This window comes from Mobula hypostoma, chromosome 1, assembly GCF_963921235.1.
Source record: "Mobula hypostoma chromosome 1, sMobHyp1.1, whole genome shotgun sequence".
NCBI lineage: Eukaryota > Metazoa > Chordata > Chondrichthyes > Myliobatiformes > Myliobatidae > Mobula > Mobula hypostoma.
This window is the reverse complement of record NC_086097.1, coordinates 165,829,861-165,937,635: the sequence shown is the minus strand read 5'-3', so window position 1 is coordinate 165,937,635 and position 107,775 is coordinate 165,829,861. Positions and strand designations below refer to the sequence as shown.

The 107,775-nt window shown below is 40.9% G+C and overlaps 1 protein-coding gene across 2 annotated transcripts; it reads right to left on the bottom strand.

Moving 5' to 3' along the window:
* Window positions 1-16,876: 16,876 nt before the first annotated feature.
* On the bottom strand, window positions 16,877-107,531 carry LOC134352072 (vesicle-associated membrane protein-associated protein A-like). 2 transcript variants are annotated; one of them, XM_063059206.1, is made up of 6 exons: window positions 107,404-107,531; window positions 53,956-54,108; window positions 41,286-41,389; window positions 33,999-34,079; window positions 25,422-25,601; window positions 16,877-17,631 (listed from the first exon to the last, which is right to left on the bottom strand). In XM_063059206.1, exons 1-6 carry the CDS (start codon window positions 107,459-107,461, stop codon window positions 17,470-17,472), a joined length of 738 nt encoding a protein of 245 aa, XP_062915276.1. In that variant the 5' UTR covers window positions 107,462-107,531; the 3' UTR covers window positions 16,877-17,469. The 2 variants fall into 2 exon arrangements, with proteins under 2 accessions (XP_062915276.1, XP_062915286.1); XM_063059216.1 differs by lacking the exon at window positions 107,404-107,531 and adding an exon at window positions 94,006-94,074.
* Window positions 107,532-107,775: the final 244 nt, after the last annotated feature.

Genomic DNA, 107,775 nt, shown 5'->3' with positions numbered 1-107,775 from the left:
ACCCTTCGTCAGGACTAACTGAAGGACTCTTCCTGAAACGTCGACTGCACCTCTTCCTACAGATGCTGCCTGGCCTGCTGCGTTCACCAGCAACTTTGATGTGTGTTGCTTGAATTTCCAGCATCTGCAGAATTCCTGTTGTTTCCAAGAGAATATAAGTCCTTAGATAAAAAAGTTAAAATCTTATGTCAAAAAGCCAAAGAAGAATGGTTAAACCAGGAATGTGAGCAAATAGAAAGAATCCCTATGACTGATCCAAAAAGGTTACATCAACAAATCAAGAATATCACTGGTAAAAAGCTCCTCTGTTCTGCAGATGGATGTTTGAAAGCAAAGGACGGTAACATTATCATGGAAAAAGATGAGTTTATGAACAGATGGACTGAGTATATTCAGGAATTGTTTGAAGACAATTGAGGTGAAAAACCAGAAATTAAGAAAAACATTAAAGGTCCAAGTATTTTAAAATCTGAAGTTCAGAATGTAATAAATAAGATGAAGAAAGGAAAGGCAGCAGGTCCTGATGAATTAGTAATAGAACAAATTACCGCCCTTGAAGATTATGGAATTGAAGAAATTACTGATTTAATCAATAACATTTATGAGACTGGAATAATACCAGAAGAGATGAAAAAAAAAAATCAGTATTTATCACTCTTCCTAAGAAAGCTGGAGCAATAGAATGTGAATTACACAGGACCATAAGTTTAATGAGTCATATTACCAAGATACTTCCAAGAATTTTGATGACAAGAGCTAAAAGTAAGATACAAGCTGAAATAGGTAAAGAACAAAGTGGTTTTGCGAAAGACAAAGGTACAAGAAACGCAATATTGATGTTAAGGATACCATCAGAATGAGCTATTCAAGTGCAAAAAGAATTGTTTGTTTGTTTTATTGACTACACAAAAGCATTTGATAAAGTGAAACACAATAAGTTATTTGAAATATTACAGAAAACTCTAGATCTAGATTCGAAAGACATCCACCAAATCAGAAATCTGTACTACGAACAAACTGCTGCTGTAAGAATAGATGGAGAAGTGAGTCAGTTTACGGAAATTAAGAGAGGCGTTAGACAAGGGTGTGTTTTCTCCCCTGATTTATTTAATGTGTACAGTGAAACAATATTACAAAAAATAAGAGACATCTTGGGAATCAAAGATAGCGGTGAAAACATCAATAATATCAGATATGCGGATGACACTGTTAATTGCAAGTATGGAGGAAGAACTACAAAACTTAATTGATATAATTGTTGAAGAAAGTGCAAAAATGGGTCTATCTATCAATTGCAAAAAGACAGAATGTATGGTGATATCCAAAAAGAAGGAGAATCCTATCTGCAGGCTGAGAATGAACGGGGAAGACATAAAACAAGTACAGAACTTTTGCTACTTAGGAAGCTGGGTGACATCAGATGGCAGGTGCGACATGGACATCAAAAGAATAATAGGGGTGGCAAAAGACACCTTTACAAGAATGAAGAGTATACTGACCAATACTAAACTAGGCATGACAACCCGCCTCAGAGTACTGAAATGTTACGTTTATCCAGTTATGTTATATGGCTCAGAATGCTGGACAATATCTAGTAACATAAGGAAACGAATTGAAGCAGCAGAGATGTGGTTTTTGAGGATGATGCAAAGAATATCATGGACAAAACAAATATCTAATGAGGATGTCATGAACAGCGCAAACACAAAAAAGAGAAATAATGTATGAGATCATGAAAAGGCAACGTAACTTCATTGGACATGTGATTAGGAAAGAGGAGTTAGAATGCACGATAATTTATGGAATGATTGAAGGGAAGAAAGCAAGAGGAAGACAAAGACAAATACAAATGATGATGGAGACAGCAGTCAGAGAACTGGAAATGAATACCAATGATTTGATCCACTTGACCCGAAACAGGAGTGTGTGGTCCATGGCAGCCAAAGCTCAAACTGGGCATGGCACCTGATGATGATGATGATCCTAGTAAACCTCTCCTGCACCTTCTGCAAAGCCTCAACATCCTTCCTATGCTGGAGCAACCAGAACTGTGTGCAATACTCCAGATGTGGCCTAACCAGAGTTCTATAAAGATGCCTCTTGACTTTTGAATTCAATGCCTCAATTATTGAAAGCAAGCATTCCATAAGCCTTTTTAACCAACGTCAACCTGTGTTGCCACTTTCAAGGAGCTATGAACTTGGATTCCAAGATCTCTCTGCTCAGCAACATTGTTAAGGGTCATGCCCTTAACAGTGTACTCTCTCCTTGCATTTGTCCTACCAAGGTGTAACACTTCACATTTATCTGGGTTAAACTCTATCTGCCATTTCTCTGACCATATCTGTAACTAATCTATATTGCACTGTATACTTTGCCAGTCTTCTGCATTTTCCACAAGCTCCACCATTCTTGGCATCATCTACAAACTTACTAATCTATCCATCTACATTTTCATCCAGGTCATTTATATACTATACATCACAAATAGCAGAGGTCCCAGAACAGATCCCTGTGGAACTCCATAAATTACAGACCTCCAGCTCGAATAAGTACTTTCAAACACTACACTCGCTGTCAGTGTGCAAGCCAGTTCTGAATCCAAACAGCCAATTCACCATGGAGCCCATGCATTCTTAATCTTCTGGATTAGCCTCCCATGACAATAGACAATAGGTGCAGAAGTAGACCATTCGGCCCTTCGAGCCTGCACTGCCATTCTGAGATCATGGCTGATCATCTACTATCAATACCCGGTTCCTGCCTTGTCCCCATAACCCTTGATTCCCCTATCCATAAGATACCTATCTAGCTCCTTCTTGAAAGCATCCAGAGAATTGGTTCCACACCTCCACAACTCTCTGGGAGAAGAAGTTCCTCCTCAACTCTGTCCTAAATGACCTACCCCTTATTCTTAAACCATGCCCTCTGGTACTGGATTCTCCCAGCATCTGGAACATATTTCCTGCCTCTATCTTGTCCAATCCCTTAATAATCTTATATGTCTCAATCAGATCCCCCCTCAATCTCCTTAATTCCAGTGTGTACAAGCCCAGTCTCTCTAACTTCTCTGCGTAAAACAGTCCGGACATCCCAGGAATTAACCTAGTGAACCTACGCTGCACCTCCTCCACAGCCAGGATGTCCTTCCTTAACCCTGGAGACCAAAACTGCACACAATACTCCAGGTGTGGTCTCACCAGGGCCCTGTACAAACGCAAAAGGATTTCCTTGCTCTTGTATTCAATTCCCTTTGTAACAAAGGCCAACATTCCATTCGTCTTCTTCACTGCCTGCTGCACTTGCTCATTCACCTTCAGAGACTGATGAACAAGTACTCCTAGACCTCTTTGTATTTCTCCCTTACCTAACTCCACACCGTTCAGATAATAATCTGCCTTCCTGTCTTGCTCCCAAAGTGAATAACCTCACACTTATTCACATTAAACGCCATCTGCCAAGTTTCTGCCCACTCACCCAGCCTATCCAAGTCACCTTGAATTCTCCTAACATCCTCATCACATGTCACACCGCCACCCAGCTTAGTATCATCAGCAAACTTGCTGATGTTATTCACAATGCCTTCCTCTAAATCACTGATGTAAATCTTAAACAGCTGTGGTCCCAATACCGAGCCCTGTAGCATCCCATTAGTCACCACCTGCCATTCCAAGAAACACCCATTCACTGCTACCCTTTGCTTTCCATCTGCCAACCAGTTTTCTATCCATGTCAATATCCTCCCCCCAATGCCATGAGCTCTGATTTTACCCACCAATCTCCTATTGAATGCCTTCCGAAAGTCAAGGTGCACCACATCCACTGGATCTCCCGCGTCTATCTTTCTGGTTACATCCTTGAAAAACTCCAATAGATTAGTCAAGCATGATTTGCCTTTGGTAAATCCATGCTGGCTCGGCCCAATCCTATCACTGCTATCAAGATATGCCGCTATTTCATCTTTAATAATGGACTCTAGCATCTTCCCCACTACTGACGTTAGGCTAACAGGGCGATAGTTCTCTGTTTTCTCCTCCCCTCCTTTCTTAAAAAGTGGGATAACATTAGCCATTCGCCAATCCTCAGGAACTGATCCTGAATCTAAGGAACATTGGAAAACGATCACCAATGCATCCGCAATTTCCAGAGCCACCTTCTTTAGTACCCTAGGATGCAGACCATCTGGACTTGGGGATTTGTTAGCCTTCAGTCCCATCAGTCTACTCATCACCGTTTCTTTCCTAATGTCAATCTGTTTCAGTTCCTCTGTTACCCTATGTCCTTGGCCCATCCATACATCTGGGAGATTGCTTGTGTCTTCCCCAGTGAAGACAGATCCAAAGTACTTATTAAATTCGTCTGCCATTTCTCTGTTTCCCATAACAATTTCTCCCAGTTCATTCTTCAAGGGCCCAGCATTGTTCCTAACTATCTTCCTTCTCTTCACATACCTAAAAAAACTTTTGCTATCCTCCTTTATATTCCTAGCTAGCTTGCGTTCATACCTCATTTTTCTCCCCATATTGCCTTTTTAGCTAAGTTCTGTTGCTCCTTAAAAATTTCCCAATCATCCGTCTTCCCACTCACCTTAGCTTAGCTCTGTTATACTTCTTTTTTTAATGCTATGCTATCTCTGACTTCCTTTGTCAACCACTGTGGCCACTTTCCCCCCTTTGAATCCTTCCTTCTCCAGGAGATGAACTGATGTTGCACCTTGTGCATTATTCCCAAGAATACCTGCCATTGCTGTTCCACTGTCTTTTCTGCTAGGATATCCGACAAGTCAACTTTGGCCAGCTCCTCCCTCATGGCTCCATAGTCTCCTTTGTTCAACTGCAATACTGACACTTCTGATCTGCCCTTATCCCTCTCAATTCGCAGATAAAAACTTATCATATTATGGTCACTACCTCCTAATGGCTCCTTTACTTCAAGATCACTTATCAAATCTTCTTCATTGCTCAACACTAAATCCAGAATAGCCTTATCCCTGGTCGGCTCTCGTACAAGCTGTTCCAAAAATGCATCCCGTAGGCACTCTACAAACTCCCTATCCTGGGGTCCAGTACCAACCTGATTTTCCCAGTTCCCCTGCATGTTGAAATCCCCCATAACTACTGCGACATTTCCTTTGCCACATGCCATTGTTAACTCCCTATTCAACTTGCACCCAATATCCATGCTACTGTTTGGGGGCCTGTAGATAACACCTATTAGGGTCTTTTTGCCCTTACTGTTCCTCAGTTCTATCCACACTGACTCTACTTCACCTGATTCTATGTCCCCCCTTGCAAGGGACTGAATCTCATTCCTCACCAACAGGGCCACCCCACCTTTCTGTCCCTTCGATAGCACATATACCTTTGTACATTCAATTCCCAGGTCTGATCCCCCTGCAGCAATGTCTCTGTTATCCCAACAATATCATAGTTACCCATTCGCACCTGAGCTTCAAGCTCATCCGCCTTATTTCTGACACTTCGTGCATTCAGATATAGAATTTTTAACCCATTTCTCCTCTCTCTGTTTAAATCGCTGCCTATTGTGCATAACCCAGCTCCCCGAACTCTCACCGGGCTATACGCCCCTTGAATTTTGTTGTCCTTCTTAAATTTACTTACTCTTTCTGCACATTTAACTGCATGCTCCGTCAGACCATCCCTCTGCACATGTATCCTCCTTATCACTCGTTCCACCTCACCTTTCTCTACTTCATACTTAATATTCCGGAACCGTGTAGTCCCCACCTGTCCTTTATACTTCATCTCGCTATCCTCTCTCACATTCTGGATCCCTGCCCCCTGCAAATTTAGTTTAAACCCCCCCAAGCAGCACTAGCAAACTTTCCTGCAAGAATGTTAGTACCCCTCCAGTTCAGGTGTAAACCGTCCCGTCGGAACAGATCCCACCTTCCCTGGAACAAAGTCAAATTATCTAAAAACCTGAAGCCTTCCCTCCTGCACCATCCTCTCAGCCACGTATTGATCTGTATAATCCTTCTGTTCCTCACCTCACTCGCACGTGGCACAGGTAGCAATCCTGAGATTGTTACCCTAGAGGTCCTGCCCTTCAGCTTCGCACCTAACTCCCTGAACTCACTACACAGGACCCCCTCACTCTTCCTACCTATGTCATTGGTCTCTACATGAACCACAACATCTGGATTCTTGCCCTCCCTCTCGAGAATAACCTGCACCCGATCTGAGATGTCCCGGACCCCGGCACCAGGGAGGCAACATACCATCCGAGACTCCCGATCTCCCCCACAAAATCTCCTATCTGCCCCCCGACTATAGAATCCCCTATCACTACTGCTGTCCTCTCTTCCCTCCTCCCCTTCTGAATCGAGGGTCCAACCTCAGTGCCAGAGACAGGACCACTGCAACTTATTCCTGGTAGGTCATCCCCACCAACAGTATCCAAAATGGTATACTTATTGTTGATGGGAATGGCCACAGGGGTGCTCTGCTCTCTCTGCCTGCTCCCCCTCCAACTCCTGACAGTCACCCAGTTGCCTACCTCCCGTCTTTTCGGTGTGACTACCTCCCAATAACTCTTATCTATCTCTGTCTCTGCCTCCCGAATGATCTGTAGTTCATCCAGCTCCAGCTCCAATTCCCTAACTCGCTCTGACAGGAGCACCCATGAGTGACTTTATCAAATGCCTTACTAAAATCCATGCAGACAATATCCACTGCTCTACCTTCATCAATTTCTGTCATCACCTTGTTAAAAATTCAGTCAAGTTGGTAAAACACAACTTGCCCTACATAAAGTCATGCTGGTTCTCACTAATTAGCCCACCGGTTTCCAAATGCTCTTATATCCTATCCTTAAGAATTTTCTCCAGCACTATCCCTGCAGCTGATATGAGACTCAGAAGTTTATATTTCCATGTTTTTTTCTTGTTCCTTTCATAAACAGAAGTGCACTAGCCATTAGCTATTCATTAGTCCTCTGGGACCTCGCCTGTGCCTGGAGATTACACGAAGATTCAGCTCAATACCCCAGCAATCTCATCACTTACTGTCCAGATGTTCCGGGGTTGAATGAAAAGCCAGTGAGATGGCATCTGCTGTGGACCTGTTGCTCCAGAGGACAAATTTGAGTGGATCCAAGTGGCTTCTCCGGCAGGAATTGGTGTGTTTTATCACCAACCTCTCAAAACACTTCATCACTGAGGATGTAAATGCGACTGGACGATAATCAGGGAGGCAGGTTACCATGTTCTTCTTAGGTACTGGTATAAATGAAGCCTGTTTGAAGCAGTTGGGAACCACAGACCGGCAAAGTGAGAAGTTAATGATCTCAATAAACTCTCCAGCCAGTTGATCAGCTCAGCTCCTCAGTACTTGGCCAGGTACCCTGTTTGGGCCAGAGGCTTCTTGTGGGTTCATGCCCCCTAAAGGCAGCCTGCACATTGGCCTCAGAGACTGAAATCACAAAATCATCAGTAGCTATAGGAGTTTGTGATGGTTCCTCCATGTTTTAACAATCAAAACAAGCATAGGTATTGAGCTCTTCTGGAAATATGTCTATGTTGCTTGACTTAACTTTATAAGAGGTGATAGTATTCAAGCTATGCCACAATTGTCAAGTATTCTTCATTGATTCAAGTTCAGTTGATTCAAGTGGCAGTTCAAGTAATTTGCTACTTCACCCATGAGATGGTTTTCTGGAGATCGTAGCTGGGCCTCTTGTAACTTTCTTGGTCACCAGACTTGAATGCTTCTGATCTGGCCCTCAGCAGATTGCAGATCTCATGGCTGCTGTTTGGGGAAAGACTAAATGATTTTGTAGGGACACACTCAAGTAATAAAGTCCATGACAAGCATGGTGTGTTAGTTCAGATCCACAGACGAGTACTTGATCGCAGCCCAGTCTACCAACTCAAAGCAATCACATAGACACACCTCTGTGTCTCACGACCAGCTTTTTGTCGTCCTCATCTCTGGAGCTTTCTTCTTTAGCCTCTGCCTGTATATAGGTAAGAGGACAGCCAAGTGTTCAGATTTATTGAAATGCAGTTTGGGCATGGAATGGTACGCATTCCTTATGTAAGTATAACAGTGCTCTAGTGCATTGGGACCTCTGGTGTTACAGGTTTTGATGGCAAAGGCACAAGGTTTTCTTCAACCAAACCTGGTTGAAGCTCCTGATTTGAAATGTGTTGGATGGGCTGTTTCTTGTTTGGTAACAGCATCGTGCAGTATCTCAAACACTTGATTATAGTCGGCCAGTAGTGGTACATAAGCTACGGTCAGGATTATGGAAGAGAACTCCCTAGGTCAATAGAACAGATGGCATTTGACCATTAGGTGTTTATGGACAGGGGAACTCGAGTTTGACAAAACTGCCACATCGGTGCAGCACAGAGAGTTAATCATGAAGCACACACCTTCACCTTTTGCTTTGTTTGAATCAGCAATTCGGTCCATCCTGTGTATCGCGAAGCCTTCAGATCTGATCACTGTATCTGGTATGTTGGGAGTAAGCCACATCACATTCAAACATAAAACACAACAATCTCTCATTTCCCTTCAATACAACAATCTAGCCTTCAGGTTCTCAATTTTGTTCTCCAGTGACTGCAGGTTTGCTAACAAGATGCTGGGAAGAGGGGGCCTCATCCCTCTGCATTTCAGCCTGGCTTGGAATTCCACCCCCACCCCCCTTCCCACCTCACTTCCAACCATGGTGAAAACCTTTGTCTGCTTAAAGGTACCATACCTGCTTGCTTGAGTGTAAACCCACCAAGTCCTTCTTCAGATTGTGAAATCGATAAGTTGATTTAGAATCTATTAAGTTGATTTAGAAGTACGCTGCTTAAATCAAAATTACATGCTGCAGATTGCAGTGAGAGTAATTCAAAGGAGGTATATTTAGAAGTATTGTACACAGCCCACAGAACGTCATCATTGTTCACCGGTGCCATCTTTAAGTGGATGTTATTAACCTCCCCCTTTTTGGAGAGAGCCATTCCCTTGTACCATTTACCTCATTGCCTCTGTGGGTTCCCCACTTGAACAGTTCTGTGAAATAACTGTGATTCTGGTTTTGCTCCTCCCTTTTGTCACCTCAAGCCAAGCAAGCATCTGTAATATCTGCACTGCCTTACTTCTAGCCTCTAGTTCATCTGTGAATTTACCATCTTTAGGTTTGCTTTAATCTTCCACATTACAAGTTACATAATTACCTCCCTAAAATTCTGGACTCTATTTATTTGTTCTGTTCAGATGTTCCCAAGAAACAAACTTCTGTGAATTTTTAATGCTCAATAAGCCCTTTGATGGTTCAGCTTCTATTTTGCTTGAAAATGCTCATGTTCAGGAGTAAGTAAAATCATCACAATGTTCAAGGTAATTTACAAATATTGTTACTTATTAGCCCTTGCCCAAGTCACACTGCCTTAGAATATGGGTTACTGAGTCATCACAAAAATAAATTATGTAGTCCAATATCCCCTCTTCTCCACTGAACCCATTTTTAGCCCTTACAGAATTTCATTCATACTCAATAAACTACTTGCATATTTAGATTAATGATGTATACAAGGAATTTGACAATTTCCAATTTCAATTTCAGATATGAACTATGATTAGGAAATCACATTCTTGTTAAAATTATGAGGTTAACCACCATGCAATATCTTTGCCTTCAAATTAGATATAATTATTTCCTTTGTATTGTGTCTGTACCTACTCTAAATTTTATTCCTATATCTTCTTTTCACATTTTAAGAATTTATCAGATGTTATCATAACCATGCAGCTTATTTTGTTGTTGCTTGTGTTGTTCTGCTGAATATTGTGGGCATGCTATGTTGGTGCTGGAACGTATGGTGACACTTGTGGGCTGTCCCCAGCACATCCTTAGTTTTTGTTGGTTGCTATCGCAATCAGCACATTTCAGTGTAAGTTTTGATGTACATTGACATATAAATAATCTGAGATCTCGACTTAGATGTAAGGTGGCTTTACTTATCTATTTATTTAACATCATGAACTTGGAAGTATTCTGCAGCAGCACAAGCTATGTGCCCACACGATGGGAGTTGCATAGTGCAAAGCACTTCTGAAATTTAGCTTCAATAAGTTTAATCAAACTGAACCTAGGAAATAGAATAAGAGTTATGGTAATACAGTGGTTAAGTTAAGTCACCTAGCAGAGGAAGCACTGATTTACTGATCTAGAGACAAGTTCAAATCCCACTATCATTCCTGCATATGCAAGGACCTGAACATGCAGCATTCTGCCAACTGTCAAAATAGGTCTCTGGCCAATGTAATTTCATTGGCTCTCCACTGGACCTCGGATTACTTGAATAACAGCAATACCAATGTCAGGCTGCTGTTTATTGATTACACCTCAGCGTTTAATGCCATCATCCCCTCAGTCCTATTCAAAAAGCTTCAAAACCTGGGCTTCTGTATCCTCCTCTGAAACTTAATCCTTGACTTCCTTAAGAGGCCAGTCAGTGTAGACATCTCCTCCTCGCTGACAATCAACAGTGGTGCATGTCAAGGATGTGTGTTTGATGCACTGCTCTACTCTCTACACTCATGACTGTGTGGCTAAGCACAGTTCAAATGTCATTAATATATATGCCAATGACAAAACTGTTGTTTCCAGAACCTCAGCTGGTGACAAGGAACTGACAGATTGGGAACTTCAGGAAGGGCAAGTCAAGGAAACACACACCAGTCCTCATCAAGTATTAATAGGAATGATGTCCAACAGTCTGGGAAAAATCTGCCAGTCTGGCACTAAAGTCGCAGAAATGTCATATATATAGTGTTTATTCACAAATAGATCAATTATTTTTAGCTTACAAACTGCAAAGAAGGGCTGAATACACAGACATTAATTTAGTATCAACAGCTACATTTTTGAAGTAAAATTTATGTCAATTCATGCAAATCAAATTCAATTGCTGTTCCTCTGAAATGTTCTCAACCTTACAAATGAAAATCTGTAGCACAAAATATGTGTCCAAGCATTGATTAAACAAATGTTTCGAATTACTTTGAATGCAGTTGTTGCAGATTTGCGAATAGCTGACATCCACTAAATAAGTCTCCTTCTACTTAGCCTTGCTAAGTTTGGCTTCAAATTTAATAATTTTAAGAGAGCTGCATAGTCTGTTTGAAATGTAAACTATAATATTTGATTGATCTGTGTACCCAATAGAACTAAATGAAAACTAGTAAGTTATATCTATTGAAAGGTAGGCAGACAGTAATATTTTTCATCTGCTGCTGTACTAGTTGAGAATTACTTTATCTATAAAATGCTTTTGGGGTGTAACCTTTAATGTAAAATGCTAGAACAGAAATTTACCAGGCTTTTTACAGTCTTTGTATGTAAATATTAGAATTAGGTTTATGGTTTGGGTTTTATAAGTATCTTAAAATAAAAACAGCACCTCAAATATGTACAAGGGAATTAGTCCATCTGATTGCTATTGGAAATTAGTGATTTACAAAACTAAGCTTTATAGTATCTACAAGGTCAATATTTGCTGAAACTTTTAAAGCAAAAGATTATTTTCTGTCCAAAAAGCTCAAGTTTTAACAGGTTAAACAAACTGCAGTAAAACTTCCCTCTGGTACACCATTCAAGAATGTTTTTTTTTATTGCACATGAAAGGAAATTGCGACAATGAGAGGCAAGTCCCAAATAGAATTCAATTCACCATTACTTTATTTGGAACAGCTTTCAAAATTGGCTTTTGTAGGCTGCTAAATGTAGGTTATTACGAAGGACTCCAAAGTAAATTTAAATTTGAGATGCAATCCAATGTTACAATGGATTAAATTACCCATACATTTCACAGTGGTGGATGGTACGGGAATACTTCAGGATCACATAATCATTTTTAAATTTTATTCCAGAAAGTCACCTATTCCAATGCCTTTACTCAATGACGGTAAGATTGTGCAGTGAGAATTTAGTTTTTCAACTAACGGAACTAGATAGCATTGGACAATGAAATGCAGATAGCTGAAACTTTAATGTCAGCCTTTTAATTTTTGTATGAAAAGCTCATTTGAAACAGACCAATTACAAACACTGGCAAAGACTTTCACTAGCTTGCTTTGTGCACCACCTGGTGGTGAAGTGAACCATTTTCACTGTTGTAATTCTTTTGAAGCTGATTTGCAGTCAAGGCTAGACAGTAGTGTGAGGGGATCCAGGAGTGCCCCTATTAACTGTTTAGAGAGAGACATTTATCATTGATGGTTTGTTTGGAAAGGAGAGAGAGACAGAGTTATTTACCACCGATAAGTTGTTTTTGAAGAGAGAGAGAGAGAGTCGAATATCAACGATTGGACTGCCACTTTAAGGTATTGGAAGTAACTTTGGATTTCTACTGAGTTTGGAGTTGGAGACAGCACCGAGCAGCTCGAAAGTTGCTATGGTAACCAAAGGCTGATTGTTGATATTTCTTCAAGGACTTGTTGCCTGCTTGTGCACTCCTTTACAGACAAAGGAGGGAGGGACTCTTTGAGTGACAGGTGATGCTCAGCCTGGTGAAATAAATGGGAGGTCAGATGATACAAACTTCAGGACACAGGACATATGATCTGGACACTGAATGAGCATTGTTGTTCCCGCAGAGAAAATGGGTTTTGGAGGATCGATCCAAATTGCTATTTCAGCGTAAAGAAGGGGTTGACTGGTGGGAAGTTGTCTATGTGTCCGCCCTCGCCTGGGTGATAGCTCCACCACAGAAGACCAGTCCCCCTGGTTAAGGTCACAGTCGGTGACTTGTAAAGGATTTCGGAGGACGACGAGAAGATCGACGGCATCAGTTCACCTGAGGACTCAACTCACTCTCTCCATCATTACTCAACTAAATACCACGAACTGAACCGAACTGAACTTTACTCAACATCATAAGACTACATCTTTTTACCCCTAGATTTAAAGAAGCTTGGTTTTCATACATATATATTCCACACTTACTTTTATATATAATCATTGCTAACCTGTTTGATTTATCTACTTACATTACTGTACTGCGCAGTTACTAATAAATATTATTAGTTGTTAGCAATACAAGACTCCAAAGTGGTTTCTATTTCTGCTGGTTCTTTATCCCCGTCACGGGGTACGTGACAACAGCTATTGGAAATCTAGAAAAACAAGCAATACTTGTCCCAAAACTGTAATGCAACATCTCTTCCCAAGAGGTGGCCTGACTCCTGAGTATGAGTATTTCACCTTTTTATCTGAGATTGGGTATAGTTAAGACAGCCAGTTTGACTGAGTCAAACATAAACATCCAGGGTGTATGAAACTTCAAAATTTAGGAATTCTGCTCCCATTTAGTAGATAGAGATCTTTGAACGAAAATATACAGGTAACCTTCAGGAACAAATTTGATTGCATATCCATTTAAAAAGCACTCTAGTTCTTAACCAAGGTTTCATTAAAAATACAGCCATACAAAAACAATAATAAAGTGGTGGTGGTAGCCTAGGATATGACCACAGACATCATGGGTAAAAATATTTTTTAAAATATTATTTAAATAATGCCAGATTAAGCTGATCCCATTTGCTTGCACATGTTCCTTCAGTCCATTTCCAGCATATTCATGTCCTTGTCTAAATGCCTGAAACAGGGGCCCAGGCCATGTTCTCATCTCGTCTTGCTGCTACAAGTTCCCCTAGCTGCAGAAATGGTAGGTTACCCAAATTTCTGATCCATTAAGCCAGCACCTTTGATCACTAGTGCAGTAAATACACTCCTATTTCAACATCATGGAGGCAAATTCCTGATCGAAGCCACGCTGCCATTCAGTAAAAATGTGCATTTCTCATCCCAATATCTACACGAGATTTAATCAATCAGAACATGGAAACAGCTTCTTCATCTATTGACTATGCCAGCTTTCAAGTACCTAACTATATTAATCTCATTTCTCAGCTGTTGGTCTATATCCACCTATGGCATTGGGGTGTATGGGGTGTCAGGGAGGGGTAGCACCTCTGGTGGGGGAACATGTCACATCCTTTTCAAGGTGGTTAGTCCACCTATGGTCCCTACCTGGCACTCAGCTCTCACCTGTGGCTCCCCGTAGCCGTTTACATGTGACAGCCGCCAAACCCCGGGCAAGGGCTTTGACAAGCGGACTAAACCAGGTGAGGGTAGCCAATGAGTCTCAAACCCTCCGTGAGACAGGGAGCTGTCTATCCCAGCATGTGAAGACAGACTCCAGCGGATTGAGCAGTCAAGATCAATGTAAGGTGTTACATACCTTGTGGGTACCTTGTGACTGTCTTATGACCATGATGTAATGAGTATCTTGTAAGCATGAAGTAATGGCCTTGTGATGGTGGGGTGATGTAATTTTCCTGCCAGTGACGTCACGTGATGACATGTTCCCAACAGGTATATAACGGGAACACCCTTGTTACGCAGTTGATTCATTGTTTAATTCGTCAGTTACTCCGTTATGCTGCGTATTTGTCTCATGACGCAGTTTTGTTTTAAAGTGGAGATTTACTTAATATTGTAAGTCGTATTAGAGAGTGAAAACCTTACTAAAGTACAGAAGCCTGAAGAATTGAGTAGAGTTGGTGTCGTTTGGTGGTTTAATACAGGATCAACCTTATTGAATCTTCGTTCAGAAATAGTGGCCTGCATCTGAGATAACCCCTGTAAGAACAGGCAAGTTTGTACAGTGTTCATTCAGTTCCTTTAAGCCATTTTATTTCCTTCGTCATGAAAGCTTTGGACAGAATCAGCAATAACATCACGTCTTCGAAGAAATCCGTTTCCAGAGAAGTCTCTCCTTATTGACTGTGTAAATCACTTGAACTTTTGAATTTACCATTTTAAGACTGTGTTCAAATTTACCACTTTAAGAACTGTTCCAGAGTTGCCATATAACAGTTAACTTCTGGTTAAGTTAGTCATTTGAATACTTTTCACTATTGCTGACCAGAATTTCATAAATGTTTGTTTATAAAACCTGACTCAATTCTATATTCATTGTTGCTGATGATGTAACAAAGGTCTAATGGTCAAGAAGGTGGTCTCTGCAAGCGTCATGGAACGTGTAGAGTAGGACAAGACACAGAAGACGTCCTGGTCATCCACTGTGCCTAGTCGCATCTCCAGCCGTTTCAACTCTGTCTTGCCACTGGATCCAGATGGGAATTGGGAAGAGAGAGGCTGACGCTACGCAACTCTCCCTCACTTAAATCCAAATCACACACTAGTCTCGACACCATCATAATGGTGTTGAGGTCCTCATTGATGTCAACGACAGACGAACACCTATGGCATTACATTTCAACTGTGGATCTAAATATTTAACTGTTATGACAGTACCCACCTCTACCACCCCTTAGGCAGTGTATTCCAACTTTCAAAAGCAAGAAGAGTTCCTAGTTTGAGGAAACTGGTTCTGTAGTTCATAGGAACAAATACAGACACATCGAACTTGTGAATTTAGTAAAGTATGAGCTCATTTTGCTTCCAGAAAAACTATCCTGTGCATCATAAGCTACTCCTGTATTTGTTCACTTACCTGAAAAGTAATATTTCAGAATGATATCAGAAAATAATCCAATACACTATATTGATGCATTACCAATACAGAGGCTTAACATGGAAAAGGTGAAGAAAACTAGAAAGCAACTTAACTCCTGCCATAATTGTACATCCCGTATCAGATGGTCATGCGATGCCATATTCACCTTTGTCCAAGAGAGCACTAAGTGCTTTAGAAATAGAGAAAGGAAGAAAGAGAGCAAAATATATCAATCAAGTTGGCTGCCAGTTAGCAGTGGAGTTCCACAGGGGTCGGTGTTGGGACCGCTGCTTTTTATGATGTATGTCAATGATTTGGACTATCGGATTAATGGATTTGTGGCTGTTTGCCGATGATACAAAGATAGGTGGAGGAGCAGCTAGTGTTGAGGAAACAGAGAGCCTGCAGAGAGACTTAGATAGTTTAGGGGAATGGGCGAAGTAGCAAATGAAATACAATGTTGGAAAGTGTATGGTCACGCACTTTGGTGGAAGAAATAAACAGGCAGACCATTATTTAGATGGGGAGAGAATTCAAAACGCAGAGATGCAAAGGGATTTGGGAGTCCTTGTGCAGGATACCCTAATGGTTAACCTCTAGGTTGAGTCCGTGGTGAAGGCGGCAAATGCAATGTTGGCATTCATTACTAGAGGTAAAGAATATAAGAGGCAGTATGTGATGTTGAGGCTCTATAAGGCACTCACTCGTGAGACCACACAGTATTGTGTGCAGTTTCGGGCTCCTTATTTTAGAAAGGATATACTGACATTGGAGAGGGTTCAGAGAAATTCACAAGAATGATCCCAGGAATGGAAGGGTTACCATATCTGGTAGCTCTTGGGCTGTATTCCCTCGAGTTCAGGAGAATGAGGGGGAATCTCATAGAAAAATTCCAAATGTTAAAAGATTAGATATGGCAAAGTTATTTCCCATTATAGGGGAATCTAGGACGGGGGCACGACTTCAGCATTGAAGAACATCCATTTAGAACAGAGATGCGGAGAAATTACTTTCGTCAGAGGGTGGTAAATATGTGGAATTTGTTGCCAGGAGCAGCTGTGGAGGCCAAGTCATTGGATGTATTTAAGGCTGAGATAGACAGGTTCTTGATTAGCCAGGGCATCAAAGGGTATGGGGAGAAGGCAGGGAAGTAGGGATGACTGGACGAATTGAATCAGCCCATGATTGAATGGTGGAGCAGACTCGATGGGCCAAATGGCCTGCTTCTGCTCCAATATCTTATGGTCCAAGTTCAAAACTTCCATATATTCACCCACAAAGAACTGAAGTATAATTGTGAAATGAGACGGGAAAAACACAAAGTTTAACATGTTAAAGATTTTATTTTTGTTAAATACCATGGGACAGGATTGGTAAGAATGAAGAGCTTTCAATCAACATTTGCCTCACAGGGCTTTCCCCCCCGTGACTAGAGAGAAACTCTGCATTGATAAACGTATCAGCCTTTTAACAGCAAGGAAATGGGGGATAATTTACAAGGAGGCACCTTTTTCTTTCAATACGTCTCTCATTTCTGGCAAACAAGTGGCATGAGCGACTTGACTATAAAATGAAAAATTCCAAGAGGTATCCAGCAACAGGTAACAAAATTTAAAAGGATTAAAATAACATTTACAAGACACTGAACATTTCATTCAACTCTTATTAAACCACAGAGAGAACAACTCATTATTTTCCAAGGATTTTTATGTGAAACCTTGAGACACCTGCTATTGATGTTTTGACAATATACAACTCCAATTATCCAAGAACTGAAAATATTTTTTTGTGTTCTAACTGTGAGATCATTAAAGGCAAGGCCTGTAAGATGCTGTACACGAACATGGTCACTGTGAGCCATACTGCCAACAATGTGGCAGATCAGCAGAACATTTCAGGCCCCATTAACTTGCATGCTTCCTCTACAAGATGAATTTCCCTAGAAAGAATCCAATGAAAATAGCTGCAATTACAACAAGGAGGGAGGGAAGAGCAGTGGAACCGTTGTCTCTGACTGCAACATTTGATGTGGATGACACTGGGTTGCCTGACTGAGCCGCCTTCCTGAGCCTCAGTCCATCATCCTAAAGAGAACAAACAGTAGAATTATGAAGGAAAGATACTGCATTACGCAATTTCAAAAATTATCATAGTCCAATCTGAGAATTCAATTTTCTCCACTAATTCTCAATTAGCTCTATATATCAAACAGATAGCATACATCATGGAAATTCACAGATTGAAAACTACACCATATCTTTTTACGATTTTATACACAAAACTCACTCAAAACAGTTCAACTGCAGGCATATGTAAAGGTTAATCACAACTTGTTCTATGCATCACCTAGTGAACAGTTATAGAACAGTTCTGGCAATTAGGAGTTATCTGTGTTTTCAGTTGTAGAACAACACATGGTTTTGAAATGCTACATAGATTAAGTGCACATTATCCTAAAGATGACAGTGATAGAGTAATTGAGACAAGGTTTCAATTGATTCAACACGTGGGTGGTGGGGAGAGGGCAGGGGTGGGAAGAGAGTATACTTAGAAATAATAACTTAATTTTTTGGCCTTGAGTTCTGGGATTCTTGCTGAGCTTGCATACATCAGAGAGCTAGTAGGTTCCTGTGTGGATTTGAAGTTACATATGCCTTGCTGCATGAATTTAAGTGGCTTCTCTCAGACTCATTTGTGACTTGGCTTCAGAGTGCAAAAATAACTTTGGCATGAACGTGCTGGGCAAACAGCAACTGAATTCAGGTGATTGGGTGTGGGGGGGGGAAGAGAGGGTTGTGGAGGAGTGCTTCCACTCTTTACCCACTAATTCAAAGTGCAATTCAGTGATTAGCCACTGAATATAAATGACTAGAATTTGGACAAAAAAAACTGGCTTAGTGTAGGATTAATGTAAATAGGTTTTTGATGATTGGTGTGGTCTTAGTCCTCTATGACACTACAGCTCTGGCTGTTTGAATACTTTCCAAAAAATATTTTCATTCCTTCAGTTTGTACTTAAATGGTTGGTTAGGTTGGGAACTACAGGAAAGAAATGTAGAAAATAGAATACCAGTGTACATAGTTCAAAGTATATTTATTATCGAAGTATGTATACCATATACAACCTTGAGATTCATCTTCTTGCAGGCAGCCACAAAACAAAAACAAAACAACATAATTCACAAAAAGAACCACACCACAATGACAGGTCACAATATTGCCTAAAGTATTTCAATAGCTATATACACAAAAAAAAAACCTTTTTTTGTTTATTTAGAGATACAGCGTGGAGTAGACCCTTAGAGCTGTGCTGCCCCAACAACTCTCGGTTCAACCCTAGCCTATCAACAGGACAATTTACAATGACCAATTAACCTAACAAGTGGTACGGCTTTGGACTGTGGGAGGAAACCACAGCACCAGAAGAAAACCCATGCCCTCCACAGGGAGGACATACAGATTCCTTCCAGATGACATAGAAATTGAACTCCAAACTTTGTAACTGTGTCACACTAACCACTACTCTACCATGGCACCCTTTAAACATTTCTTAGTGTGAACAATAAACACAATCCCCATTTAATCTTCAGCTATAGCTATTCCATATGACACAAAAGCAAAGTACCCCAAAAATGTGGAAAAATTAAGTACATTCAATTTCAAAAAAGCTTTTGACAGATTTCAACAAGAAAAATATTAATTTGAACCAAAATCAACACATTATTTTTAACTGCCATTCCAGGAGAAGCTCACTCACCATGCTCTCTTTCTAAAATAATTTTCATCCAACTCAAAACTGACTACTTCAGAATTAAGATACTTTGTTAGAAACCAAGGAGCAGGGTAATATTGACAGTGCTATCCAAGTCACTAGGGGTATTTATCAAATGAACAAAACAAAAACTTAAAAACAATTAAAACCTGATGTAAGAAAAATAAATGATTGGGAGCATTCCCTAGGATGGAAAATGTATGCAATGGTGCTAGGAAGTTTGTGAACCCTTTAGAATTTTCTCTATTTTTGCATAAAAACAACCTAAATGTGATCAGATCTTCATGCAAGTCCTAAAACTAGACAAAGAGAACCCAATTAAATAAGTAACACAAAAATATATATACTTGTTCACTTATTTATTGAAAAAAATGATCCAATATTACATTAATTTGTTGGGAAAACTATGCAAACCTTGAGGATTATCAGTTCATTTAATGGGGAAATTAAGAGTCAAGTGTTCAATCAATATCAGCTGTGGGAGGCCCTGCTCTATTTAAAAATCATAAGCCTGGGCCTTCACTATGGAAGGCTGCTTTTCACCACACAGGGTTTTGGAAATGTGCCATGCCTCAATCAAAGAAGATTTCTGAGGTCCTCAAGACAAAAAGTTTTTGATGCTCACCAAGCTGGAAAAGGATACAAAACCATTTCTGAAGAGTTTGAGCTCCACCAATCCACAGTCAGACAGATGTTGTACAAATGGAGAAAATTCAGTACCGTTGTTACTCTCTTCAGGACTGGTCGACCAACAAAAATCACTCCTAGAACAAGCTATGTAATATTCCAGGAGGTCACAAAGAACCCAAGGGTAACATTCAAGGAGCTACACGCCACTCTTGCATTGGCTAATGTAATATTCATGAGTCTATCATCAGGCAAGTACCGAACAACAATGGTGTACATGGCAAGGAGAAAGCCACTACTCTTCAAGAACATTGCTGCCTGTCTAAAGTTTGCTACAGACCACATGGATAAGACAGAAGGCTATTTGAAGAAAGTTCTGTGGATGGATGAGTCCAAAATAGAACTTTTTAGCTTAAATGAGAAGTGTTATGTTTGGTGAAAAGTGAACACTGTATTCCAACATAAGAACCACATCCCATCTGTGAAACATGGTGGTGGCAGTGTCATGGTTTGAGCCTGCTTTCCTGTCTCAGGACCAGGATGGCTTGCCATTATTGATGGAAGGACTTGAAGCAAGCAGTTCATGCAAGGAGGCCCACCAACATCCCAGAGTTGAAGCAGTTTTGCAAGGAGGAATGGCCTAAAATTCTTCCAAGCCAATGCACAGGGCTGATCAACAGTTACCGGAAACGTTTGGTTGAAGTTATTGCTTAACAAGTCGGGGGGGGGGGGTCACACCACACACCAGTCTGAAAGCAAAGGTTTACATATTTTTTTAACAAATACATGTAATATTGGATCAGTTTTCTCAATAAATAAATAAGTACAATGTTTTTCGTCTTATTTAATTGGATTCTCTTCATGCAAGTTGTAAACCTAGATAAAGATCTGATCACATTTTAGGTGATATTTATGCAGAAAATTCAAAAGGGTTCAGAAACTTTCTAGCATCACTGTACAATGCATATAGATCTCATGAACAAATGCCAGACAAGCAAAATAAACCTTTCCTTCCACTTTAAGTGCTTGTATTTTAAGAATTGGCATTTATATCAAAATGATAATAGTTACACAGTAAATGCACGTTATTGAGACATCAAATTAAATTTAGTGTATGATGTTTTTAAAAGTTCAAATTGATGCATTCAATCAGACAAATTAATCACAGGAATGTAAGAAGTGCTCTCCCTTGGTTTAGAAAGAAAGTTAAGAGCTGTGTTCAAAGTCTACTTAAAGGATGATTTATTTTTCATAACTGATATCAAAATACTTATGCAGGTGTTTCTATCAGAGATATTATCAGTGAACATTAATTAATTTATCAGATTTTAATTATTACCAAAGCACACAATAGTTTAAAAGAAATTGCAGGCAAGATTATGAAACATTTACTTATGGGATTATGTGCCATTTCACTACATAAATGATTGACGGTTTGCTCCTTCAATTGTCAAATCAGCTGTATAACATCACTAAATAGCACATACAGTAACGTAAAAATCTCAGGCACATTTAAGAAAATTGCTGTAAAGTGAACATGCCTTCAAAAATAATGTAATGAAAAATTTATAAATATCAAAAAATTAATATACAGTACAAAATCTAAATCAAATCAATATTTGGTGTGATCCTTTGTCTTTGAAACTGCATCAATTCTCTTAGGTATATTGTGGTGCAGTTTTATAAGAAAATCAGCTAATAGGTTCTTACAAGCATCTTAGAAAACCTGCCACAGCTCTTCTGCAGGCTTTGGCGGTCTCATTTGCTTCAATCTCTTCAGGTAATCCAAGACAGCCTCGATTATGTTGAGATCAGGGCTTTGAGGCGGCCATAATCTGTTGCAGAACTCCTCATTCTTCTTTTCGCTGAAGGAAGTTTTTTTTAAGACCTTGGCCATGTGTTTTGTTGGGGTCACTGTCCTGTACTTCTCAACATTGAGGATCATAAAATACAACCCAAACCTGCAGTGAACCTCCACCATGCTATACTGTTGGCTGCAGATACTCATGTAGCACTCTCCAGCTCTTCTACGGACAAAATGCCTCCTACTTAAGCCAAAAAAAAAGAAAATTTTGACTCAGCAGTGTAGAGCACACTGTCATTGTTCAGCACCACAAACCTTGTGCTTTTGTGCGTAGTTGAGTCTCTTGGCTTATTTCTATTTCAGAGGAATAGCTTTTTGGCAGCAACTCTTCCAGGAAGACCACTTTTGACAAGACATCACTAGACTATAGACGGGTGTACTGGGTTCCAGTGGTTTTTGAGAGTTCAGAGCTGATAGTAGTGCTGGACTTCTTCGAATTCAGTCTTCAGTTCGATGCATCCCTTGCCTACTGCACTCAGTGTCGTGGCTGTCCTCAACCTTGCCTGTTTCTTTGTGCTTCTTCAGAAGAGCTTGCATAGCACATCTTGAGACCAGTCTGCTGCAAAATTTCAGTTTGGGAGAGACCTTATTAATGCAGGATGACCACCTTGTGTCTTGTTGCTATGCTCACTCTGGCCATGGTGTAAAAATTGATGATTTGAAGGTTAAACTGTCACATCTGTCATACCTTCTCCTTTTAGTTTAGCTGTCCTTTGCCCATTTTGATTCCTTCTACACCCATTTTAGTTGCAGTTAATCAGTTTAGTTCATTCAACTCATTATCTCATTGATCATTAGCATTCCGTTTTGTAACTTTGTTTAATCATGCACTGTGTTATGTACCTAAAAAGTAATCAGGTTTTTATTTGAAAAGTGATCTACGACTTAATATGCTACTTTCTTTAACAAAATGCAAGAACTTCCCTATCGTTTAAATGAAAATTTAAATTTTGGAAATCTAAAATGAGCTCTTTTCTACTGACATACTAAGACACAAGACAAAATATAAACATCTGAAACAAAATTAATTACAGTAAATAAAACTTTTGCAGAAGTACTGTAAAAATATTTAATATTTTACTGAGTGGTAGTTAACATAAACATTTCAACTGATACATTTCACATTCAAATAACTGAATAGCTAATTATGCAGAAACATTTAAAGCTTGTCCAATTTTCCCCACATATCAATATTCGTTTACAACTGTGTACAAAAAAAATACAAAACTAACTTTAATTAAACAGTTTAGCATTAAAAGGGTAAAATGAAGATTTGAAAATGAATCAAGTGTGGTCATGCACCCAAATTGGTCCCAAGGGACAAGAAAAATTATGACGCAAGAGAAAGCTGAAAGTTGAAGATAGCATTTTGAACTCCTATACAGAGTACAAAGGTTACATTTCCAATGCAAGGTAGCATTTCAAAATAAAAGTAGCAATTCCAAATTAGTATGAAAGTGTTTTATCATTTTATTTAAATATTAAACTGTGAATGGATAATGAAAAGATAGTGAATAAAACAGTGACTTCCACATGTGCATTTTGTAAGATTGTTTGCACAAGTTTTGTAGCTGAAATAAAGCTTTAAGCTTTATTGCAATAAGTCTGGAATTTAAAAATAGGAAAGTGTTGCTACAATTGTAGAATATTACAACTTTAGTCCCCTTCCCCAGAAAAATATTGTAGCATTGGAGGCAGTCCAAATGAGATTGAGGCCAACAGCTTAAGTCTATGTTCTTTTTATAAGAATGAGGGAAACTTGAAACATACAAAATCCTGATGGGCCATAAGACACAAGAGCAGAATTAGGCCATTCAGCCCATCGAGTCTGCTCCACCAATCCATCATGGTTGGTCCCAGATCCCACTCAACTCCATACAACAGCCTTCTCACTATATCCTTTGATGCCCTGACTAATCAACTTCCACCTTAAATATACGCACGGATTTGGCTTCCATCATGATCTGTCGCAGAGTATTCCAGAAATTCACTACTCTCTAGCTTAAAAAAATTCCTCTTTACCTCTGTTTTAAAAGGTCACCCCTCAACATTTTGAAGATGTGCCCTCCAATTCTGGATACCCCCACCGTAGGAAACATCCTCTCCACAGCCACCCTATCTAGTCCTTTCAACATTCAGTAGGTTTCAATGAGATCCCCCCGCATTCTTCTACATTCCAGTGAGTACATGCCCAAATCTGCCTCATATATTAATCCCTTCATTCCCGGAATCATCCTCGTGAACCTCCTCTGGACTCTCTCCAACGACAACACATCCTTTCTGCGATATGGGGCCCAAAATTATTGACAATATTCCAAGTGTGGCCTGACTAGCGTCTAATAAAGGCTCAGTGTTATCCCGTTGCTTTTACATTCTATTCCCCTTGAAACAAATGCCAGCATTGCATGTTTTCTTTACCATAGACTCAACCTGTGAATTAACCTTTTGGGTGTCTTGAACGAGGACTCCCAAGTCCCTCTGCACCTCCGATATTTGAACCTTCTCCCCATTTAGATAATAGACCACACTATTGTTCCTTTTACCAAACTGCATTATTGCACATTTCCCAACACTGTATTCCATCTGCCACTTTTTTGCCCATTCTTCCAATTTGTTAGGTCCTGCTGCAAACGCATTGTTCCTCAACACTAACTATCCCTCCATCCATCTTCATATCATCCAAACTTTGCCACAAAGTCATAAAATCCATTATTCAAATCACTGACAAACAATGTGAGACGTAGCAGTCCCAATACTGACCTGAGGAACACCACTAGTCACTGGCAGCCAACCAGAAAAAGCCCCCTTTATTCCCACTCACTGCTTCCAGCCTGTCAGCCATTCCTCTATCCATGCCAGTATCTTTCCTGTAATACTGTAGGATTTTATCTTGTTGACAGAGTTGATGCTAATTGAAGAAGCAAACAATTAAACTGTTCATATTAATAATTTTATCATAAAGGAATGTTAGCCATTTAGGTTATATGACTATGACATAAATTTTCATAATTTTAAAGTGTTTGTCAGCAGAATGCAAGATTGAATACAAATTGTTAACCCCTCGAAAATGTAAGAACGGAAACTGTCCTTTAAAATATTGCAAAATGTACTTTTGAGTCAGGCAGTCATAGGCATAATACTAAAGCCAATTATACTAGTTATAATTGATAATTACACTTATAACTTGATTTTAACTGACATGTGGCTGTTGTGTTTTACTATTTATTGTATGTTTATTATTTAGTGTTGCATTTGTTATGTTATGATTGCACTGCTCCTGAGAAACGCTGTCTCATTCTGCCCTGCAGAGCTGATGTACGGTTAGAATGACAATGAAGTTTTTTTGAATCTTTGAATCTTATATGCAGAGCTGGGAGACTATTCCCTAGTCAACTTAAAATGGAGTACTAGTTCATTCTCAGTTTCTTCCCTACCCCATCTCAAAATCTGTTCGAGATACAAACCTTATATTCTCTCATTGATTGCATCTTTTACTTGCAAGGTTCCAGAATCTGCCACTAATCACTTGGTATTAAGAATAATACTCCCCAATTTATCACCTTCAGGAATGAATGCCAAGGTTTTTTTTGTATCAATTCATAATGGCTTACTTTTAACTGTTGATTCTCATCTGTTATTTTCACCAACTCAGCTTGAAGCCTCTTGCATTCCTCCATTAATTTTTTCACTTCTGTGTCATCCATTGAAGTACTGGCTGATTTTGGTATTGCCGGACCTTCTGATTTAGGAGCATTCGTTACTGCAGCAGGTTTGTTTATTTCTAGATCATTCTGTGAAGATTTTCAAATAGGATTATTACTTGGACATATGAAAATCAATTTTACAAAACAGTGGTATAAAATACACAAAATGTGCATGCTATACTTTTAAAATCAGTTACAAAAAACTAGATTAATATAAAGTGTGATGCTTCTCGAAATTTTGAATTTTAGTTTGTATTAACTCTTCAAAAAAATCCTTCAAATAATCACAGTACATTTGTCCTCTCAAATAATATCAAACAGGAAATCTTTTGATGGTTCCTATTGTGCAAACATTCTACTAATGTGTTATACAAATCTGTTACATCTTTCATGTGAGTATTCTCCACATTTCAGAAGTAGAAATATCGCAACGCTTGAAAAATAGCAATATTTATGCTACCTTGCTACTATCAACATTTTTTAATTACATTTTGCAAATACATCTGCTATTTGTCCAATTAAACCATGTTTGATAATTGCTGCTCAATTCATTCATCTGCTGCAACACCTACAAAATGCTGGAGGAACTCAGCAGATGGAAATGAATGAAAAGTCAACGTTTCGGGCTGAAACCCTTCTTCACAACTGGAAAGGGGAAGATGCCAGAATAAAAAAGTGGGGAGAGGGGAAGGAGGACTAGCTCAGTGATAAGCGAAACCAGGTGGGTGGGAAAGGTAGGGCTGGAGAAGGAGGAATCTGATAGGAGAGAAGAATGGACCAGGGAGAAAGGAGGGGCACCAGAGGGAGGTAATAGGCAGGTGAGGAGAAGAGTAAGAGGCCAGAGTGGGGAATAGAATAAGAGGGAAGTGAAAGGGAAAAATATTACCAGAAGGAGAAATTGATGTTCATGCCGTCAGGTTGGAGGCTACCTAGACGGAAAATGAGGTGTTGCTATTTTCATCTATTAACTTTTACAACTGCAATGTATGGCTCAGAAGATTAAAACCAAATTAAAATTCTACTCTATTACTTATGCATATACAAAGAGTACAATTCAGAATCCAAAAAATCTTATCCACCTTCTGCAAAAATGTCAAACACAAATGCAAACAAAAGAACAGTGGACTCCTCTCATTGTCTTTTTGTCAGTTTCCTGAAGTTAATTGCTCAAGGTTTTCGTTGTACCTTTTTTTTGTCATACTAGCTCGCAAATCTCTCTCAAAATTTATAACATTGTCCCCTTTGCACTCCATCATCTGGGGAAAGCAAGACCATTGCATCTCAATTTGAATGAAAGAATGATCAGACATAAATACATTGTATATAAGTGACAATATATCAACTAATTTTTCCTCAAAAAAATGACAACAGGAATCCACTGTACAATTCTTGCTGCAATATTTGCAGTAATCCTTTCTCACTAGCACAGACCTGGACCTTTTGCACTCTGACTTCACTGGCTGCAGAAGATACAAATCCCTGCAGGTCACTTCTATGGCTATCATTGCTTGGAGTCTGACGGATGCCACCACGAACTGATTTGTGAAACCTGAGCCCACTTCCTGGTGTGGATACAGCACATGGAGGTAGTCGAGAACTGTCATAATAGTGCACAAAGCTGTGCAGATCCATCTTTCCTGTATCTAATGGGGTGTCTAAATCACTGCCTAATAGGTCGAACTCTACAATCTCGTTCTGCTACATAGAAAAAAAACACTTCAGACAGATACATGCAGTAATAACTAGCTTTTCTTTTGACTGTTATAAGCAGAGCTTGCATTTCTTCGAGGCCCAAAAGAAAAGCAAATATTATTTGAAAGAATGGAGTTTATTTTTATAGATAGCACACTCTTTTGCCGGATTTGATTCAATTATCCCAATCAATTGACAAAAGTTTTGTCCACTGTTACCAATGGCATATTTACAGAAGGGGGCATATTTAAAAATGTATACCCAAGATTACAAAAAATGCATGCCCTTCTTATGAACCAAGTCTTTTATTACATGACTTGCATAAATCACAAATCACTACTTCAGTTACTTCACTAAGTTTCAGTACAACATAATGCTGGTCACAAGGATGCTTTATACAGTATGCATTTGCACTTCTAGTAAATAAAAAGGTATACTGCTCTATAATTAGATGTCTGTCCCTCTAATGTTTTGAAGAATTAAGAAAATCTCCAAATGCAATTTGGGGTCACTTAATCATCAATAAAAGTAAAGGCATCCGTTAGTCTTGCGAGACCATGGATCTGCGCCTGGAAAGTCTTCACTCTCCAGGGTGCAGGCCTGGGGAAGGTTGTATGGAAGACCAGCACTTGCCCATGCTGCAAGTCTCCCCTTTCCACGACACCAATGTTATCCAAGGAAAGGGCATTAGGACTCATACAGCTTGGCACCAGTGTCGTCACAGAGCAATGTGTGATTAAATGCCTTGCTCAAGGACACAGCACATTGCCTTGGCTGGGGCTCAAACTCTCGACCTTCAGGTCGCTAGGCCAATGCTTTAACCACTTGGCTACATGCCCACAATCATCAATAGCACCTCCATTTTAGTTATTAATGAACTATTAAGATCATAAACCACTTCTGTATTATTACACTGTCTTGGAATAATGCTATTAAAATACTTCAGAGCACACATAAAATTAAATCAAAAAAGACTACTACATACACTTCGGAATGTTTTTTTTTGCTTTTTGACCAATGCAAACTGATGGGTACAAAGTTCAGGGGAAAACAGGAAATAAGGCAAATGATGATGGTGACAAACCATCCAGGTAAAAGAGAAACACATCTGGCCATTTCAGAGTCCTGTAAAAGGGACTGATTTTTTTTTACTATAGGAAATTTCAATGAACCATAAACTAACTAAGCAAAAAAAAAGAACCAAATGGATCAAGGGGCAATAAAAATTTGCTTTTTCACAAGTAAGAACTTTCATAATTCTGTTCTTAATCTTAAAGGATGTTTCATATTGGATATACAGTGGATTCCAGTGAGTTAGGCCATCGGTCAATCAGGACAACTCTGAGGAACAAAAACTAAATCTAGAAAATAGCTGGTATTCCCTTTGTTTATTTGGGACTCTATGCCACTTAACTGGGGCAGGGGACTGGCTGAACACTTTCTAACTAATGTCAATCACATGGATTTGCATGGCCGTTAAACTGTATACTATGCTTACAGCAATTAGTTTTTAAAATAGCATCAGTTGGGTGTGTTTGTGTTCAAAATGCAGTGATTTTTGTCACTGATAGTTGGTGAGAAATAAGCAGCAAGAAGGTCTGGGACTACTTTACTCACCGCAATTTCAAGCTTTCAGGCTTGACGATGCCAGAAATAACAGAGTGAAAATGAAATGATTTCAACAAGTTAGGAATTATAAAGAATTTGAAGATATCAACAATCACCTTTAACGTTACAGTGAAAATGAAGATTTGGAGGATGCAATCATCAAAAGCATTGTATGAAAGCAGTCCATTATCTGCACTTGGTACCCATGCTGATTTTGTTCATTTACAGTCAATTTAAGCCTGTGTGGCACGTGGCCAAGTGGTTAGGGCATTGGACTAGCAATCTGAAGGTCGTGGGTTCGAGACTCCGCCGAGGCGGCGCGAGTGTCCTTGAGCAAGGCACTTAACCGCGCAATGCTCCAGTCTACCCAGCTAAGAATAGGTACCGGCAAAGTGCTGGGGGTTAATCTCGCGATAGACTGACGTCCTATCGGGGTGGGGGGGGTGGGGGGGGGTCTCATACTCTGTCACTTCACGCACCGGCCTGATGGACCACAAAGCTCGTGACAGACTTCAAAAAAAAGTCAATTTAAAGAACATGGCAGATGAACTATTAGGAACTAATACCCAGTTTTATAATACTGTAGAGGTATTAATAATATGTTCTAATTTGTTCTGTATTTCAATTAAATACATTAATTGTTACTCAGTAGTTTGTCTTCTTTATAACTTTTAAATATTCCATGATTTTGGCTAATTAGGACAGCCACTTAATATTTTTTTCAAAAAACCTGAATCCACCGTATAAAAAGAATTTCGTGAAAAATTGTGTAAAATAACAGTATTTAAATATAAATTAATTCAATGAAAAAGCCTTTGCGTGGTAAATATTTCTTATGAAATTAAATGCCATTAATAACTGTTAGAACATTAGGTTGCTGAATAATTATTTACGCAGTCACACTAGGGTGGTGAGTACAATCCGTTTACAATACAGCGGATTCTGGTTAACTGGGACACACTGGAACTAGTGCATTGGAACCAATTAAGCAGCTGTCCCTAATAGCCAACATTTTATAGAAATTAGAAAGGTATGTACAAAACAAACTATGTTTAAGTGAGTAACAAATAATGTATTTAAATGAAATATAGAACAAATTAGAACATTACCAATACGACTACAGTACTATAAAACTGTATTAGTTTATAACCATATAACCATTACAGCACGGAAACAGGCCATCTCCGCCCTTCTGGTCTGTGCCGAACTCTTACTCTCACCTAGTCCCACCGACCTGCACTCAGCCCATAACCCTCCATTCCTTTCCTGTCCATATACCTGTCCAATTTAACTTCAAATGACAACATCGAACCTGCCTCAACCACTTCTGCTGGAAGCTCATTCTACACAGCTACCACTCTCTGAGTAAAGATGTTACCCCTCAACTTTTGCCCTTTAACTCTCAACTCATGTCCTCTTGTCTGAATCTCCCCCACTCTCAATGGAAAAAGCCTATCCACGTCAACTCTATCTATCCCCCTCATAATTTTAAATACCTCTATTAAGTCCCCCCTCAACCTTCTACACTCCAAAGAATAAAGACCCAACTTGTTCAACCTTTCTCTGTAACTTAGGTGGTGAAACCCAGGCAACATTCTAGTAAATCCTCTCTGTACTCTCTCTATTTTGTTGACATCTTTCCTATAATTTGGTGACCAAAACTGTACACAATACTCCAAATTTGGCCTCACCAATGCCTTGTACAATTTCAACATTACATCCCAACTCCTATACTCAATGCTGTGATTTATAAAGGCCAGCATACCAAAAGCTTTCTTCACCACCCTATCCAAATGAGATTCCACCTTCAGGGAACTATGCACCATTATTCCTAGATCCCTCTGTTCTACAGCATTCTTCAATGCCCTACCATTTACCATGTATGTCCTATTTTGATTAGTCCTACCAAAATGTAGCACCTCACATTTTTCAGCATTAAACTCCATCTGCCATCTTTCAGCCCACTCTTCTAACTGGCCTAAATCTCTCTGCAAGTTTTGAAAACCTACTTCATTATCCACAACTCCACCTATCTTAATATCATCTGCATACTTACTCATCCAATTTACCACCCCTTCATCCAGATCATTAATGTATATGACAAATAACATCGGACCCAGTACAGATCCCTGAGACACACCACTAGTCACCAGCCTCCAATCTGACAAACAGTTATCCACCACTGCATGGCATCTCCCATCCAGTCACTGCTGAATCCATTTTACTACTTCAATATTAATACCTAACGATTGAACCTTCCTAACCAACCTTCCGTGTGGGGCCTTCTCAAAGGCCTTACTGAAGTCCATATAGACAACATCCACCACTTTACCCTCGTCAACTCTTCAAAAAATTCAGTAAGATTTGTCAAACATGACCTTCCACGCACAAATCCATGCTGACTGTTCCTAATCAGACCCTGTCTATCCAGATAATTATATATACTATCTCTAGAATATTTTCCATCAACTTACCCACTGCTGACGTCAAACTCACAGACCGATAATTGCCAGGTTTACTCTTAGAACCCTTTTTAAACAATGGAACAACATCAGCAATACGCCAATCTTCTGGCACCATCCCCGTTTCTAATGACATTTGAAATATTTCTGTCAAGAGCCCCTGCTATTTCCACACTAACTTCCCTCAAGGTCCATGGGAATATCCTGTCAGGACCCAGAGACTTATCCACTTTTATATTCCTTAAAAGCTCTAGTACCTCCTCCTCTTTAATCATCATAGTTTCCATAACTTCCTACCTATTTCCTTTATCTTACACAATTCTCCTTAGTGAATACCGAAGAAAAGAAATTGTTCAGAATCTCCCCCATCTCTTTTGGCTCCACACATAGCTGTCCACTCTAATTCTCTAAGGGACCAATTTTATCCCTCACTATCCCTTTGCTATTAATATAATGGTAGAAACCCTTCGGATTTATTTTCACCTTACTTGCCAAAGAGACCTCATATCTTCTTTTAGCTTTTCTAATTTCTTTAAGATTCTTTTTATATTCTTTATATTCCTCCAGCACTTCATTTACTCCATGCTGCCTATATTTATTGTAGATATCTCTCTTTTTTCGAACCAAGTTTCCAAGATCTCTTGAAAACCATGGCTCTCAAACTTTTAACCTTTCAACCTAACAGGAACATAAAGATTCTGTACTCTCAAAGTTTCACCTTTAAATGACCTCCATTTCTCTATTACATTCTTCCCATAAAACAAATTGTCCCAATCCACTCCTTCTAAATCCTTCTGCATCTCTTCAAAGTTAGCCTTTCTCCAATCAAAAATCTCCACCCTGGGTCCAGACCTATCCTTCGCCATAATTATATTGAAACTAATAGCATTGTGATCACTGGACCCGAAGTGCTCCCCAACACAAACCTCTATCACCTGACCTATCTCATTCCCTAACAGGAGATCCAACACCGCTCCCTCTCTAGTTGGTACCTCTATGTATTGCTGCAAAAAAACTATCTTGCACACATTGTACAAACTCCAAAACATCCACCCCTTTTACAGTATGGGCTTCCCAGTCTATGTGTGGAAAACTAAAATCTTCCACAATCACAACCTCGTGCTTACTACAAATATCTGCAATCTCCTTACAAATTTGCTCCTCCAACTCTCATTCCCCATTTGGTGGTCTATGATACACCCCCATAAGTGTTACTACACCTTTTCCATTCCTCAATTCCACCCAAATAGCCTCCCTAGACGAGCCCTCTAATCTATCCTGCCAGAGCACCGCTGTAATATTTGCTGACAAGCAATGCAACACCTCCTCCTCTTGTCCCTCCAATTCTCTCACACCTGAAGCAATTAAATCCAGGAATATTTGGTTGCCAATCACACCCCTCCCGTAACCATGCTTCACTAATAGCTACATCATACTTCCAGGTATCAATCCATACTTTAAGGCTCATCCACCTTTCTTATAATGCTCCTAGCATTAAAATAAAAGCATTTAAGAAATTTTCCACTTCTTACTCTCTGTTTATCACTAACGGTGCAAACAACTTTACTATTTTCTTTTTCTTCTTTCTTCCCTGCATCTGTTCCTACACTCTGGTTCCCTCCCCCCTTGTATCTAGTTTAAATCCACCGGAGCCTCTAGCAATTTATAATAGTTATCAACTGAGGAATTCATTCAGTGTATGTTGCCATGTTCTTTCAACTGCCTGTAAATAAACAAAATCAATGCAGACATCTTCTGTATATGATAGACTTCCTTCATACAATGTTTTCAATGATTGCATCTTCCAAACCTTCATTTTCATTGTAACATTCAAGATGAATGTCAATACATACAAATTCTTTGCAGTTCCGAACTTGTTGAAATAGTGAAATCATTTCAATTTCACTCATCGCCATTTCTGGCTCCTCTAATGCTAAATGCTTGAAACCACAGTGAGCAAAACTGTTCTGAATTGTCTTGCTGCTTATTTCGACAACTAGCAGTAACAAAAATCACTGCTTTTTGAATACACACACTAACATTCTTTAAAAATTGTTCACTCTAACCACAGTGTAGGGTCTAACAACTGCACGTGACTGACAGAAGTTAGAAACTGTTTGGCATAGCCTCCTGTCCCAATTAAGCAGCATAGTGTCCCAAATAAATGAAGAGAATCCTAGCTATTCTCTAGATTTTTTTTGTTCTTTAAGAGCCGTCTCAAATAGGCAGCTGCCCGATTAACTGATGAACCAATTCAACAGGATAGATTACATTTAAAATATATTTTGATAGGTATAGTAATGGGAAAGATTTGAAGGGATATGGTCCAAACATAGGCAAATGGGGTGAGCACAGTTAGGCATATTGGTCAGTGAGACTCCTATGATAATATATCACTTGTTAACTTATTACTCCATCTTTAAAGACTGAACAAACGTTTGACTTGGACTCAATTAGAGATTATTCCTGTGACATACCCCAAAGTGTGTTTCTACATTAATTAAAAATTTAAGTCCTATATTTCAATTTGTTTAAGAAAAAAATGGGAAAATTATTCAATCATAAAATTCAGCATATATCCTTGCAATTAATGAATTATCCTATTTATCAAATATGCTTTACTCTTACAGACATTCAAGGGTTCTAAACAGAAAGTTAAACGTATACATTGATATCAATCAAAATAAAACTCAAAGAATATTTTGTCTCATTATTCTCTCACCGGTTTCTCATTTTCAAATGGCAATTCAAAGACACATCTGAGTTTGGAGTCCATCAGATCTTCTGGCTTTGCGTCCTTCCACTTAAGAAATTTACAAACAAAAAAGAATGAATAACTTAAATGTAAACATACATAAAACCTAATAACTGGCAACAGAAATTGATGCAAAAGATGAACTCGCATCAGCAGAACTCAGAAACCTCACTATTTGCACACCAGATACAATTCCACAACGTAAATCAAGACTAAATTGGAAATCAACTAAGATTCAGGTAATTCTCACATCTAAGAATGTAGCAGCAAATACATATGTCTGTTATATTTTTTTAAATCTGTGATATTTCTAAATTAACAGCATTTTTAAATTCAAGAAAATGAGAAAAGGAGGGAATAAACTTGACTTACTTCAGTTCCTTTCGTAGTTTTGGAGTGAAATCGTTTCCAGCAAAATATAGATTTTAAGTAGTCATATTTTCAAATTTGTCAAATGGACGTTCTTAATTTTTTTAATATATAAAATTTATACAGATCCACAGAAAAACTGGGCATTAGCCCAGACAATGCAAGGAAATAGGTACATGGGGCTTAGAAAAGTAGAGGACTATGGGTAACCCTAGGTAATTTCTAAAGTAAGTACATGTTCGGCACAGCATTGTGCTGTAGGTCTTCTGTTTTTTTTTAATGGTTAATTTAACATTTGAATAGAGCAAAGAGCATTCTGATGAGGTGCACTCTAATATTCTAGCACCATTCACTTAAGTTGTAGCATATTTCTCATGCAGTTCAAGCATCCAACGGTGGTAATAGAAAGCACAATGCCATTTATACCCCATTTCAAACACCAAGTTTTTCTGCACAACTCAGTTTTTTCCAGGTACTCCAAAGCAATTAAACCTTCCTTTGCATCTTGCATCTGCAGCTTGTGAGCAATCTCAGGCATGAAAAGTAGCAATAGCAAAATGAATTGAATGTTCCCACAAAACATTAACTTTCCAAGGACAGTAAAGCATTGCTGTCATATTTTGGGGTCCATTAGGTATAGTTAATGGATTTTGCACCTCACATCATCGATAGGTAGTCATCTTGGATTGCAATCAGGACACCAGCTTATGGCCAATAGTTTAGTAGTCTGCAGTAAGCTCAGGGGTTCAGTGTTCACTACATTTCACTTACTAATTATATCACAAATTCTAACAAAATTGTTTGGTAATTTGGCAAAGTTTACGGCAATACATTTCACTGAACTGTTGCTGCAACTGCAGTTACTAGATAGATGAAACAAGAGAAAATTAAAGAAAAGCATGACTTGCAAGAGTAGGGCCAACATTGTTTAATCATGCTTCATAAAGATCCATCTTCCACATCCAATGAGCACCACGAAGCCCCACACTTTCAGGAGCTGCTATTGATCTAGAACTTCAAAGGAAGTACAGTTATGTGCCATCAGCAGCAGTATGCCATCTCAGTCTGCCTTTTAACTCCCATTCTCACCAACTTCAAGCTCTTCCTGCAATTAAAAATTGTTCCTTCCATCTCTGTAGAGTTTGTCAGTCATCAACATCACCATCAAGCACAGAGGAAACATAATCTGACCTGCCTCCATTCACTAAACGGTCTACAACTTACTTGATATTTAAAATAATATTTGACACCAATTCCACCTGTGAACATCAAGATGCAAAAGATCAGTAATGATACAATTACATGAATAGCAAGAGAGCTGATCCTAACCGTCCATTTCTCTTTACAGATGCTCCCTGACCTGATGAATTCATCTATTTTTTTTTTCTCCTCCTGATTTCAACATCTGCAGTCTTTTTAAGCTGGATCTATGCTGTTGTTGAAATTTGAAATCTGCTTTCTGTTTTGATCTATGCTTTTTAAACTCAGCTTCATTATTTACATGTCAAATAACACCATAATACATAGGAGCAAAATTGTCATTTAGCCCACAAAGTCGACTCCATGGATGATTTACGTTCCCTCTCAACCCCATCTTCTGCCTTCTCACCACAACCTTTCACGCCCTTACTAATCAAGAAACTATCAACCAAGAAATGAGATTTGCGGTGTGAGTTGTAGAGATGTCCTGCCCTATAAAAAATCTTTATCAAAGGTTGGGGGAGAAAGCCGGGAATGGGGCTGAAGAGGAAAAAACAAAGGATCAGCCATGATTACATGGTGGAGCAGAGTCAATGGGTCAAACAGCCTAATTCTGCTCCTATGTCTTAGGCACTTAAGTGCACCATGCCTCGATCAAAACAATTTTCAGAGGACCTTAGAAGAAGAATTGTAGAGATGCATGAAGCTGGAAAAGGGTACAAAAGCATTTCTAAAGATCTGAGAGTTCACCAGTCCACAGTAAGAGAAATTGTCTACAGATGGAGTAAGTTCAGTACTGTTGTTAGTCTCCCTAGGAGTGAGCATCCTGCAAAGATCACACCAAGACCACAACTTGGAATGTTGAAAGGGGAGAAAAAGAACTCAGGGGTAACAGCAAAAGACCTGTAAAAATCTCTAGAACTTGATAAAGTCTCCATTCATGTGTCCACTATAAGAAAAAGACTGAAGAAGAATAGTGTTCATGGAAGGACACCATGGAAGAAACTACAGCTCTTCAAAAAAATAATTACTGCATGTATCAAGTTTACAAAAGACCAGCTGGATGTTCCACAGCACTTCTGGGACAATGCTCTGTGGACACACAAGACAAAAGTTGAACATTTTGGCAGAAGTGCATATTGCTATGTTTGGAAGAAAAAGCGCATTGCACACCAACATCAAAACCTCGTCCCAACTGTGAAACATAGTAGAATGAGCATCATGGTTTAGGGCTGCTTTGCTGCCTCAGGGGCTGGACAGCTTGCAATCATTGTGGGAATAATGAATTCAAAATTGTATTAAGACATTTTTCAGGAGAATGTCGAGGTAGCAGTCCATTACCAGAAGCTTAATAGATAATGCAACAATGATCCAAAACACAAGAGTAAATCAACAAAAGAATGGTTTAAAAATAAAATTCATGTTTTGGAATGGCCAAGTCACAATCTAGACCTTAACCCAATTGAGATGCTATGGCATGACCTGAAGAGGGCTGCTCATGTAAGGTATCCCAGAAATATTGATGAACTAAAACAATTCTGTATGAAGAAAATTCCTCCTCACTGTTGTGCAAGTGTAATCAGCAGCTACAGGAAACATTTGGTGGAGGTTATTGCTGCTAAAGGAGGTTTTACCAGTTATTAAATACAAGGGTTCACATACTTTTTCCAGCCTGGACTGTGAATGATTAAACAAAGTGTTTAATAAAGACATGAAAAGAACAATTGTTTGTGTGTTATTAGTTTAGGCAGATTCTGCCTTAGATGAAGATCAGACCACATTTTATGAACAATTGATGCAGGTAATTACTGGGTGACTACTAGGTGAGGGAAAGGGAATAGTCAGACAGTGCAGAGTACCCCTGTGGCCATTCCTTTCAATAACTGCTTTGGAGACTGTGGGGGTACGATCTACCAGGGGAACGCCACAGCAACTAGGTCTCTAGCACTAAGTCTATCTCTGTGGCTCAGAAGGGAAGGGGGGGGGGGGAGAGAGAAGGAAAGAAGAGGAGAATGGTGGTGAAAAGGAATTCAATGGTGGACACGAAAGAAACTCCTGGATGCTATGTTGCCTTCCAGGTGCCAGATCAGTGACATCTCAGATCAGGTCTAAAACAAGGGTGGTCAAAAGTCATGGTACATATTGGTACCAATGACATAGTTAGGAAAAGGGATGAGTTCCTGAAGACCGAATATAGGGAACTAGGTAGAAAGCTAAAAAGCAGGATCTTAAGGGTAGTCATCTCAGATTGTTTAATGTGCCAATAAGAGTAAGTGGGGGATGATGTGGCAGATGAATGTGTACCTAAAGAATTGTTGCAGAGGGAAGGGTTTCAGATGTGCAGATCACTGGGGTCTCTTCTGGAGAAAGTATGACCTGCATAAAAGTGATGTGTTACACCTGAACTCAAGGGAGACCAATGTCCTTGACGGCAGGTTTGCTAGAGTTTTTGGGGAGAATTTAAAGTAGGTTGTCAGAGGAATGGGAACTAAAGTTATAGGTCAGAGGACGGAGCAGTTAGTGTAAAGGTAAATGCAACATGTTGAGACAATGATGAAGGATAACCAATGCAGTTAGCTGGATGGATTTAAATGCATACTTTAATGCGAGAAGTATCAGAAACAAGGGTAATGAACTTCCAGTATGGATCAGTACATCAGTACATTGTGGCCATTAAGGAGACCTGACAGTCGTAAGGACAGGCATGGCTTTTATATGTTCTGGGCTTTAGATGTTTCAAGAGGAACAGGGAGGGAGGTAAAAGAGGTGGGGAAGTGGCATTGATAATCAGGGATAGTATCGCAGAAAGGGAGAACATTGTAGAGGGATTGTCTACTAAGTCAGTCTGGGTCTAAGTCAAAAATGGTAAGAGAGCAATCACCCTATTGGGAGTATTCTATGGAACCCACACCCCATCCTGCCCCAACAGTAGCAGAAAAAACAAGGAGCAGATCAGAAAGCATATTTTGGAAAGGTGCAAAAATAACAAGGATGTTGTCATGAGTGAATTAAACTTCCCCAATAGTGATTGACACCTCTTTACTGCAAAAGGTTTAAATAGGGTAGAATTTGTTAAATATGTCCAGGAAGGATTTCTGCCACAATATGTGGGCAGGCTGACTGAAGAAACCATATTGGATCTAGTCCTGGGCAATGAACCTTGGTACGTGACAAATCCCTTAGTGGGTGACAGCTCAGGGACAGTGACCACAACTCCAACCTTCACCATAGCCCTGTATAGGATAGGAGCAGACAGAATGGGAAAATATTTAATTGGGGGAGGGTGAATTATAATGCCATTAGGAAGGAATTGGGAACAGATGTACTACTCAGGGAAATGTACAATGGAAATGTGGATGTTGTTTAGGGAACACTTGCATGGGTTTCTGGATAGGTTTGTTCCACTGATGCAGGGTAAAGCTGAAAGGGTGAAGGAACCATGATTGACAAGAGAAGTCAAACATCTAGTCAAGAGAAAGGAGGAAGCATACTTAAGGCTCAGGAAGTAAGACTCAGATAGGACTCAAGAATTATAAGGCAGTCAGGAAGGAACTCAGGGGGGCTAGAAGAGGACATGAGAAGATCTTGCTAAATAGAATTACACTAAATCTTAAGGCATTTTACATATACCTGGAGGTTGACTAGAGTGAGGGTAGGACTGATCTGGGGCAGAAAAGGAAATGTATCTGGAGTCACAGAAGATGGGGGAAGACCTTGATGGATACTTTGCTTCAGTATTCACCAATGAGATGGATCTTCATGAAAGTGAGGTCAATACAGAACTGGCTAATATGCTGGAACATATCGATGTTAAGGAACACATGCTGGAACTTTTGAAACATTAGGATAGAATCAGAATTAGGTCCCCAGGGCCAAACACAATATATCCCAGGTACAGGAAGCGAGGGAAGAGATTGCTGAGCCTTTGGCGATGATCTTTGCATCCTCACTGGTCACAGGAGTCGTAAAAGTAGATTGGACAGTAGCAAACGTTATTCCTTTGTTCATGAAGGTAATAGGGGTAATCCTGAGAACTAAAGACCACCAAGACCATCAGTGGTGGGCAAACCACTGAAGATTTTTAAGACAGAATTTAGAAGCATTTAAAGAAGCAGTCTGCTTAGGGATAGTCAACATAGCTTTGTGAGGGACAGCTCATGCTTTAAAAGCCTGATTGAATTCTTCGAGAAAGTAACAAAACAAATAGAGCAGTGGATATGTGTATGTGGATTTTAGTAAGGTGTTGGACAATATTCCCCATGGTAGATGCATTCAGAAAGTCATGAGGCATGGGATCCAGGGAAATTTGGCTGTGTAGATACAGAATTGGCTTGCCCACAGATGGCAGAGGGAGGTAGTATTCTGCCTAGAAGTCGTTGACCAGTGGGGTTCTGCAGATCTGTCCTGGAAACCCTACTCTTTGAGATTTTTATAAACGACTTAGGTGTAGAAGTGGAAGGGTGGATTAGTAAGTTTGCAGTAACACAAAACTGCAAACTTACTAATCCACAACTTAGGTGTAGTTGTGGATAGTGTAGGGTTCCCACCAATTTTTTATGCCATAGACCCTTACCTTTAACGAATGAGTTCCTGGATATAGGTTGGGAACCCCCAATGTAGAAGATTGTCATAGATTATAAAGGGACATAGATCAGACGCAGAGCTGAGGTGAGCTGAGAAATGGCAGATGAAGTTCAATCAGGACAAGAGTGAAGTGATACACTTTGGAAGGTTAAACTTGAAGGCAGAATCTAATGTTAATAGCAGGATTCTTAGCAGTGTGGAGCAACAGCAGAATTCTGGGGTCCACTTCCACAGATCCCTTTAAGCTCCTGCTTAAGTTGACAGGGTGGTTAAGAAGGCGCATGTTGTGATGGCTCATTAATCGGATTGAGTACTAGAGCTATGAAGTAATGTTGCAGCTCAATAAAACTCTGGTTAGACCACATATGGGAGTATTGTGTACAGTTCTGGTCACATTATAGAAAGAATTAAGAGAGGGAGCAGAGGAGATTTACCAGGATGCTGCTTGGATTAGAGAGCATATCTTATGAGAAAAGGTTGAGAAAAGTTTATGAGAAAAGTCTTTTCTCTTTGGAGCAAGAGAATGAGAGAGACTTGAGAGAGACTTGACAGAGGTGTACAAGATGATAAGAAGCACAGACAGAGCTGACAGTCAGCACCATTTTCACAGGATGGCAATCAGTAATACAAGATGACATTATTTTAAGGTGATTAGAAGATAGTACAGGGGGAATATCAGAGGTAGTTTTGTTTTTAAAACACAATGAGTGGTAAGCAAATGGAATGCACTGCCAGGAGTAATAGTACAGGCAGATAAATTAGGGAGATTTAAAAGACTTTAGATGGGGACATGAATGAAAGAAAAAACAGGCTATGTGGGAGGGAAGGGCTAGATTGATCTTGGAGTAGGTTGAAAGGCTGGGACAACATCCTGAGCAGAAGAGCTTGTAAAAGCTCCATATTCTATATTGACATTAGGTTAGGTGTAGGACTAGGAAGGATTTGTTTAATACATTAATTATAGTCAGTAATGCTTTGTACAGTACATTAAAGCCAAATAATGCTTTCTATAAAATGTAGGCCCTAGAAAAATCAGTCCCAGTTTTTGTAGAAAACATATTTTAGCAGCAAATCCTTTACCTGGTAAAATATAATACTTACTACTGCATCCATATCTGCAGCACCAGGTGGAGCATAGACTGTTTGTACCATGAATTTATGTTTGCTTTTCTCATTGGGATCATAGTCAAAAGGCTGCAACATTACTGGAGAGAGAAAACAGAAATGTTAGCTTTGAAGAGGCCAGGTATCAGTAATTAAATGACCATTTAAAGCTGCTGTCCAGGATGTGATTGTGCTCACATCCCAAATTAAAATACAATATGTATGCTCACATTAAACAAAATAGCTACCCAAGCCTGCTGTTTGCTAAAGGAACCAATCTAGGTTCCTTTGGTGTTGCATAGATTTTTTCCATTGGTGCAAAAATGCATCATTGTAGAATCTAGTTCCAAAGATCACAGTGACATAAACGTTGTGCATCTTCTACTTTCTATGCTCAAAAGATCACAAAAGTACTTGAACTAAATCCTGTAAGTTAACTGCAATGGTAAAATATTTTTTAATTTCTTATAAATACACTGTACATTAAGATATTGTGAATACAAATTAAAATATTCAGGGAACAGTGCAGGAGAGGCAAATTGATAGCAGTAATTAAATTAACAGATTAGTAATCCAGAGAAGGCAGCAGCTGTGTAATTAATTAAATTAGCTAGAAACAAAAATAATCTCAGTAATGCTGATCACAAACCCCAAGTGATCATAAAGAAACACATCTGGTACACATATTGGTCAAGGGAGGAAATTTGCCACCTTGATCTCCAATTTATAGGCACTATCCCAGACCAGACCTATAGTTATCTCTTTATTGACCTTTGAAGCAGACTACAAATCACTGAATTCCATCAAACATTTTCATTAAGACAAAAGATAATACTAGATATGTAACCCATGGTGACTAGATAGCAAATGTAGCGATGGAAAATAGCCTCCTCCATATCACACTCAGATCTGAAGGCCATGGGCATGGAGGCTTGTTACTGCTCCATCATCCAAACCCTGTAACCACATCCCAACCCCTCCCCCCACCTGCCTCCAACAACAGCAATATGGGAGTATAACCACCAAAATGGAAGCAGAGTTCAAAGGTGGCAGCAACTGGAGATGGGCAATAAAAATCCAAACCAAGTTAGTAATTTCTGTTTTCTATAACTTTCAGTCAAGGTGGCACTTAGCTATGGTCTCTGTCAAGGTCATGGTTCATAGTTTTTTATTGGCTTGCAAGGATATAATAACTTCTAGTCAAGATGCCATGGAGCTATGGTCCCTTCCGAGGTCATGGCTCAGACTTGTTTTTTTCTTGGGTTTTTAAGGACAGAATTGGAGGAGCAAATCTGTAGAGAGATAGCAGACCGATGCAAAAAACAGCAAGTTGCAATAGTAGGGGATTTTAACTTTCCACATATTGACTGGGACTCCCACACTGTGAAAGGGTTAGATAGCGTGGAGTTTGTCAAATGTGTTCAGGAAAGTTTTCTAAATCAATATCTAGAGGTACCAATGACAGAGGATGCAATACCTGATCTCCTATTAGGGAACCAGACAGGTGAGGTGACAGAAGTATGTGCAGGTGAACTTTTTGGGTCCTGTGACCATAATGTCATTAGTTTCAAGTTTGCATGTTCCTGCCAGGATTAAAGGCAAAGTTAACAGGCATAGGGAACCTTGGTTTTCAAAGGATATTGGCAATCTGGTTAAGAAAAAGAGAGAGGTGTATAGCAGGCATAGGCAACAAGGAACAAATGAAGTACTTGAAAAGTATAGAAAAATCTATGAAAATACTAAAGGAGGAAATCAGGAAGGCAAAAAGACATGAGTTTGCTTTGGCAGATAATGTGAAGGTAAACAAGTATATTAAGAGTAAAAGGATAGTAAGGGACAAAATTGGTGCCCTAGAAGATCAAAGTGGTCATCAATGTGTGGAGCCTCATGAGATGGGGGGAGATCTTAAACAATTTTTTTGCATCAGTATTTACTCAGGAAACTGACATAGCGTATATGGAAGGAAGGGAAACAAGCAGCATTGTTATGGAACATATAGAGTTTAAAGAGGAGGTGGTGCTTGCTGCCTTACAGCAAATAAAGGTAGGTAAATCCCCCGGGTCTGACATGATATTTCCTCGGACCTTGAGAGAGACTAGTGTAGAAATTACAGGGGCCCTGGCAGAAATATTTAAAATGTCCTTAGCCACGGGTATGGTGCCAGAGGATTGGAGGGTAGCTTATGTTGTTCCGTTGTTTAAACAAGGCTCCAAAAGTAAACAAAGTAATTACAGGCCAGTGAGCCTGACATCAGTAGTAGGTAAATTATTGGAAGGTGTACTGAGAGATCGGATATACAAATTTTTGGACAGCCAAAGGCTGATTAAGGATAGTCAGCATGGCTTTGTGCGTGGTAGATCGTGTTTAACGAATCTGGTAGAGTTTTTTTGAGGTTACCAAGAAAGTAGACAAAGGAAAAGCTGTGGATGTTGTCTACATGGACTTCAGTAAGACCATTGACAAGGTCCCACAGGGGAGGTTAGTTCAGTAGGTTCAGACACTAGGTATCCATGGAGAGGTTGTAAACTGGATTCGAAATTGGCTATGTGGGAGAAGACAGAGAGTGGTAGCAGATGGTTGCTTCTCAGACTAGAGGCCTGTGACTAGTGGTGTGCCTCAAGGATCTGTGCTGGGGCCATTGTTGTTTGTTGTCCATATCAATGATCTAGATAATAATGTGGTAAATTGGATCAGCAAGTTTACTGATGACACTAAGACTGGAGGCATTGTGGACAGAGAGGAAGGCTTTCTAAGCTTGCAGAGGGATCTGGACCAACTGGAAAAATGGGCCAGAAAATGGCAGATAGAACTTAATGTAGACAGGTGTGAGGTGTTGCATTTTGGAAGGACAAATCAAGGTAGGACATACACAGTAAACGGTAGGGCACTGAGGAGTGTGGAGGAACAATGAGATCTGGGAGTTCAGATACATAATTCCCTGAAAGTGGCGTCACAGGTAGACGGGGTTGTAAACAAAGCTTTTGGCATCCTGGCATTCATAAATCAAAGTATTGAGTATAGGAATTGGGATGTTATGGAGAGGTTGATAAGACATTGGTGAGGCCAAATTTGGAGTACTGTGTACAGTTCTGGTCACCTAACTATAGGAAGGATATCAGTAAGATTGAAAGAGAGCACAGAATATTTACTAGGATGTTGCCGGATCTTCAGGAGTTGAGTTACAGGGAAAAATTGAACAGGTTAGGACTTTATTCCTTGGAGCGTTGAAGAATCAGGGGAGATCTGATAGAGGTTTACAAAATTATGAGGGGTATAGACAGAGTAAATGTGAATAGGCTCTTTCCATTTAAATTAGGAGAGATAAATACGAGAGGACATAGCTTTAGGGTGAAAGGGGAAAGGTTTAGGGGGAACTTCTTCACTCAGAGTGGTGGGAGTGTGGAACGAGCTGCCATCTGATGTGGTAAATGCGGGCTTACTCTTAAGTTTTAAGAATAAATTGGATAGGTACATGGATGAGAGCGGTCTGGAGGGTTATGGACTGGATGCAGGTCAATGGGACTAGCGGAATAACGCTTCAGCACAGACTAGAAGGGCTGAACGGCCTGTTTTCTGTGCTGTAGTGTTCTGGTTCTAAGGGTGGCCTTGGAGACAGAGCAAGGTGCTTAAGAGGCAAGGTTAGGGCTTAAGAACGGATGTGCACAAGCTAAATGTCAAGCCAGAGTCCAGGTCATATTCCATATGCCGTAAGCCTCATGGATGGATGTCAGACTGGAAAGCACTGTGGACAAAGGCCAGCGAGGAAGAGCTGGTGACCTCCCCCCCCCCCCCACAACCAACGTCAGCAGGTCTCAGGATTAAAAGTAAATGAAGGCAGGAGGCAAGTGGACCTGGAATTTGAGGTCCAGTCATCAGCAAGTTATGAGATCGACACCAAAAGATCAAAGCCCAAAAGTCAAATACCAAAGTCAGCAAGTCCAGAAGTCGAGGCTGATAACAGAAGTCCAATGCTTGTGAGTCCACAAATCTGCTGGAAGCCCAGAGGTGGCCTGACCTGGGGGTAAAGGCTTATTTGTGAGTGTGAGTGGATGGGTGAGTGTGGATTAGGGAAGGAAGGGGCTTGTTTTGATTTTGTTCTTTTATTGCTGTTCTAATGTTGTTGTTACTTTTGTAGTTTAAAACATTATGGGCATGCAATGTTGGCACCAGAACGTGTGGTGACATTTGCAGACTACCCCCCAGTACATCCTTGGGTTGAATTGGCTCGTAAAGCAAGTGACACATTTTGCTGTACGTTTTAACGTAGATGTGATAAATACATCTGAAATCTAACCCATATATTCATGTTCTATATCCTACCACTATACATACTTCAGAGCTTCACAGTATGCTTATTATCAAAGAATTGTGCAACCTTGAGAATTGCTTGCTTACATGCAGCCACAAACCAAGAAACTCAAAAGAACCCAATTTTAAAAAGACCAACTCCCCATGCACACAAATCATGGGGAGAAAAAAAAATCATGCAAACAATACTTGTCAGTAATCACCCAACACTACTTAGTGAATACTATGATAAATTTATTACCAGCTTATAAAGTACTTTAAAAATAAATGGAAGGATTTGCATAAAATCAGATTTCCATAAGTAAGGCTTTTCGTGACTTGACAAGACCTAGCATTATACAAAAATGTTACATATTTATAGGGGTAAAGGGCAAGATATTCAGAAGGAAGTGACTACTGTTGAAAGTAAGTATTCAAAGACAGCTTTTATCCCTTTAGTTATCAGAATCTTGATGTCTCAATCTACTTCAATGAGTCCTTGTCACAGAAAAGTACAAGAAAGAGGTCCTTTTCAGCCCATCTAGTCCGTGCCAAACCATTTAACCTGTCTATTTCCTGTGACTTGAGCACAGAACATAGCCCTCCATACCCCTACTATCCATGTATGGATCCAACCTTCTCTTACAAAAATCGCATCCACCACTTGTACTGGCAGCTTGTTCCAGATTCTCACCACCCTGAATGAAAAAGTTTTCCCTCATGTTCCCCTTAAGCTTTTATCCTTTCACCCCGACCCATGACCTCGAGCTGTAGTCCCATTCAATCTCAGTGCGAAAATATCTGCTTGCTTTTACCCGATCTATACCCCTCATAATTTCGTATACCTTTATCAAATCTCCTCTCAACCTCCTACGTTCCAAGGAATAAAGTCCTAAATTATTCAATCTTTCCACACACTTCAATCCTCCAGTCCCAGCTACATCCTTGTAAACTTTCTCTGTATTCTTTCAATCTTACTTGCATCTATGCTATCGGTGGGTGACCAAAACAGCACAAAATACTCTAAATTAGGCCTCACCAATGTCTTAAACAACTTCCAACATAATATTCCATTTTATGTACTTAATACCTTGATTTATAAAGGCCAATGTGCCAAAAGCTTTCTTTGCGACCCTATCTTCTTGCACCACCACCTTCAATGAATTATGGACCTGTATTCCCAGATCACTTTGTTCTACTGTACTCCTCAGTGCCTTACCATTCACCGTGCAAGACTTGCCCTGGTTGGTCCTACTGAAGTGCTACGTCCACATTTCTCTGCATTAAATTCCATCTGCAATTTTTCAACCCATTTTTCCAGCTGGTCCATATCCCGCTACAAGCTGATAGTCTTCCTTGCTAAACCAATACATGCCAAGTCTTAGTGTAATCTGCAAATTTGCTTAACTAGTTAACCACACTATCATCCAATTCACTGCTATAGATGACAAACAACAGACCCAGCACCGATATCTGCAGCACTCCGCTAGTCACGAGCCTCCACTCAGAAGGGCAACCTTCTATAGTCCATATACACAACATCCACTGCCTTGTCTTCATCAACTTTTCTGGTAATGTCCTTGAAAAGTTCTATAAAATTGGTTAGACACAACTGCCACATGCAAAGCCATGCTGACAATCCCTAATCAGCCCACTTCTCTCCAAATACTCATATATCCAGTCCCTTAGAATATCTTCCAATAAATTTCCCACTACTGATGTCAGGCTCACTGGCCTATAATTTTCTAGCTTATTCTTGGAGCCTTTCTTAAAACAAAAGAACGACATTAGCTATCCTCCAATCACCTGTCACTTGGGAATAATTTAAATATCTCTGCTAGAGCCCCTGCAATTTCTGCATTTGCCTCTCACAGGGAACAACTTGTCAAGCTGTGGAAACTTCTCCATCCTAATTTGCCCTAAGACAGCAAACACCTCCTCCTCTGTAATCTGTAAACCGTCCACGACCTCGCTGCTGCTTTGCCTCACTTCTATCGACTATGTCCATCTCATGAGTAAATACAGATGCAAAAAAAAAAAAAAATCCATTTAAGATCTCCCCAATCTCTTTTGGCACCACGAATAGATTATCATTCTGACCTTCCAGAGGACCAATTTTGTCCCTTGTAATACTTTTCTCTTAACATAGCTATAGAATCCCTTAGGATTCTCCTTCACCTTGTCTGCTGAGGGAACCTCATGCCTTCTTTTAGTCCTCATGATTTCTTTCTTCAGTGTTCTCTTGCATTTCTTATACTCCATAATGTTACGTAACCGGCAACAATGAATATTAACCAAGACAAGGCTTATAAAAACAACCAAACATATATTAAACACATACAAGCGATAAGGGAAAAAAAAGGAGGAAAACTTCAACCAGAGGTTCAACAGGTACGCAGCCTTTCATCAACTCCACTCGGCTCTGGCTCTTAAAGAGTTAAATGCAGAAACAGTCTTAAAGCGATACAGTCAGATATAGTTCTTAAAGCGATAACTTCAAAAGTCCAACAGTTTCACACATTCAATTGGGAGAGACTTCTCTGGAGAACGATTTCTTCACCGACGCACCTTTACTGCCGTTCTGTCCACAGGATTCCCGATGCCAAAAATAAACAGTTTAAATCCACTGACCTTAAATTCCTTTTAGAGAGAGAGCCTTTGTGCACGAACTCATTGCGCTATTGCAAGAGTTATCTCAATGCAGCTTCTCTTCAACGAAGACTCAATAAGGTCGATCCTTTATTAAACTGCCCAAACGATGCCGACTTCTCTCGATCCTTCACTTCGATGAATTCTTCACTCTCCCTTCAAAAACTGTCAGAATTGAGTAGATTGGCACTTCCAGCCTCAAATTTCCAGTTCAATAATACAAATCTTGGAACAGAACACACCTTCCGTTTTAAAAATGAAACTGCGTCACAAAAACAAACACGCAAGAGAAACGGAAGCACAACACCTTCTACCTGGAAATCTACAAACTCAAAATCCCTACTGCGTCACCTGAGTCGACCTTTATATAGTCACGGGGGCACATGTCATCACGTGACCTCACATCGGCAGGAAAATCACATCAGGTGACCTCCAAAGAAACCATTACAGCATCCTCACAAAAAAAAACAGATCTCCTTGAGCATGTAACAATAAGTACCTCAGTAATTCCTACCTGTCTAAATTTGCTCTGCACCTCCTCCTTTTCTTAACCAGGGCCTCAATCTCCTTTAAGAGAAAATCTGTAGATGCTGGAAATTTGAGCAACACATACAAAATGCTGGAGAAACTCAGCAGGCCAGGCAGCATCTACGAAAAGAGTGCAGTTGACATTAAACATCGACTGTACTCTTTTCCTAGATGCTGCCTGGCCTGCTGAGTTCCTCCAGGATTTTATGTGCATTGCCTAAATATCTCTTGAAAACTCTCAAAATTTCACTTTTGAAGGCTTCCCACTTACCAAGTATACCTTTGCCAGAAAACAGCCTGTCCCAATCCACACTTGCCAGATCCTTTCTAATACCATCAAAATTGGTCTTTCTCCAATTTAGAATTTTAAACCGCGGACCAGACCTTTTTCCATATTGACTTTGTATCTACTGGCATTATGATTACTCGATGCAAAATGTTTCCCTACATAAACTTCTGTCACCTGCCCTGTCTCATTTCCTAATAACAGATCAAGTATTACATACTAGCAACACACATCAAAGTTGCTGGTGAACACAGCAGACCAGGCAGCATCTCTAGGAAGAGGTACAGTCGACGTTTCGGGCCGAGACCCTTCGTCAAGACTAACTGAAAGAAGAGTTAGTAAGAGATTTGAAAGTGGGAGGGGGAGGGGGAGATCCAAAATGATAGAAGACAGGAGGGGGAGGGATGGAGCCAAGAGCTGGACAGGTGATTGGCAAAAGGGATATGAGAGGATCATGGGACAGGAGGCCCAGGGAGAAGGAAAAAGGGGAGGGGGGGGAAAGAAAAGAGGATGGGCAAGGGGTATAGTCAGAAGGACAGAGGGAGAGAAAGGAGAGAGAGAGAGAGAGAGAGAGAGAAAGTGTGTATATAAATAAATAGTTGGTTGGGGTGATATACTGCGTCCGGTGCTCCCGATGCGGCCTTCTATATATTGACGAAACCCGACGCAGACTGGGAGATCGTTTTGCTGAACACCTACGCTCTGTCCGCCAGAGAAAGCAGGATCTCCCAGTGGCCACACATTTTAATTCCACATCCCATTCCCATTCTGATGTGTCTATCCACGGCCTCCTCTACTGTAAACATGAAGCCACACTCAGGTTGGAAGAACAGCACCTTATATTCCGTCTGGGTAGCCTCCAACCTGATGGCATGAACACTGACTTCTCTAACTTCCGCTAATGCCCCACCTCCCCCTCGTACCCCATCCGTTATTTATTTTTCCTTTTCCTTCTCCCTGGGCCTCCTGTCCCATGATCCTCTCATATCCCTTTTGCCAATCACCTGTCCAGCTCTTGGCTCCATCCCTCCCCCTCCTGTCTTCTCCTATCATTTTGGATCTCCCCCTCCCCCTTTCAAATCTCTTACTAGCTCTTCCTTCAGTTAGTCCTGACGAAGGGTCTCGGCCCGAAACGTCAACTGTACTTCTTCCTAGAGATGCTGCCTGGCCTGCTGCGTTCACCAGCAACTTTGATGTGTGCTGCCTGAATTTCCAGCATCTGCAGAATTCGTCGTGTTTAAGTATTACATACTCTCTCGTTGGGACATCTATGTACTGATAAAAGGACACATTTGACAAACTCTTTCCCATCTAGTCCTTTTACAGTATGGGAGTCCCAGTCAATGTGAAAAATTAAAATCACCTACTACAACAACCTTATGTCTCTTGGAACAGTCTGTGAGCTCTCTACAAATTTGTTCCTCTAAACCCTACAGACTGTTGGGTGGTCTCTAATATAGCCCCATTAATGTGGTCATACTTTTCTTATTCCTCATTTACACCCATACAGCCTCACTGGACAAGTTCTAAAGTCTGTACAGACTGAGCACTGCCAGGATATTTTCCCTGACTAGTAACACCACCACTAACCCTCCTCCCCCTTAATCCCTCCCACTCTGTCACATCTAAAACGACAAAGCCCCAGAATATTGAGCTGCCAGCCTTGCCCCTCTTGCAACCAAGTCTTACTAATGGCTACAATATCATTATTCCAAGTGTTGATCCATGCCCTGAGCTCACCTGCCTTTTCTATGCTTCCTGCATTGAAATATATATAGCCCAAGACCGTAGTTGCACCATCCTCAACCTTTTGATTCCTGACTTTGTCTGAGGTCTTAACAACATGTTTCCACAACCTCTTCATTATCTGTTCTTCATGATTCCAAGACTACAATGAAGTGAAGGAACAGAGAAGAACATCACACTAATTTTCTGTATATATTGATCTCATTTTATGAATATTACCTCCGTCTCAAACCTAAATATTAACCAGAATATTGTTGTCAATTTTAAACCACTGTTTACAACATTTCCTGCTTTTGTTTCACATTATTTTTCTCCAAACCCTTAATCTTCCCCAAGGTGATAAGCATATTAATAATAAGATTTACTGGGGGAACTATTTGTCCATTCAGTATTTAATTCTAGATCATTGTCAGAGTCACAAATCATCTCTAATCCATGTATATCCACAGCCTTCAATAATACGTAGGTCTGTTAAAACCAACATTAAGTTCATAGATTAAATGTTAATACCCAATGTTTTATTGCTTACTCATTTAATCTAGTGAATTCAGTACCTCTCAACCTGTGCAATTTTATCCAGTGACGCTCCAAGTTTAGCATCATTTTTTTAAATAATTTACTTTGAACTGAGAGAGATTCAAATCAGAAAGAGGTGGATCCAACACCAAACTGAGGTTCTCCTCCAAGTATTCTTTTCCTCTATTATCCCCTCAGATTTATTGTCACCAACTTATATGACCATGAAATTTGCTGCTTTGCAGTAGTACAGTGTAAAAACAAAATTATTATAAAATGAAATAAATAGCTCAATAAAAAAAAGGACCGAGTTGATTCATACATTTATCAGAAATCTGATGGCAGAAGGGGAAGAAGCTGTTCCTGAATTGTTGAGTGTGGGTCTTCAGGCTCCAGTACCTCCTTCTTGATGGATGTCACCTTCCTGAGGCACCACCCCCTGAAAATGTCCACAAGGGTGGGGTGGGTTGTGCATATGATGGAGTTGGCTGATCTCTACCCTCTTCCAATTCTATGTACTGAAGCCTCCAAACCTGGCTGCAATGCAACCAGTCAGAATGCTCTAAACTTTACACATGTAGAAATCTGTATGAGTCTTTGGCACCATACAGTATCTCCTCACATTTGAACAAAGCTGGTATGCCTTCTTCATGATTGCAGCATTGTATAAAGCCCAAGATAGATCCTCCAAGATACTGATACCTAGAAACTTGAAGCTGGTCATCTCTTCCACCAATGACCTCTCAATGTATACTGCTATACGTTCTCCCATCTTCCCTTCCTGAAATCCACAATCAAATCCTTGATCTCGCTGGCATTGAGTGAGAGGTTATTATTAGGACACCATTCAACCAGACGATTTATCTCATTCCTGTACGCCTCCTCATTGCCCATCTGAGATTCTACCAACAGCACTTCTTCATCAGAAAATTTACAAATGGCATTTGATCTGAGCTTAACCACACAATCATCAGTTTAGAGAAGAACCGAGCAGTGAGCGAAACATGCATGCCTGCAATGATTACAGGTGTGGAGATGTAATTAATAATCCACACTGACTGTGCTCCTCTTAAGAAGGAAGTTCAGGATCCAGTTGCAAAATGAGGTACGGATGCCTAACGTTTTGAGGCTTGGTGATGATGAGTGAAGAGATGATGGTGGAGAAAACAAAAATCAGGAAGTTATGTTGCAGCTTTATAAAACTCTAGTTAGGCCGCATCTGGAGTAGTGCATACAGCTCTGGTCACCCCATTGTAGGAAGGATGTTGAGGCTTTGGAGAGGGTGCAGAAGAGGTTTACCAGGATGTTGCCTGGATTAGAGGGCATGGGTTGTAACAAGAGGTTGGACAAACTTGGGTTGCTTTTGCCAAAACAGCAGAGGCTGAGAAGGGATCTGATAGAGGTTTATAAGATAATGAGAGGCATAGATACAGTAGACAGACAATATATTTTTCCACAGGTTGAAATGTCTAATACCAGTGGGCATGCTTTTCAGGAGGGTAATTTAAGGAAATGTGAGGGGCAAGTTTTTTTTAAAAAAAAACAAAGTGGTGGGTGCCTGGAATGCACTGCCTGGTGTGATAGTAGAGACAGAAACATTAGAGACTTAACAGACATTTAGATAAGCACATTAATTTGAGGAAAATGGAATGACATAGGCATTGTGTAAGCAGAAGAGATTAGTTTACTTAGTCATTTAATTGGTTCAGCACAACAGTGAGGGCCAAAGGGCCTGTTCCTGTACTGTACCATTCTATCTATGTTCTATATTCTATAAAACCAAGCTGTAATCAACAAATATTTGCTGTGCAGTTGTCTTGGTGCTTCAAAGCAAAATGTACAGCCAGCAAGATTGTATCTGATGTAAATCGATGCGGAGGCCATTCTATCCTACGCTCATTTCACTCTCCCCCCCCTTCAATGCACCATCTAACCTCTCTCATGAGTATTTACCTTCATTTACTCTTCAGTCCGTTTCCACTTTGTTGTCCATGTTTAATCTGAATTTACAGATTTTTTAAACTGACATCCCTATATAGAACTTTTACCGAATCCATTTGAAATTCATCATCACTGAGCACACCTATCAGGAATATCACATCTTCCTTGATATCAAAGGGAACTAGTAAATTATGGTACAAATAGCTCATAATTAGGACTGTTTGGTGGTGCTAATGCCAGCAATTACCACAATCACAAATATTTGAAACATTTTCAAAAGCACATTCTAATAAGGGAAAAATCTGCATTGCAGCTTTCAGAAAACATGTTGTACAATATCTCTCATGGCCCAAATTCAGCCCACCTCATGCCTACATATCCTTCTCCAGAACACTCCACCTACCGCTGCATCCCTCCCACCTCAAAAACACTAATTGTGAAGCACAACAGATATCAAGTGCCCGTCATCTAATCTGCTGTTATCAAAGAACAGGCAGCTGCTGCCATCATAGGCCTTTGTTGTAATACTTGCCTATATTGAAATTGCTGGGCAAGATGGTTGTGTTGGGTGGGCGGGGGTGGAGAGAAGAGAGAAACGCAGCCTGCTGAAATGACTGGCTAATTTTGAAAACTGAAAGTTTTCTCATTGTTAGTTAAAATTAACCCTATCATCTTACACTTGTTATAAGCATGTTATTTTACAATCATTCTTACCAGAAACAGTAACCATTGATCCTGGGTCAATTATTCCACTGTTAGGCCGTACACAGTACCGGCGTGGTGCTGTAGTCTTTACTTTGAAACAAACCCTCTTATCCGATGGGTTTTTCAATTTGAGGTTTGTCGTTACTACATCTGTAAATGGACCTGTAGATGTAAATAAGCACACATACAAAAAAATTAATAAAAATAAAGCAGGTATTCCTGTGGTATCACATCTTTAAGCTTAATTCTACAATCAAACATGAGGAGAGCAAAGAGAATTGAACAGCAGAAAATGAATTTTAAAAAATACAGAGCAAAGTAGGTGAGCAAGGATAAATGGAAAGCAATTTGAATGCCAGATCAAGAGACTGTAGAGTTTTGGTATAATCATGGATCAAAGTGGCAGGTAACACAAGATTTTGGGACAGATGAGTTATGACAGAGTGTTTACAAGTGAAGTAGGAATATTTCGATAGAAAGCCCAGTACTGGGTAGATGTTGCAAGCATAATTCAGGTAAAACAGTGACCAATAAAATGTATCAAAGTGCCAACTCCATATTTCTTCCTCCCTCCCTCTCAATGTGCAAATGAAACATTGCAATTTGTGCACTGATAGGGTTTTAATTCTCGGGTTCTATCCAATACAACAACTTACTGTTTCTAGGATAATTTCTCACTAAGCTATAAGTGTCCTTTTCAGTCCATGGTCTTCAACTTTTTACAAACTTATCTGTAGGAGTCATGCATCTGTTTTCTATCTGCATTGTATTCTGTGTTGCACGTTTATTATGTGTATTATGGCAACTCATTACTTGAATGGGGGCTTGGTAAAGTGAAGGGAATAAGTTGCATATTCACGCTTTGTTCTCAGCAGTTTAGTTTGGAGCTGGGGACTGACAGATGTCATTATTTTTTGTTGACCGCTTAATTATGCTTAAGTTTCATGGCTTCAAGATTGTATGTTTTGCTAGTTGCTAATAAAGGAATACAGTTCTTCCACTATTTGGAACATTATTACTAGAGTGATTGAAGGGCAGATCATACAAGGATATTAAGTCCATGGTGGTCGCCAGCACCGGCAATTGGTTTGTTAGAAATGGCCACTACATTCTGTCAACAAAAGATTTCAAGTTATATCAAAAGAACATCAGCATTCGGATGTGGCTGCGAAATCAGAAGCACCACAGCCAGGAACAGCTTGTGACAAGTAACAACCTTTTATTGATTCATGCTGTGTGTTTGGGTTCGGAATGGTCATTGCTCACTGTAAGCTCTATAGTGCGGTGTCTGCCTATAAGCTTGGCGCTTGTTTCTGTTGAAACACTGAAATACTAACTATCGACATCTGAAGTAAGTGTTTTGTCTGATTCACACACTTGGAAAATAACACAAGTCAAACTGGATACAGTGACCTTGAAGAAGTCATGACCAAGACAAATTAAACTTACTGGGAAAGCTCTAGTGACTAGAATTGACAATGTTCAGAAGAACTACAATAGCATTGTTAAGAAGATTAACAATTTAATACTGTTAATTAGAAGTTTCCTGGTACCAGAGAAGAGCAACAAGATGTTTCGTGAATGCAGTCTCATTTGGGCGATTTTAAAAATCTTCGTGAAGATGTTGCTGAGCAACATAACTTGCTGTCATCTTTAATGCCCATCTCAGAGCAAGATAAATAAACCAAAACCTATGCAAATAGTGATATTCTTATTAATACAGTTACAGTAGAAGTTGAACAATAGTTGAAATAAACGTGATTTTGAAGGTCAAATTGCTGAAGGAAATGAAAATATTTATAAAGCTACAGAGCATGCTGTCACGATGTATAAAACTGATGATTTTCAAGATGACATACACCCTAAAGACAGTCCATCTAACATGCATGCAGCAAGTTATATTGCTAGCAGAACGTCCTGCACTTCTGATACCTCCTCTGCATGCATTAATATGGAGGCTAATTTAGGTGCATTATTCACACGGCAACAATTATTGAAAGACAAACATGCATTGGAACAGCAAGAGGAGCAGGTGGAAGAGCAGCTATGGAAAGCAAAGGAGCAGCTAAGGAGAAGGAAGTCGCAGGAAGAAATTGCAGCACAGATGGCCAAAGTCAAAGTGCTACAGTAAGCGCTTCAAATGCTGTGGGTGCTAAGTGAGCTCCAGCAGGACAGTTCTACGGTGTGAGTTCCCATGCTGACGTGGCAGAGAAAATCCAACACACTCTATGTCGATGTGGATGCATTTGTTCCTCAAAAAGTCTGGATCCCAAGGGAGAGTTTAGGGTGTTCATCTCTCAGCCTGCACCAACGGGACACTGAAACTATGCCATATCCAATAGCACAGGGTGCTCCTGAGGACACTAATTTAAAAGTCCGATTACACTCATGATTCAGATGATAAAAGTCTAAATAGTGCTCTGGTAGCCATAAGGACGTGAAAGGAATTAGCAAGCTTAGTGGTGCACTAACCACGCACTGTATCTGTCTAGAGAGAGATTCAAATCTTTGCTGGCGATCCATTGCAGTATCATTCATTTACAAGGGCTTTCAAGAAAAGCACTGAAGGCAAGACAGATCAGATGGCGGCTGTCTCCATTTTCTCAAACAGTTCACTGGAGGTTACCCTAGGGAGCTTGTCAAAAGTTGCCAGCAAGCCAGCCTGGAAGAAGGATATCTAAAGGCTTAAGCTTTACTGCAGTAACGTTTTGGTAACAAGCACAAAAATGAGTTAGCAAAAGGCTCTTTCTTGGCTGCATATCAATCCAGAAGACGTGAAAGCTCATCAAGACGACAACCTTGTTGTAATGAAATTGGAGAAGTTCAGCTTATGCAAGAGCTGGACAAGCCTATTAATATATCAATTGTTGCAACGCTGATAGTACTAAACTGTACCGGCCTCTGCCAGTCCTTTGGGTTCATTAGATGTGTGGAGAGGAGGGAGCTTGCTACATGGGCAACAGCTTGCTCTCCATATTGTACTACCCTGGCTTGCATATCGAGACAGCTACGATGCAACTCCATGGTTGACCCTGACCAACAGAGGCCTTATCTGTTGTAGCCTTGTATACTTAGGGATAAATAAAGATGTTTTGCCTGTGAGCTAGGAGATAATCATAACCATGAGGCTACTTTCATCACTCTTGTTGGGTTTAATCAAAAAACAAGTGAGGATTTCTACACAGCCAATGTATGCAAATATACAGGATACTACAGCACCAGCAGGAAGCAAAGATGTAAACAAAACCAAGTCATAAATTTATTTCTAAGCTCAAGGAAGCAGCTTTCCCACTGCTGAGGCTACTGTGAAGAGTAAAGCTAAAACAGAGTAAAACTGGAATTAATGAAAGGGTCAGTCTGCTCTCCCAGGGTGCACCCAGCTGGAGAAAAAAGGTTTACAAGGAGAAGACTGCCTTCCTAAAAGAAAATGGCGTCTGCTTTGGTTGTTTGTGTACAGGACACGTCAGCAAGAATTGCACGAAAAGTCTTTCATTCAAGGTATGCAGTGGCAAGCATCCCAGTATACTTCATATTGACTCTGATGAAAAGGCTGCAGATTCGGAAAAAGGCCATGAAAGAATCAAACACAGCAGTGACTAATGCCCTGGTATCAAATGTCCTTACGGGGGCTGGTGATCAGAATTGTAAACTTCCTAGAATTCCAGTTCAGATGAAGTCTAAGAAGAGTAACAAGACAGTGGTTACATATGCTTTCCTAGATCAAGGAAGTACAGCTGTGTTCTGCACAGTGAAACTCATGAACAAGATCAACCTGATAGGAAAAGGAGCTCATCCTCTTACGCACCACAGGTGAAGAAAGTTTGGGAGTAGCTACGTCATTCCAGGATTGGAAGTGGCTGGTTTAGATAATGTATACACTACATAACATCTATACACAGGAACATATGCCCGTCCACAAAGGGAATACTCCTCCACAGAAAGATCTTCAGGTATGGTCTCAACTGAAGTATATTCAGTTGCCGGAAATTGATTCAGAAATTGAGCTGCTGATAGGACAAATGTGCCTAAAGTATTGGAGCTGCTGCAAGTGATTTGCAGTGTTAATGGTGGACCCTATACAATCAGATCAATGCTGGGTTGGACTGTTAATGGACCATTGAAAGGAGACCATGATGATGAAAGAGACTACGCTCAGCCAGAGCTGACAGTTAACAGGATTTTATTTTTTAACTCGGCAGCAGCAATTCAAGTCAGATTTGCCCAAATGCAGTCAAGAGGAACAACCTGGTATATCAAGAGGAGATCACCATCCAGGATAAACTACTTAGCAGAAAAAGGAGATTTGTGTGAATGTTAAGATTTTACTGTCTCCTATGTTTTGGTAGTACGTATTATTATAGTATAATAATTAGGGGGCTGGGAATAAATTACATATTCATGCTTTATTCTCAGCAGTTTCCTTTGGAGCTAGAGGCCAACAGATGTCACATCTTTCGTTGACCGCTTAGTTACGCTTAACTATGCTTAAGTTTCATATCTTCAAGATTGTATGTTTTGCTAGTTGCTAATAAAGGATCGAATACAGTTCTTTGACTTTTTGGGATATCAATACTGGAGTGATTGGAGGATACTTCATAAAAGGATAACAAATCCTTGGGGGTCACCAGCTGCAGCAAGTGGTTTGCTAGAATTGGCCGCTACATTATCAGATATCTTCTAGATACTTATTGCCACCACAAATGGTCAAAATCATTCCTATTATTTGCATAATTAACAAACTGCTAGTGAAAAATGACTTCCCTTTACATATCCATGTAGGATTATTGTTACTGAAAGCTTCCCACTAAGGTTAAATAATCTCTCCTAATATAGTTCCCTTTTTTAAAAAAAAAATATTCTACTTCCTCATCAGATCTTTTTTGTCATATGTATACAATATGAAATGGGGAACAATAAAGTGCGGTTGGGGGGGGGCGGGAGAGTAATGGGGTTGCTTGGAGCACTTCCACAGACACAATATAGGGCTGTGTAGAGAAGCTACTTCCAGAGATGTGGTAGATGCATTTGAATGTTGAAGTGTGGAGCCAGGCAAAAGAGAACCAATCTGTATTAGGAAGTAAATGGGTGCAACACAAACTATTAGGTTAAAACATTATCTGTTGCCATGAGTAGAGCAATGAAAAGTGCTAATTTAAAGTAATATAAAGCATATTATCATAAACTGAAACCAAGATTACCTTTTCAAAGTTCAACAGATTGTAGTCATATCATTGAAAATATTCCAGTTAATTATAAAATAGACACTAGTAGCTAGTTTGCCAAAATCCAGATTAAAATCGTATTCAATGGGATGACATCCAGTAAGTTAACTTTGAATAAAAACTGGAGGAGGCTCTCACCTAAAAATAGATGTATGTTATTATACTGACATCTCTTTTCAGAAGATTAAAACTTGATCTTAAAAATTAACTCTTTTGAATTTCCAAAACCAGAACAAAAAACCTGTGATCAGTATGCAGTTTCTAACCAGAATCTAACTTACCACGTTGTCCTGGACTTGGATTTTGGAAAAGGGCACTAAACAAAAAAAACTTACTGGTGAACATAGATATAATCAGATTAATATTTAAACCTGTTACAATTTAAGGTAAGTTGTTGCACGGAACTAGTATTCTTTCTATACACATGTACCTCTAAACCAGCAAAACTTAGACAATACAGCTTAGATACTTCCCTTATCTTTGGGGGGAGCGGCGGGGGGGGAGAGTGAACCACTAGGTAGTGAAGGATCTCTAAATACACAATCTGATTAGCAATCAGTTTTCAAGGGTAAATTGGTAAATCAGTGGATCATGACAGTAAATTTAATGCAAAAATTATTATTGATCAGCACTCATTCATGGACTATAACTTGCTCTGGTAAAATAACAACTCCTACCCGAGAAGAAACTTGGATCCACTCCAATTCGCCTACTGTCATAATAGGTCACAGTAGATGCCGTTTCATTGGCTCTTCACTCAACCCTGAAATATCTAGATAGTGAAGATGCAAACATCAGGATGCTCTTCATTGACTACAGATCAGCATTCAATACTACCATCCCCTCAAAACTAGTTCCAAGATCTTGGCCTGAATACCTTCTTGGTCACTGGATCTTCAATTTCCTCACTTACAGACCCCAGTCAGTTCAGATTCACAACATTTACTCCACAATCACCAGAAGGCACTTAGTCTTAGCCCCCTACCTTACTCACTTTATACCAGGCTAAGCATAGTTCCAACGCCATATTTAAGTTTGCTGACGACACCACTGTTGTTAGCTGAAACAAAGGTGGTGACGATTCAGCATACAGGAGGGAGATTGAAAATCTTACTGAGTGATGCCACACAACAACCTCACACAATGTCAGCAAAACAAAGGAGCTGATTATTGACAAGAAGAAAATAGAGAGCCATGAGCCAGTCCTCAACAGGAGATCAGAGGTGGAGTGGGTCAGTAACTTTAAATTCCTTAGAGTTGACCTGGGTCCCGTACGCGTGCAATTACGTCAAATTCAGTGTCTACTTTCCTAGAAGTTTGCGAAGATTTGGCATGTCATCTAAAATGTGGACAAAATTCAATAGATATGCGGTGGAGAGTATACTGACTGATTGTATCACAGCCTGGTATGGAAACACAAATGTCTTTGAACAAAAAAACCCACAAAAAGTAGTGGATCCAGCCCAGTAGATCATAGGTAAAACCCTCTCCACCATTGAGCACATCTACAAGGAGGGTTGTTGCAGGAAAGTAGCATCTTTCATAAACAATCCCACTATCAAGCCATGCTCTCCTCTTACTGCTGTCATCAGGGAAGAGGTACAGGAGCATTGGGACGACTCCACCAGGTTCAGAAACAGCTATTAGTCCTCACCATCAGGCTCTTGAAGCAGAGCAGGTACCTTTATTCATTCAATTTCAGTCACCCAAACAGAGAAAGCTTGGAGACAGTGCAAAAGGGAGGATAGGCAGGTGATAGAGAAGGGACGTACTCAGACCGATGGTTTGAGATGTGTCTATTTTAATGCGAAGAGTATTAGAAACAAAGCGGATGGATTTAGAGCGTGGATCAGCACTTGGACCTATATGATGTTGTGGCCATTAGAGACTTGGATGATGCAGGGACAGGAATGGTTACTTCAAGTGCCAGGCTTTAGATGTTTCAGAAAGGACAGGGAGGGAGGCAAAAGAGGTGGGGGTGTGCCACTATTGATCAGAGATAGTGTCACGAATGCAGAAAAGGAGGAAGTCATGGAGGGGATCTCTACGGAGTCTCTGTGGGTGGAAGTTAGGAATAGGAAGGGATCAATAACTCTACTGGGTGTTTTTTTTCTTTAAAAAGACCACCAAATTGTAACAGGGACGTCAAGGAGCAGATAGGGAGACAGATTCTGGAAAGGTGTAATAGTAACAGGGCTGTTGTGGGGGGGAGATTTTAATTTCCCAAATATTGATTGGCATCGCCCTAGAGTGAGCAGTTAAGAGGGGGTGGAGTTTGTAAGATGTGTTCAGGAAGGTTTCCTGACACAATATGTAGATAAGCCTACAAGAGGAGAGGCTGTACTTGATCTGGTATCGGGAAATGAATCTGGTCAGTTGTTAGGTCTCTCAGTGGCAGAGCATTTTGGAGATGGTGATCACAATTCTATCTCTTTTACCATAGCATTGGAGAGGGATAGGAACAGACAAGTTAGGGAAATGTTTAATTTGGGTAAGGGGAAATATGAGGCTATCAGGCAGGAACTTGGAAGCATAAATTGGAAACAGATGTTCTCAGAGAAATGTACAGAAGAAATGTGGCTAATGTTCAGGGGATATTTGCGTGGGGTTCTGCATAGGTACATTCCAACAAAACGGGGAAAGGATGGTAGGGTACAGGAACCATGGTGTACAAAGGCTTTGTAAATCTAGTCAAGAAAGAGCTTACAAAAGGTTCAAAAAAAAACACACTAGGTAAACATAGAGATCTAGAAGATTATAAGGCTAGCAGGAAGGAGCTTAAGAATGAAATTAGGAAAGCTTCAAGGGGCCATGAGAAGGCCTTGGTGGACAGGATTAAGGAAAACCCCAAAGCGGTGGAGAGCATTCTGACAGGCTGCATCACTGTCTGGTATGGAGGGGCTACTGCACAAGACCAAAAGAAGCTGCAGAAGGTTGTAAATCTAGTCATCTTGGGCACTAGCCTACAAGGTACCCAGGACATCTTTAGGGAGCGGTGTCTCAGACTGGCAGCATCCATTGAAGACCTCCAGCACCCAGGGCATGCCCTTTTCTCACTGTTGCCATCAGGTAGGAGATACAGAAGCCTGAAGGCACACACTCAGTGATTCAGGAACAGCTTCTTCCCCTCTGCCATCTGATTCCTAAATGGACTTTGAAGCTCTGGACACTACCTCACTTTCTTAAATATACAGTATTTCAGTTTTTGCACATTTTTTAATAATCTATTCAATATACATAATTGATTTACTTATTTATTATGTTTTTTTTCCCTCTCTTTCTGCTAGATTATGTATTGCATTGAACTGCTGCTGCTAAGTTAACAAATTTCACGTCACATGCCGGTGATAATAAACCCGATTCTGATTTTACAAGTACAAGAAGAGCAAGAAGATGTGTGTGGCCTCCATCGGTCATGGTCGACCATGGGTACTGCGCCTCTGGTAGTCACTGGTTTGTTGAGCAACGTCGACTGTGGCTATTGAGACCGATCCTGGAATGGTAGGCTCTGCCACAGTTGCTGCATGTGTAAGGCGTCGTGGAACTGTTGTCCGCTGTGCTCTCCATTTAGTCCTCAAACTGACTCAGGATCACTCTTTCGCCTTGCTCTAGGTATTGCTGAAGAGTACCTCGCCATTTGTTGCGGTCATCTGCTGTATCCTCCTAGCACTCTCTGCTGATTTTTAAGGCTTTCATGTCGCGCTTGCAGAGGTCCTTGAAGCGAAGCTGGGGTCTACCAACGTTCCTCTTGCCTGTTGCTAGTTCTCCATAGAGGATGTCCTTTGACAGTCTATCATCCTTCATACGACAGACGTGGCCCAGCCAGCGCAGTCTGCGTTGTCTTAAAAGCGTGAACATTGTGGGAAGACCAGCGTGGGAGAGGACCTCAGAGTTTGGGGCTATGTCTCTCCAGGTGATGCTGAGGATGCGGCGAAGGCTGCGCAGGGGAAAACTACTGACTTTCCTCTCCTGTTTGGAATAGATGGTCCAAGTCTCGCTACCATACAGGAGGGTGCTGATAACGCATGCATTGTACACGGCAGTCTTGGTCTTTGTAGCGAGTTCCGGATTCTTCCAGACCCGTGAGGAGAGTCAAGCAAGGATCGATGTTGCTTTGCTGATACGCCTATTGATTTCAGCAGAGGGAGAGAGTGTCGCTAAAGGTCAACCTCAAGTATATGAACTCGTAGACCACTTCTAGATCGTAATTGTCAATGGTAATGACCGGTGTCTCCACTACATTCTGGGCAAGGACATTTGTTTTCTTTAGGCTGATGGTAAGCCCAAAGTCCTTGCATGCCTTAAAGAAACGGTCCATGAGAGTTTGTAGTTGCTGTTTGGTGTGCGAGGTAATAGCAGCGTCATTGGGAAAGAGCATGTCATGTATTAAGATCTTTCGCACCTCTGTTCTTGCTCTCAGGCATGCAGGGTTGAACAGCCACCCATTAGACCTGGTGTGCATGTGGATACCTTCTATTGATTTAAACGCGTGCTTCAATAGCATAGAGAAGAAGATGCTGAATAATGTTGGGGTCAACACGCATCCTTGTTTGACTCCACTACGAATAGCGAAGGGTTCTGATGAGCTGCCATCGTACTGAACAGTAGCCCTCATGTCATCATGAAATGACTTGATGATACTTTGGAATTTCAGGGGACAGCCGATCTTAAGGAGAATCTGAAAGAGCCCATCCCTGCTGACAAGGTTGAATGCCTTGGTCAAGTCGATGAAAGCGACATAGAGGAGTTTCTGTTGTTCCCTGCACTTCTCCTGGAGTCGACGGAGTGAGAAAATCATGTCGACAGTTGACCTCCTTGCGCAAAAACCACATTGGGACTCAGGGTAGACCCGTTCTGCCAGAGTTTGTAGACGTGCCAGAGTTACACAAGTAAAGCCCTTGCCGACAATACTCAGGAGGGAGATACCTCTGCAGTTGTTGCAGTCACTCCCATCATCCTTGTTCTTGTACAAAGTGACGATTTTGGAGTCGCGCATTTCCTGTGGTATGGCTCCTTCCTTCCAGCACTGACAGAGGACCTTGTGTAAAGGTTGGAGAAGTGAGCTCCTGCAGTGTTTGAACAGGTCTGGAGGAATCCCATCATTGCCAGGACCTTTCCCTGGGGCCAGACTGTCAATTGCCTTGCTGCGGTCCTCAATGGTTGGTTCGGAGTAGAGTTCATCCATGACTGGTAGACAATCGATGGCATCAATGGCTGAGCTAACAACATTTTCCCTCGAGTAGAGCTCAGAATAGTGTTCTACCCAGCGTTCCATCTGCTTGCTTTTATTGGTGATTATTTCACCGCTGGTGTGCTGTCTTGCTCTGCAATGGGCCAAGAGCATTCTTGATACCATCATACATTGATCTGATGTTGCCTGTCACAGCTGCTGTCTGAATGTCCTCACTGAGCTGGAGCCAGTGCTCATTTGCGCACTGCCCTGCAGTCTGTTGCACTTTGCTTCTAGCAGCTCGAAGTGCCTGGAGTGTTTGGTCGGATGGTGAGCGCCTGTACTCTATGAGAGCTGCATGCTTGGCTTCAATAACAGGAGTCATGATGTTGGACTTTGCCTCAAACCAGTCACTGCTCTTTGTGGTCTTTCTTCCAAAGATAGAGAGTGCCGATTCGTGGATGGTGTTGCGAAGGTATGACCATTGTTCTTTTGCAGTATCTCCTTGTGATTCTGAATCTACAAGTACGTGAAGAGCAAGAGGAGAAGACGTGAGAGAATAGGACCAATCAAGTGCAACAGTGGAAAAGTGTGTATGGAACCAGAGAAGATAGCAGAGGTACTTAATGAATACTTTGCTTCAGTATTCACTATGGAAAAGGATCTTAGTGACTGTAGGGATGACTTGCAATGGACTGAAAAGCTTGCGCATGTAGATATTGAGGAGGAGGATGAGCTGGAGCCTTAGGAAAGCATCAAGTTGGATAAGTCACTAGGACCAGACAGGATGTACCCTAGGCTACTGTGGGAAGTGAGGGAGGAGCTTGCTGAGCCTCTGGCGATAATCTTTGCATCCACAATGAGGACGGGAGAGGTTCTGGAGGATTGGAGGGTTGCTGACGTTGTTCCCTTATTCAAGGAGAGTAGGGATAGTCCAGGAAATTATAAACGAGTGGGTCTTACTTCAGTGGTTGGTAAGTTGATGGAGAAGATCCTGAGCAGCAGGATTTATGAACATTTGGAGAGGCATAATACGATTAGGAAAAGTCAACATGGCTTTGTCAAAGGCAGGTCATGCCTTACAAACCTGATTGAATTTTCTGAGAATGTGACTAGACACATTGATGAAGGTAGAACCGTAGATGTAATGTACATGGATTTTAGCAAGGCATTTGATAAGGTACCCCATGCAAGGCTTATTGAGAAAGTAAGGAGGCATGGGATCCAAGGGGACATTGCTTTGTGGATCCAGAACTGGCTTGCCCACAGAAGGCAAAGAGTGGTTGTAGATGGGTCATATTCTGCATGGAGGTCGGTGACCAGTGGTGTGCCTCAGGGATCTGTTCTAGGACTCTTACTCTGTGATTCTAATAAATGACCTGGATGAGGAAGTGGAGGGATGGGTTAGTAAATTTGCCGATAACACAAAGGTTGGAGGTGTTGTGGATAGAGTGAAGGGCTGTCAGAGGTTACAACAAGACATTGATAGGATGCAAAACTGGGCTGAGAAGTGGCAGATGGAGTTCAACCCAAATAAGTGTGAGGTGGTTCATTTTGGTAGGTCAAATAAGATGGCCGAATATACTATTAATGGTAAGAATCTTGGCAGTATGGAGGATCAGAGGGATCTTGGTGTCCGAGTCCATAGGACACTCAAAGCTGCTACGCGGGTTGACTCTGTGGTTAAGGCGGCATACGGTGCTTTGGCCTTCATCAATCGTGGGATTGAGTTTAAGAGCCGCGAGGTAATGTTGCAGCTATATAGGACCCCAGTCAGTCCCCACTTGGAGTACTGTGCTCAATTCTGGTCGCCTCACTACAGGAAGGATGTGGAAACCATAGAAAGCGTGCAAAGGAGATGTACAAGGATGTTGCTTGGATTGGGGAGCATGCCTTGTGAGAATAGGTTGAGTGAACTCGGCCTTTTCTCCTTGGAGCGACTGAGGATGGGAGGTGACCTGATAGAGGTGTACAAGATAATGAGAGGCATTGATCGTGTGGATAGTCAGAGGCTTTTCCCCCCAGGGCTGAAATGGCTAGCACGAGAGGGCACAGTTTTAAGGTGCTTGGAAGTAGATACAGAGGAAATGTCAGGGATGTTGTTCTTTTTAAAAAACTCAGAGTGGTGAGTATGTGCAATGGGCTGCCGGCGGCAGTGGAGGCAGAAATGATAGGATCTTTTAAAGAGACTCCTGGATAGGTACCTGGAGCTTAGAAAAAGAGGGCTATGGGTTAGCCTAGGTAGTTCTAAGGTAAGGACATGTTCAGCACAACTTTGTGGGCTGAAGGACCTGTACTGTGCTGTAGGTTTTTTTATGTTTCTAAACACTGAACTGCTCCCACAACCTATGGACTCACTTACAAGTACTCATCATCTCGTGCTCTCAATATTTATTGTTTTTTTTTTCTTTTTTGTATTTGCACAGGATTCTTTTTCAAGATATTGCTGCACATGTACACAAATTATTGATGAAGCACACTTCAAAGTGGAGTAAATTACAATATGCATCCTTGCAATACAATTCAACTTCTCTGTAACAATAATAGTAAAAATAATTAAATTATGACCATAGCAAGTGATGAAAATGACTTTAATTTCTGTATTTGCAAAGTAGTACACTAACAATTCACATTTCACTTTACCATTGATGCTGTCCAAGTTCAATTCTTGTTTTTCTACTGGAGCTTCCAGTAATTCTTGCGATTGTTAAAATTGATGTTTTTTCTGTTTTATTATATGGAAATTAGGAAATTCACAAATAATTTATTATACAACTTCAATATTCAAATATTCTATTTTAGTAGCACAACATATTGAACAGCAACAAGAAAAGTGGTTATAAGATTTGAATTTTGAAGTCCTAAAGTATATCCCCAGAAAATTTAGACTTAAACATTATCCACAAGTATTATCCGAAGCAGTTAATGGCAGAAATTTAAATAGCTCAGAGTACCGCTGGTCACTCAGCTTTCAGAAAACAGTAAGAGTCTGCTTAAATTAAGACTGTATATTTTCAATTAAAATGGCTCCCAAAACACACGTTTGTATCCCATAATGACAAATGGAGAAATTAAGTAGTTAGCTCAACATGAAATTTTTTTTAAAAGGGAACTGGAGATGCTAAAAATTTGAATTAAGAACAAAAACTACCAGAGACACTGAGCAGGCACAGCAACATTTATAGAAAAAGTTAACTTCTCATGTTGAAGTCCACTCATCAAAACTGTGTTAAGGAAATGGAGCTGCAGCTGATGACCTGTAGTGGGAGGAGCTAAAGGTGGCACCTAAGGTTTTTGCAGACCTGGATGATTTCTTCCAGTTCAACCATGAAACAGCTTAATTTCTTCTCTTCACACATCTCTTTTTTCCTCTTCAAGGTGTCTGGGGTCCTATTGGGGTCCTTGATGTACATCTCAAACTATGTCGCTGGGTTCTCACTCTTAGAACTTGCCAAGTTGTCTGGCATTGCGATATCTCCAGGTGTGGCCTGCAAGACGTGCGCCTTCAGAGTGGGGCCCTGTGGACAACCTGATTCCTCGCTGATGTCACTAACTGAAGCATCACGGGAGATGGAAAGACCACATGGAGGATACTCTAAAGGTTAACTTACAGGTTTAGTCAATAGTAAAGAAGACAAATGCAATGCTCATGCTCATTTCAAGACTTGGTCAATGAGAGTACAACCATCAACCTCAAGATGTGATCTTGTGTTGAGACAAAAAAAGTTGCCAAGCGACCTTGAGAATAAGATTATGGCCTTCCAATCGTTTGTAATCAAGCATCGAAAGGCACATTCTTACCCGCTCTCACTGACTGGTAACATGGACGAGACACCAATATTCTTTGACTTTGCTGGCAACCGCACTGTCAATCAGAAGGGGGAGAAAACAGTCCTTGTTAGAACAACTGGACGCAAGCAGCAACATTTTACTGTTGTGTTAACGTGAATGGCTGATGGGACCGAACTACCACCGATCGTGATTTTTAAAGAGGAAAACACTCCCAAAGAAAGAAAAATTCCCACGGGGTGTTGTTTATGTTCAAGAACGCAGCTGGATGGATGAAGTAGGTTGCTTGAAGTGGGTTAAAGAGGTGTGACGTCGACATCTCGAAGGTTTCAGGAAGGAAAAGTTGCTACTTGTCTGGGACATGTTCAAAGCGCACTTGTCAGGTGAGACAAAAGCAGCATTGAAAGCTGAAAATACGGACATTGCAGTCATCCCCGGTGGTTTGACGTCCATGCTCCAGCCACTAGATGTGAGTTTAAACAAACCATTCAAAGAATTCATGCGTCGACAGTGGATGGCACTGAAGATCATTTGCTTTGGGAAGAAGGCAGCCAGTAAAGCTGCAAATGACAATGTTGAAGCAGAAATTGACAATCCTTACGATGATATGGTGACTGCCGAAGAATGGGACGCGATTTTCGGAGAGTCAAATAGTGAAGAGTGTGAGAGTTTCAAGCTCTGAATGTTTGACGAGAACAGAGTGCACAATTGAGAAACAGAATGTGTTTTGTAGATCTTTTCTTTTGTGTAGATTTCATAAGCGTATTTTCTTTTGTATTTGACTCAAAAATAGCCAATAAATATGACCTGTCTTCCGTGTATTCATTTTTCCAAAGTTGGCACCCTATGTATAAGCCAACCCCCTAATTTTAGGACCAAAATTTAGGGCCAAATTCTCGGCTTATACACAAATTTATGGTAATTTCTAAGGTAGGGACATGTTCGGTACAATTTTGTGGGCCAAAGGGCCTGCATTGTGCTGTAGGTTTTCTATATTTCTATGTTTTAAGGTGAATAGATCAGTCCTCGTCAGGGGGCTAAACTTCGCTCCAGTCCGCAGAGCTATACCTTATCAGGACTACTTTGGCAGAGTAGAACAAGTAATCTGAAAACTACCACCATGAAGGAGGCAATGGCCTTAAAAAGAGCTGTTTTGTCAAAATTGAACACTACAAGAGAAGAGCAACTGACCCTCCAGGCATTACGGCAAAACCTAGCCATCATGATTTTACCAGCAGACAAGGGAAATGCAACAGTTCTGATCACCTCTGAGGAATACCACAGGAAAGTTCAACAGATTCTGGATGACCCCACCTACAGGAGTTCTACAGTGGGATTGTACGGATTCGATTGTCAGGATGACCACTTTACTGAAGAAATCCAGCCTCCTAGTAGACATAGGCAGCCACTTCTGCCTCTGATGCCAGTACCATCAAGACTTTATGGATTCCCTAAGATATACAAGGAATGTTCTCCAGAGGCCTATTGTCTGTGGGATAAATTCTCCGACTCAGTACCTCACTAAGCATTTAATGACCACACTGTCTCCCTTTGTTGAGGGCTGAAAGCATCAGATCACAAATTCGACTGACTTCGTTAAAACGATAACCAACATCCAGCTGAACCCAAGGGACATAATGGTCAGTTTCAACATGGTGTCCCTAGTCATGAGAGTTCCCATTAAGGACAGCTTGGTCCTCCTGCGGTCAAAGTTTGATAAGGATACTATTAACTTTTTTGAACACACCCTTACATTGACATACTTCCTGTATAAGGGGAATTACAATAAACAAATGGACAGAGTGGACATGGGATAACCCTTACGCCCCAAATGCTTCTTCAGATATGTCAATGACACCTTCGTAGTGTGGCTTCATGGACTCCAGGCACTGCAACAGTTCCACAATCATCTGAACAGTATACATCCAAATACTCAATTTACAATGCAGATGGAGAAGAATGGTTGCCTCTCATTCCTGGACATTCTAATACGACGGAAACTGGACAGTAACCTCGGACATGGCATCTATCGGAAACCCATTCACACCGACTTATACCTCAACAATAACAGCCATCATCGTGCCTCCCAATATAGAGCGATTCTTTCTACTTTGATTAACCATGCAAAAACTATTTCGGACTTGGGCACCATGTTCCTACAGAATGGCTACAAGCCGAAGGAAATCAATCGGGCCCTTAAAAGGGTTGAGATACAATACTAGGAAACCCAACAATGAGGAGGAACCCATCGCTACTGCCTGTCTTTCCTACATTTCCAGTGTTTCTGGAAGGATCACCAGGATCCTGTAAAAAAATCATTGAACATAGACATAGAACACAGAAATTTACAGCACATTACAGGCCCTTCGGCCCACAATGTTGTGCCAACCATGTAACCTACTTTAGAAACTGCCTAGAATTACCCTAGCGCATAGCCCTCTATTTTTCTAAGCTTCATGTACCTAAGAGGCTCTTAAAAGAACCTATTGTATCCACTTCCCCCACCGCCACTGGCAAGGCATTCCATGAAACCACCACTCTGTGTAAAAGCTTAAAAACTTACCCCTGATATCTCCTCGATACCCATTTCCAACCACCTTAAAACTATGCCACCTTGGGTTACCGATTTCAGCCCTGGGAAAAAGCCTCCGGCTATCCACACAAACAAGGCCCCTCATCATCTTATACAGTTCTATCAAGGTCACCTCTCATCCTCCGTCACTCCAAGGAGAAAAGACCAGGTACACTCAACCTATTCTCATAAGGTACGCCCTCCAATCCAGGCAATATGCTTGTAAATCTCCTCTGCACTCTCTCTATAGTCTCCACATCCTTCCTGTAGTGAGGTGATCAAAACTGAACACAGAAAACCAATCCTTCCCATAGTGAGATGATCAGAACTGAACACAGAAAACCAATTAATACCATCCACAAACCTGTAAGGAAGCTCAAGTCACAGTTTATGCAGGTCAAAGATGACCTGGACTCAAACTGGCTGGCATTTACAGGATTCCCTGTAAATATGGAGCAGCGTATAATTGGCCAGACAGACGCACCTTGGAAATCTGCATCAAGGAGTACAGGAGGTATATCCGTTTGTGTTATCTGAAGAAATTATCAGTAGTAGAACACTGCATTCACAACGGCCATAGGACTGACTTTGATAGCACAAATTACTGTGCTGTGCCAATGGCTTTCTGGACAGCCTGGTAAAGAAATCCATTGAAATAAAACTACAGTTGGCCCTCCTTATCCGCGAGGGATTGCTTCCGGATACCAATAAAATGTGGATGCTCAAGTCCCTTATTCGACCTGTCTAAATGCAGTGGACTTTAGGACCCAGCGGAACCCCGGACCTTATTTAACCTGTCTCAGTGCGGTGGGCATTAGGACCCGGCGGCGGAGCTCTGAATCCGCAGTATTTCTGGTCACGAAAATAATCACGATCGCAATTTAAAGTGGAAATAATAAAGCGATCATAAAGAGATGAAACGCCATCGGTCATTGGAAAAGCGTTAAGCTACAGTCGGTCAATGATCGGAACAATTTTAAAGGATAAAATTAGAAACACCCTGCCCGATTACAGCTACAATTATTACTAAGCAACACAGTGGTTTAATTATTGGGTTTTGGGGTTTTGGGTTATTGATCCTCCACATCAACCCAGCAGGGATGGACAGCACACTTGGGAGCAATCTGTCACTGGATCGAACTCGGGAACTTCCGCTCCCAAGCCCGGGTGCTGAAACATACGTTTCTTAAGTATTTTGTTTGCATAGAAAGGTAAAATATGTACTATATACTAAGACAAATGTTTGACTAACTGACGCTAAATAATAGCGGATGTACCTGTTCCAACTTACTTAGTAAGAGAACTTCCGGTTTTTTTCCAATCCCGATCCACGATAACCTACGCACATCCTCCCGTATACTTTGAATTATCTCTAGATTACTTAGAATACCTAATACAATATAAATTCTACGTATAATAGTTGTTATACTGCATTGTTTAGGGAATAATGACAAGGGAAAAAAGTCTGTACATGCTCGAACAGCAAGTGCTGGAAGAGCACTTCTGGGTTTTCTCAATTCGCGGTTGGTTGAATTCGCGCATGCGGAACTCGCAGATAAGGAGGGCCGACTGTAGTGGAGAAGAATATTAACAAAGATGAAGGTCTCACTCCAAGGACTGAAATTCAATTGTACTCAAGGTGGGAGAGCAGAAACCTGATTGGATGAGTACTAACCAATCGGAAGGGATGGACAGCGAGGTATAAAACCAGCAGGCTAGGTATCCTTGAAGAAGATGGCAGAGTTTGTCATTGAAATGTCAGTTATAATCCATACCTGTACCCAACAGAAAGCCCAAGAAGAGCTTATACCAAAAGTTTTTTCAGATATGTAAAGGGGAGGCAGGAGTAGATATCAGGCCACTAGAAAATGATGCTGAAGAGGTAGTAACAGGGAAACAAAGAAATAGCAGATGAACTTAATAAATATTGTGTACTAGTCTTCACTGTGAAAGACACTAACAGTATGCCAAATATTTGAGTGTCAGGGGGAAGAAGTGAGTGTAGTTTCTTTTCCATGCACCTTCTGCTTAGTAAAAGTGAAAAGTTCTGAAGGTAGATAAGGCATCTGTACCAGGTGTACTGCACCCCACGAGTTCTGCAAGAGGTAGCTGAAGAGATTGTGGAGGCATTAGTAGTCATTTTTCAAGAATCACTAGATTCTGGAATGATTCCGGAGGACTGGAAAATTGCAAATGTTCTTCTACTCTTTAAGAATGGAGGAAGGTTGGAAAAAAAAGGAAATTACATGCCAGTTAGTCTGACTTCAGTGGTTGGGAAGATGTTGGAATTGATTGTAAAGGATGAGGTTGCAGGGTACTTAGAGACACATGATAAAATAGGCAAAAGTCAGCATAGTTCCCTTAAGGGGAATTCTTCCCTGAAAAATCTGTTGGAATTCTTTGAGGAAATAAAGGCAAAACTGATAAGGGAGAGTCAATGGATGTTGCATGTTCAGAAGGCCTATAACAAGGTACCAAACATAAGGCTGCTGAACTAGAGAACAGCCCGTGGCATCATAGGAAGATTGGCTAACTAGCTGAAAGTAAACAGTGGGAATAAAGGGGGCCTTTTCTGGTTGGCTATTGAAGACTAGAGGTGTTCCACAGGGGTCTGTGCTGGGACCATTTCTTTTCACATTATATGATGATGATTTGGATGATGGGATTTGGTTGCTTTGTGACCAAGTTTGCACAGTAGTGTTAAGGAAGCAGGGAATCTGCAAGAAGGACTTAGGCAGATTGGGAAAATGGGCAAAGAAATGGCAGATGTAATATAATGTAGGAGAAATATATGGTCATGCACTCTGGTAGAAGGAAAAGTGCAGACTTTTCTAAATGGGGACAAAATTCAAAGGTGCAAAAGGAACTTGGGTGTCCACATGGAGGATACTCTAAAGGTTAACTTGCAGGTTTAGTCGATAGTAAAGAAGACAAGTGCAATGTTCACGTTCACTTCAAGACTTGGTCAATGAGAGTACAACCATCAACCTCAATATTAAGTGCCATTACCTTTGCCAGGTACCTAAACATTAATCTCCTGGTGATCAGCACTGACAACAAACTCCATATATCAACAACATAATAAAAGGCTACAAGAACAGGTTTGTGTTTGGATAGCCTGGTAAGCAAATTGGTCACATCCCTAAACCCCAGCTATTCCAATATCTACAAATAACAAAATAAGGCTTATAATTGAATATTCTTCATTTAGTGAGAGGCTTCAACCAACACTCCAGCAGCTCAACACATCTAAGACCTGGCAAAAAATTCTCAGAAGGTACTCTAACAAACCTCTAATCATTTCCACCAAGAAAGAAAGGCAAAAGAATGCCGAAACACCACATTCTGTAGGTTATTTTGAAAAAAAATGCATATCCTGTCTTGGAAGTATACAACCATTCTTTCATCATTATAAATCTTGTAACTCCTCACCCAAAAGCACTGAGGGTGAACCTTCACCAGAAGGTTTAAGGCAATTTAAGGTAGTGGCAAAGCATGACTGTTTTGTTACAAAATCAAAAGGCAAGATTCCAAAAATTAAATATGCAAATCAACTTCTACAATTCAGCTCTGCTAACAGGGTATGCAACAACACAGTAGATGCAATACAATGTAGTAAAAGGTAAGGATATCTTCTTCTATTCAAAAAACAAAAGCATAGTATTTTTAAAAAGAAGACAAATTGGGAGTTGTTGACGGGCAACACACATCAAAGTTGCTGGTGAACACAGCAGGCCAGGCAGCATCTCTAGGAAGAGGTACAGTCGACGGTTTCAGGCCGAGACCCTTCATCAGGACACTTCGTCCAGATAGCAACTTTGATGTGTGTTGCTTGAATTTCCAGCATCTGCAGAATTCCTGTTGTTTGAGTTGTTGACGGGTCCTAGCTGCCCTCGTATCTGAAACCCAGTCTGCTGATGAAAGAAGAGGGCAATGATCGATTTTATTACGAAAAACTGTGAACCATAGTAGAAGTTAGAGATACCATACCTAATGTATACTGATATGGGAAGGACATGGCATCTTTCCTAAAAACATATATACTTGCCATAAAGGGAGCAGGCAAAGATTCACCAGATAGCTCCAAGGATGGTGCGCTTGCCATACAAATAGAAATTAAGCTTGTTTTCTCTAAAGTTTCAAGGAATAAGAAGCATGATCAATCAACTAAGAATGTTTTCTCTAGTGGAGTCGAGAACCAGGATTCATCATTGCAAAATAAGAGTAAGCTGTTTAGCACTGGATAAGGAGAAATTTCTCCATCCAGAGGATGCCGAATCCTTGGAGGGCTGTGAAGACTCACATTGAACTCATTAATCTTAGTGAATAGTGAAATAGCCTCAGAGTGCCAGCAGACCTACTCCAGGCAATTATCTCAGCAGGAGAATTCTACGCATGGCTTGTCTCAGGAAAGCCTATATTGTAAGCTGGATAATTCAATGAAGAATGAAGGTGAATGGTGTTGTAAGAATTGATCTGTTGACCTCAATGAGAGAAAAAGGAGGGAGAAAGAAAGGGAGAGACAGAGAGAGAAATCATGCCATCTCATTGATGTAGATGTGGAGTGCTTGAGGTAATTGCTACATCACTTACAATTAGTCCCATGAAAGATACATTATTTTCAGTTGACATTTGCTTCTACATTTCTAGGCAGTAAACAGTACTGTCTGCATAAACAATGGCAAAAGAGGCAAGTGTTCCAAGTTACTGAAATTAATTTCAAACTTTTCAGAGAATAATAAAAGCAAACTATAGATGATCACTTTCAATAACTTGTTGATCCACTTTGACTGGTTTGTGACTGCTGTAATGTAGTGGCAAAAAATAGAAAAAGGATCAAATGTATCACCACCAATCAAGATCACTTTCATTCTTTCAGTTGTTGAAATTACAATATATTACACCTGTTCTGCATACAGGTGGGGCTTTAAATATTTACCTGAATTATATTTACTCTCATTCACCTCAGTGATCACAAAGAAAGGTTACAAAACACTAGTGAACTTAACACTAAAGCCATGATACCCTATTCAATCCAGATCACTTACATTTAGAACCATTTATGGCTAACTGATGAGACAGACAGATGCTTTGGACTCATGCTTAGCAGATACCAGATAAAATAAACACGCAAGACTGCGCAGATGTTGGAAATTCAGAGCAACACACAGAAAATTCTGGAGATATCAGCAGTTGGGCAACATTTATGGAGAGGAATATACAGTCGACACTTCAGGCTGAGACCCCTCATAAGGACTTAAGGAAAAGAAGCCAGAAGGTGGGGAGATGGGAAGGAGAACAAGCTGGCAAGTGATAGGCAGACCATCTTGCTGAGCATAGGTGGCAACTCTCAAGACACCTCCTCTTACTTACTCCTTGGAAAGGACCCCACTCAGGACCACCAGGACATTGTCTCTAACACCATCATCAACCTCATCAACTCTGGAGATCACCTATCCACAGCCACATCTTCAAAGTTCTCTTACCCGGCAATACACGTTTCTACCTACTACCCAAGATGCACAAACCTCACTGTCCAAACAGGCCCATTGTTTCTGTCTGCTCCTGTCCCACTGAACTCGCATCCACATACCTTAACTTCATTTTATCCCCTTTGGTTCAGATTCTTCCGACATACATTTGCGACACTTCACATGCTCCCAATCTCCACAACTTGCAATTCTCAGGCCCTGATCACCTCATTTTCACCATGGATGTCCACTCCCTATAAACTTCTCTCCCCCATCAAGATGGCTTTAAAGCTCTTTCTTGAGAACGGACCCAACCAGTTCCCCTCCAGCACCACCCTCCTCCATATGGCTGAACTGGTCTTCACCCTTAACAATTTCTCTTTCGGCTCCTTCCACTTTTTCCAATTCCAAGGTGTAGTGATGAGCACCTGCTTGGACCCCAGTTATGTCTGCCATTTCATTGGCTACACAGAACAGTCCATGTTCTAAGTCTTCCCTGGTAATGCTCCCCAATTATTTCTGCATTACAGTAACAACTGCTTCATGCACCCATGCTGAGCTTATCAATTTCATCAAATTTGCCTCCAACCTCCACCCTGTCCTTAAATTCACTTGGTCCATTTCTGATAAACCGTACCTTTCTCAATATCTCTATCTCCATCACCGGAGACAAACTGTCTACTGATATCTTTTATAATTCCACCAATTCCAATTGTTATCTTGACTATACACCTTCCCACCCTGCCTCCTGCAAAATGCCATTCCTTTTTCTCATTTCCTACACCTCCACTGCATCTGTTCAAAAGAATGAGGCTTTCCTTTCCAGCACATAAGAAATGTCCTTCTCTTTCAAAGAAAAGGGCTTCCTTTTCTCCACCACTGAAGATGCCCTAACACTGCATCTCCTCCTTTTCCCAAACATCCAGGCTCACCCAATCTTCCAGTGTCTGAACAGGAATAGAGTTTCTCTTGTCCTCGCCTACTACCTCATGAACCTCTGCTTCCAGTACATTATTCTCTGGAACTTCCACCACCTTTAACTTAACCATACCACCAAACAAACCTTTCTCTCTCCACCCTCTCCCAACATTCTCTGCTTTCCACAGGGTTGCTCCCTCAGTGATTCTCTATGTCCATTCATCCCTCCCCACCAATATCCCTCCTGATACTTATCTTTACAAGAAGTGCTACGTCTATCTATTCACCTCCTCCCTCACCTCCATTCAGGGCTCCAAACAGTCCTTCCAGGTAAGGCAACACTTCACCTGCAAATCTGTTGGGGTTGTCTACTGTATCCAGTGCTCCTGATGAGGCCTCCTCTACATTGGTGAAACCCAACGTAGACTGGGGGACCACCTTTGTCATGTACCTCAGCTCGACCTGCAAAAAGCATTATTTCCCAGTGGCCAACCATTTCAATTCTTAACCCCATTCATGTTCAGACACATCAGTCCATATCCATCTCTTCTGCCACGATGAGGCCACTCTCAAGATTTGAGGAGAAACACCTTATATTCTGTCTAGAATTCTCCAACTTCTGGTAATTTCCCCCCTCCCCCTTCCCTCTGCTTCATTTCCCCAAGCTAGCCTTCTACCTCTTCTCTTCACCTGCCCATCACCTCCTTCTGGTACCTCTTTCGCCCATGATCAACTCTCCCCTCCCATCAGATTCCTTCTTCTCCAGCCCTTTGTCTTCTCCATTTATCACCTTCCAGATTCCTACTTCATCTCTCCTCCCCATCCACCTGGCTTCACCATCACCTTCTAGCTTGTCCTCCTACCCCCCCCCACCCCCAACCTTTTTACACTGGCATCCTTCCCCTTTCTTTCCAGTCCTAAGAAAGGGTCTTTGCCTGAAACATCGACTATTTATTCATTCCTATAGATGTTGCTTAACCTGCTGAGTTCCTCCAACATTGTGTGTGTGCTGCCGGTGATATGTGAAGACATTTTAGGGGAAAGTTGGTGAATGGTGAGGGAGTGGGGTAAGTAAAAAGCTGGGAGGGGATAGGTGGATGACGTAAAGGGCAGAAGCAGGAATCTAATAAGAGAGGATGGTGGACCATGGAGGAAGCCTCTTTGTTGTCCTAATCTCTGGAGCTTTGTCCTTTAGCATTTGCCTGCATGCAGGTAGAAGGACAGCCAAGTGATCAGATTTCCTGTAGTGCAGTCTGGGCATGGAACATTAGGCATTCTTTATATAGCAGTGCTCTCGTGTTGGGACCTCTGGTGTTACAGGTGATATGCTGATGGAACTGGGCAGAGATTTCTTCAAACAAGTTGACTGAAATCCCTGACTATAATTTGAAATGCATTGGGTGGACTGTTTCTTGTTTGGTAACAGCATCATGCAGTCTTTCAGGTGCCTGATCAAAGAACTCTCTTGGTAAATAGAAAAGTCAGCATTTGATCATCAAGTGTTCAACGTCAAAGAACAAGATCATGACAACACTGCCACAATCGGAGCACCACAGAGATTATCATGAAACACACACCTCCACCTTTTGCCTTTTCTGAATCCAAAGTCCGGTCCATCCTGTGTATTGAGAAGCCTGTAGGTCTGATCACCGTATCAGACATACTCCGAGTAAGCTACGTCTTGGTAAAACACAGAACAACAATTTTTCATTTCCCTTCAATACAGCAATCTTGCCCTGAGGTCCTCAATTTTGTTCTCCAGCGACAGTACATTTGCTAACAAGATGCTGGGTAGAGGGAACCTCATCCCTCTATGTTTCAGGCAGAAAGCATTTCATTTAGCTCCTTAATTGAGTCTTTTAGACAGCAAAGCAGCCCTGGGGCTATGAGAAAGTGAACTACTCACTGCAGAATACTACTCATATAATAACCAAGATAGGAGATTAAGTTTTAGTCAATAACTCCACCAGTGTAATTGACGTCATATGAAGCATTTTGTCAGAAGTAGTGTCAATTACCTGGCACATTGGAGGCACAAATATAACCTGCCATTTATGTCCCATGCCAAAATGTTGTCTTAAGTCTTCCTGCATGTGGACATGGACTGCTTCATTTGAACAGTTACGAACAGAACTGAATATTGTGCGATCAGCAAATATTGCCACTTTTAACTTTGACAAAAGAAAACTCAATGATTTTTAATGCAGAGATAGAGAGATACTCAGTAAACAACAGTGTGAAAAGTTACCTTGGATAGACATGAATGTAAAGTCAAAATTACAATTATGTTAAACAGTGGAGCAAGTTTGAAGGGTTAAGTGGCTTACTCCTAAACCATATGCTCATAATTTCAGAATTTAAAATTTACCCTGAATTTTTTCTGTTCAGGAACTTTTGGATAAAATTTACCAATTCCTAATTCAATAGAAATTCTTGAGTTTTCTTCCAGCTATTTTGAAACTTTAAGCTCATTTAAAAGCCTACATTTCCACCATGCAAAAGTAAACTGTAACTGCTAATATTACAAATAGCAGTTGCAATTTTCAAATTTATACATTTCAATACTGAAATGGAAGCTTATTTCTGTAAACATAAATGCTAAGCTGTTAAGGAAGCTGTAATAATAAATGTTGATGCCTCAAAACTTAACACCCACCCCCTAGTGTTTATATTATAGCGATTTTGCTTTGCTAATTACTCAGTTTTTTTTATTTACTTGCAAGATATTAATTTTATTAAACATATTTCTCTCCTTTGCAAAAGGTAGTGATGAGCCATTATTATTGAACCATTGCAACTCAAGTGAAGGCAAGTTCCAGGAATTTGACCTATAGCAGTAAAACAAAGGCAAGATATCAGTTCAGAATGGTTCAAGTTGGGGAATCTGCAGATGGCATTATTTCTAAGTACCTAATGGTTGTCCACACAAGTAATAAAGGTTGTGCTTTTGAAAAATGCTGTTGAAGCTACCTTGCAATGGTCGCATCACATCTCATAGCAGGAGCAATCTGCAGACAGCCACTTAGTCCCTGAGCCAGCAGGGTTGGTCGGTACCATCTGAGGGGAATGATGCTCATAGTGATTTTTGTCAAGGTATACATCTCTAGAGTTAGAAAATATGTGATAGCATTGCACCAGTAGTAGCTTTATGTGTGCTATAATGCATTTTATAACACTACCCTAAAATAAGCATTTCTGAAAAGTGGCCAATATAAAGTACAACATATACATTCAACCTAGTGGTACTTTGTCATCAGTGATCCCTCGACATTGAGATCTGTCACAATGATAGCTGAGTTCAAGCACTTTTCATCAAATGTTGTTTTAAAATTCTACATTGAAAACTGTCACTGGTGGCACTCGCAGTACAGTGCCCAATTTCAGTAGAGTGAATCATTTCATTTTTAGAAAAATATTTGTTGTTTATTTTGGAAAAGTCAATAAAAACCCTAGGACACACAATCACATGGGTTTGTGGAAAAGTTATTCAGGAATTCAAATAAGTAATCACTTTTTGTATATGTTCCATATTAACATCAGTAAGCAGAAAATGTTACCCCACCCCCAAAAGGTAAAAAACCTCATTTGGAGAGATCTCTGGAGTTTTATCAATGTCATGATATTTTCCAAATTGTTGTATCAAATCAAAACAATCTTAAACTTTTGTCATAGCATATAAATTGCAGTACAATAATTCAAATGTGGGTTCCACACAGCCATAAGCTAGGCCCCGTTTGGTTGCAAAATGAACATATTTAATCAAAGACTACTTTCCATACTTTGTTTTCCATATTTTCATAACCTATTAATAATAATAATTTTCCAAGTCTTCCACATCTTCATCTGAACTTTCCACACTCTCTGAGGTGGATGCCTGGTTCTCACAGTGTGCCAGTCCACACACCAGTACATTTGCAACACACATACATCTTGGGAGTGAACATTTTTTTTGGACAGTTACAGGCCAGTAGATCCAGGATGGCATCGGATGCTGGCTGGCCTTCCATCCAGTGCACCACCAACTGTTCAGCTTCCTCTTCTCTCTCCATCTTCCATCCTCTGCCAACAGGGCTTGGCACTTGTGGGTCCTTCTCCAAACATCTTCTCCATATACCAGCCTGGTAGTTGGCTCACTGTGCATGTTTTGTTAAGCAGTCCTTGCATGGTAGGAAGTGATGACTTTTGATTTCACCTTCTTTGGCACAGAAAAGGTGACACCTGAGCTCATTGACCTTGGTGGTCGATGTTTTTGGGGCATACAGGAGACATATAAATGACTCCAGTTTGTCCATCAGTTCTGGGGAGAGGTCCCATTCCTGACCCAACTCTAAGAATGTGTCCCGAGTTTCCCTGTTGCTGGTCAGAAGTTTTAGGGCACTTGTCTTCCCTTTGCCTGCAAAAGCGCTTACAGAGTCATATCCTGAATATGCCTGCAACCCGATGAGAGCCCTACAAACCTCTATGCCAACAGTAGCAGCAACCTTCTTGATGTCTACAAGCCTTGTACGGGTTCTAGTGCCACACTTCTGGAACAATGGGGCCTCAATCTTGTCACAAAATGCTAAAGACATGATAAGGACATCTGTGTCTTCTGAGCAGATCATTACAGATTGGTATCCCTCTCTTGTGGCATGGGTAGCATGGAGAAGTAGGCAGCCATCTGCTTCTTCTTGTTGACACTGAAGAGCTGACACCTCCTGTCTTGAGATGTGATTCTGTAACACTTGTCATTCACAGTTGCATACAGAATCCTCTCCTGTAGTTTTGCTCTGTACTCCACCTTCCTCCATTCATGGACTATGAAGCTAATGAGAGTACTTTTGTTACTGACTTTGGTCAGGAAGCTCCTCCACTGCCTCAACATCTGTGTGCCTATGATACCTTGAAACTCATGACCCGTCTCTTCACCCTGTAGAGATCTTTCACTATTCCTGATAGAGTTCTCCTTGTATGTGTCAAACACATCTGTTCTGCTACTGACTGCCTTCCCTCAGAGCCATACCCAGAATTGTTGTGGCGATATCTCTGAAAGTAACTTGATCACATTTCACTCTTTGGACCAAGTTCATTCCATCAACCACTATAGCAGAGTTTCCTGGGAGTTGCTCTTCTACTGCTACATTTTTCTGCAAGGTTGTGGCTAAAGTAGCTTTATTTGTCTTCCTCAGCTATCTTTCTGATGTGGACAGGGCCCAGGGCAATAGTCCAAGGGGATGAGAAAGGATATCCTCTGTACGTAGACTGCACCCTTGTGCCTTCACTATGATACATCCAAACAAAGACCTGCCTGCTTTCACTTGATTTCACTTCTCTCCTCTTACACGTATCACTGAATGTTTTCAGCTTACACACATCAAAGTTGCTGGTGAACGCAGCAGGCCAGGCAGCATCTCTAGGAAGAGGTACAGGCGACGTTTCAGGCCGAGACCCTTCCTCAGGACTAACTGAAGGAAGAGTTAGTAAGAGATTTGAAAGTTGGAGGGGGAGGGGGAGATCCAAAATGATAGGAAAAGACAGGAGGGGGAGGGATGGAGCCAAGAGCTGGACAGGTGATTGGCAAAAGGGATATGAGAGGATCATAGGACAGGAGGTCCAGGGAGAAAGACAAGCAGGGGGGAACCAGAGGATGGGCAAGGGGTATAGTCAGAGGGACAGAGGGAGAAAAAGGAGAGTGAGAGAAAGAATGTGTGTATAAAAATAAATAACGGATGGGGTACGAGGGGGAGGTGGGGCATTAGCGGAAGTTAGAGAAGTTGATGTTCATGCATCGGCTTGTTGATTTTCATTGGGTCATGGAATTTCTTTGCTAGTGGGTCTTCTTCTAGTCTCTCATCCTTGAAGGTTGCATAGCATTGCTCACCAATCTCATATGCCTTCATCAGGTCGGAGGCAATGTCCTTGGGGGCTGCCTTTGCCGTAGAGATGCTAATGAGGTTCTGCTTCTCTGCAAATGGATTGACCCATTCAGGTATGAGGCTAATCACTGCTGAAACTGCTTCTTCATCTTTCTGGATTCTTGACCGCTGCAGCTCCGCATGACAAAGCTCTGATTTGTTGCCAAGATCTCCCTTAACCTTCCCAGGAATGTACTGCATTGCTCAGCTGTTATGTTGTAATGCTTGATACCTGCAGCATTCAGGCTGAACCGTGATGTGCCTCCAGGAGTCTGTGTGCCTTTGTTCACTGTGGCTTCAACAGCCTGGTCCACAGGGATCTGCCCAAAGGGGTTCTTACTTGACAGCTGCACTGAGAATTGGCCTGTCTTGAAGGCCTCATACACAGAAGGGTTCTTCTCTGGGAGGTTCAGCATCTGAGCAAAGTAAGGGGACAGGTACCTGGCATAATTCATCTTATCATGGACAAAGCACCATGGGATCACAGAAAGCTACTACTGCTACAATGCTATCACATATTTTCTAGCACTAGGGGTGTATACCTTGCCAAAAATCACTATAAGAATTATTCCCCCCAGATGGTACCAGTGGCCCAAATTTGGGGTCCTGGTTCATGAACTAACCCAGGATGAAGTCAATTCAGTACCTACAAAATGGCTGCCTTGTTCTGGTTTGTGTTGAGTGGAAACGTAACTGAAAGGACACAGACTCAAAAATATCAATTTTTTTCACTTTCCGTGGGTACTGCCTGACCTGTCGAGTTTTCTCCAATATCTTCTATTTTTGTTTCATATTTACAGCATCAACTTTCCCCAAGTGTACTTTAAAGCTCCTAGCTTATGCCCTGAGGCTGTTGGTGGACTTTGTGACATTAGAAGGCAAGTCATTTGACAAAGATGACGAAGCCTCTGTTTTAAGAATCAGTAATGCATGGTTCTCTGTGAAGTTTCCAGTAATACAGAACCACCCCCCCCCCCTCCACCGCCGCAGAGATTCAATAGTAATAATACTATTGAATATCAGAAGTGACTTGATTCTCTCTTTCTGGAGATATCCATCACCTGCTACTTGTAATGTAAACGTTAGTTTTCCTGAATCTGTGCAAATAGTTTTCCATCAGCAGACATGTTTTCATACCCAAGCTCTGGAATTAATTACAAAACTCACACATGCAAAAAAGTCTAGACTCTCTCCAGTTACCAAAATGACTCAGCTCTTCTCTCACAAGTTAGCAAGCAAGTGGGTTATTGAGTAGCATCCTGCATAACTGAATGCTCATAAGAAACAATAGCTCCAATGACACCATTCTTCTTTTCAATCCTTACAATATTCAATTGCTGTTTGAAATCCTTGCTATCTTTCCAAGCTGCATCTCAAAGTACAATTATAAAAGTATGTAGACTATATAAAACCTTGCGATTTGTCTCTTCACAGGCAGCCACAGAACAAAAAATTCAATAGAATCCATTAAAAAGACTGCCAAACACCCAACGTGCAGAAAAAAAAATCATGTAAACAATAAAAGCAAATAACATTCAAAACTGAAGTTTACAAAAGTGAGTCCACAGCCACAAAGCCGGTCATCACTGCAGCTGATACAGGAGCCTGTTACTTACAGGCCACAGCCTCAGTTCAGTACAGAGGTGAGTAAACCTCAAGCTGAGTACCAGCCTGTACCTCTCCTCCGATCCTGAAACCCTGACCTTTTCAATCTAGCTTGGTGTTTAAATTGGCTAAACCTCGGGTTGTTCCTCGCTCTTGGACTCACTCTACTGTTTCGACATGCTCAACTAGTTCTTAAACTTCAACAATAACAGGCGTTCCCAAGCTTTTCACACCATAGACCCCTACCATCAACTGAGGGGTCTGTGGACCCCAGTTGGAGATCCCTTAACTAGAATCACACTCTCTGCACTTTCATTTTGCTCAATGACTGGCCTGCATCATTATCCTAGAGCACAGATAGAAACATAGAAAATAGATGGAGTAGGCTATTCGGCCCTTCGAGCCTGCACCACCATTCAGTATATGATCATGGCTGATCATCCAACTCAGAACCCTGTACCTGCTTTCTGTCCATACCCCCTGAGCCCTTTAACCCCAAGGGCCATATCTAACTCCCTCTTAAATATAGCCAATGAACTGGCCTCAACTGTTTCCTGTGGCAGAGAATTCCACAGATTCACCACTCTCTGTGTGAAGAAGTTTTTCCTCATCTCAGTCCTAAAAGACTTCCCCTTTATCCTTAAACTGTGACCCCTCATTCAGGACGTCCTCAACATCGGGAACAATCTTCCTGCATCTAGCCTGTCCAATCCCTTTAGAATTTTATATGTTTCAATAAGATACCCCGCCGCCAATCTTCTAAATTCCAGCGAGTATAAGCCTAGTCGATCCAGTCTTTCTTCATATGAAAGTCCTGCCATCCCAGGAATCAATCTGGTGAACCTTCTTTGTACTCCCACTATGGCAAGAATGTCTATCCTCAGTTTAGGGGACCAAAACTGCATACAACACTCCAGGTGTGGTCTCACCAAGGCCTTGTACAACTGCAGTAGAACCTCCCTGCTCCTGTACTCAAATCCGATTGCTATGAATGCCAGCATACCATTCGCCCTTTTCACCGCCTGCTGTACCTGCATGCCCACTTTAAATGACTGGCATACAATGACACCCAGGTCTTGTTGTACCTCCCCTTTTCCTAATCGGCCACCATTCAGACAATAATCTGTTTTCCTATTCTAGATGTCCATAACATTACAGTTCTCTCTACATTTGAAATTCAAAACCCTCATTCTAGTTATTACAAAAAAAAATTGTGATCTTACCCCTTCAACGTAAATTACTAGCGTCTAATTCATTCTAAATAGCCTGACTTCCATCTTTGTTTTCTTCCTCTAAACCCTTGGAAATTCTGCTATAATGAAACAGCAAGGGTTAAGAGAAATTTTTAACAGTACACAAGATTATGGAAGATTCATCCATCTCTTCAAAGAGCTGCTTCCTTGCCGGCACCATTCAATAAAATGTCCTCCACACCCTTCCCAGCAAAATTAACCACTATTCTGAACTTCACGCAGATAGAGACAGGATTGAATCCAGGTCGCTATGGCAATGTAACAGCAGTTTTACTGTCTACACTATGGCGCTGCCCCAGTGCTGATTCCATTTCTCCAAAGATTTAAAATGGATAATTGATGGGCATAGAATCAGATTCAGAGCATGGAAATGTGGGGTGGGGGTTAATCAGCAAGCTTCACTCATCATGAGCACTCGCTTGTTGATGAAGCAATAGGAGGTTTAAAAAGCTCAGGGCCTTTTGGGACTTTTTGACAAGCTTCAATCACCATGTTCTATTAGGCACTTGTCAAAAGCCAATAAAAAGAGGTTAGGTTTAAGCACAGTAGCCATTGTGGGAGTGGACGCTGCTAGGCTACGTCCACACTACGCCAGATAATTTTGAAAACAAAGCATTTTCTCTTCGCTTTGACCCTCTGTCCACACTAAAACGGTGTTTTCATCCCCCGAAAACGGAAATTGTCAGAAACTGTCTCCAGAGTGAATAAATCTGAAAACGTCTAATATCCATTGCAGTGTGGACATCGTAACCGGAGCTTTTTAAAACCACTGTCATGATGTGCCGGAACAGATGGCTGTAGCGCAGCATTTCATTGTTTTCTTCTCCTTCTTACTATTATTACTTTATTGTCGCCAAACAATTGATACTAGAGCGTACAATCATCACAGCGATATTTGATTCAGCGCTTCGCAGAACCTAACAATTTCACAACAGACGGCAACGAGACTGAAGCCAGAAGAGTTAGAAATGTACTCACCAAATACTTTGACCCATAGCTTACTGAATAAATAAGTATGCTCACTTTGCCCTGTTTTCTGTCCTTGCTTGTATGACGGTAAGGACAGAAAACACCCTCCGCCAACTCCAGTTTAAATTCCATGCGGAATATTTTGGAGGATCAAGAACCAAGAACCAAGGCGGTTTACCTATTTATGCAAGTACTTCTCTGACAGCCTAATGTGTAACAGCCTAATGTAATACAAGATAACACTGATGCAGACATGTTTTATACATTTAACAAGGTGCTTTATTAATGCAACAGAGTTAGTCAGTTTTTCAATGTTCGTCGTCAGCCGGATCATGAACTCCCTGTCGATTGCCTCCATACGCTCCAGTATTTGTTTTTTTTACTTTTAAGTCCTCCTGAGCAAGAGCCAAGAGCAATTCCTTTTAAGTTTTTCTACTCTGTAACTGGACAAATGCGCACTAAGTATACCGTTTCCTCTTCGCTTGTTTTCTGTGTGTCCTGCGCATGCCCAGTAGGAGGAGATTTGCCCAAATATCTGTCTAATGTGGAGATATTTTGAAAAACGCTTAGTGTGGACACCTGTCGTTTTCACTCAAAACCGGTGTTTTCAAAATTATCCGGCGTAGTGTGGACATAGCCTTCGAGTGGTCTGGCTTTGACCTCAAGGGCTTACAAGAGAAGTGGCAAAGGCTCAAGAAAGATTTCTAGTGTGTTTTTATTTTTCTTTGTCTATTAGTACATAGCTAATGCAGTGAGAATGAGTGTAGGGTCACTGGAATGTTCTTTGAGAGAGATGAGAGTACTCTGGAATCCACCAGTTTCTCTAATAACTACATCTGTATGAAGTGCACCCAGCTGCAGTTCTTTTATAAACTTATCATAGAAAGGATGTGCTGAAATTGAGAGGGTTCAAAGGAGGCTCACAAAAATGATTCCAGGAATGAATGGCTTGCATATGAAGAATATTTGATGGCTTTGGGCCTGTACTCACTGGAATTCAGAAGATTGAGGGGCAACCTCATTGAAACTGATTGAATGGTGAAAGGCTTCGATTTTGTCCATGTAGAGAGGATGTTTTCTATGGTGGGAAAGTCTCAGACCAGAGACTTAGAATAGCGGGACGTCCTTTAAGTACGGAGATGAGGAGGTATTTCTTTAGCTAGACAATGGTGAATCTGTGGAATTCTTTGTCACAGGTAGCTGTGGAGGCCAGGTCTTTATGTATATTTAAGGCAAAGGTTACTAGATTCTTGATTTGTCATGGGCATGAAGGGGTATGGGGAGAAGGCAGAAGAAGTTTAGGGCTGAGAAGAAAAATGATCCAGCAATGAGGAAATAGAGGAGTAGACCTGATGGGCCAAATGGCGTAATTCTGCTCCTTTATCTTATGGTCTTACATGTTTATTGTTTTTTTTATTATTGTGTTCTTCATCTTGTGTTTATTTTGAGCTTCATCAGATCCAGAGTTAAAATTATTTCTCCTCCTTTACAGCTGTGTACTAGAAATGACATTAAACTATCTTGAACCTTCCTCTAGTGGTGAGCAGAACTTAACACTGTATCCATGAAGTGGCATAAAGAGGATTTTATATCATTCTACCATGATCATAATGCTCTCGTTTTCTATACTTCAGCTAGGAGGAAGCAAGTATGCTTCTCCTCCTAAAAGTGAGCATGACCCCAAAAAAATTCTCAACAGCCTACAATTGCCATAACTGCTTACCTTTTTCGCTCTTCTCAAAATGCATGAACTCACTTCTCTATGACACCCTTCTCCCACTCACCCACTCACCCAACCAGGCCAATGATCTGCTTGTTACTTTTGTCCAATTTTGGCATTTCTCCCACCTCTACCCCCTACCCTGGCATAAATTCCATCAGTTTTGGGTTAACTTTTAATTTTTTGGGGAAAATGGCACTTTCTAATAGCCAAACCCTTTATCATTTCTTTTAAGAGGTTAGGATACATTTTATTTAGATGCAATCCCAGACCTACATTACTACTCCTCCTCCTGTGAAGGCAGATACAAAATATTCAGAGTTCTTACATATTCCACCTTCAGTTACAATGAGTCTATTGGGTCTTCTTTCTCTTAAGATGTTTATAGATTAAGGTTTATAAAAATAAATTAAAGCAGAACATTCAGCCCATCATGCTTGCTCTGCCAATAAATATCAATGATGATTATACAGAAAGATACAACTTTTCGGCAGTAGCCATACTCCCTTAATTCTATCACATCATTATCTAAAAATGTATCAAAGTCCACCTTGTATATACTTGGCTTCCACAGCCCTGATGGATAAGGAATTCCAAAGAATCACTATTCTATTCGTTATTCTCACCAGTCCTGAATGGCTGAGACCTTATCTTGAGAATGTGACCCTCAGCCAGGGAGAATCAAACCAGACATCTTCTCTATCAAACTTAAGAATTTTCAATGAGATCATCTCTCATCCTTCTAAAACTATACTAAAAAGACTGCCTAATCTAAACAAGAGATTCTGCAGATGCTGGAAATTCAGAGTAACATTTACAAAATGCTGAGTAACTCAGCAGGTCAGGCTGTATCTATGGAAAGGAACAAACAGTCGACATTTTGGGCCGAGACCCTTCATCAGGTCAGGGAAGGAGAAAAAGCCAGAAGGTGGTGGGAGGAGGTGAAAGAGTACAAGCTAGAAAGTAACAGGTGAAGCTAAGTGCATAGGGGAAGGGGGGGGAGGGGGGTGAAGTGAGAAGCTGGGAGATAATAAGTGGAAAAGGTAAAGGGCTTAAGAAGGAATCTGATAGGAAAGGTGAGTGGACTATGGGAGAAAGGGAAGGAGGATCCCATGGGAAGGTGATAGGCAGGTGAGGAGAAGTGATAAGAGTGGAGCTAGAGTGGGTAATGGATGAAGAGGGACGGCAGAGGGGGAAAAAGTACTAGAAGTTAGAGAAATCGATGCTCATGCCATCAGGTTGGAGGCTACCCATACGGAATACAAGCTGTTGCTCCTCCACAGGAGAGAGGCCTCATTAATTATGGCCATAGAGAAGGCCATGGACCAACAAGTCTGAATGAAAATGGGAATCAGAATTTAAATATTTGGCCACCAGGAAATCCTGCTTGTTGCAGATGGAGCAAAGGTAATTTCTCCCCTTCTGCCTTTCCTCTGCTTCATTCCCCACAATGGCTGCACTCTTACTCTTCTCATCTGCCTGTAACCTCCCCATGGGAGCCCTCATCCTTCCCTTTCTCCCATGGTCCACTGTCCTCTTCTATCAGATTACTTCCTCAGCCCTTTACTTTTTCCATCTATCACCTCCCATTTTCTTACTTAATTCCCCTCCCCCACCCCACCTGGCTTCACCAATCACCTTTAGCTTGCATTCTTCACCCTTCCCCCCCCCACCTCCTTATTCTGACTTCTTCCCCCTTCCTTTCCTTCTTGAGGAAGGGTCTTGGCCCGAAACATTGACTGTTTATTCCTTTTCATTGATGCTGCCTGACCTGCTGAGTTCCTCCAGAATTTTGTGATTCCCTAATCTATCCTTCATCATAAACTTCTAAGTCATAAACTAATCAGGTAAACGTAACTGGCTTCTTCGCTAGGTGGGAAGCCAGACCTCAGCATAACATTCCAGGAGCAGTCCCTACATAATTAAAGCAATACACAACTCTACGCTTGTGTTTGAATCATTCTGTAATAAAGGCCAATATATCATCTTTCCAACTGCTTACCAACCTGCATGTAAACTTTCAGTGATGCATATACCAGGGCATCTTGGTCCCACCAAACGCTAACAATTGTCAATCATCCAGCTCAGAAACAGGCTCTTGGGCCAAATATATTTGTGCCAAACCAGCAATTTAAATTAATTCCATTTTTTATTCTCCTCTCATTCCCATCAACTCATCCCAAATTCTTACTACTCACCTATACAATTGGGCCAATTAACCTACCAATCCACAAACCTTTGAAACGTAGGAAGAATCTGATGTTTCTGGGGGAAGAGTTCATAGAGAAAGAATGCAATCTCCAAAAAGACATCAGAAATTAGATTTGAATTCTGGTCACTGGATCTGTGAAGTAACAGTTCTACCAGCTGCACCATTGAATCTCTTACTATTTAAAACAAAATACTTTGGTTTTATATTCATCTCCTTATCTCCACAAGTCTCCTGACGTCCTCTGCACAGCCCACATTGACAATTAATTTTATCCCTAAATTTAGCAAACTAAAACTCCTTTGAAGAAATAACAGCAAAGAAACATGAGATTCAGCTACAAGTCTGTCTAACCATAATCCAAATTTAAACTACATGAACATACTATACCATCCCTCCAATCCTTGCCTGTTCACGTGCCTGTCTAAATGCCTCTTAAAATGTTCCCATCGTATCTACTTCCACCACCTCCTCTGGCACTGCATTCCAGACACCCATCACTCTAAAATCTTGTCCTGCAAACCTCCTTTAAACTTTCCCCCTTTCACGTTAAACCAATGCCCATCAGTATTTGACATACCACTTCCCACCCTCTCTCTTGTTAAAATGCTATTCCATTATCTCAGTTCCTCCACCTCCACCACACCTGTTTTCAGGATGAGGCTTTCCATTTTAGAACACCTGAGATGTTCTTCCCCACCCCCAAACGAATGGGGTTTCTCTTCCATCACCATCAATGCTGCCCTCACCTGCATCATCTCCATTTCCTGCATATCTGCCCTCACTCCATCCTCCTACTGTCATAACAATTATAGAGTTCCCCTTGGCCTCGCCCCGCAAGTCTCTGTATCCAGCATATCATTCTCTGTAATTTCCACCATCTCCAAAGGTATCCCAGCACTAAGCACGTTTTGCCTCCGCTTTCCACAGGGATCATTCACTATTTGACTCTCTTCCCTTTTTCCCTCCTCACTGATCGCCTCCCTAGCATTTATCCCTATTAGTATGACACCTGTCCCTACACTTCCTCCTTCACCACCATCCCAGGCCCCAAAGAGTCCTTCCAGGTGAGACAACATTTCACCTGCAAGTTTGCCGGGGTCATCTATTGCATCCCATGTGGCCTCCTCTACATCAGTAAGGCTTAAAACAGAATGAGGTACAGCTTTGTCGAGCACCTTTGTTCTGTCTGCAGGACTGCCTGGTGGCCATTGATTTCAAATCAGCTTCCCATATGTCTGTCCTTGGCCGCCTCAACTGCTATGATGAGGCCAAACTCAGGTTGGAGAACCAACATCTCATATTCCATCTGGGTAGCCTCCAACCTGATGGCATAAACATCAATTACCTCATCTTCCAGTAATTTCTCCCCTCTCCCTTTCCCCATTCTGGTTACCTTCTCATCCCTTCTCCTCACATGCCATCACCTCCTCTGGTTCCCTTCTCCTTTACTAGATTCCTTTTTCAGCTCTTTACCTCATCCACCTATCCTCTTCAAGCTTCTTTCTGCATACCCACCACGTGTTCTTAACTATCACCTGCCAGCTCACTCTCCTACCAGCTTCTTATACTGGTTACTGCTCCCTTCCTTTCCAGTCCTGATGAAGGGTCTTGACCGAAAAGGTCATTTATTTTATTCCTATCCCCAAATGTTGCCTGACTCCCTCAAGCACTTTCTGTGTGTGTTGTTCCAGATTTCTAGCATCTGTATCTCATGATAAGAAGGTTGGGGGAAGGAGAGGAAGTACAAAGTAATAGGTGATAGGTGAAACCAGGAGAGGGGAAGTGGTGAAGTTAAGAGCTGGGAATTTGATTGGTGAAAGAGAGTAGAGCTGGAAAAGGGAGAATCTGACAGAAAAGGTCAGAAGGCCATGGAAGGGGGAGGAGCACCAGAGGGAGGTGACGGGCAGGTAAAGGGACAAGGTGAAAGGGAAACAGGAATGGAGAATGGTGAGGGTGAGGGTGGGCAATTACTGGAATTTCGAGAAATTGATGTTATGCCTTTAGGTTGGAGACTACCCAGATGGAATACAAGGTGTTATTCCTCCAACCCAAGTGTGACTTCATTGCAGCAGTAGAGGAGGCCATGGACTGACATGTGGGAATGGGAATGGGAAGTAGAATTGAAATGGGCGGCAACCAGGAGATCCCTCTTTTTCTGGACGATGGAGTGTAGGTACTTGGCAAAGCTGTCTCCCAGTCTACACTGGGTCTCACTGATCTACAGGAGGCCACACCAGGAGCACCGGATACAATAGATCAGCCATTCTCAACAGAGGCAAATGGCCTCCTTGGGGGCCCTGGCACATTTGAAGGGGGCCTCCGACTGAAAACAGTGAGAAGGAGAGCCCCAAGGGTTTATGGGCGCCCTGGTAACTGAACCGATGAAATACCCAAGCAGCAACCTTCATTGGAATCAACAGTTTCCCTCCTATTTATAATATCTGTATAATGAAGTACAACCCACCCAAGTTGAGGCAGAAATTCAAGAGAGTTTGATTGATCTTCAGAGTGATATAACAGCATGTTGTCAGTTCAGTCAGTTTTAAAAAGATTTTTGGATCAAGAGTGATCTGCCAAATAAGTTTACAGCACTGTGGGAAAAAGCCCAAAGATTTTTTTTATTGCCTTTCTCTCAACATATTTGGTTGAGAGAGGATTCTGCAAAGGTAGTTTCCTTGACAAGATCCAGGAACAGAATTGATATCGCAACACGAGGTGACATCCGACTGTCATTGTCTAATTTGGAGCCCAATATCATGAAACTTGCAGAAAAGCACCAAGCTCAAGGATCACATTAGGCCTGATAGATGTTTAATTTCACAGTCTTTTTTTAAGTTTTGTCCAGTATGTCAGAATGTTCAAGTTTTCTTGGTGTTCAATAATAAATGATTTCCTGTTTATCTGCTTCATGTTGTATCCCTGTTTGAAAGGGGGGTCCTGGAACCTGAGAACAGCTCCTAAGGACGCCGTAGCCAAAAAACGGTTGAGAATCACTGCAATCGGTGATCCCAACAGACTCACAGGTGAAGTGTCGCCTCACCTGGAAGGACTGTTCGGGGCCCTGAGTAGTAGTGAGGGAGGAAGTGAAGGGACAGGTCTGGCACTTGTTCCGCTTGCAAGGATGTGAAAATCAGTAAATGGCATCAAAAACATCAGTTGCTCTTGAGATTTTAAAAACAGGAAATGCTGGAAACACTCAGCAGGTACAAAGAGTACTAGTCAACAGTTGACAACTATTTCTCAGAATTTCAAAGACTTTACAACCTTGATCCATAAGCACGAGATCCTGCAGATATTGGAAATCCACAGCAACACACAAAAATGCTGCAGGAACTCAGCAGGTCAGGCAGCATCTAAGGAAATGAATAAATAGTCAACATTTTGGCCCAACACCCTTCATCACAGCACTAACCTTGAACAGTGAACTGCATGCTGAATACTGGGTGCTTCCCATATTTTCTGTTTTTTTAAATCTCCAGTAACTTCTTTGTCACTAACATTCTGGTAATAAATCTGATGTATTCTATCACATTAAAACCAATTACTGGAAATATTTTCATGCCAGCACATATAGCATTTTAACCTGGGGTTACATTAACATTAGTTTATTGAGAAAAATACCAGAACTAAATTGATGAAATAAACTAAACATAATCTGCTGTGCATATAAGTACATATGGAATACTTATGTAATGACTCCCCAAGCAACCTTAAAACATCCAGGAACACAATTACTGCTTTTGCCTGTCAGGGCAGCATTTTAAGGCACATCAAAAGAAAGAGCATGTATTTTTTTAAAAAAGCTACTAGCATTTGAAACTAGGCATCAACCTTCATGTGGTGAATAATGCACAGCAAGATTCTGAATGTTGAATTTTCATCTCGTCAAACTGGGTTAAACACACACTGCTTAACATCAGCAGGGAGCTGGAATCACCATGTGACAGAAAATCAGATCAAATTAACTCACAGTAACATACTGGGTAAGACAAATGCATCAGGGCACAGCAGGCACCGAGAAAACTATAGGGAATATGGGAGCATTGGAAATTTTGGGACATAGAGGGTACTGATAGCAGCACCTTCCTATTCCATGCTTTGCAGAAAATATACAACAGTGAATAAACACTGCAAGGCCAATCAATCCATATGATAGTATCTTTAGCTCATTTCCAAAAAAAAAGAAAAACCATTACAAACCCCAAAATGCAATTCAATTACAAGTTGTAAAGGTCGAGTTAAGAGGTTAAGTCTTGCCAATTCCACAATATAGCTAAGGAAACGTGCCCCACACACAAATGCTGGAGGAACTCAGCAGGCCAGGCAGCATCTATTGGAAGGAGTACAGTCTCCGTTTCGGGCCGAGATCCACCTGCTGAAGGGTCTCAGCCCGAAATGTGGACTGTACTCTTTCCAATAGATGCTGCCTGGCCTGCTGAGTTCCTCCAGCATCTGCAGAATTTCTCGTTTGTGAAGAAACCGTGCCCCTATTCTCTTAAAACTCTCAACAGGCTAAACCAGACAATTGATCTTTTATTTGTGAATATTCCTTGGGAGAGTGAAAAAAATACTGCCAGAGAAATTCTCAGGCTGAGTGAGTCCAACTTCTGTTGCTTAACAAATTAAGAATAAAAACACTGCAACTTGCACACATTGTTTCAGAAGCAGCAGATGGAACTATCCATCGACAGCTACCAGTAAATACACTGATCTTCCCCAACGATGTTGCTGTCAGAGAAAATCTTAGGCTGAGTGAGTCCAACTTCTGTTGCTTAACAAATTAAGAATAAAAACACTGCAACTTGCACACATTGTTTCAGGAGTAGCAGATGGAACTATCCATCGACAGCTACCTGTAAATACACTGATCTTCCCTAATGATGTTGCTGTCTACAAATTGACTGCCACATTAACAAGAGTAGAAAGCAGAAGGCCAGCAATATTAAGCAGACACCAAAAAGGAGATGCATGTAGATTTTACTCAGATATTGTCACAGCCACAAATGTGTACAAAATATATCTGAATCAGATGGTGTATGATATTGCACTGTGACACAGCATGATGAGCACAAAAATAAATTTACACACCGATCATTCAAGGACAGAACTGGAAGGGAGGAAACAACCCAGAAAAATTGGTCAAGGACTGAGCTGTTGGAAACTGGGGACTGACAACTTCCTAGGTCCTTATGAGTTTCAGTTTTCCAAAATTACCTACATTTGAAGCCCTTTCCATTTCCTAAGAAAATAGTAAATGCAGTTCCTTCATTCAATAAGACAGAGACAATGTAAACCAGCTTTGTTAAAGAGAAAACATTAGCAGCAACGAAAGTCATGATGACACCTGGAAAATTCAAAGTAAACTTAAGATAAATTCATCATGATTTTGTTGAAGTGATTCAAACAATTTATTAGAATATTTTTGTAGTAAATCAGGTGCTGTAGACACAGGGATGCCAATTTCTCAAAGGTATTTGATGCCTCATCAACAACAGTTGAGAAATAGAAATTAGACGTAACATTGCCTGGTAAACAGAAAACAGTAAAATCAAATGTTTCTTTTTTTGTTTGATAAGATACTAATATCTTTAAATTTTTTACATAAATTTTATATACATAACTTGGATGAAGGCACTGAAGGCATAGTTGCTAAATTGCTAAATAATTGTACAAAGATCAGTTTAAAAAAAGATATGAAGATGACTTATAAAGTGAAATAGATAAGTGATTCAGCAAAAATCTGCCAAACAAACAGTACAATGTAGGAAATGTAAAACTGTAATGTGTAAGTACAGCAAATAATTAGGGAAGTTACTACACCTAGCACTTATTGGTAAGGGAATTGAATGCAAAGGATGTGCTTCAATTTCGGCGACAAGATAACTTCTGGTGTACATTAGTGATGTCCTAATCTAAGGTTGTCAATACATTGAAAGCAATTCAAGCAGGTTTCAAACTAATTCAAACTAATATCTGGAATGGGTAGGTTGCACTTCTGAGGAGAAGTAGGACATGGCAAGTTTATAAACACTAGGACATGGCAAGTTTATAAAAACTAACATTTACAAAAGGGAAAAGAACCCTTGACAGAATTAACGTGAAGAGTATGTTTCTTCTTATGGTAGAATCTCAAATTTGGGAGTCACTATTTAAAAATAAGGGATTCTACTTTAAACGAGATGAGGTGATTTTCGTTATCCTCTCATTATCCTTTAAGGAAGTGAAATGAATTTTTAAAGAAAGAGGTGGGTAGATCCTTGAAAAATGAGTACAGGCCACCGCTGGGGTACAAATGCCCAAATTAAAGATGCTCCCCCTCCCATATACGATCAAACTCCATTATTCCAGTGAATGATAGAACTGTTTCCTCTCTCCCCTCCGTTGCCCCTGCTTTATTTAGTAATTGCTCTTTTCTTTAAAATTTGTTTTGTGTGATTTTTATGTCAATCAACAGAATTCTGTGGAAATACCTAGTGAATATTTAGACTTACAGATAAAAATCAAGTTATGGACATCTGTTAAAACGAAACCTGTTCACTATCCAAAGACAAGCTGTACAAGATTAGTGAGACTAATTCATGGGAATTCCTGGTCCAGGACTGCTCACTCAAAGTGGAGTGGGATGTTACTAAGAATCCCGAATTGTGTTCTGGGAGCATACAAAAGTCAAACCTATGGAAAATGAGCAGTGCATCACAAATTATCCTCAATCCCAAGAAACTAACTAAAAAATGGTACAGTATATTTGGAGGGAGAGGAGAATCTACCCCAGCTACCAATTCATGTTATTTACAGAGGATATGTTGTTCTACAACAAACTAGTGACAGACAAGGCAATCTAGCATTGGACTAATTATGGTGACTACATAGGTCCAATTTCTTTTAACCTGTATGGTATTCTGCATTTGAATTTAATTTTCTTCTCAAAACTAATCAGAGTAATATTACACTTTGATGCCAAAAGCTTCAACTTTTGCTAACACTGGAGGCAGTCATAACTCCATTCAGCATACATTCAAATATCACTTTCAGCCCATTTTGTTTTAATGGGATGCCCTTCTGAAACACTATAAAGCTTCACAAAGATAAAATGAGACCTTTTTTTTAGTTAATTGTTACTCATACCATAGGAAAAATTTGTAGATAACCACTTCATAATTACTCTAAGTAATTTGATTAGTGAAGTCCATAAAGAAAACTACATTATATATCTATGTTAAGATTTTAATATATTTTATGTTGTGTAATTCATATACAATGTTAAAGAACTCAATGACTTGAATTAGGTAATCAAATATTCAGCAACAGTTTCAGATTGTGATACCTTTGGTGAATTTAAAACCATGAAAGAAATCTGTCTATGCATAATTTACTTTCTCTGTGTATAAATATTAAAAATGCTTAACTGAATACAAATCACGTGACCAAATTTTATTAAGTTTACATAATATTCATTTTGCAGATAAAACATTTGATTACTGAGCAATAACCTAAAGTTGAATTAGTGTACTTCCTAGTATAAGTAATAAATCCATCCAGTAGTCAATTTTAATTTTGTACTCATCTAACCATAGAGTCAATTGCCAAGAGCATATTGTACAAAAGTCATGACTCCGTGAGCCCTCATCTCATCTATCCCAACCGTTGAGGCAATCTGTGTAAACCATAGCGATTTAGTTTACTCTATCAGTGATAAGATCATTCATTATCCATGACTCATTTCTCCACCAAATGTTTCCTTAAGCTTATCCCCTTACACATTTCTCAATTCACTCCTACCAAGTTCACTATCTTAGCAACAGGGAAACAATGCACGTGGCAAGTGCTGTACCTTCTCCCCAAGAAAATAAAAAGAGCTCATGATAGATTTCCCTCTATCTCCTACATTCTCTCTCCAGTCTCTTCGCATACAAAGGCATGATCATGCAACCTACACTAATAAGCTCCCAGTGTACCGTCCCCTTTTCACACACGCCAATATCATAATTCCCTTCTTCAGATATCTTTTTCATTTCAAATCCACAGCACTCAGAATATCTGGTTTCAAATTCCCTTTCTGTCACCAAATTTATTTATCAAAGCCATTTTAAATCCTGTACTTGTTTTCCAACTCTCTAGCAGCTTGTCAAATCAAATGTCCAAAGAGATCCTGATTAAGTGACAAATATCACTTTGAATAGTTGTCCTATGCTACTTTCCTCATCTTCGCTGAAGTATATGGTATGAGTGACCATACCATTCCCTAGCACCATTTTCATCAAGAAACATGAAAAAGGAAAAGTAGGTTATTTAGCCACTCAAGCTTGCTCCATTATTCAATTATCAGATTATCCATCTCAATAGCATATTTCAGCATCTTGCCTTTTGCTCCTTTTGAGTGTTTTGTATCTAGAAATCCACCCATCAAGACAGGAGAAATGCATCTCCTGGATCTTGTCTTCTCTGCAGCTACTGAGCAATTTACAGCTTTTAAACCTCATAGTCTTCTTTGGTAAAACTAGGAATCAGTGTGATCAACCTTCACTGCAGTCATGTGGCAATCATATCCTTTGATTAGGAGACTAAAACTGCACATAGCTCTCTGTGTGTTATCACCAAGATCTTGCATAATTGCCACAAGACATCCTGGAGGTACAGCATCAGAAACCCAGGTTCAATTCCCACCGCTGTTCATAAGGAACTTGTATGTTCTCCCCGTGACTGCATGGGTTTCCTCCAGGTGCTCTGGTTTCCTGCACAGACCAAAGATATACCGGTTGGTAGGTTAATTGGTCATTATAAATTGTCCTGTGATCAAGCTAGAGTTAAATCGAGGGTTGCTAGGTGGCACAGTTCGAAGAGCCGATTCCACGGCTGTATCTCAAAAAAATTAAATTTAAAATGGAATTAGATTATTATTGTCACATATACTGAGACACAGTGAAAAGCTTATTTTGTATATTGATCATGCAGATCAAATCAGTACACAGTGCATTGAGGTAGGATGAGGTAAACAATTCCATAATGCAGAATAAAGTGTAACAGCTACAGAGAAAGTACAGTGTAGGTAGATGATAAGGTGTAAGATCAAAATAAGGTAGACTGAAGTTAAGAGTCCATCTAGTCATATTACAGTCACCTCAATCAATACGCTACCATTCACAGCAGGGTGGAAACTTTCCTTGAGCCCATACTTTCAGGCTTTTGTATCTTCTGTCCAATGTATGAGGAGACAAGAGATAATGTCCAAGGTGGATGGGGTCTATATTGGCTGCTTTACTGAAGCAGTGAGAAGTATACACAGGAGTCCATGAGGGGGGATTCTGGTTTCTGTGATACTTTGAGCTATGCCCACAACTCTCTGCAGTTTCTTGCAACCCTATGCACAGCAGTTGCTATTCCAAGCTTCCAAATAGGGTGTTTTCTTATAGTGTATTGATAAAAATTGGGATGGGTTGATGGGCCAAATTCCTATTAACTTCCTGGTGAGCTTTTTGGCCATGGCTTCCAAGTGGTTGGATCAGAACAGGCTTGGTGATGTTCACTCCTAGGAACCTGAAGTTCTCAACCTCAACATCATTGATGCAGAAAAAGCATGTGCACCACCCTCATCCCCCCAATGTTCTTGATGTCAAAGGCATGCTCTTTTGTTTTGCTGATATTGAGGGAAGTTTTTTTTGTCATTACACCATGTTACTAAGCTCTCATCTCCTTCCTATACACCAGGTCTGGAGTTTTTGAGATATAGCTTACTACGCTATCACCTACAAACCTGTACGTGGAGTTAAAATAGAAACTTGCTATGCTGTAATGAGTGTATAGGCAGTAGAGTAGGGGGCTGAGGACACAAACTTGTGGAACCCCAGTGTTTACAATAATCATGGCAGAACTATTGCTGCCCATCCTTACTGATTTCAATCTACTCATCAGGTAATAGAGAATCCAATTGCAGAGGAAGGCATTGGTGATGAGTTTGTTTAAAATTATAGTATTGAAGTTGGAGCTATAGTCAATAAACGATAGCCTGATTTTTGTCTCTTTACTGTCCAGGTGCTTCAGGGAGGAGTGTAAGGCTAGGAAGACAGCGTCCATTGTAGACTTGCTTCATCAGTAGGTGAATTGTACTGGGACAGGTTTGCCTGAAAGGCTGAATATATGCCATGTCATGATGATAGACATTTGAGCCCTGGCAGCAGTCATTTAGGCTGGTTATCGTTTTATTTATGTACTGGGATGATAGTGGTCTTCTTAAAGCAGGTGACAACCACGGAGAGGTTAAAAATGTCTGCAATTACATCCACCAGATGATCTGCATAATATCCAAGGACACAAACAGGAACACCATCTAGGCCTGATGCTTTGTGTGGGTTGACTCTTTAGAAGACTGAACTTGCATCTGCAGCAGTGACTATGGGTTCAGTGCACCGAAGGTTATCCAGGTGGGAGGTTATACATCAACTCCCTTCTGTTAAAAATTTGCATAGAATGTGTTAAGTTAATCAGGAAGGGATGTGCTGTTATCAGTAATGCTGCCCAACTTTGTTTCGTAGTCCACTATAGCACATAAATCCTGTCACAATTAACGGCTGGTCTAGCCTCAATTTTGGACTGATACAATCTCTTGGCATCTTTGATACCTCCTTGCTCCTTTGATCAAACTGCTCAGAATCATTCCTAACATTAGAGACACAGGAGACAGCAGATGTTGATGCAGGGCTTCAACCTGCAATGTTGAGAATACACACACACACACACACGCTGTTCAAACTGCATAGTTCAGTGGTCCCCAACCACCGGGCCGCAAAGCATGTGCTGTCGGGCCTCAAGGAAGCAATATGATCTGGCGATATGAGTCAGCTGCACCTTTCCTCATTCCCTGTCACGCCCACTGTTGAACTTGAACACACGCGAGGTCATCAGTGACCCAAATCGCGCAAAGAAATAGGTCCGTGACCCATTTGTGAATGTCCCCGGTGAATCATCCATGTCAGTGCAGGGAAAAAGATCAACTCCTTGACCTTGCAAATGTTGGTGGGCTGAAAAGTATGTTTGACATAACATCTCTGCCGGCATTCTGGATCAAAGTCAAGGCTGAATATCCTGAGATAGCCATGAAAGCACTGAAAACATTGCTTCCATTTCCAACATCATTAGATTAGATTATGAGGACATGCAGTCCTCTTTTATTGTCATTTAGTAATGCATGCATTAAGAAATGATACAATATCGCTGCAAAGCGGAGTTTTCTGCAATGAATGCAACGAAAACTAAATTGCGGAATAGACTAGACATAAGGAAACCCCTTCGAGTATTGCTGTCTCCCATCACCCCTCGATGGGACCGTCTTGTTGCAGGAAAACAAGCCCAGGGCTCCCACTGATTCAGCGATATTGGTGTGTTGCAATGATTTTATATGTCCATACGAGGAAAATATGTGCTGTGTGTTTAATATCCAAACATTACTTAAAATGTTATGATGCTATTGACTTATAAGTGAGTAGTCCCCAACCTCCAGGCCATGGACCGATACACTGCCGCGAAGAATGCAGCAGTGGCCGGAACACAGCCAGCATATCTTTAAGAAAAAAAGCCGAAATAAACAAGCTAATTAATTAGGTGCTGCCCGGCACGTAAATGTCGGCCCAGATCAGAGGCCACTGCTGCGTTCCGGCCATCGCTGCATGCTTCGCAGCAATGTATCGGTTTGTGGCCCGGAGGTTGGGTACCACTGTTATAATTGACTTATCACTATATTCATGCGAGGAAAATATGCGCTGTGTGTTTAATATTAAATTTGTTTGATAAACCCTTTTAGAAACGAAATTGAGTGTATTAGCCACTTATAAGTGACTTATAGTTGACTTATCACCTATATTCCGGTCGTGACTAACACCCCTCCACGCCCCCCCCCCACCCCCACACCTCCGGTCGGCCGGTCTGCAAGAATATTGTCAAAATTAAACCGGTCCACGGTGCAAAGAAGGTTGGGGACCCCTGGCTTAGTTCCTCCAGCAAATTACCTTTGGCACTGATCTTGATCCCTCTTCTTGGTCAGCCTACATATGTACAATATATCAGATTTTATCATCAAAATAATGAGGATGTCAATCTCACTAACTCATGCACCCCAAGAATAAATGCAAAGCTTAAATGCAAATATAAACCAGTTGCTGTTAAGAGTTGCACCACTCCATCACCTTGCAAACCTCCCTCACACTGACATGTCTTAAACATCCTGAAGCTGAAGCATTTCCATTACAAATGTACTGCAGAAACTAATATTGATATTTCAACCAACAGTACAATTTTAAAAATATACAAATTGATCATTATTGTTAAACACAATCCCATACAGAAATTTTTACAGGTGGATTTTCATTCTTTCAACTAACAACTGGATATTGAAGTTTTGAAAACTTAAGTTTCTACACTTTGAATCCAAACTTAAGTACCCGATTTAACACTGAACTTATCTATAGACTACTAAAGCACTCATGCTCTGTCTGTTTGTGACCTCCAATTAGCTCAAACGGTGCATTACAGCGGCACTTTTTTTGGCTAAATCGAATTAAAATGCGTTAACTTACAGAATGCAGGCAAAGTTCAGGGTTATATATTTGTATAAAATTGCTCATTCGCCAAAAATCAGCAGGCTGGCTTTCACCCGAGACCCAATCAGCCATCATGGAAATCGGGATGCGACAGCCTGACGCATGCGCACGGCCAGCCTCAGCAGCGACACCGACCGGAGCAAAAGGGCAGGGCAGCTCTACTTCGAGGGGTCACATTCTGCTAATCACCATCAGCATGTGCAGGATTGGGACAGATCTAACTGTCACCCATCAATAAGAGATAATTACTTCTTATTGTAATGACATACTTCAAGACACCCATCAAACCCTTTGCTGCAGTCAAAGGACAGCGGTGACTATATCACATTCATTTAGGAGAGAGCCAACCACATCATGAAGAATAATCAGCATCCTTTGGTGTTACTGCTTCATATCTTCTACCCAGCATTAGGGTTAAAAAAAAAACGGTCAGCCTAATTATGCCACATGGAAAGGGAAGGGGGACATTATGGTCAAGAGATGACGCCAAACGTCATCAGGAAGCGGCAAGGAGAGGGAGAGAACAAGAATCGGATGATTCCAGGGCCGCACGACTCCAGGACAAAAACAGATGAGAGAAGAAGAGACAGAAGAGGAGAGGCATGCACGTCTCCAGGATCAGAGACAAACAACAAACAACAGAAGAGATGAAGAGATGGGGGATGAGAGGACTGCACACCTCCAGAATGACAACCAGAGGCACAAGGGTGGCAGATAAACCAGAAATGACGCCATCAAAAATGTCCTTCGTTAAACGAGGAGCTATATTTGCTTTGCTACATATCGTCCTTCTTTAATAAACTGAGGTTTTCTACTTCAGTTTCCAAAGCAAAGCGATACCAATAGCATTCAGGAAAATTTAATGTTCAATCTGGTCACATCAGACTGCACTACCCCTCTCTCAAAGGGTGCCCCAATGGGTCACACCGTTGTCTAGTCCACTAATATACATTTATCAGTCCAGCTATTATTATTTTCAAGGCTTCAATTTATAAGATACAAAATGTGAGTAATTCAATTAGGCATACAAAATAAATGAAATATTTGAGACTGCCAGCAAAATAATCATGTTCAAAGGTGACAAAATTACTAGAAACTAGCATTTAGGAATGCAAGTAACAAGTAAGCCTTTACTACCACAATGCACCATTGTAACGAAATGATCTCTATGGATTGCATGCAAAGGTTTTCACTGTACATGTGATAATAAACCACTTTATCACATGGATTTAAATACATGGGTAAAAGTACATCCTGAAAGTATGCACAGCCTTGGAGACATCAACTGAGAGTACTGTCTAGAGTTTCTGCCTCATTAAAAAGACTATGCTTACTATGAATTCATTGTATTGATTCTAGAGATAGCAAGTCTGAAGGCTGAGTAGACTCGGCTTGTATTCTCTAAAATTTAGAAGAAGGAAAGGCAACCTCATTGAAACATACAAAATTCTTACAGGATGAAGGCAGAGAACTTTCCCTGGCTGGAGTATAGAACAAGGAGTCACAGTCTCAGATGATAGGATAAGCCATTTAAAACTGTGATGAAGCACGGTTTCTTCAAAGGGTGAATGTTGGAAACTTCTACTCCAGAGGAATAAGGGGATGCAGTAATTGTGCTTATTTTAAACTTAGAATGAAAGATTTTTGGATAGCAAGAGAACTACACTGCACTTACTTCAAAATCCTAGAACTCCTTACCTAATGGTTTTGCAAGGATTCGTTTCAGTGGTTGACAAAGACAGCTCAACACTCTCTCCAAATTGCAAATACAATTTATAGGATGGCCCTAAGTGATGAGTAAAATCTTAAGAGTGAGTTAAGATACACCTTGGATTAGTACAAATATACACAGGTCTGTAAAGTCAATTCCAAAGTTAAGAAAAGGGCATGGTTAACAGTTTCAGGAGTTAAGCTGAAGCACAGGTGAAACAGCAGTGAGATGTGGGAAAAATGTTTCCAGTGACATGACAGTCAAATATTGAGGCCATTCCCATTATTTCCTGGATGAATTGCAATATTTTTTAAAGATGAGGGAACCAAATCATCTTTCCTATATCCTATATTATTCATATTCCTTACAAATGACATCATCTAGAAACATAAGCTACATGAATGAACTATTCATAACTTTGACATCACATTCAATTCAATATCCTTTCAATCACAAGGATCATCTTTTGACATTTCTCTCACATTACTTACAATTACTGCTATGCCAAAACCTTCAAGCACCATTAGATTGCTATGTTCCATTCAGCCTCTTACCAACCTCCTGTCTTCTACTTCTTGGTATTAACTACTTCTTAACATCTATTCCCTAAATGTGAGACCTGCAGAGAGGCAGAAGGTAAGACTCCTGCATCAGGAGTTCCACCACTGATGGAAACTGGGATGAAAGTTTTTATTTGTTTAAAATCACTCTCCAGAGAAAAGATTAAATGCAAGATGAAAGGCCACCTTTATGAGAAGTTGAGTGCTACAATTATCAAATTGTTTGAAAAAAATGTGGTGATTTAAATCCATCATGTACCAAGTCTGAGAATAAATTTAAGTCATAAACTGAAAACAGGGCAATTTCATCATAAAGTAAATCCAAAAACAATAAACCTTAAATAGCAAGTGAAGCATAAATTTGTTTGTATCTTTAATACTGTTATTTTTCTTATGTAAAATTTATGATGAAACACAGCCTCCTTCAGCGTGTCTGCTTGCAAGTAAGCAGCACAATTTTAAAAATCAAACCTCAAACCTTATCTGAAAATCGGTGATAAATTTGCAACAGTACAAAATGTGCGTATTGGATCAGTTCTTTGGAACGAAGCCTAGCGATATTGAGAAGAAACATAATCCACCTGGTGTCAAAGGGCATAGATCGCAGCTCAGTCGCGCTTCCAACAGCCTCGTTGGCACTTTGGGCGGAGCTAGGCATTACCATAGTATAGAGTCAATGAGACCACCACAGCAATATCTTATTAAGGCAGCCAAACAGAATGTGCAGTACTGAATTTCTCCTCATCAACTAGCCATAGCCCAATTTTGGCATCCAGTCATGAAAATAAATTTTTGACAGACTATTTTTACCCTGACCCCACCAGAAACCTCCCACAGCCTGTAACACAAACTGAGTCTTACTTCAGCAAAGAATCTTACTCTATCAAATCAAACATACTTAAGTCATCTAATCGATTGTCTCAACAAATCCTATATATTTAGAATCGAAAAATAATGAACAGTAATCGAAACACTGAAACCTGCGCCCAACTTCGATGGCGTTTGAAGTAGGACCCCCAAATTATATTAAAAATATTAAGTGGGAGAAGAGACACCATGTGCCAAAATGTATTAATTCTTAACCATGCAGCATTTCAGCAGATTTTGTTGGAATTCCTTGAAATTTTCAAGTACGCAGGGCACGTTGCCATTTCAAGGTGGAAATAAGCCCCTCCCCCTTCCACCACAGTGTTAAATAGAGATAGGGAGACCTGTTTGGAAATTAAATTTGGATGTGTGCGCCTGTAGAACGAGATTTTAGTGGCAACGATGAAGGGGGACCCCGCCTCTGCCTAGAGCCTGCAGCCCCGCTTTCCGCATCAAACCCACCCCCACCCCCCATCGCTGCTTAAAGTTCATGTGAGCTGGGACAGGACACCAACCCCTCAGATATTTAAAAAATCAACGTCTCACTCCACGCCGGGCGTGGTGTCCAGCGGCCCCTTTTCTACGAGAGGCCGAGGCACTGTGCGCGGCCTGAGCCGGGCTATAGGTGCGCCTGGCCCAAAATGGCGGCTGCCGGCGGCCCTGAGTCAGAGCTGGCGGGGCCCACGCTCTGCGGGACCGGGCCGGGAACCAGGACAACGCCGCCCCTCCCTTACTCCGCCACTCCTGACAGCCAGGCATGCCGCCCGCCCCTCCACCTACAATGGAGCTTGGTGTGGGAAAGAACAGGGAGTAGAGCGGGGTAGAAAAAGGGCGAAGAGACAACTCAGCGCTGCCCGCTGAATAAAATACATTTCACACAATTATTAATAATTGAAAATTAAATAAATAAAAGTTCAGCCGGGCAGGCTGTCACCTTTGAATTTGAGCTCGATAGGCGGATCTAGTATCAACACTTGCTCCAGTTTAGCCATGGTCGGCTCACAGGGACACCGAGTTGCTGCCTGATGGCGCCCGATGCTTATTTTATCCGATTTTTTTTTCCCACCCTCTTCCCCCTCCCCCCTCCCCACCCCCCGGCGCCGCTCCGTCTCACTCTCCTGCTCTGCAGGACGTCGACGTGCGCGCACTCACGTCCGACCAGATCCCCGGAGCGCGCTGGCCTGCTCCGCGCCTGCCGGTCGCTGGAGCGAGCACGCTCCCGGTGACCAGCCTTCAGGCGGCGGAAGGAGCGCCTCTTTCGAACTCTTCGCAGCAAAGGGAATCGCTCTTGAACCACTGGAACGTG

Coding starts and splice junctions, on each gene's coding strand:
- LOC134352072 (XM_063059206.1), bottom strand. CDS start 107,461: ATGGCTAAACTGGAGCAAGTGTTGATACTAGATCCGCCTATCGAGCTC. Junction 54,109..107,403: donor TATCGAGCTCAAATTCAAAG/GTGACAGCCTGC, acceptor TTACATCTACAG/GTCCATTTACAGATGTAGTA. Junction 25,602..33,998: donor CATTTGAAAATGAGAAACCG/GTGAGAGAATAA, acceptor AAATCTTCACAG/AATGATCTAGAAATAAACAA.